We start from the raw sequence: 143,580 nt of genomic DNA, 5'->3' as shown, positions 1-143,580 counted from the left end.
CTCTTCTGAGATTTTCTGGAAATTGTGCAACTAAATACTTGAGCTCCAGTAAGTACATCTGTAGTCATGACTGATGATAGACTGCCAATCAGGTTCTTACATATTCCCAGCTGAACACTCTCTCTGCTATCTACAACAGATAATAGGGCACACATTTCTTCTTTCAATTAATACCATGGAAATTCTGCTCTTTGGCTTCCTCCTTAATTTTGAAAATAACTGACATCACTATTGCCCTAAGTACAGCTGAAAATGATGAAGGATAGAAGACTATGGGGTATGGTCAATCCTCATGATTTTCTAAATTACATCTCTATGTGAAGCAGGACCCTTATTTAAACTTGCCTTGAGAGAGTTCTAACATTGAGCTCACTTTGCAGGCAGGAATCTTGTATTTTTCACCTTCACACATAGGGCAAAGCACTTGGTTCATAACAACTGCTCAGTATATGTTTATCCATGTGAACTGAAGTCCCCATATACTTAATAGCTATATATGGACACTTTCACTACTTTAAAATCAATGTTAAGTTCTATGATGACTAAAATTATCTCCCTTCTGAGCAGCTGCTGGGCTTCCTCTTATTAAACAAAACCACAGATGAGCACAGCTTTGGGAACGTGAAAATTCAATACTAGATGTTGTGCTGTTGTCATTTTCTTCAGTCAAGGCATCTTGATTAAAATGTCCTCCTTCTTCTCCCTCTTTTATCCCTTTTGCCCTACATTGATCAATGTTGGTCAAATTCTGGGGGGTAATTACATGTACAACATTAATCTTAGACAGTTGGAACCAGGTGCTTTCACCGAGCTAACACTACAATATGTATTATTCAAAATATTGAGTATTTAATAAAACAAGCAAAAACACTTATTTCAAATGGTATTTAGTATTTTTTGAATGAAAATCAGAAGTAACTTATAGAAAGGAGACAAATATTAGCCATCTAACTTTTCAATTATTAATATCAAAGTTATACAAGTAATATATTATCAAAATTTCTCAGTTTAATTGATAGTGGTTGACAAACTGAAAAGAGAGTTCAGCTTATCTTTATAATGACAGATAATAATTCAACATATAAAATCTAAAACTAAACAATTGAGATTAATACTTTCCAATCTTTCAATACCTGCATTGTGTGCCATAAAAATTCATATAAATAATCTCAACAATTCTGCTGTCTACCTCCTTCAAAGAGTTTCCAAACCCCATTTTTTTAAAACTTTCAACCACATAAAAGTTTTTTTTATAAAGATGGGCACCTGAGCTAACATCTGTTGCCAATCTTCCCTCTCTTTTTTTCCCTTCGTCTCCCCAAAGCCCCCAAGTACCTAGTTGTATACTCTAGTTGTAGGTCCTTCTGGCTCTGCTATGTGGGACGCCACCTCAGCGTGGCCTGACAAGTGGTGCCATGTCTGCGCCCAGGATCTGAACCAGCGAAACCCTGGGCTGCCAAAGCGGAGCATGCGAACTTAACCACTCGGCCACCGGGCCGGCCCCCACATAGAAGTTTTATAGAAGCAGCTATTTTGCTTTTCACAGCTGAGTTGTTTCTGACCCCTGATGTCCTAGCATTCTCTGCAGCAAGCACATAGATATACATATAACAGAAGGAATACACACACACACACATATATATATATATTTAAGAGGATATTCATATATCCTTGGGATAACATATATACTAAGCCGATATATAGATATATAAAACATTCTATGTATGCAAAAGGATATTCATTCAACTATGTGTATATAGCAACTTAAAAACAATCCGAACATCCAATGTTAAAGGGACTGGTCAAATCAATTACAGTACATCCATACAGTGTAATAAAATGCAGCTATAAAAATAACATCAATGAAGTGAAAAGGCTGGTCACAATATTAAGTGAAAAAAGCAGGTGTGATCCCATTTAGTGTGGTGTGAACGTGCACACATATGTATACACACACACACATATATAGAGAACAGGTTCTCTAACTTGAGCATGCAGAACATTCACCTTCAGCAGATTCTAAGGCCCCACCCCAAAAGGTCTGCAGTGGGCCCCAGAATCTACACTTTTAACAAGCACCTCAGGTGATTCCAATGAGGTAAACTGAGGACTACACTTTGAGGCACTGATCTAGAAAGATGTACATCAAAAAGTTGAGAACGGTTCTCTCTCCATGGTAATATTTTCAATTGACTGAGGGAAGAGGGGAATTAAAGAGTGAGAAAGTGGAAAAAGATTACCTGTATTTTCTAATTTTACTATAAAGCACATGTATGACTTGTGTGGCTTTTTTCCCAAAGTGGAAAGTAAAACATTCAGAATCAGAGAGACAGAAGATCTTACCATAAAATCCATAGACCTGTGTTATCTGTCTACTTTCATGATTTCCTCGCAAAAGTGTAATACGATCGGGCCATTTAGCCTTTAGTGCAAGAAGATAAGTGAAGGTCTCCAAACTATAGTAACCTCTGTCTACAAAATCACCCTGTAAAGCAAAAGTTTACAGTTACAAACAATACAACAACAACAATGTATTTTTAAAATTATACCAAAGTGCCACAAACTCAGAGACACAGCCCAAAACAACAAAAATGAAGAGTTACACATTGAATTATTTGGAAATTGGGTTATAAGAAAAAATCCAAATGAAAGTAAATAAGCTGTTTGTACTAAATGTTTGTGCTAGTCTTAGGATTCAGGAGGCCTACAGGAACGCAGTGCAATGCTCTGGGGGTTTTCCCTGCAAAACCACCATTTTTTTTTCAATTCTCTATTACCTATATTAACAGATGTTTCTAAAAGGTCATGTGTGAATCAAAATTTTAAAAATGAATTTCAAAAATCATTTTAACTATATCAGAAAAGCTGCCAACTTGGAGAAAATAGATTTTTGTAATAACAACATGATAATTGTAACACTGTTCTAGGTTCAGCTTTCTGTTTAACAGCTGCATATGATAATATATTATTTATACTTCCCATTAATGTTTTACTTGAGCCAGTATTAGACCAATGGGTAAATAACTAAAAGAATAGGAAAGTGACCCAGAGACTTTCAGAAGGAAGGAACATGATAGAAGGATTCAGGAAAAGTTCAACAGTAACATTACCTTACAAAAGAAAAGCAAGCAAGTATCTACCTTAATAGCAAATGCGTACATGTGTATACTCATCAATCCACAGATTAATAACAGATGAAAATGAATGCTCAAAAAGTCTGATAAAATAACAATATATTGAATATTTATGCTTTAAACCTGTGGTTCTGGGCTATTCTTCTGCCCAACCATTACTGAGAGCTACACCCCAGTCCTATGTATACAGCACTTTACTCAAGCAATTATTCTCAACTAGAGGACGCAGCAAAATGTAGAAAAGTACAGAATCACCTTTTCATAAATTAAGTGATTCTCACATGGCAATGAAATTATTATGTAATTTACATGTAATGAGTCAGATCCTTTCCATTTTAAATAAGTATTTGATATCACTGGTGTTTACATACCATAAATATGTAGTTTGTGTCAGGAACCTGACCTCCAGTTCTGAATAGCTCACAAAGGTCATAAAACTATAAAAGAAAGACAATATATGTTGATTACAATTCCTGTGGAGTAAAATAATAAAACTGAGAGCAAAATGTGTAAAGAAGCAGTTAATTAAGAGGACTTCAAATATTTATATTTACAAAAGGAAATAAAGTGTAAGCAAAACTGCCAAGCACACAGCTCCCAAGCCTAAAAAAGGGCACTAACATAAAGCTCATAATACCATTAAAGTCAGAGGTCTCCCCTGCTCACATTTCTTTCCCATGTCTCCCTATCTATCACTTGAGAATCTGAAATCATTTAACTTATCAGTTACCTAACCTGTCAATAAGCTAACCTAACCACCCCATCCCATAGTCAGCATCTATTTTAATGGATAAAAGATAAGGAAACAAGTGGATAAGAATTTCTTTCAAAGAATGAATTTACATACTTTAGAGTGTCATAAAGAGCAGATCAACCTACTTCCCATACTCTACCGTTGGGGATGTGTACCCTTAGGCTCCACAGCTGTGGAGTGTCTTCTTGATAATCAGTAAAAAAGAACTGTGTATTTCACCATATTCTAGTTGACTGAAAATTGGTAACTGATAAATTGAGCATTTGGTAACTTCAGTCAACTAGATTATCTTAATCCTAACTCCTTTTCTGAAAAGGATGAAAGGAAGTGACTGTAATACTATATAGATATTTCTTTTTTATTGTTCATCCTGTGTGTGTATATATATATAAAATATATATATAAATAAATGACATATGATATACACACATTATATATACATCTGTGGGGTAGGAAGTGAGAAGTATACTTTCAAAGGGTGGAACTCTAGTAGAAATGGACAGCAAATATTTTAAACAAATAATAGTCTACCACTGAAGTGAGACTGAACATTTGTTTCATTCATTTACTTCCTAATTTTAAGAAGATAGAAAAATTTTATTTTAAACTTTCTAGAGTTTTTTTAATCTAAGCTAGTAACAACTCTTCAGACTTATGAAACATTGTTATAAAGGGTAGTGCTTTATTTCTTTCAGTAGTTAACACCTAAATTTCAGTTTTGTTCACTGTGACAAAACAGATTCCTATACTGTTTTAACTGTTAGAAATTTAAGTAGTAATTTTATTTTCAAGTGTAAAAGATAAACGTGCAAGAAATTAATAGTTGTAATTGGCACAGTATTAAAAGAATTATCTCTAAATAATTATCTCTAAAGATTATTAAAATATTCCTTCCTTTTGTAACACATATCTGTGTGAAGCTGGATTGTCTTCATATACTTTAATTAGTATATCCTGAAAGATTGAATGCAGAGGCAAGTTATGAGAATCTAGCCATGTTCTATTTAGCCAGATGTAAAAGAAATTTGCAAAAAATATAAAACAATGCCTCTCATTTTTTTTATCATTCTTTTTTTTTTTTTTAAGATTGGCACCTGAGCTAACATCTGTCGCCAATCTTCTGGGTTTTTTTTCTTCTTCTCCCCAAAGCCTCCCAGTAAATAGTTGTATATTCTAGTCATAGGCCCTTCTAGTTGTGGCATGTGGGACGCTACCTCACCATGGCCTGATGAGTAGTGCGAGGTCTGCGCCCACAATCTGAATCGGCAAAACCCTGGCCACCGAAGCGGAGTGCGCAAACTTAACCACTCGGCCACGGGGCCAACCCCTAAAAACCATGCCACCTTCTCAGTAAATTTTTGTTTTGTTGTGGAAAACAGTTTATTTTTCACTAAAAATATATGTTACTATTTAATGAACTATTAATTTTTAAAATGAATTTAAGCCTTAAAAAAATGAACAAAAAAATTTAAAAAAGAACAGTTTTAATTCTAATGTGGTAAATACCGACTGACACAACAAAAACTTTTTGGGGACTTCCAATTTTTAAGACTATGAATGGGTCCTGAAATCAAAAAGTTTATAAACTCCTGAGCTAGCCAACTGTATCCTTGCCTCCTCTAATGATGGAATAAAATCCACTCCTCAGGACTGATTTTCTTTTAAAATGAGAACATTTACAGAGTGTCTGTGATATGAAAAACATACAATAGGTGGTACAAATTATTTGTGAAATGATGAGGTAGGCTTCCAGTAATGTAGGACACAGTTAATTTTCTGCACATGTTCTCGGTAAATGTTTATTGTATAAAGATTTTGGAAAAATATATATTGGAAAAATCTTCCAATATAGAGTAGGAACTATGGGTCCCTGAAGTAGAATATCTGATCATCTATTAAACATATATAGGCTAAATGGAAACTTACAAAGCTTTTGTTCAAGAACATATTTTTATAAACAGCGGTAGAAAAGTTTAAGGATGCTTACTCTTTCACCATACTTTTATAAAAGCAACAGTCTCATAAAACTTTTTAATGTTCCCTTCCTAACTCTGTGTGTAGACATACTCAGTTTTACATAGTAAAACTGTGTAGTTACATTATAGGTATAGTTTTGTATTCCATTCTTTTCCCTAAACATTTTTTCATTTTGCTACATAGTTTCCGTTATAATCATTATTCATGACTGCCTTGAGTTGATAGATACACTTTATTAAAATGCTAGTCATGGAAAGTTGTTTCTTTTTTCTTTTTTAAAGACTGGCACCTGAGCTAACAACTGTTGTCAATCTTTTTTTTTTTTTTTCCCTGCTTTATTCCCCCAAACCCCCTGTACATAGTTGTATATCTTAGTTGCAGGTCCTTCTAGTTGTGGGATGAGGGACACTGCATCAACGTGGCCTGACGAGTGGTGCCATGTCCGTGCCCAGGATCCGAACCCTGGGCCGCCACAGCAGAGCGTGCAAACTTAACCACTCGGGCAGAGAGCCAGCCCCTGATAATTTTTTTTTTTCCGCCTTTAAGACATAGTCAAAGAAGTGAAATTACTAGTCAGAGTAACACATATTTACATATATACGTGTGTGTTTACATAGACTGAGAGTGTGTACACATACAGATACATATGTATACATATGTGTATACATATAGATACAGTCCTGTGCTGCTTAACAACGGAATATATTCTAAGAAATGTGCCATTAGGTGATTTTGTAGTTGTGCAAGTATCATAGAGTGTACTTACACAAACCTAGATGGGATAGCCTACTACACACCTAGTCTATTTGTTACTAATCTTATGGGACCACTATCATAGATGCAGCCTGTCGTTGATCAAAACATCATTATGCGGCATATGACTGTACATCAAAATTCAAAAAGGGGTCTTATCATACTCTGTTAGATAGACTGGTCTAACATGTTGAGTGGATAACACACTGGCCATTTAGAAAGTGGAAATGACATTTCATCATACATCATCAAAAAAACTGTATTTGTTAACATCACACTCATCTCATCAGAAGAGTCTCTAAGTTGTTAGCCTCATGGTGATGGACTCAATTTTTCTAAAAGCCCAATTTTTTATTTGAAAACTCAAATTTTGCCACTGGCAACAAACATTGTCAATTGTTTTCCTTGAAGTGACTAGCTCACTTCCTTTACTTTTGCAAAAATGGTCGCCAAATACCCACAGTTTGTCACTCATTTTCTCAAGTAAAAATAGTGTTCCATAAAAAAAGAGACTACTTCAGCTAGTGATGCAAAGAACTGCACAAGCACTTCTCCTTGAGCAAACCATCTCTCTTCGGTAGGCAGCAGGTGTGCTTTATGCATACTTCCTATGTCATCACATGCATTATCCAAGAGATGTATCTACAAGAGCTGAGAGTTCCAATTAATATTACTGCTTCATCAAGGACATTCTTAAGTGATCCTGGCATTTTATTTTACTCTGCATGCCTGCTGGTAAAGAATACAATGACAACCAGCACAGTCTGGTGCCACTCCCCTGATTCGTGCTGAGGCACCAGCAAATTTATCCTAATTGATTTTGTACCCTCAAGGGTCCATAGGCCATAGTTAAAGAACTTGTGAGCTAGCTGAAGTGGCTTCTTAAACAGCTAGTATGTAGCCAAGCCAGGACTTAAGTCAAGCTCTGTCTGACACTGAAGTCTACAATCTCCTCACTAGATTACACTATTTCAATGCTTCTCAGTGCTACATGCTTGCCAACATGTTTATTTATTCTCAACCCAATCCTGCAATTCCAGAACTGGCTCAAGGGGAAGACACTGTACAAGTCCCAAAGGATACATCTCACATTTGATTTACTCAGTCAGCAGACTTCAGAAGCTCCTCAACTTCCATGCTTTTGATTAGCAATTGTTTTAAGGGTCAAGTACAAGAGAAACAATGTTCAGTTGGTGGCATTCTTAAAATAACATGGGCTACCTGGCACCTAAACGAGTGTCAAAACTGAGCTCTGTTCCTTGGCAGCTGTGCGAGTTTGGGCTAATTCTTAATCTTTCACGCTCAGTTTCCTTCTCCATAAAATGACTCTCTCATAAGACTCTTGAAAAAATCTGACATGGAGTATGTGAAAAAGCACTTCGTTAACCTCAAAACACAAGATTAATGTTAGCAAGAACTGTACATTTGACTGAAGGTATATATAATATAAATTTCCAACTTTATGATTTTAATTACTTTTATTAGTTTGAAGCCGCCTCTAACTTCCTGACCTTTGATCATGGCTGTAATTCATCTAATGAAAAGTCTCTGATAACACAGGTACCCCTCAATTTTAATATTCTAACCAGGGAAAAACAATACTTGGTTTCTAAAAGCTGGAATAAACCAAGTAGCTCCAGCTTTTAGGAGTGTGTTAAGGCACTGCATATATTAATAACCTTTAGGTTAGCAAAATACAAATGTTTATTATCCTTTTTGAAAGAAGTTATATGGAAATTTTAAGAAATCCACTCCTAAAGTCTATTCTAGAGAATTAGAATTCCAACCCATCAAAGATGATATAATAAGGCCTCTATTTAGAAGCTGATAACATGCAGATGTCAGATCTATTATAACCTCAACCATCCAGAGAACAGATGGAAAAACCAAAAAGAAAAGAGACTACTAAGTAGTCAAAATAGGAGTTTACTCACGGAGCAACCACCAATCACAACCAATTTACACATATTTCTGCTCCTTTAGGCAGTCACGTTTAAGGCAGGGAAATTTCACGGAAGACAGTAGGTCCCACTGCCATTCATAAATACTGTATTATCCACAATGTAATATACGTCTTATAGCTGCAACTCCTCTGCATGCATACAGCAGGTTGAGTGTGCTGTTCAGCGTTCATTTCCCTGTAAAAAAAACCTCTACACATACACAGAAGGTTTCCAACTAGGGTAAACACTGACAGTAAGAGTCTAATGATGAGGTGGGCCCCTCCTGTCACTACTTTGAAACTCTCAAAAACAAACAAAAACGTAGCGGATGAAAAACTGAACTAAATCTCATCTCATTACAGCAGTGACTTGCTGTGAAATCATGCACCAACAATTTTATCTTTCTGAACTTCTGCTGTTCTCATTCACACTAAGAAAATGACAAATCTTCAACAAAATATGACATGAGTGAATAGAACAAATGAAAAGGAAATGAATAGAATGAATAAAAAATTAGTGTCTAAAACCAAAGCATCTCATATTAATCATAACTATGAGCAGTCTATGTTGTGTTTTATACCTCCCCCTTTCCACAGAGCAGTAATGGTACACTCTATTCACTTTGCAAGGATAATTTCAACAAACTTCATTAATAATCTGACCACTACTTTTTTTTTTTTTTTAAAGATTTGCACCTGAGCTAACATCTGTTGCCAATCTTTTTATCTTTTTCTTACTCCCCAAAGTCCCCCAGTACATAGCTGTATATTCCAGTTGCAGGTCCTTCTGGTTGTGCTATGTGGGACACAGCCTCAGCATGGCCTGATGAGCGGTGCTAGGTCTGCGCCCAGGATCTGAACCCGTGAAACCCCAGGCTGCCGAAGAGGAGTGTGCGAACTTAACCACTCGGCCAAAGGGCCAGCCTCTAACCACTACTTTTATTCACTGTAACAGTAACCAGGAATCATTACTGTCACACAGACTGAGGCAACCTAGCCACCCATCAGCTGTGGTTTTTTGCTTTTTGGGCTTTTTTAATATTTTGCAGCACAAGAGGAAACACACATGTACCATGGACAGCAAAAAAACTAAAAGTCTGCTCAGGAAATTTTACCTGTCCGTGTATGTCTCCACACACTGTTACTGGTGTCGATACTGGCTGGACATTTGACTCTTCCAAGAGGAGGTCACAAACATAGTCACATAGCCGCTGTAAAAAGAGAAAATAAAATGCAACTTTTTACTACAATATTAAAACTAAGGATCAAAGGCAAAAAAGACAAGAACTAATACATACATCGTTTGATAAGAAAGGAAACTATCCTTTGATGATTCTGGGATTAGATTCTGCCAGCTTTCACTTTCATCTCCTAATGTCTAAGAATGATACAATGACTATTTCAAAATGCAAACTCCCTGGCTACACAAACAATAGGTTCTAATAGACAGATGGCTTTACAAAGAACTAGAAAATGATGCTTTTCACTAAAAAATGTAAGAGTAAATAATCTGAACAGGAGAAGCTTTTATTTGCTGATTTTCAAAGTAAACTGCAAACCATGCACTTACTATACGATCCAGCAATTGCACTCTTGGCAATGAAAAGTTATGTTCACATAAAAATCTGTACAGACACAACCAGAGGCACTCACAACTAGAATATACAACTGTAACTGAGGGGCTTTGGGGAGAAGAAAAAAAAAGAAGATTGGCAACAGTTGTTAGCTCAGGAGCCAATCTTTAAAAAAAAAAATCTGTACAGAAATGTCCATAGAAGCTTAATTCACGATAGCCAAAAACTGGAAATAAATCAGATGTCCTTCAATAAGTGAATAGCTAAACAAATTGTGGTACATCCACACTAGAAAATATTATTCAGCCATAAATAAAAAGAAACAAACTATTGACACACAAAAACCTGGATGAATCTTACGGGATTTACGCTGAGTGATAAAAAACCTATCCCCTACATGCTGTATGATTCCATTTATATAGCATGCCTGAAATGACAAATCTATAGACATGGAGACCAGATTAGTGGTTGCCAGGGGTCCAGGAGTTAGAGGCAGCAGGAGGGAAGTAGGTGTGGTTATGAAAGGACAACATGAGGAATCCTTGTGGTGATGGAACTGTCTGTGTCTTGAATGCGGTTTTGGATCCATGAGACTACAGGTGTAATAAAATTGCACAGAACTAAATACATACACACTCTCACACACACAAATAAGTATAAGTAAAACTGGAGAAATCTGAAAAGGTACAATCTGTGGATTGTACTGATGTCAATATTCTGTTGTGGTATTTGTAACTTAGTTCTACAATTTGTTACTAATGGGAAAAACTGGGTGAAGAGCACATGGGATTTCTCAGTATTCTTTCTTTTTTTTTTTTTTGTGAGGAAGATTGTTGCTGAGCTAACACCTGTGCCAATCTTCCTCTATTTTGCATGTGGGATGCCGCCGGAGTGAGGCTTGATGAGTGGTGTGTAGGTCCATGCCTGGGATCTGAACCCACAAATTAGGCTGCCAAAGCGGAGTGCATGAACTCAACCACTATGCCACCAGGCTGGCCCCTCTTGGTATTATTTCTTACAACTGCATATAAATCCTCAATTATCTAAAAATAAAAAGGTTAACTAAAATAAATTAATTGATTACAAAATGCAAATCTAAAATTGAGGAGTACTAAGTTTTTTTTAATGACTTTAAATGTTTGCATTTTTGAAATATTTGTCCTCTGACAGCACTCAAATCAAAAGATTTCACCGAAGGAAAATGATCCTAACAAGAGCTGTCTAGAAAAGGAAGTGTATAGTCCCACTACGTATAGAGAACTGGATGGGAACCTTCCTCCCATCTGAGACCAGCTTATACTGTAACCAGAGGCCCCACTGGATTTTAGGATAGGTCTGCCAAGAAAGGAGAAATTAAACCACACAAGCATAATGAAATGATTTTAAATATCAATTAAGGAATCTAAATGTTACAATTTACTTAAATATATGAGAGAGAGAGACTTCAACAGTTGCAGCTACAACACTTTACACAGAGGCAAGCATAGGAGAGAACTCACAGTGGGGGCGGGGGGATCACAGGAGGCAAAAAGGCCCCCAAAAGAAAACGAGGGGAAATAGGGATGTTTAGAAAATTTCTAAATAAAATAGCCTGTTCTAATTCCTCAACTAAGTTCCTGACCTTCAAACAGCATCTCAAAGACAAGATCTTCCTTTTGGCCTAGAGTCCTTCTGGCCTTCAGTCCCTGAGTAGCTAGCTCCTCCTTGTGTTGAATTTCCCCAAACCCTCAGTTGCTTCGACAAACGATCCTTAGGCTTGCCATATAATTCATCCATTATTCATAAAAGGAACAGATACAGGTGAGTGAAACAACGTTTCCGAGCTCAGAGCCTTAACTTTATAATGAAAGATGCTCTCTAAGGTTCCTTCAGATGTAAAATTCTGGTTTGCATTAAAAACCACGTACGCCAAATCTCTTGCTTGACCCGGATGATAAGACTGAGATTCACAAGCATTCAGATTACAAAACTACTTAATCTTAGGGACAGATCTGGAAGCCAGGTTTCCTACCTCTTTCCACTACACTATCTTTAATATTTAGTTGTTCAATGAAACCAGTATTTATGAGAGCCTAATATGGAAGCGGGTATCGTTCCAGACACAAAGTAAACAAACAGTAATGACCAAACAGACTAACTGCTCTGCTCTCAGGGGCTTACTCTCTAATGGGGAGAGATACAGACAATAAACAAATAAATAATAGATATATACTAATTTTTCAGATAGTGATAAGAGGTATGGAGAAAAATGAAGTGCTGGAACAGGAATAAAAAGAGTGGTAAAGTTAGGAGGTAGGCATTGATATTTCAAATAGGGTGAGCATGGAAGCCTTACTGATAGTGACTTATGAGCAAAAATCTGAAAAAGGTAAGGTTATGGGGGAACAGCATTGCAGGCAGAGAGAACAGTAAGTACAAAATGCCAAGAGGTGGAAGCATGCTGGCTGTTTGACAAACACCATCAAGGGCTGGTGTGGTTGGAGTAGACTGAATGAGGAGAAAAATAGGAGAGCACCACAGAATTGGTCCTTGGGGGTGAACGTAAAGACCTAGGTTTTTAATGGGAAGTCATTAGAGGGTCCTGAGCAGAGGAGTGATACGATCTTATGTCTCTATGTTGAAAATGGACAATGGGGAAGTTAGGGTAGAGAAGAGGCAAAGGCAGAAGTAGGGAGACCACTGACGAGGCTTCCTCAACCATCTAGGTAAAAGTTAATACTGGCTTGGACCAGAGTCATAAAAGTAGTGGTCACAAGGGAACAGATTCCAGATGTTTACTGAATGTAGCATCCATCAGATTTGGGAACAAGTGGATACAGAATATTAAAAGAAAAGAATCAAGGATGACTTAAGGTTTTTGGCTTCAGTAACTGAAGGATAGAAACAGTCATTTCTCAGATAGTTAAGACTCCAAGGAAAGATTTTCTTCTATTGTAGTTTTTTTTTTCCTTTTAAATAGACTTCATTTTTCAGAGCAGTTTTAGGTTAACAGTAAAACTGAGCACAAGGTACAAAGAGTTCACATATATCCCCTGCTCACAAACACACACAGCCTCCTGTATATCAACATCCCACATTAGAATGGTATATTTGCTACAACTGATGAACCTACACTGACACATCATTATTACCTAGAGTCCACGGTTTACGCTGGGGGTCACTCTTGGTGTACATTCTATGGGTTTTGACAAACGTATAATGACATGCATCCAGAATTGTAGTATCATACAGAATAGTTTCTCTGCCCTAAAAATACTCCATGCTACATCTATTCATCTCTCTCTCTCCCCTCAATTCCTGGAAACCAATGATCTTTTTACTGTCACCACATCTGCCTTTTCCAGAATGTCATATAGTTGGAATCATACGTACGTGGTCTTTTCAGGTTAGCTTCTTTCTCGTAGTAAACTGCATTTAAGGTTCCTTCATGTTTTTTCATGGCTTGACTATTTCTTTTCACCACTGAATAATATTCCATTGTCCCAATGTACCAGTTTATTTATCCATTTGCCTACTGAAGGACATTTTGGTTGCTTCCAAATTTGGCAATTTTGAATAACACTGCCATAAACATCTGTGTATGGGTTTTGGGTGGCCCTAAGTTTTCAATTCATTTGGGTAAATAGCAAGGAGCATGACTGCTAGATTGTACGGCACGAGTATGCTTAGTTTGGCAGGAAACTGCCTTTAGTCTGGTAAGAAATGGTCTTCCAAAGTGGCTGTGCTATTTTGCAATTCTATCAGCAATGAATCAGAGTCCCTGTTGCCCTACAACTTTGTCAACATTTGGTGTTGTCAATGTTCTGGTTTCTGGCCATTCTAATAGGCGTAAGGTGGCATTACATTGTTCTTTTAATTTGCATTTCCCTAATGACATATGATATGGAGCACCTTTTCATATGCTTGTCAACTGTATATCTTCTTTGGCAAGGTGTCTGTTCAGGTCCTTGGCCCATTTTTTAATGGGGTTGTTGTTTTCTTGTTGTTGAGTTTTAAAAGTTCTTTGTGAGCCAGCCCTGATGGCCTAAGCATGCCCTGCTTCAGTGGCCCAGGTTTGGTTCCCAGGCACGGAACCACACCACTTGCCTGTCAGTAGCCATGCTGTGGCAGCAGCTCACATAGAAGAACCAGAAGAACTTACAACTATATGCAACTACTACATACTGGGGCTTTCAGGGGGGTGGGGGTGGGGGAAGATTGGTGACAGATTTTAGCTTAGGGTGAATCTTCCCCTGCAAAAAAGGAGTTCTTTGTGTATTTTGGATAAAAGTCCTTTATCATATATATCTTTTGCAAACATTTTCTCCCAGTCTGTGGCTTGTCCCCTCATTCTCTTGACACTGTCTTTTGCAAAGCAAAAGTTTTTAATTTTAATGAAGTCCAGCTTATCAATTATTTTTTTTCATGAGATTGTTTTGTTTGGGTTTGGTTTGAGGGATGGGGAAGTAGGAATTTGATTTTTTTTTTTTAACAACTCCATTGAGTTATAATTCACATACCATAAAATTCACCCCTTTAAAGTGTAAAATTTAATGGTTTTCAGTATATTCTGTGGACAACCACCACCATAATCAATTTGAGAACATTTTCATCACCCCAAAAAGAAATTCTGTACCATTTAGCAGTCACTCTCCATTTCCCACAACCCTACCCTACGGCCTTAGGCAACCACTAATCTACTTTCTGTCTCTACAGATTTCTCCATTTTGGACATCTGATATGTGGCCTTTTGTGACTGGATTCTTTCACTTAACATAATGTTTTTAAGGTTCATCCATACTGTAACACGTGTAACTACTTTGTTCTTTTTTATAATTGAATAATATTCCATTGTATGTATTTACCGCTTTTTGTTTACCCATTCATCAGTTGCTGGAATGTAGGTTGTTTCTACAAGTTAGCTGTGAGAGTTTGATTTTGACACATTGAGTCTTAGATGCCTATCAGACTTCCAAGTGCCTAAGATGTTCTGGAAACAGTTGACCAAATGAGTCTTGAATTTCAGGAAAAGGATCCAGGCCAGAAAGAGCAATTTGGAGACTGTCAGGATATACATATTTCGAGTCATGAGACTAGAAGCGATAAGTAAAGTGGTTGCTTACAAATAGAGAAAAGGAAAAGTTCAAGAAATGAGCCTCAAAAAACTAAAACTAGAACTACCATATGATCCAGCTATCCCACTACTGGGTATCTACCCAAACAATCTGAAACCAACAATCCAAAATAGCATCTGCACCCCTATGTTCATTGCAGCACTATTCACAATAGCTAAGACATGGAAACAATCCAAGTGCCCATCGACTGATGATTGGATAAAGAAGATGTTGGGGGGGGGGTTGTATATACACACACACACATACACACGCACATACATACACAATGGAATACTGTTCAGCCATAAAAAAAGACAAATTCATCCCATTTGCAGTAACATGGAAGGACCTGGAGGGAATTATGCTAAGTGAAATAAGCCAGACTGAGAAAGACAAACACCAGATGATTTTACTAATATGTGGAACATAAACAAATACATGGACAAAGAAAACAGTTCAGTGGTTACCAAGGGAAGGGGGTTTGGGGGTGGGCAGAAGGGGGTGAAGGGGAGCACTTATGTGGTGACAGTCAAGAAATAATGTACAACTGAAATTTCACATTGACGTAAACTATTATGAACTCAATAAAAAAAAAAAAAAGAAAGAAAGAAATGAGCCTTAAGACTCCCCTTAGAAGTTAGGGGGAAAAGGAGGAAGCAGCAAGAAACTGCTTAGTGAGGAACAAAGGAAACCATGGGAGTATGGGTATTCTGGAGGTCCAGTGAAGGAAATGTTTCAAAAGGAGTGATCAACTGTGTTCAATGCTACTGGAAGGTCAAATCTTAAGAAACAGAGTAGGACTGAAAGGGAATACATACTCCTTTATTCCTAAATAAACAAGTACCAATCCCAGAATATCTTATACTCTAGAGCAGAAAAGTGGTATATCAAGGAAATCCAAGGCATAGTTCAGAGCTTCAGAGCACAGCCTTTGAAGTTAAAGAGATGAGACAGCACATATCAGCTCCACCTCTTACTACCTATTACTTAGCTTATTGTCTCTTACTTAGCTGTGCAACCCTGAGCAAGTTAGTTGATCTCTCTGGGCCTCAGTTTCCTCATGCACAAAACAGAGCTACCAGCCTGAGGATATTCTGAGGATTAAACAAGATAGCGCATGCAAAGTGCTCTGCAGAGCTTTTACACACACACACAGAGTCATACACTCAATCTACCACATACAAGTGTATGCCGAATTATAAAATACGACCTATAAGACTATACATCAAACCCATAATAGCAGTTGCTGGAGATGTCAAACAAAAGGAATTCCACTTTCATCTTTGTTTCTTTCTTTTACTTTTTAAAAAAAAGTGTAAAAAATTTTATTCTTGGTGGAAGGAAATACTGAGGTATTGGTAGAGTGTTCTTCATATTTTGCTGTTACTGCATTTCTTTTTTAAAAAAAACTTAATAAATGTCATTTTGAAACTAGAAAACAGCCTTAATTGAAAAAATGCAAGATGCAGAATAACGTATACGCTACCTCTTGTATTAAAGGAGAACATGCACACACGTACATCTACACACTTGCTTATTTCTATCTGTATAGGCCTAAACTGCTGTTTCTGGAAGCATCCATAAGAAACATAACACTGGCTACCAATATGAGGAAGAGCACTGGGTGGCTGGGGGCAGGAGTGGAAGGAAGACTTAACATTTATAGCCTTCAAACTTTTTAAGTTTGGAACCATATAACTGTATAACCTATACAAAAAAACATTAAAAATGTATTACCAGAAAAAATAGTCTTTCCAAAAGATGGTGTTGGGACAACTAGATTTCCAAATGCAAAATAATTAACTTGGACCCCTCACAGTATATACAAGAATTAAAACGATTAACGACCTAAATATAAGAGCTAAAACTACAAAACTCTTAGAGGAAAACATAGGGGTAAATCTTCCTGACCCTGGATTTGGCAGTGGAGTCTTGGATATACCAAAAGCTTGAGCAATAAAAGAAAAAATAAATAAGCTTGACTTCATCAAAATTAAAAACTTGTGTTCATCAAAGGACATTATCAAGAAAGTGAAAAGACAATCTGCAGAATGGGAGAAAATACTTCGAAATCATATATCTGATAGGGGTTTAACGTCCAGAATATATAAAGAACTACTACAACTCAACAACAAAAAGACAAACGACCCAAGTAAAAAATGGGGAAAGGACTTGAATAGACATTGTCTCCAAGAAGATATACAAATGGCTAATAAGCACATGAAAAGATGCTCAATACGATTAGTCACTAGGGAAATAAATGGAAATCAAAACCACAATGGGATACCACTTCACATATACTAGGATGGCTATAATTTTTTAAAAACAGAAAATTAGAAGTGTTCATGAGGACGTAGAGAAATTGGAACCTTCATATATTGCTGGTAGGAATATAAAATGGTGCAGCCACTGTGGAAAACAGTTTGGTAGTTCCTTAAATGCTAAACACAGAATAACCATATAACCCAGCAACTCCACTTCTGGGTATATACCCAAAAGAATCAAAAGCAGGGACTCGAACAGATACAGTGCACCAATGTTCACAGTGGCATTACAAGCCAAAAGGTGGAAACAACCCAAGTGTCCATCAACAGATGAATGAATAAACAAAAATGTGCTACATCCATATAATGGAATATTATTCAGCCACAGAAAGGAATGAAGTGCTGATATATGTTAAAATATCGATGAACCTTAAAAACATTACGCTAAGTGAAATAAGCCAGTAACAAAAGGCCACATATGATCCAATTTATATGAAATAACAAAAATGGGCAAATCCATAGAGATAGAAAGTAGATTAGTTGTGGCTTAGGGTTGGGGTTTAGGGTGGGGGGAAATGGGGAGTTACTGCTAACGGGGATAGAGTTTCTCTTTGGGGTAGTGAAAATGTTCTAACATTGATTATGGTGACGGCTGCACAATTCCATGAATATATTAAAACTCACTGAATTGTATACTTTAAAAGTGAACTTTATGATATGTGAATTTTATCACAATAAAGCTGTTATTTTTTTAAAAAATAAATAATATATATCTTATTAAAAAAATAATAATTACCACCTTTACCACAACCACCCAAATCCACTCCTATGGATAGAGACAGTTGTTCTTCCAGTCAATTTCAAAAGATCAGTGTTGTACAGCATTTATTTTTATTATAATCCATTAGATCTGTGATATATAATTTATTTTTATAGTAATTAGTTCCAAAAGTTTATAATCTACTATTTTGCATCTTTTTTTTTTTTCACCCTAACTCATTTCCATCTAGCTTAAGGGTATTCCCAAAGAACAAATATGCCATGTTTGGCCTGTAATATTTTATAGTCTTTCATTACTACCTCCCTTCTCCTCATCTTGCCAGAATAAAAAGCACTACTCTTTTTAGGTTAGCTTCATAGAGCAGGAATTAATACTTTGAAAAGTTTTTTTTTCCTGATACTATACAATTTTCAAAATAAAACAGTATAGTGATGTTTTAAGGTACTTATCTCAGGACCTTACCCAACTTTCTTAGGTATAATGCCTTGCTCAATTAATATCTGCAGTATTGGTGCAGGTATACTCACCAAATCTCCTCAAAGAGAATTCCACCAAGGTACTTGCAGAAGTGCTTTGCTGTCATTTGTACAAGAGTGGGCAGAGTTTTCTGTTTGCCGCCATGAAGCCTGCGTGTTGTCAGACACTTGTCCTGTCCACACTCCTTTCAGATTTCACATCTTTTAAGAACAGGCCTAACTTCTACCAGTGAAGGTCAGAGCCCATACCATGAATACAACTTGGATGTTTCCCCTTAACACATCCTCTGACACAAGGCGCCCCAGAAGCTCATCTCCCAATCTTCTTTCCACAATACGTCTCTGGGAGAGAAAAGTTGTCTATTTCCCACAACGTTAATCTCTCTACTTGCCCACTCTCAGGAAACTGTTGGTTACTTGTAAACTTCAGTGCTCCACTGTGTAGACCTCTTTAAAGATCAATTATTACAATATTACCCAAAAAACCAACCTACTATAAACTCCACCCTAAATTAAACCAAACTGTCCTCTAGAGAGGCCTGTCCTCACCCTGCATTATACTGTCCTCCTTTCTCAATTGCTTTTTCCCAAATTGCACTTTAATGTCATGCCATCAACCTGTAGTAAGGGACATTATAGGAAAGAGTCCTCTAGAGAGCTTGTCACGGTGTAGACTATAAACAAGGAGTATAGGATGCTGTGGTTAAACAGCTGCCTTCAAGGAGGACCCAGGGGAAGAATGTCTCTCTGCTCCCTTTATCAGGGATAGACGTGACTTCCCTGAGAAGCTTGTTTTTATCACCTCGTAGACTCTAAATTTTTTAATTGATTAGTTTCCATCTTTCTGTAGGTTCCTAGAAAGCTTAAGACCTAATCTCAAAGAAGTAACCTGGTCCTCATCAGAGCTTTTATTTTGTATACTACTCTCACTGTTACTGGTGGCTCCATCTTGGTTTCCTATCTTTATTTTCTCTGTCTCATTTTTCTTACTTATTCTGAATGTAATTTATCTTGCTATATTGAAGGAATCTTTGCAAATCACTCTATATCCTTTTTGGAACAAAGTGAATTATCATTTAATTAATATTCTGAAACTAATCACAGCACAGATTCCAGAGGGACTCCATGATTCCCATATTTGAAGGTGCCAGAATTTGTACCCACATATCACTGGCTCTCCTAGCCCATAATGCCTGCTGAACTGCAAGTCACCCCTAGTAACTGGCCCACACCCCCAGTGCTCATCTGAAAGTAACAGGAGACAATACACTAAAGAACATCACTGTGAAACCCTGCCAGTCTCAAAGGCCAGTGAGTGTTCAGAGAACACATGCAAAAACTACTTAGGCAGCATCTTCAACCCCAGGCCAGGCATGCTAACTTGAGGAAAATAACAGCTGCCTCCTGTAACTGCCACTTCTGTAGTGCCAACGAAGGATTTAGGGCGCTGAGTCTCTAAGCCAAAGCCGTTGCCTCTCATCTATCCAGTTCAGCAGTAGCTTACAAATTCATATCGAGCACACACAAAAATAAGAAGTCTATGAAATCTCTACAAACTCTATATAAATAATCAGCCAGCTACAGCCAGTGGCCTCACAGAGCCCAGCCTTGCCACCGGAGAGCGAGGCTCCTCCAGAGCCCTTCACAGATTTGCTCTGCTGCTGGGTTTGGAGGAAGCATGGTTTCTCTTACTGCTCCAAAACAGTCACCGAGGCAAGAGTCTCAATCTTATCTCAAATGTAGGGCAAACTACACCCATCTCTCCCCACAATGCCCAATTAATTCCTAATGCTTGATGACCTCCATTCTCAGGACGTCCTACTTCTGTTCTCTACCTTTTCCTCAAAATACTTGTTCATGGTTCCATTCTATTCTCCGCTCCTGTCTCCCTGTTTCCTCTTGCCTCTCAAACACACTGGATTTTCAATTTTTATAATTCTTTGTTTAGCTGATCTTGCTATCTAAAACATACTATTTCCTTTTACATACTGGTATTTATAAAATACCCTTATCTTAAGAAACAAAAATCTATCTAAAGTTATATTTTACACAGCCTTTGCACAAAGTCTCTACTATAATACAAATCACTGAGAATGGGAAGTGGGAATCCAAGATGACAATGAGAGTCATACCCTTACAATCCAGAAGGAAAAATCTGCATCTTCCAAGCCAGTTTCTCAACCACAGCACTACTGATAATTCTTTGTTGTGGGGTGCTGCTGTCCTGTGCATTATAGGATGTTTAACAACATCTCCGGTCTCTACCCACTAGATACCCATAGCAACCCCAGAGCTGCAACAATCAAAAATGTCTCCAGACATTGCCAAATATCTTCTCGGGAGCAAAATCACCCCTAGTCAAGAACCACCGGTCTAGACCTTTCTCCTGAGTTACACTATTAGAATGGTGTCTGTAGCAAACTTGGCAATCAATAATTGTTTGCTAGCTAACCAACCTCTGCATCCAACAGTCTTCTAAATATCTCTACCTCAATGTCTTGATTTGACAGCATCTCAAACTCAGTACAGCCCAAACCAAACTCCCTTGCATTCCTTAGTCTAGTTACAGTATTTACTAAGTAATCCATCAGAAACTAAGAGATTACACTGAACTCTTCCCTCCCTCCCATAACCTAAACACAATCTGTCAACAGGCCCTATTCTAACTTCTTCATTTCCTCTTAAAAACCACAATCACTTGTCATGGCCTTACTTCAAGCTCTCATGTCACCTGGCCTATTGCTTCTATGACATGTTTGTCCCATTTCAATCCATGGTCCACAATACTGCCAGAATAATAGTTATAAAACCTATTGTCACTGTCCTCCTTAAAAATCTCTCAAGGGCACTCCTCTGTCTATGGCAGTGTTTCCCAAACTCCATTCAGATATCATCTCCATTATTTTGTCATATTCCTACCACACAGAACGATGTATCCCTGTACTCATTCTCTTTGAATCTACTTTTCTTTCTAGTCACATTTTAAGCAATATCACAAAGCAGAGTATGATTTGTTTCCCTCTAAAATACAAAAACATTTCAAAGTGTTTGTCCATGTACCACCTAAAAGATAAAAATCCAAGTTTATCAGCCTAGTCTTCCATGATTTGGCCTCTGCCTGTCTTCCCACCACCACCTCCAGGCATACCAAACTACTTCAAGTTCCCTGAACCAGCCACATTCTTTCAGATTAAGCTATACCATCACACATGGTATTTATTCTCTTTGCACATTCTTGCCTTCCCGCTTTGTCGACCTGAACAAACTGCTCATCCTCTCATTTTTCCTCCTTTGTGAAACCATCTCTGGCTCCAGAGTTAGATGCTGCTTCTTCTATGTTCCCCAATATCCCAAGAGCCCTCTATTTTAGCACCTACCACACCATGCAATTTGTTTACCTTTCTAGCTCCCTTACTATATGGAGAGATCCTCAAAGGCAGAGAGAAGTATCGGACTCTTCTCTATCACCCACAGTGAACAGCACTTGACACAAGGAAACATTTAAAAAAATGTTTGTTGGGGCCAGCCCTGTGGCGTAGTGGTTAAATTCAGCATGCTCAGCTTCGGCAGCCCAGGTTCACAGGTTCAGATCCTAGGCACAGACCTACACCACTCGTCCGCCAGACTGTAGTGGTGACCTACATACAAAATAGAGGAAGACTGGCACAGATGTTAGCTCAGGGCTAATCTTCCTCAGCCCCCCAAAAAAAAAAAAAACGAGGGGCCAGCCCCATGGCTGAGTGGTTAAGTTTGCGCACTCTGCTTCGGTGGCCCAGGGTTTCGCTGGTTCAAATCCTGGGCGCAGACGTGGCACTGCTCATCAGGCCATGCTGAGGCAGCATCCCACATGCCACAACTAGAAGGACCCACAACTAAAAATATGCAACTATGTGCCGGGGGCATTTGGGGAGAAAAAGGGAAAAAAAGAATAAAAATTAAAAAGAAAGAAAGAAAGAGGAAGATTGGCAACAGATGTTAACTCAGGGCAAATCTTCCTCAGAACAAAAAAAGAAATGTTTGTTGTAAAGCAGTATACCCTTTGATTCAACAAACTTTAACTGCCTATCACATACAAGCAGTGTTCTAAGACTTTGGAGAATACAAAAATAAACAAGAGGGACTGGCCCCATGGCCCAGTGGTTGGGTTTGTGTGCTCCGCTTCAGTGACCCAGGGTTTCGCCAGTTCGGATCCTGGGCATGGACATGGCACCGCTCAACAAGCCATCCTGAGGCAGCATCCCACATAGCATAACCAGAAGGATCTACAACTAGAATATACAACTATGTACTGGGGGACTTTGGGAAGAAGAATATATTTTTTTTAATTATTAAAAAAATAAATAAATAGGGGCTGGCCCCGTGGCCGAGTGGTTAAGTTGGCGCACTCCGCTGCAGGCGGCCCAGTGTTTCGTTAGTTCAAATCCTGGGCGCGGACATGGCACTGCTCATCAGACCACGCTGAGGCAGCGTCTCACATGCCACAACTAGAAGGACCCACAACGAAGAATACACAATTATGTACCGGGGGGCTTTGGGGAGAAAAAGGAAAAAATAAAATCTTTAAAATAAATAAATAAATAAATAGGGGCCAGCCCCGTGGCCGAGTGGTTAAGCTCGTGCACTCTGCTTTGGCGGCCCAGGGTTTCACCAGTTCGAATCCTGGGCAGGGACACGGCACCGCTCATCAAGCCATGCTGAGGTGGCATCCCACATGCCACAACTAGAAGGACCCACAACTAAAAATACACAACTATGTACCAGGGGGCTTTGGGAGAAAAAGGAAAAAATAAAAAATTTTTTATATAATAATAATAAAAAATAAATAAATCAACAAGAGATGATCCTGCCCTCAAGAAGCTTACAGTCTAATGGTGGAGACAGACATATTTGTTATCATACAAGACAGAACAGTATACGCTAAGTGGTAAAATCGAGCAGAAAGTGCCAAGGGGCAAAGATCAACATAGAAAAGAAAGAAAGGGAATTTTTTTTGTTTTTAAAGATTTTTTTATTCTTTTCCTTTTTCTCCCCAAAGCCCCCAGGCACACAGTTGTATATTCTTACTTGTGGGTCCTTCTAGTTGTGGTATGTGGGACGTCGCCTCAGCGTGGCTCAATGAGCAGTGCCATGTCTGCGCCCAGGATTCAAACCTACAAAACCCTGGGCCGCCTGAAGTGGAGTACACGAACTTAACCACTTGGCCACAGGGCCAGCCCCTGAAAGGGAATTTTTAAGAGCAAATAAATTCAAGTATGTACTCTGAGTCCTTGTGGCAAAAATCACTTAAACCTCATCAAGTCCTGGCTCTGATATCTGTTCTGCCATCACAAAGACTGTGTAAATGATAGCATGAACATGAAGGCGCTCTGGCAACTCTAAGTACCTAGGCAAATTCTAATCATTGCTAATAATTCTGATTGCGAAATCCCACAGCCCTGTGTGGAGAAAGTGGCATCCAAGCTAGAGCTCACAAGGGACACAGATAGAGGAAGCATAAATGATAGTTATGGACATGAACTCTGGAGCCAGACTACCTAGGTTTGAATACCAGCTCTTCCACTTACTTAGCTGTATGACTTTGGAAAGTTAGTCAGCTACCTATCTATAAAATGGGGCAAATATTAGTACCCAACTCATAGAGTATTAAATGATTTAATGTGTGTGCTATGTAAGTATTAAAGAAGTAGATGAAAGAAACAGTCTGAGCAGAAGCAAAGAAGCAGGGAAGTACATGGCATGTTGTCAGAAAAGATCCATCCAATGTACTTAGAATGGAAGGCAAAAAGAAAGGTGACAAAGTGGAAGATGTACCTAAAAAAGCATGCTCTTTGCCATCCTAAAAAGGCTACTATATCAGAAAGAACTCTGCATAGAGAGGCCTTCAAACCTAATTCACTGATCAGCTGGACATCCTCAGGCAGATCATAAACTCTACAAAACTCACTTTCCCTGTTGGCAAAATGAGAAGGGTACAGAACTAGAAGAATCCCGATTCTCTCTCAGCTCTGAAATTCTAGGAAAGCGGCTGGGGAGTCAGAGGCACGCACTGTCCCATGCAACACCTATGGCCACATGTAGCTGTTGAGCACCTGAAATGTGGCTGTTCCAAACTGGGATGTGCCATAAATGTAAAATATACACCATATTTCATAGACTTAGTACTCAAAAAGGCATAATATCCATTAGTAAGCCAGGCATTATCAGAAAGGGTCTTGAAAACACTCCTCTGGCCCTATACAAAGCCATGGTGTGTCCCTAACTGCTGGACTATGTTCGGTTTTCCCTGCAGTACCCGAAGAAAGATACAGTACAAAGCAAAACAACTCAGGTAAACAAGATGATTGATAAGACAGGCAATAAGATGAGTGACAAGACTAACAGGCTTCAAATCCGTAAGGATAAAGACTACCATATATGATGAGAATCTACAAAATCAGATAGAAGCTGAGGAGGTGCGAAAGGCTGTTCACCAAATCTCAGAAAAAAGCAAGGGAGAATTCTTTGAAGCTTTAGGGAGGCAGTTCCGATGAGGTACGAGTCTGCAGAGCAGGCAGCCCTACACGAAAAACTCAGAGATAGCTCAGACTAAACATAAGTGAGTTCCAAAAAGACTACATTAACCATTAATCCGTAAGTGGTTACGATGGAATGACATAATTCCTTGTGTTGTATCTCTGAGACAGACATTAGTATTCTCCAAGACCTACCACCATAACTGTCTTGAGTAAGAAAACTGAACACCAATTCAGTATGCAACTTCTTTACTTACATGTCACCTTTAATAACTGCCCAAGAGATCAGGCAATCTCCAAATTACAGAACCCCTCTCCTGTCAAAAGTTTCAGTATTCGGTAAGCCTGCCTTTTATCATTCATTCTTCCACTTGGCCAGATACGGAATCTGTATTGTATCTTCTATGATCTGCTCAGAAATCTTCATTGTGGCTGAGAATCACATGAGCTCTTCTTAAAGAAAGGTTACGCTTTGGTCTCCTTGCACACATTTTATTCTTATTCCTTCCAAACAGTTATGTAGATTCGATTCAGTACCAGTGATCTGACCACTTCCAATTTAAATATAGAGAAATCATAATTAGATCTAGAACACCCTGCACATTTATTATTTTATTTAGTCCCTCCAACTTCTAGTCAATTTAAAACACAGGTGAATTTCAGTCTCCTACCAGAACAAACCTGTTTCATAATGACCGTTAAATAGCCCCAATGATTTCTTCTCTTCCTCTGACAGAATCTTTTATTTTGGCTTTCAACCCTCAGAAAAGGTGCTCCTGGAATACTTTCTTGGCCTGCCTAATTTTAGTCTGCACTTCATGCCAAGAAGTAGCAACAAAATTAAATTTCTTTAAATAAACCAGACGTGAGCAGCACAAGCAAATTAATTTGATAAAAACATTTCCAAGACAAAGAAGAAAACCTCCACTTACAGAGGAAAACTCAGCATTCTTTTTTTCCCATTAGTTGCCCAGAAGATTTAAAAAGAAAAGTTTATTAAGAAATAGATACACGCATTGACCATTCTTTTTCACCATTCACAAAAATAAACTCAAAATGGATCAAAGACCTAAAGATTAGACCTGAAACAATAAGTCTTGTAGAAGAGAATATAGGCAGTACACTCTTTGACATCAGTTTCAAAAGAATCTTTTCGGACACCATAACTCCTTAGACAAGGGAAACAACAGAAAGAATAAACAAATGGGACTTCAGACTAAAGAGCTCCTTCAAGGCAAGGGAAAACAGGATTGAAACAAAAAAAGAACCCACTAGTTAGGAAAAAATATTTTCAAGTTATTTATGCAACAAACGGTTAATCTCCATAATATATAAAGAACTCACACAGCTCAACAACAAAAAATCAAACAACCCGATCAAAAAATGGACAGGGGACATGAACAGACATTTCTCCAAAAAAGATATACAGATGGCCAATAGACACATGAAAAGATGCTCAGCATCACTAATCATCAGGGAAATGCAAATCAAAACTATACTAAGATATCCCTTACACCTGTTACAATGGCAAAAATATCCAAAACAAAAAGTGACAAATGTTGGAGAGGTTGTGGAGAAAAAGGAACCCTCATACCCTGTTGGTGGGAATGCAAACTGGTACAGCCACTATGGAAAACAGAAAGCAACCTAAGTGCCCATCAACTGATGACTGGATAAAGAAGACGTGGTATATATATACAACGGAATACTACTCGGCCATAAAAAAGGATAAAAGCATCCCATTCACAACAACATGGATGGAGGGTATTATGTTAAGTGAAATAAGCCAGATAGAGAAAGACGAACTCTGTATGACTCCACTCACAGGTGGAAGTTAAACACAGAGACAAAGAGAACTGATTGGTGGTTACCAGGGCAAAGGCGGGGTGGGGGAAGGGCACAAAGGGTGAAGTGGTGTACCTACAACATGACTAACAATAATGTACAACTGAAATTTCACAAGGTTGTAAACTACCATAATCTTAATAAAAAGTTAAAAAAAAAAGAAATAGATAGATGCTAAGTACAGTTCAATTGTGTTGCAAAGGAAAATGAAATGGTTTAATGACTATATTTCCTTAAGGTAGGAAGGAAATCTAATGTTTATCAAATTCAGAAGTCTAAAGTCCAACTGATTATCTTCCAAATCATTTCAATATTCAAATTCAAGTTAATATCAAGATACATTTTCATAATCAACATTTTACTCATTATAAACACAAAGCTTAAAACCACTTTACATATGTTACATAAAAGAAAATTTCACATCAATTCACTGACATGCAAAAACGAACTTCATTTACCAGATTAACAACGCTGCCAAAAAATGTCTGGTTAGTTTTCCATGAATTGAGTCCCAATGTGGGTTGTATCCTTGTTTCCTAAAAAAATACATAGCAGAAAGGAGCCACAAAACTAATGTCTGAAGGACTGGGATGAGCATGAAAGCTACATGTCTAATACTGGCTTTGCCCTCATTTTCATTAAATTATCCTACTAAAAAGGGGAAAACGCACAAGAACGGCTCCCCTATCATGCAGCACACATTATTAACATCTAAGTACAAGTAAGTTACATTCACAACAGCTCCTGTGGCCTTAAACATTTTGCATACTTGTTGACTGATGTTAAATATCAACTTCCTGCACCAAAAAAAGACAGCCAAAGAAAAAAACAGTAATATCTGAGTTAAGCGAAAGAATTCACAAAGATAAATCGCTTTCAACCCACAGCCTAAAAAAGAAAAAACTATCAACAGTTTACCCACTGACCAAATAGTAAATCAAAGTCAACTGAACGAATACAACAGACACTAGCACTAACTGCTCAACGCCGCTAGACACTAAGCACTGATTTGAACAAACGCAGAAAACACTTGTCAAAAAAGCAGTGAGCCAAAGATTTACATTCCTTTACTCTTACATTCATCCTTTACCCACACATACATTTACTGCCGTTTGCACTCGGCAGCAACAAGAAACAACTCTCCTTCTTTAGAAAACCAAGAAAACGAAATCTTGAGTTAAGAAGGGATGATGGGAGAACGACTTGAAGGACAGAAAAGTATTTGTATTTCTGGAGGGCCTACTCCTTTACCCACTTAAATCAGCTCAACAATGTACTCGAAAACGGGACTCATACCTGATTTAGCAGACGCAAACCAACACCCCTAAAAAGCAGTCGGGGAGTAGGACGCAAAGAGGGACGACTGAACGTCCTCACATCACTACCGAACCGCTCCGGCCCACCCTGGTCCCATTCCCCCCAAACCTACACACACTGGGGCCGCGTCCCGGGAGCCAGCGGCATCTCCTGTCAGACGCCAGCCACCCCGGCTCCTGTCACCGCCTCTAGAGGGATGACCCCATGCCGAGGGCACTGCCCGCTGGGGCTCGGCTCGGAGTCCGGGACTCTGGCTGTGGGGTTAGGGGAGAGGAGCCTTCTAAGCAAAGCTGTTAGGGCTTGGAGCCCTGGGGCAGCAGGAGACCAGGGGGGGCAAGGCTGGGGCAGAGGCCGCAGCATCCCTGGGGCTCCCCGCTCAGGAAACGGGGACAGTATTCGGGGGACCCGGGCTCCCCCGCTTTCCGCGCGACGCCGAGTCGCACCGGGTCGCCTCGCCCCGCGTTAGGCCCTCCGCCGGGACGGGACGGGATGCCGGCGGGGGTCCCGCGGAGGGAGGAAGGGCGAGCCGGCGGGCACCCCGCTGCCGGAAGGGGCGAGCCCCGCAAGCAGCGCTCCCGCCCCAGCCGGGCTCACCTTCAGGTCGTTCTCCGGCAGGTACTTGCACAGCCGCGCGATCTCCACATACTTGTCCAAGTCTAGGGGCGCCATTTTAGAAATAACACGCCCCGACGGCGGCGGCGACGGCGGCTGTACCAGCGGCGGCAGCGGCGAAGGCCGAAGCCGGAACTCTTCCTACGTCACGTCCGGCCCGTGAGAGGCATCTGCGCAGCGGCGTAAAGCTTGACCGGATTCTCCCCGCTGCCTCGGCACGCCCCACACCTTCTCCCGCTGAACCCAGGCCGCAGGCTCCTGGAGGCCCTTTCGGTGCAAACCCTGTTACCTGCTGGGACCCGTAGTTGTCTGCCGCGGGGAGTGCTGGGATTTGTAGTTTTTAGTAGTGGCCAGGTACTCCTCTTTTCCTCTCCCTTCCTTCCTCCAGATTTTCACCTCTGGGGACCCAGCGAGGCTTTTCCGATGCAAAACGGCGAAGTAGTTGACCCTAGCCATTCCCTGGTTTCTCACTCTGACCCTATTAAGCATTGTCTCACCAGAACACCTTCAGTTAAAAATTGGGTAAACCTAACCTAGCCATAGTAACCTGTCTGCACCTTAGCAAGGCTCTGTGAAAACCTTGCCTAAACCTGTGGCAGAGATGTCAGACTACCAGTCTTCTAGTCTGGAAGGAAGGAAAACAAATATTAAAGCATTTCCTATGCTAAATGCTATACAACTGCTGTCTTTTCGTTTAATCCTCATAACGACTGATAGGAAAGCAAGCCTCAGAGAGGTGCAGTAACTTGCCCCAAATCTCACAGGGAATAGGCAGAGGAGCTGAGATTGGGATATCTGGTCTGACTAGTTTAAGTATACTTCAGTGTGAGTCCCAGGAGGGCAGGGAGTTTTTTGTTGTACTCGCAGCTCCTAGAACAGGACCTGGCACTTAGTATATCTTCGACATTCATTCATTCAACAGCTATTTATTGAACAGACTATGTGCCAGGTACAGTTGTAGGCGCTTGGGATATTCAGCAAACAAAATAGACAAAGATCCCTATCCTCAACTCGTAGCTACATTCTAGTAGAGGAGACAGAACATAAACAATAAATATAATAAATAACTGTATAGCATATTAGTGATAAGTTCGAAGGGAAAGAAACCAGCAGGGTAAGGGAGGTGGGGTGATGCATTTCTAAGAACCAACAGAAACGTGAGGGAATTAGCCGTGCAGATACTTGAGGGAAATTATTGGGAACTGATGCAGAGGCCCTAAGATGGAAACACGTCTAGAATCTTTTGGGAAATGGCAAGATTAGTCTGGTTGAACAAGGTGAGAGGAATAAGAGAGATAAAAAAACATTGATTTTTACTTTTAATGCAATGGGAGTTATTGCAGGCTTTTGAGCAGAGGAGTAACATGACATAACTAGTTTTAAAAGGATAACCCTGGCTGCTGTATGAGACTGTAGGAAGAACGGTCGCATCTGAAAGACCAGTTAGGAGACTGTTATATAATCCAATAGTAGCAGGTACTCAATAAATATTTTTTGGGGCCGGCCCAGTGGCGCAGCAGTTAAGTGTGCATGTTCTGCTTCGGCAGCCCAGGGTTTGCCCGTTTGGATCCCGGGTGAGGACATGGCACTGCTTGGCAAGCCATGCTGTGGTAGGCATCCCACGTATAAAGTAGAGGAAGATGGGCATGGATGTGAGCTCAGGGCCAGTCTTCCTTAGCAAAAAAAAGAGGAGGATTTGCAGCAGATGGGCTAATCTTCCTCAAAAATAAATAAATAAATAAATAAATAAATATTTTTTGTTCAAGTGACCCTAGACTGGATCCTCTTGCTCTAAAGTGTATTTTGGGGATATTTGGCTAAACTTTAATGAGGACTCTAGGTGAAGTTCTTTGTATCATTCTTGCAGTTGTCTTGTAAGTATGAAATTGTTTCAAAATAAAATGTAATTTGTAAATGTTTGCTGCAGAATGAATGGTGCCCACTAGCATACATTTCTTCATTTGGTCAACAAATAGTTATATAGTACCTATGTTATGAATGAGACAGACGTGATCCCTGGCCCCATTGGGCTTACAGTCTGAAAAGGAGACAAATAATGAACATATAAATGAGCAAACCACGAATTTCAAAGTGTAATTAGTACTATAAAGGGAAAAAAGGCATACTGTGAGTAAGAAAAATGCAGCGGAAGAGGCCTACTTTAGGTTGGCAATGTAGTGGAGGAAAAGTGTGCGGTCTAGCACCAGAAGGCCAGAGTTCAAGTCCAGGCTCTAATACTCACCGTGGGACTTTGGCAAAGTTATTTATCCTCTCTGTGTTCCAGTTTCTCAGCATCTATATGGAAATAATAAAAGTGCCTACCTCATATGGAGATGATAATAATACTTATCGGTTTGTACTGAGATTTAATGGAGTTAATATATGGAAAGGGTTTAAAACAATCTTATGTGCAGAGTGAGTGTCATGTAAGTGTTAGCTCTGAGTATTGCGTGGGCAGGAAAGGCCTTTCTGAAGAGGTAAAATTTAAGACTTTTGGGGAAAAAAAGTAAAGGGATAATATGCTCAGAGTTTCTTAGAGAAAAATATCCAAATCAGGAAAAGATGCCACTGTTGTTTGACTTTTTTTTTCTTTTCTGCTTTTTCTCCCGAAATCCCCCCAGTTCATAGTTTTATATTTTAGTTGCAGGTCTTTCTAGTTGTGGCATGTGGGACGCCACATCAGCTTGGCTTGACAAGGGGTGCCATGTCCTCACCCAGGATCTGAACCGGCAAAGCCCGGGGCCCCCAAAGTGGAACGCACAAACTTAACCACTCAGCCATGGGGCCAGCCCCTTTTCTTTTTCGACCTTTTTTTTTTAAACTGTCCTCTTTGGAAAGTTAGCAATTCACTTTTCGTCTCGGAACCTCAGTAATTGGAAATGACTCCTAGTCAAGATGCCTTCTCAGAATCGGGAAGAAAGAGAAATAGGAAGATGGATATGAGTATTCTTTATAAACTGTAAAGTGCTTAAAAGGAAGGTGTCACCAGCGTCATTGCTTCCCTTGCTGATAAGTCAGTGAACAGGTAGGTAATGAAAGTGGATGGTGTCCCCTTCCAGTGAATACATGGCACTCGTCACATTGCCAAACTGTCTGGCAGTAAGCTCCCTGCTCCTTCACTGAACCACAGTCTTGACATCCACAGCAGAGAGAAAGGAGGGAAGCATCCCTCAGCGTGTTGGGCAAGTTCTTGGGAGAGGTGATAGACACACTGGGTAGTTTGGGATGGAGACCGTGTACAGAGCTTGCTGACTGGAAATATTCTTAGTTTTCCTTGCACAAAGCAGGAGATCCGGGCTCCTGGTTCTGCCATTTATGTGGGTTAGTCACTTTAACTTCCCTGGACCTTGATTTCCATTTTAAAAAGACATCTCAAAACTTCCTTCCAGCACTTTCTGAAATGTAATTTTTAGTCCAACAGCATAGGTCCCACGATGAAAACTGGTTGCTACTTTTCCCACAAACCTCTTCCAAATTTTCTTGTTTATGTGCAACTCAAGCATGGCATCTTGAAATGGATCTAGCCAAGAGACACAAGGGCTGTCAGAGCATTCTGCAGCTCTGAGCAGAAATCTCCATCTAGATGTACACGGACATATGGCAGAGCCAATCCGGCCTTGGTGTTCTTTCCTGAAGGAGAGCAGAATGGCTGACTACTCTCTAAACTCCCCTTTGGCAGTTTTTGGGGATTTTTCTGTTACTATGGGAACTCACAAAGACTTCAGGGGTTTGAAATAAGATTTGAGCAGTGAGAAGAGCTGCAGACCTCGAATTCTATTTTGTCAATAAATTTTCACTATAGTTTCAAGCAGCTAAAAGATTCCCCAAATTGGCCTTTCACTTGTACTATCAAATGCTCTCAACAGCCCCGTGAGGTAGGTATTATTATTCCCATTCTAGAGATGAGGAAACTAGGGCTCAGAGAGGGTAATTAACATGCTAAATGTCAAGGTTAGTGCTGGAGCCTGGATTTGAACAAGAATATGTGTGACTGCTTCCCAGTCTGCTCTGGACTCCAGGAGCTCCCGTGATTTCCTTCCTTAGTGGTTTCTTATATCCTAGGACACAACGACTGGCCTCAGCCCTCCTAAGTGATTATGGGGTTCCCTGAAACATAGACATGGGTGAGACACCTCTGCATTTTCAGGACAGCCATGGGGAACCTATGGTTAGAAAAGAGACCAGAGAGAATGCATGTGAACGTGTCTAACTCAGGGCTGGTGTCTAGAGTTCATTTATAGCTAGGAATAGCATCACACTTTACGGAGGACCAGGTCTGCACCAGCTGCTGGGCACTGAGCACTTGATAGACACTAACTCACGTATTCTCCACCATCACCTTGTGACAAAAATCTCGTGAGCTCCATTTCACAGGCAGTGACACTGATGCCTAGAGAAAAGTGACTTCCTCCAGAATAGGTACTCATTGATGAACTTTTTATTTCTTGCACTTTTTACAAATGTTCCTAGTTATTTGTTTTCCTGGTTAATCTTTCTCTCGAGTTAGATGGTGAACTCCAGGAGGCCACGGGCCGTGTTCGTCTGGTTCAGCAAAGGGTCTGCCATAGTTACAAACGCTGATTAAGGAGTGAGTCAGCTATTTAAGGCGCCAAAGCTTGAACTGGCCTAAAGACTGCACAGAGAGATTTCACACCGAGGAAGGCACCCTTAACTCTTCCTTTCAGAAACTATTTCTAACAACCTCCAGAACTGAAAATATCCTAGCCCCTTTAGGACAGCCCACCTGCCGGAGTAATTCGGGTCCCACAAGAGGATGCCCAACCCCTGGCATTTCGCTTGCAAGTCGCTTCCAAGTAGCTCCGGCTTATTAACCCAGCCGAGGGGAGAGAGCCCGAGAGACGACCCGACCTGCCGGTTCCCGGGACATGCACAACCCAGCCGGCCCCCGGGCGCCCAGCGCGCCGCCCCTTCCAAGGCCGGCCCGGGGGACCCGAAGCAGGGGAGCGGTTGGCCGCCGCGCTCTTCCGGGGTCTCGGGGCGGGGCGAGGGCTCAAGCCCCGCCCCCATTAGGGGCGGAGCCAAGGCCCGGGACTGGCTCAAGCCACCGCAGGTAATGCGGCCTCCGGACCGAGGGTCTGACGCGATCCCGGTGGTGGGGGGCGGCCGTATCCTTTAGGGGGTGGGCCCGGGCGAGTGGAAAGCGCTGAGGGGGGCCTCCTCGGGCTCCGGCCGGGCTACTTGGACGGAAAGGAACCAGCCTGTTCTCACCCGACCCTGTCTCCTGGCTCTTATCGCTGCCACGCGGGGGTGGGACTGGGGGATGGGGCTGGTAGCGGCGGCTGCGGCAAGTCCCTGTCCATGGGAAGTTTACCCCACTGAGCTTTGGGCTTTGGGGACAGCCATCAGTGGCTGAAGCCTAAGGTTGAATTTATCATCTCTCAGAAATCCCATCCATTTTCTTACTTCCTTCTCTCATCTCTCACTTCTACTCTATCCCGGGCCCATTGGTAGGTTCTTTGAATGAGTCCGACAGGCCCAGCTCTCTTGGAATTTAGTCTAGTGGAATTTAGTCTGGAACCTAGTCTAGAGACTTTTAAATAGATAATTACATTTAAGATGATCCCTGAAATGATGGTGGCTGAAATAGATACCTTCAGAGGGAGAAGGACGTAACTTGAGGACGTGAGTGGAAAGCAGCAAATCAGGGAGTGTTTTACTGAGGAGGGGACATTTGAACTGGGTTTTCGAGGTTGATTAGGAGTTTTTTAGTTGACGAGAAGGGAAGGAACATTTCAGGTAGAGAAAGCAGCACAGGATGCAAGTTATGTAAGGGCCTGCCATGTTAAAGGAACAACGAGTATAGGAAGAACAGCTCAATATAGCAAGAAATTGTGGAGATGAGTTCCTGAAAAGAAAGTTGAGGCCAGAAGATCTTGAATGCCGTGCTGCGGCTAGGATTTATCCAAGAGTTCAGTATTTCTCAGCCTTTGAAAATATTTTATCTTTTGATAAACATAAACATCTTATGACCTCTGAAAATTTATTTTGGTATCATATGCCCCTTCCCACGAAAATCACATACACAAAACTTTAGCTAAAAAAACTTCTGTAATTGTGTTAAGAAAGTTGTGTTAGGGGCCGGCCCCATGGCCGAGTGGTTAAGTTTGCGCCCTCCGCTTTGGCGGCCCAGGGTTTCGCTGGTTCGAATGCTGGCTGCGGATATGTCACCGCTTGTCAGGCCATGCTGAGGCGACATCCCACATGCCACAACTGGAAGCACCCACAACTAAAGATGTGCAGCTGTGTACCGGGGGGCTTCGGGGAGAAAAGGAAAAATAAAATCTTTAGAGGAAAAAAAAAGTTGTGCTATGTTTGCCTCCCAAATATAAGTTTATGTCAAAAAGTTGATAAGGCCTATTCAAATTCATCAGTTCCTGGAAATTGATACATCAGCAGGAAAGGTTTTAAAGAAGGGAGTGACTTGATTTGTTCTGTGTTTCAGGTAGAAGATAATCGTGAATGTCTATAAACTGCCTTTCTTTCTCATGCATAGGACACCATGAAGCAGCTGCCAGTCTTGGAGCCTGGAGACAAGCCCAGGAAAGCAACATGGTCTGTAAGGAAGGATTCAGACAGAGAAAAACATGAGTTTTTGTTTCATTTATAAGTAGTTTACTAACATATTTGATCATCAATGAAAAAGAGTAGAGATGAGACTGTCTGCAGTTTCTGGTAATTAGACTCAAACTGTCTGAGAAGGTCTTCAGAGGAAAGATAGTGGGACAATAATGATCACAGAGCAGATGTTGATTTTATTAAAATCCATTTACCAAGAAGAGGGAGGCACTGACCATCTGGCGTCCTCAGCTCCAACAGTGTGTCTTCCCCCAAGCCCTGACTCATTTCTAAGATTTTCAGGGAATTGGATTTGAATTAATCTGGCTTCACTGTTTCTTGGCTGCTTGCTCAACCAACCCTTCATTCAGCAGCTAGCACCGACCCGACAGGGGCAGCTGCTGTGTAGGTGCTGAAGGTACAAAGGTGAATAGTCTCAGTGCTCAGTGTAATGGGGGCTGCACACTAAGCAGGTGATGGTGATGAAGTGTGATCGGTGCTGAAGCAGGGCTCACGAAAGACTTAGAGAAGACACTCTGCTTCTGCAGGACCTCGGAGGAGAGTCTCTGATCTGGCTTCCCTGCATCCACTCTTGCTGTCTACCTAACATAAATTGATCATCGCGTTCCCTGGTTTAAAACCTTTTGTGCCCCTCCATTGGTCTTAGGATAAAAACCAGAGTCCTTAAAACGACCCACTGAGCCTTGCATGATCTGTCCTTGATTGTCTTTCTAACCTCAAATCCCCTTATTCATCCTTTGTTCTCTTTCTCTTCCTTGCGTGCCTTGCACTGCCCCTCTCAGGAACTGTATGTGCTGGCCCATCTACCTGATCACTCTTGCCATCTTTTGTCCCTCTCTTTGCCCAGCTAACTTCTACTCATACTTCAGATCTCAGTTCAAATGGAAGCTTTCTCTGTCTATCCTTCCTCTCCCACCTCTCCTTACAGGGTTAGGTTCCCCTATGACATGTTCTCATATTATAAAGTTTGTATATATTCTGTACTCCTTTATCACGCAATTGAAATGAAATAGATATTTGTGAAATTATCAATTTCGTGTTTGTCTTCCCAACTAGTCTGTCAGGGCTGTGAAGGCAGGGCCTTTTTTTGTCTTATTCCCCATGTATCTGGATGGCTCTGTGCTCTTGGGGAAGTTATATAGCCTTTCTAAGCCTTGGGTCCTCAGTTATAAGACTCAAAAGATAATAGTACTGTCCTCAAAGGGGTTTTATGCAGATTAAGTGAAACCAGGGTTGTAATGAAGTTACCAGTGTGCATAGTACATTGTTAGTAATTATTCAGGGGTGATGGGATATGTGAGTCTGGACATCAGAAGAGGGATTTGGAAAAGGAATAGAGATTTGGAAATCACTAATGAGTATTTCGATGGGTGGTCATTGAAGCCATCAGTACAGGTAAAACTGATCAGGTAAGCAGCTGTAGACTGAGGAGAAGAGAAGAGAATCCAAGGATACTGAGGGTTAGGAGAAGGCTAGTGGGAAAGGAGTTAGGGAAGGAAATGGAAAGAGCAGCCAGAAGGTGGGCAGAGAACCAAAAGGGAGGAATGTGGGGAAGCCAGATGAAAAAGGTACAAGGAGGAGGGAGGAGTCAGGAACATGAAATGCCAGAGAGGTCAAATAAGACAGGGCCTGAAAAACAGCCACGGAGTTTTCTTTTCTAATCAGGAAGCTTGAAGTGTTTTCTCAGTCAGCATTCAGAATAACTTTAGAGAGTGGAATGAATGGATCTTGTATTCGATTTTTCAAAGTCCTAGCTTTGGCTTCTATCAGGTCGAGCTTGGTGAGTGATCTGGAAAAGCTCTTAAAATCAATCAATTCTAGAACATTACTTGTCAGAGGGAAGCATCAGTGGCTAGGGCAAGAGCGTTGGGGCTGTAGGTTCCTACGTGATTGCACATAAAGCTCTAGCCGCCATTCACTGAGTCCTTCCCTGCCCTGTTACGAGACTTCATCTCATTCGTTACAGGGAAGAGCTATTGCTGTCCCCATTTTACAACCGAGGAAGCTAAGGTTCAGGAAGGTTAAATGACTTCCAGGAGATCACACATCTAGAAAGCCCCTGAACTGGAACTTGAACCTGGTCTGTCTGAATTCACCAACCGTGCTCATAACTGCTATCCTGTGCCAGGATGCACCATCGAACATTTCTGGGTGTCCCCATCTACCAAATGGGGACAGTTACTAGCCCAGTGCATCCCCATGAGGTTAATGTGAGATGAAAGTAGTGACCAAGTTGAAAAATCAAAGGTTATGTGCAAACGGAAGGTACTGTTACTAATCAGGGAAATGGTGCTTTACTGGATACAATTTAAAGTGTCTGTGTATGTATAAGACCATTTTGGTGACTCTTTTATGAAGAATGGGAAGAACACGCCACTGCATTTATTCTCTGCTTAAGCCTCCTGAATACATCCTCTCTTTGGCAGGTACACCTTGACCCCCCGTGGAGACAGCCCCTGTGCTCGGGTTGGCCACAGCTGCTCATATTTACCTCCAGTTGGAGACGCCAAGAGAGGGAAGCTCTTCATTGTTGGAGGAGCAGATCCAAACAGAAGCTTCTCTGATGTGCACACCATGGATCTGGGTAAGGCCAGCAGCTGCAGAGCATGTGCCCTGCGGCCAGACCAGGGCTTTGTGTGGCTGGCCATGACCAGAGCATTCCTAAGAACACCAGCTCAGACAAGACAACAGGGTTTTCCTCTGAGAACATGAACCTCACTGAGAGGTCCCTAAGGTCTCAGCAGACCCCTGGAACACACCCACCCAACAAATACCCCTCAGTTTTAGGGGAACCAATACCTCTCAGTTTTGGGAGAAAGAGTTTATATGGAGCCGTGGATATCCAGCCATTCATTCATCAAATATTTCCTCCGGAGACATTGATGACTACTTCCTCTTCCATCCACATATCCAGTTATTCACCAAATCCTAATAGCTCTATTATCATCCACGTCTGTCCATTTCCACTACTTCTACTGTAATCCAAGCATTGTTGTCTCTCAACTAGATTTTACAACAGCCTCCTCTCTGGGGCCCTGCTTCCAAGTTTACCCCCCGTACAGTGCATTTTTCAGACCCAGGCAGAGAGTATTGTCTAAAATACAAACGTGACCATGCCACTTCTGCACTTCAAGCCTTTCCCAACTTCATTTCTTGGCTCTCCCAAGCCCAGGTTTGCCACACTGAGTATCCTTCAGTTCCTGAACACATCTTGAACTCTGGTCTCTAAGCTTTGGCACATATTGTTCCCTCTACTTGGAAGGCTCTTCCCTTTCCTTATCTTCTAGGTTTCAGGTTCCAGATTAAATGTCACTTCCATCAGGAAGCTCTCCCTGGTGATTCTGAACTGGTTCAGGCACTACCACTGTAAAGGAGAAGCTTCCGTTTTCCTTCTCTGCTCCTGTGTCTCGTCTCAACACTAGTCTCACTACTTCACTTCTGGCCACCGAACGTGTGAGGGTTTTTTCCCACACCAAGCAATTCTGCAGCACCAGCTGGGTGTCCTATGACTCAGTTCACTTCTGACAAGATCTCCCTGTCGTCGGGATCACATCCCGCAAGTTAAGGGCCCAGTCCCACAAACCCCCCATCCCACTTCAGACACCAGTCACAAGTCAAGGCTGTTACCTGTGCTTCTGACTGACCAACTATAAATTGGAGGTTCCCATGACCCCCTCCTCAAGTTCCATTAATTTGCTAGAGTGGCTCACAGAACTCAGGAAAACAGTTTACTTACTAGATCATCCATTTATTATAAAAAAATGTAACTCAGGAAAAGCCAGATAGAAGAGATGCATAGGGCGTCCAGGCCCTCTCCCAGGTGCACCATGCTCCCTGCACCTCCATGTGTACACCAGCCTGGAAGCTCTTCAAACCCCTGCTTTTGAGTTTTTATTTAGGTTTCTTTACGTACGCATAATTGATGAAATCATTAGCCATTGGTGATTGATTCAACCTCCAGCCCTCAAATATTGTGGTTGGTTCCCCTGGAAACTAGCCCTTATCCTTAGGGGCTTTCCAAAAGTCACTTCATTAACATAAACTCAGGTGTGGTTGACAGGGGCTTGTTACAAAAGACATCTTTAACGATCCTATTACTTAAGAAATTCCAAGGGTTTTATTAGGAGCTCTGTGCCTGGAACTGATGAAGATCAAATATATATTTCTTAATATCAATCAGAATGTCACATCCACGCTCTGTACTTCCATAGTGTCCTGCACTTTCGCATCCTTTTCCCCCTTCACAGCCTTTATCACATGTGATTATTTCTTGTCTGTCTTCCTCACAAGAGTATAAACTTCTTGGAAACAGGGAACATGGTTATATTGCTCATCATTGCATCCCCAGCCACTACCACAGTGCCTGGCACAGAATAGGTGCTTTATAAGTTTTTGGATGGATGAATGAATGAGTGGATGAGCCAACAGTGACTGCTATGTACTGTACACAATGGCAGAAGAAAACTGGTGACCCGCATATGTGTTTTCTTTGGTCCATGTAACTTTGCTGTTATTTTAAGCTAAGTTTCCCAACCAAATGTACAGGAGTCTACATGTAAAAATAGAAATGGTTCGGCTTCTTTTGATAATTTTGGAAAATCTGACATCAGTAGGCCTGTATGTCTCCATGGCAACAATTATTTGGAGCTGAGCTGCCCCCTGTTGGTGGGGTTCTCCTGCTCCAATTTGCCTCATTCCCTCCACTCCTATCTAGGCATTTGAATTTCTACACCCTGCAGTAGGAAATCAAAGGTAAGTTAAGTCTGTTCCAGCCCTCAAGAAGCTCACTGTCCAATTCAGTTACATCTTTGTTGTAACCTGTTACTACCTTTGTGACTCTGGCTAATGCATTTAAACCATCTGGACTTCCATGTCCTGTAAAATGGAGAGAACTTGCTTTCTTGGCAGATGTAATGATCTAACAAGATAATGCCTGTGAAGATCCTATGGAAGTGGCTTGCTAACTAAAATAAAGCATAGTTATGGGGCCAGCCCAGTGGTGCAGCGGTTAAGTTCACACGTTGCACTTCTCAGCGGCCTGGGGTTCACTGATTTGGATCCCGGGTGCGGACATGGCACTGCTTGGCAAGAGCCATGCTGTGGTAGGCGTCCCATGTATAAAGTAGAGGAAGATGGGCACAGATGTTAGCTCAGGGCCAGTCTTCCTCAGCAAAAAGAGGAGGATTGGCAGTAGTTAGCTCAGGGCTGATCTTCTTCTTCAAAAAAGAATAAGTTAGCTATTATTATTCTGTGAACTTGTTTTAGCCAGAAATCATTTAGTTACAGGTAACAGAAACTCTCTTAAACCAGCGAAAAAATGAGGACCCCCAGAGCAGGAAATACAGCCTAGCCTCAGGAGAGAGTGGAAGCAGGAATTGGAAGGCTGTCAAAAAACCATCTACTTCCTCTCTCACTTTCTCTGGGAAGATCTGCTTCTTTATGTCGATGTTTCGTTCTTCTCGTCTCCATACTTTGGCTTTCTCTGCTTCTCCACACGTGGTAGAAGACGGTGGCTCAAATCCAGAAATCTGTTTGAATTCCAGGTTTTTGGGAGGGAGGATCTGATGGGCCCATTTTGGGTCAAGCAGCTACCTTTGACCCCATCAGCCAAGGCCTGAAAGTGAAGGTGTTGTAGTACAAACAAGTCTTCTGGGATCTGCCCCTGGGGTTGGGAGAGTGGGGACAGCTTCCGTAGAAGAGTGTTTATGGATTAGGCGGAGGCCCCCAGGGTGCCTTGTCTAGAACTCTTCGGAGGTTGACCACATCCCCTTTGAGTGTTCTGACGGCTTTTGACCCTCTTCTCCTCACTACCCTGCCCCACGTTTGTCGATCAGTATAAGCAGTTGGCAGTAACCTTGGAACTGGGTGAAATGTTTTCTAGCAACACACCAGTGGGATTTAGCCACCTCGGAGGGCCTGTTGCCCCGCTACGAGCATGCCAGCTTCGTCCCCTCCTGCACACCTCACAGCATCTGGGTGTTTGGAGGCGCCGACCAGTCAGGAAATCGAAATTGCCTGCAAGTTCTGAATCCTGGTAAGTAGCCAAAGGTTATTTTATTTACTGAAATAAAAAAAATCCACTTCCAATTCCTGTACCCAAACCCATTTGGATTCTACTGAATAATCTAACTTTGCTGATGTTGTAGAAAATAGGACGTTTAACTTCTAGCAGAATCTGAAAATAACAGAATTGCATTTTATTTTCCTGGTAACATGTACAATTGTCAACTTCTTAAAAGCCAAAGCTGGAAGAGACTTCAGAGAACAGCTATGCCAAGTGGGCAGCCCAGGTCCACTGAGGGGAAGTGACTTTCCTAAAGTCACCAGGGAGTCAGTGACTGAGTCAGGCTAGAACCCAAGTCACCTAGATCAGGAGGTCTCAAATGAGGGCGATTGATGTCCCATAGGGGACATTTGGCCGTGTCTGAAAACATCTTTGGGTATCATAACTCAGAGCCAGCAGGTTGCTACTGACACCTAGTGGGTAGAGGCGGGAGACACTGCTGCACGTCCTGTAATGCACAGGACAGCCCCCCACGAGAAGAATTATCTGGTCTTAAAATGTCACTGGTGCCAAAGTTAAGAAACTCTGACCTAGATCCTCCTGGTATGTTTCTTTTAGCCAAAAAGTAGAAAGTTCCTGACTTTCTCACTGGCAGTTTTATCACAGAGAAGGCAGTTTGGAAACGTCACTACTGCGAGGATGTTGCTGAACCGCCTGTGGGAAGTGGACTTGTGTTTTTGTCAGTTAAAAAAGTTGTTTTGTTTTTCTCTTTTTAAGTATAATTTATATTTATTGTAAAATGTTTGAAAAGTGTAAATATGTGGACAAAAGCCATCCACAATCCTATGACAGTGAGGCTCTTAGAACATCTTGGTGCACTTCCTTTCTGTCTTTTCTCTGCGTTTTTATAAGCCTGAGATCATACATTTCACCATTCCACTATTCTACCTTTTTCCTTTTAATTTCGTAATTACTGCAGAAATGATTTCCTATTAACAATGCTTTGTTAACATCATTTTTAATGGCTGTGCCATTCTCCATTTTTTGATGATAACCATAATTTAGGTTGTTTTCAGATTTTTTGGATTATAAATGACAAAGTAGTGACCATCTTTGTTCAGAAGTCATTGACTATATTTCAAATTATTTTCTTAGAATTCATGCCCAGAAATAAAAAGACTAAGTAAAACAATGTGAATTTAAGGCTTTTGATACCTGCTACCCCATTGCTCTCCAGAAAGATTTTTCCAACTTAGCCTCTTTCCAGCTGTGCTTAATAATGCTTGTTTCACTCCTACTGGCATTGACTTTATCATTTTTAAACACTGCTGATTTGACAGGCAAAAAAACTTGTATCTAGTTGTTTAAATATGCATTTTGTTAAATACTAGTAACCTAAACTTTTTTCACATGACAGTCAACTCCTGCCCAGTTCCCTCTACCAACAATATATTTATTTGTGTAACAGTTGGTCTTCTCTGTCCCTTTGGGATAATAATACTTCCTACCTTGCTTGCTAAGTTTGGCAAGGATTTAAATTAACTCAATATCTGGCACATAATTAATGCTCAGTAATTGTTGTGGTTGATGTAGCTATGGTTTGGCAGATGGAACACTGGCGTCTATAAAATTCGTGCTTCATTCTAAAAAAACAGCTTCTACACACTTACTCAGGTGGTGAAATTTTATTCTCAAGTCATAAGAATGGAAAATACTTAGATCTTAGTGTTATTGAAACAGAATTTGAATCTCAACTAGCCACTTACTAGCCATGTCACCTTACCTGAATGACTTCATCCATCTCTGCTTCAGTCCCCTTACCTGTAAAACAGGGAAACTGATATTTATTTAGTACTTACTGTTTAGTAGGGACTATTATTAATGCCGCTGAAACTGTCTACATTCTTGTAATGGCCACACATCCTGGGAAATTTGGCACATCCAGTCTCTGGCATCTCGTAAGAGTTTAGCAGATGTTAGGCTTCTCTGAATGCGCACGGGGCAGAGCAGTCTGCAAAGTGCAAGAGGGTTCAGAGAGGTATTAGAAGGCCTCCAGAAACAAATTGGCCTCATTCTTAATTGCACTTGTGGTTTTTCAATCTTGGAGATTTGAATCTACCTAGGCGAATTCTAAATATCGCCCTCCCTACCCCTCCTTGACTTTGGTGGCATGAAATCCCTGGCTAGACCTATACGCTCCCCGGGAGATTGAGGTTTGAAAGGTGACCCTGCCCAGGCTCAGAGTCAAGGTCAGAGGCCCCTCAGTCTGTCTTAGGTGCCTGCTTTTTCTTTGGACCAGAAACCAGGACCTGGACCATGCCAGAGATGACCAGCCCCCCACCATCCCCAAGGACGTTCCACACATCAGCAGCAGCCATTGGAAACCAGCTGTATGTGTTTGGCGGCGGAGAGAGAGGCGCCCAGCCTGTGCAGGATGTGGAGCTGCACGTGTTTGACGCAAGTATGTAATGGCGGGCACCTCGGGGCTGCCGCTTACCTGGTCAGGGCCACCCTGGCCTGCGGCTTACCTGATGTAGGAAGCAGAGGTTTGAAAATGACACGCTGGCTGAGTGTCTTGCTTCTAGATGTCTTCAGTATATCCCTTGGCTGATATCTTCTTCCCACAGCAAAATTGCATTCAAAAAGGTATAAATGATAATTAAAAATTTTAAACAGTATAGTTTATAAAGTAAAAAAGTAAGTTTCCTGATTAGCCTTTCCTCCCCACTCCCCAGACAGAGGTAAACACTGTTAGCAGTTCCTGATGTCTCCTTCCAGACTTTCCTGTGCATTTATAATCCTATGTACATGTGTATATGAACATATATGAATTTATATGAATTTTGAAATTATATCAAAACTTAAAAACACACACATAGAATCAAATTATAAATACGGTTCTGCAGCTTACTTTTACAGGGGTAAGGGTACATCTTAGTAGTTAATAGCATGAACTTTGAGGCCACACAAACTGGACTCAGGACCAGATCTGACATATACTTTCTGTATTACTTTAGACTAGTTACTTAATCTCTCTAGGCCTTAGTTTGTTGATCTGTAAGATAGAGATAGTAATAGTGCCTACCACAGAGTTGGAAAGATTAAATGAGATAACGTGATATAGTGCATAGCACGGTACCTGGCACATAGGAAGCACCTAATGAATATTAACTATATTATTATCATTTATTCAAAATCAGACTTCTGATAGTGAACACGATGCAGTCTATACAGAAGCTGAAATGTAATGATGTACACCTGAAATTTACACAAGGTTGTAAACCAATGTGACCTCAATAAAAATAAACAAATACAGAATCTCAGGTCTCACCACAGATCAACTGAATAGAAACTGAATTTTAACAAGATCCCCAAGTGATTTGTATACACATGAAAGCTTGAGAAGCACAATCAAGTATGAAATTGAGAAAACTAATAATCTGAATAAATACATACAACACCCGGAGGTTTTTAAAAAATTATTTTATTGAGGTCTCTTTGGTTTATAGCATTGTGTAAATTTCAGGTGTACATTATTATACTTCAGCTTCTATATAGACTGCATTGTGTTCACCACCAATAGTCTAATTTCCGTCCATCACCACGCACATGTGCCCCTTTACCTTTTTTGCCACCCACATCCCCCCTGGTAACCACCGATCTGTTCTCCTTATCTATGTGTTTATCTTCCAACACTGTGGAGTTAAAAAAAAATCGATTTAATCACACATCGTGGATGTCTTTCTAAGTCAGTACCAATTTCCTTGCAAAGCACATCCTGTGAGTATCCCTTATTCAGTCAGTCATTTTCCTGCTGGTTGACTTTTTGCTAGCAGTGTTACAGTGAACATATACATTAATTTTTGTACGTGTTACAAACATTTATATGGAATAGATGCTGAGGAGTGGAATTACTGGGCCAAAATGGCATGGATATTTAAAATTTGAGACCTCTTGCCAAATTGTTGTCTAAGGAGCATTTATTTACATTTCTTCCTCTTACTAGTGGGCATTTATGAATAACCCTTCACAAGCATAATGTGACAAAAATAATTTTCCTGCGTGTTTTTCAGGAAAGATGCAGCCTTTTTTGAGAAAAATTATTAAAAAAATTTCAAACTTACAAAGTAAAATTGGAAGAATTAAGACACATCACAGTATGACTTTTCTCTTTCCAGAAAGAATGGGCTTTGTGATTCTTTTAAAGCAGTTTTTAAAATTTTAAATAATATTGGTTTTGAATATATAAAGCTCTAAGGAAGAAGAAAAAATATATATGTAGTGTATGTGTATATATTATATATATATATAAAAAACACTCTCATCCCAAAATTACTAACATCTGAGTGTACTTCCAGTCTTTTTTTTACATAGCAGAGATAATTCTATATGTAATATTTGTATCCTGTATTTTTCTTAAGCATTTCCCCTGTAATCCCAAAGTCTTTGACATTTAATGATGCATAGTAGTCTATAATGATTAGCAGTAACTCAACCATTTACCTGTTGCTGGACTTACCCTATTGCTAATTCTTCTATATTACAAACAAGGCTATGATGAACCTATTTGTGCATAAAACTTTTCAGATTATTTCAAACTGTATTTCTTGGAACACTGGGGGCTCCTTGAACAACTGCAGGTGTGCCACAAATGGTAATTCAAAAATAAATTGTTGGGCAGGCCTTTGTCTCAGATCATCTCTGCAGCACTCCTTTAAGACTTTTCTGCTGTGTTGAAATGATTAATTAATTTTCCAGAATTCTATACGTGTATAACTGTGACGATATGAAGGTGAAACACATCTCCTCTGTTAGGATCACAACCATATTGAGAACTGTCATATAATGAGTACTTTCTCTGCCTGTGCTTTATGTATATCATCTCATTTAATCCATATTTCAACCCTGAGAGGTAGATATTGTCCAGAATTGTCTTCCTCCCTATTTTATAGCTGTAGAAATGGAAGCTTAGAGGATTAACTGGGCAAGGCCACACAGTCATTTAGTGCAATGACCTGGTTTTAAAGCCAAATCCCATGTTCTAACCATTAGCCTATACTGCCACTTCAGGGAGCCTGGCTTTTCAAATAGCCTATTCTGCCCCTCCCCCAACACTTCCAGCAAATCACCTAAGAATGTTGTCTTGAAAAAAGAAGACTTTGCAGGCTTGTCACAGAAGAAGCAGACACATTGTTTTTAACTCCAGGGAAGTTCTAGATGGAAGCTTAAGGAAGGTCTGTTTTAATTCAAAGCAAGGAATGGTTTCCTAATACCCAGCAGAAGGGGCAGGCGTGTTAGGCGGTGAATTCTCCAGCCCTGGAAGTGTCCAAGGAGAGGCTGTACAGGCTATAGAGGGAGGGAGGCCTCTACTGGTTGGCAAGTTGGTGTCACCTTCTGCTTGGAGCAGCTCTGCTTGCTGGGAAGTGAGGCTCAAGCGTATTTCTCATGTTTGTCCCTCATAGCTTTGTCATATGATGTCACTGCATTTACTTTTCTAGACACTCTGACCTGGTCACAGCCAGAGACACTTGGAATACCTCCATCCCCCAGGCATGGTCATGTGATGGTGGCAGCAGGGACAAAGCTCTTCATTCATGGAGGCTTGGCAGGGGACAAATTCTATGATGATCTCCATTGCATTGATATAAGTAAGTAGGGTAGGGGGCATGGGGGCTTGTCTGCTTAAAATCAAATAAAATGTGCTTTGATAGAATATCGCCTTGCTCTTAGATGTGGGTAACTTGACCAGACAGCAGAAACTTCACTAAATTCTCTCAAATGTGGCCTGAATAATAATAATAATAAATAACGATAATAGCAATCATTTCCTGAGCATTTGCTGTGTACCCAGCCGTTATCTCTTATCCTTCCAACGACCCTGCTCTTTCATTAAAATTCATTATGGTTTGTGTTCCCTAACTGGATTTCTTTCAGGCATTAGCCATTAACCCCATGCCCATGAGGGGCACGGATAACTTCTGGGGTGTGTCTGGAGGTGGGCAGCCAGAACTGTCACGTTAAAAACACTGGTTAGAGGAAAGTTAGGGAGAACATAAGAATTGTCTTTAAGTGTCTGAAGGGCTGACATTTCTTGGGGAGCATGGACTCATTCTGGGTCATTCTTTCAACCTGTGAGCTCCTTTAGGGTGAGGACTTTGTCTCTTTTGTTCCCCAGTGTAATTTCCAGCACTTAGCACAGTGTGTGGCAGATGGCGGGTGATGAGTGCATATCTGTTCGTGAGTGGACGAGTGAACAAATGAACATGTTCCGAGTTGCTCCAGACTATAAGAGCTGGAACAGTGGGCAGAAGGCATAAGAACTGCAGTGCCGTGTCTCGGGCTACCCTGCCAAACAATGGGTTCTCTGGCTTGGTGACATCTGAGGCCAGGTGACACTGGCTGGGATTCCTGCATTGGCTAGGACATTTGGCTGGACTGAGCGAGTCTCCCTTCCAACTCTGAGATGCTGGACCCTGCCTTGAATTGACAGATGGAAAATATCTTCACAGAAGCATTCCGTGCAGGCAGTCAAATAGAGTTTTAATGCTTATTTTTAAAAAGAAAGTCCTTTTCTCTTGCGCTGAGGAACTACTTCCTGGCGACTTTTCTTCCTCCTTTCCTGCCCAGGTAGGTCTCTAACCCTAAAATCCGGTGATATCCTCATCTGGAAGAAGAAAGAAGGTAGGCGGAAGTAATAGCAATTTCATAGGGCTGTTATGAGAATTAGGTAAGCAAGATATTTAGTGTCTAGCCAGCACTCAGTGGCTTTCTAAGGAACTGTTGATATTTAAAACATGCACTCATGTGTACGTGTGCACCCATGCATGCGCGCGCACACACACACAGAAAATCACCTACTTCTGGGCTCCAAAATAATTAATGGTGGTGGTCACCAAAGATAATATCACATTCCTCAGTGTGCTCTGAAGCCCCCCTACATCAGAATCACCTGGGACGCGTGTTAAAACTCTAGATTACTGAACCCCCCCCTCCCTACCTGGACTACCCAAACAGAATGTCAAGCTCCTCCAAGTAATTTTTATGCATGCTAGACCTTGCTCTGTTTCCGAGCTGTTAGTGAATGATGTTCAGTGATTGGTTTGCGAACTCCAGGAGTCTGACAGATAAATTTGAAACCACATTCTAGACCATGTTGTACCCAAACTCTTTCTCTTGGCAGGTGACATGAAGTGGCAGAAGCTAAGTCCCACTGGGGCAGCTCCTACAGGCTGTGCTGCCCACTCAGGTGTGGCTGTGGGCAAGCACTTGTATATCTTCGGAGGGATGACTCCCACAGGAGCACTGGACACCATGTACCAATATGACATAGGTGAGCAGGTGTTCACTGTGGGTCTTTAAACAAATGCGACCGTTCTTTGAAAAGTATTGCAATGCTTTGGTTTTCCAATTTGGTCCCTCCACGTCTAAATCCAAAGGAGTGAAAATCAGACTTTTAGGGAATGACATCATCAAAGCAGTAACACTGCCATTAGGGTTTTTTTCTCTTTTATTTCCTGTTTCTGTTAGGGCTCAGGTGATGTAACAAATCACTGAGCATTTCTGGAAATTTCCTAACACAGAACCTTTTTTTTCCCCCTAACAGAAAAGCAGCACTGGACCTTGCTTAAATTTGATACTTTTCTACCCCCCGGACGATTGGACCATTCCATGTGTATTATTCCATGGCCAGTGATGTGTACTTCTGAGAAAGAAGATTCAAATTCTGTCCCTCTAAACTGTGATGCTGAGAAAGGGGAGTCCACTGACAAGAGAGTGACCCAAGGTGGTGACTCACACGAGGAAAGTCAGACCGACACACTGCTCTGCTTCGTGTTTGGTGGGATGAATACAGAAGGGGAAATCTATAATGACTGCATCGTGACCGTAGTTGACTAATAAAACCAACATCTTCCTGATTTTTAAATGTCAAATTACTTTCAGAAGAGTTTAATGAAACCTTAGCTGTTTTGTACCTCCAAAATATCTTCTGCACTGTATATCCCTCTTGCTCTTATTTACTTTGGTAGGTGAAGAAATGAACTGGATAGCCCAGTGCAAAGTCCTCTGTTATATAAAGCGTTTTACCAGCAATACAACCTAGGTAAGTGTGAGTGGTTGTTAAGAAAACTGATCACAAAAATGTTGTGGAATCATAATTGCTAGATAAGCTGTAGAAATCAGGGAGTGGACACTTACAGGCTGAAGTCTCTTTAATACTCAGCTGCTCCTCAGAAAGAGGTGCAGACTGTTGGCATTTGGTAGGGAGAGCCATTGGGGACAGGGATGAAGACTGGCCCTTGTCTTTTCCAACTACCCTTTAACCCCCACTGCACACAGCACCGCAGGTCATTTTTAACGTTTGTATTGAACTTGGCCTGAAGACCCTCTGTATTACACTCCAGGCCTGTCCAAATGCTTCTGGGGCAATGCAGCAGAGGTCCAGGCCTCAGAGTACATGCTGTCAGGTCCCAGTTCTGCCACGGTTAGCAAATTAACTTTTCAGCTGGCTTCCTATCTACAAAATAGCTATTCTTGGGCAGTACTGACTTTCGTGTTAGTGTGATCGATAAAAGGCAGGCTCTCTGGTGCTGGTGCTAATTACGCACCTAGACCATCCCTTTCCTCAGGAGGCCAATCCAATTAATCTTGAACCCTTCTTGACACAACTGACTGCCTTTGATTCCCAATTATTAGTAGGGCTTAATATAGTTTCAGGGTCACCATCCTAGATCCCACTCTAGTACCACTAATAAGGAATCTCGGAGGGGGCCAGCCCCATGGCCGAGTGGTTAAGTTCACGTGCTCCGCTTTGGCGGCCCAGGGTTTTGCTGGTTCGGATCCTGGGCGCGGACATGGCACTGCTCATCAAGCCATGCTGAGGCAGCGTCCCACATAGCACAACTAGAAAGACCCACAACTAAAAAATATACAACTATGTATGGGGGTGCTTTGGGGAGAAAAAGGAAAAATAAAATCTTTAAAAAGAAAAAAAGAAATCTCGGAGATGGAGATTTGACACAGCTAAGTTCAAAATATAATTTTACAGTCTGAAATTATGAATTGGATCCAAGCACATAAAGTCAACATCAATGATCTGTCACTTTATCAAGTCTTGAGAATCCAAACAGCTATAAAGCATCATTGAGTTAAAAAGCCATCAGAAAGACAGTTTTAGAAAGATAAGGGGATATAGGAAATTTCAAATATGTCTGAGAAAACTCCCCCCTTGGGCACTGTGAGACAGCCCTCCTAGGTAAGGGTATGGATGAGCCTCCCGCCCCTCTTCTTAAATTAGATTGAGGTTCGGCAAGTTCCCTGAAAGTATTAATAAAAATGTTTCCTTACCTCAAACCCCAAACACAGCCCCCCCAAGTGAGAATCTTGACTTTAAAAATAAATGATTGACCTAATTAGAAGTTTACCACGAAAATTAGACCAGTGTAAATAACAAACATTTATTGGTGTCACTTACGGTAGAAAAAAGTTCCTACACCAGATGCACATGACCCAATTGTTAAATAGAACATCTTCAAGGTGAACACACGCCCTAACCACATTTTTACCCACTTTTTAAGATAGCCAATTCCTCTTCTCCCCCCAACCCCGAGACATGTGAGCAACTGCTAATGAAAAGCAGTAAACAGCCACTTGGGCTATAGCATTTTCAACTCCACTCCAAGGTGAAGATTCCAATTACATTCGAGCCTTAAGTTCTCTCAATTTTCTCCTAACGAAAGTTCCTGAGTCCAGTATTTACAATATTACAGCACTAGCAGAACAGTGCCTACAACTCATCTTTGTCTGCTGCTTCCTCATCACCAGTTGGAGGAGGGCCTGCACTTCCATAGAGTTTGCTGATAATTGGCTGAACAATTTCTTCTAGTTCCTTCTTTTTAGCTTTGAAATCTTCAATGTCAGCATCCTGGTGACTTTCCAGCCATTCAATCTTTTCCTCTACGGCTTTTTCCATGGTCTCCTTATCTTCAGAGGAAAGTTTCCCTCCTAGCTTTTCTTTATCTCCAATCTGATTCTTTAGAGAGTAGGCATAGCTTTCTAGTTCGTTTCTAGTGTCAATGCGCTCTTTGAGCTTCTTGTCCTCCTCGGCAAACTTCTCAGCATCATTAACCATCCTTTCAATTTCTTCAGGTGTCAGGCGATTTTGGTCATTGGTAATTGTGATCTTATTTTTGTTGCCTGTACCTTTGTCTTCAGCTGTCACTCGAAGAATGCCATTCACATCTATCTCAAAGGTGACTTCAATCTGTGGGACCCCACGGGGAGCAGGAGGAATTCCAGTCAGATCAAAAGTTCCCAAAAGGTGATTGTCTTTCGTCAAGGGTCGTTCACCTAAAGTTACACAAAGAAAACCTTGTTAGTTGTTACTGACAAACATTAGTACATCTGAATCCCCACACTCTGTTAGAGCTGATAGTGGCAAAGGCACTTTTATCAGGCTAGAAGTGGGTCAGTAAATTGGTCTATAAGGAGCAACAAATTGGACTAACAGTGAGTTAAGTTACTAGCAACTCTTAATTGAATTTCATCTCCTTCCCAGCATTAAGAACCCTTTTCTTGTTCTTCTATTCTAGGAGCCAGCACGGAAGTTATTTTTAATGGGAACAGAGAGCTAGATAGCTAGATAAGAGGTGGATTTTAGTGCTGACTCTACCAAACCCAACACTTGTCAAATTAGGCACCCCCATATGAAAACAGCAGCTATTTCTTTCCCTAGTCATTTCAATAGAGCATATTAAGCAAGAAGTCATGCTCTTCAAAAACACACCGTGGTATTAACAAAAGTAAGCAATTACCTTCATAGACCTTGATTGTAACAGTTGGTTGATTATCAGAAGCTGTAGAAAAGATCTGAGACTTCTTGGTGGGCACCACAGTGTTCCTTGGAATCAGTTTGGTCATGACACCTCCCACGGTTTCAATACCAAGTGTCAGGGGACATACATCAAGTAGAACCAGATCACCTGCAAAGGCAAGTTAATCAAGGTAAGCTCTAATTCAAGACTGATAGGAGCACTACCAAGCAGTCTCCCCAAGAACAGTATAACTTGATCTTCTCCATCGTGCCACTTGGCAGGTTCTATGTAAAAGCATTTTAGAAGCATTTTAGAAGTATTTAGAAGGCCAACTAAATCTAGTTGGCCAAGGCTCTTGAGACTGCACCAGGTCTTGTCCTCACGATACCCTTTACTAGCTGTGTGACCTTACTGCTCATACTCTATTGCCTTTTAAAGCAACAGCTAATTACATTCTTCCCATCAAACTACTGAAGTTCTGTGGAAGATGACATTGACCTACCTGTGTCTTGATCACCAGAGAGGACACCAGCCTGGACAGCAGCACCATACGCTACAGCCTCATCTGGGTTTATGCCACGGGATGGCTCCTTGCCATTGAAGAACTCTTTCACTAGTTGCTGAATCTTTGGGATTCGGGTGGAGCCACCAACAAGAACAATTTCATCAATATCAGACTTCTTCAAGTCAGAATCTTCCAGCACCTTCTGGACAGGTTTCATGGTAGAACGGAACAGGTCCTAGAATAAGAGACATAATGACGCTGATGATGCCTGATATACCAGATATTGCCTGGTATCTAAATGCATTTTCCCAAACTCAAGAGTTTAACTAGATGTCATTAGCAAAGCAAAAAACAACATACCATGTTTAGCTCTTCAAATTTGGCCCGAGTCAGGGTCTCAGAGAAGTCTTCTCCTTCATAGAAAGATTCAATTTCAATTCTTGCTTGATGTTGAGAAGACAGGGCCCGTTTGGCCTTTTCTACCTCACGCCGGAGTTTCTGCACAGCTCTGTTGTCTTTCCGAACATCTTTGCCAGTCTTCTTTTTGTAGAGCTTGATGAAGTGTTCCATGACACGCTGGTCGAAGTCTTCTCCCCCCAGATGAGTATCTCCATTAGTGGCCACAACTTCGAAGACACCATTATCAATGGTGAGAAGAGACACATCGAAGGTTCCACCACCCAGGTCAAACACCAGGATGTTCTTCTCCCCTTCCCTCTTATCCAGGCCATAAGCAATAGCAGCTGCTGTACTGTTAGGAGAATGAGAAAGAAGAAGAAAAAAAGTTTAGTTAAGTTTACATTCCCATTTGGCTAACATGCCATAATTTTGAATGTAACACTTACGGCTCATTGATGATCCTCATAACATTCAATCCAGCAATAGTTCCAGCATCTTTGGTTGCCTGGCGTTGGGCATCATTGAAATAGGCTGGTACAGTAACAACTGCATGGGTAACCTAAAAGAACAACAAAAGGTAATTAAATGTATTTTATCACATGGTTTAACCCTTAAGTTACAGTCAAACCATCACTTTAGTTTCTAAACCAGTTTATTTGTAAGATGGGTAGGATATATATAATTTTATACCCATGGATTTGTAAGCATTCAGTGATGACAGATGAAAAGTCCCTAATATTTTGTTTGGCCTACAGTAAAGCAGGCAAGTAATTAAAACTGATATACATGGATGTCATTCAGATTTAAGTTAGCAAAATGATGAAGGCATCTATACAACACAATCATGAGAGTAGTAATAAAATGACTTAAAATTGTTCTAGAAATGCTTACCTTCTTTCCCAAATAAGCCTCAGCAGTTTCCTTCATTTTAGTGAGAACCATGGCAGAAATTTCTTCAGGAGCAAATGTCTTTGTTTGCCCACCTCCAATATCAACTTGAATGTATGGTTTTGTTTTCTTTTCAACCACCTATTTTAAAGAATGATTATTATTTTCAGACACAGAAGCAATGACATTTCAAACTTTAAGGAGGATTGTCTGAGACCCATTTCCTCCCCCATACTTGGTGTACTTTGGTCCCTTGGAGCTGCATATTGATCATAAATACTAAGGAATATGGATACCTTATAAAGACAAGTCTCTTCCGTTTTAATCAGTCTTTTAATCCTAAACTAATGTGGACAGAGTAATTACATGTGAAGTCTCTTTGCCAACTTCACTGGTTTAAGTTTGTAACATACTAAAATTATTAACTAAAAATTATTACATATCCCACGTCTGTATCCTTTTTTGTTGCTCAACAATGTTTTCCAGTAACTTCTGAAAGCTAAATACTTCCACCATCACCCCCCCCCGCCCCCCACTTTCTACCCGGGTGGAGAAAAACCCAGTCAAACCTTGAAAGGCAAGAACTTGATGTCCTGCTGCACAGACGGGTCGTTCCATGTGCGGCCGATGAGCCGCTTGGCGTCAAAGACCGTGTTCTCAGGGTTGGAGGTGAGCTGGTTCTTGGCTGCATCGCCGATCAGACGCTCCCCTTCAGGAGTGAAGGCCACATAAGACGGCGTGATGCGGTTGCCCTGATCGTTGGCAATGATCTCCACGCGGCCGTTCTTGAACACGCCGACGCTGGCGGAAAAACGAAACGGAAGGCATCAGCACCGCGATGCTCGCCGCAGCCCAGGAGGCCACGCCCCACTCTCCCCCTTCCACAAACACCGCTTACCAGGAGTAGGTGGTCCCCAGGTCGATGCCGACCACCGTGCCCACGTCCTCCTTCTTGTCCTCCTCCTCGGCCCGCGCCGCGCCGAGCAGCAGCAGCACCGCAGCCACCAGGGAGAGCTTCATCTTGCCGGCGCCGTCGGCCAGTCGGTCAGCAGGCAGGCAGCACGTCGCAGGCAATCCAGTCACAGGCCGCAGCACCGGAGCGCACCGAGGGTACCGACCTGAGGGCGACAGGGCCCGGGGTCACGAGGAGTAGCGGACACGGCGAAGGGCAGGTCAGGAAAGACAGGCCGCGACGCTTACCTCTCACACTCACGAAACGCCCAAATCGCTAGAACTGTGATGTCTCGGCCAGCGTCGACCGCGCCGTCGCCGACGCCGCTTATATACCCTCCCCCAGCCCCGTCGTGGAGGCCGCCGATTGGCGAAGACGATACTCGTTGGAGGTCGCTGATTGGCCCAGACCACCAAGCTGGCCGCCGCCGATTCGAAGCGGCCTCCTCCGCAACTGACGTCACCTCTACTCCTCCCGGGCGGACTCATTGGCTGCTGGTCGCGCCCAACAGCCACCAATGGGAGGCAACATCCGCCCCGTGCGCTGGCCCCATTGGTTCAGCAGCTGCCTGTCACTGGTGCGACCTCTCACCCCGAAGCCGTTTCCGCCGGGAACTGCTGAGGTCCCGCCTCCACGCTAGGCCCGGGGGAACTGGAGCCGGTCCGGCGCGCGTGATTCCCTTGAGGCGGTGGGATTTGGGTCCTTTGCTTCTCCTCTGCCTTCTTGCCCCACTTCTGTCCCTCATCTCGAAGCGGGAAGCGGCTCTTTCTCCTGCGGGCCTCCATCCTGTCCTAGGGAGGCGGGTCTCAGCGTAGATGCTGTGGTCACCTCACAACAAATTTCTCTGCCCCTCGTAGCCACTACCGGTACCGGTGTCCGAGCCTCAGGGTCTTTTGTGTCTCCGGACCGCAGCCCTCGAGCTGGGACCTGGTCTGGGCACTGCCTGGCCGCGAATCATGGCTTCTCTTACCCATTCCTGTCACCCCTGTACCCCCTCCCCAGCTATCTTTGTCTATACCAGGCCTCTCCACATTACCCTGTCCTACAATAAGTCACAGGATAGGTCTGGCCAAAGTAACTGCCTCCTGGCCCCAGGTCCCCTCCCCACTGTGTCAACCCTCTCCTGAAGACCTTAACTAATGCCCTTGCTCCCACCCTGGGATCTGTCATTTTTCTGGTTTGCCACCCCTTGCCTTCCCCTCCCCTGCCCGTCGTTTACCCTCGTGGCTCAAATTATCGTTTACAAGGCCTTCCTCGTCCTTTGTTCTTGATAGCTTTCTACCTTCACTCTGCTGGGAAAGGTCTGATTGTGCTTAAACGCTTTTGATAGACAAAGACTTCTTGATAATGCCTTAGTCTAGTATAAAAGCCTGTAGGAAAAAATAATAGGGGCTACGATTCACTCTAGTAGCACTTACTATGTGCCAGACGTTGTTCTATATGTCCTGTGTCATTCAGTCCTTACAGTTCTCTACTTGGAGTTTCCTATTTTCCAGATAAGAAAATTGAAACCGAAATAGATTAGGTAACTAGTTTAAAGTCACAGAACTGGTGAGTGGTGGAGTTAGGGTTGATGTCCAAGTCAGCTTGACTCCATAGCCAACGCTATCAACAGTTTTTAAAAATTAAATTCATTCATTCAACAAATCTTTTTGGAGGACCTAGTATGGACAGGCCAAATGCCTGATGCAAAATATTTTGAGATGCTTACAGAAAGCGTGTGGGGCATTATCATAGGAGCTAATGACTCCGGTATCTTTCCCACTGAGTATATTCTTGAGATTCATGGGTGTGTGCAATACTGTGTCCAGATAGCACTGAAACATCTTACACACCATTCACTGAGTGTGACTTAGCCTGGGAGTCAGTACTCAGGAATTTTTCTTTCTCCTTTAGTGCTTCTCAAAGGTTATAGTGGTGACTCAGAGTTGACTCCATTCTTACTATAGAAGTTGCATCATCCATCTCTTTCACCAGGGCTTGTAATACAGCTGAAACACTGACCCTTCTTTATGTTGCATCAGTCCATTTATCAGGATAAAAATCACTATTTGGCCGCATTACAGCTTCATATTATTTCAAGCAAATTTTCTGTATGTATTACAGTCCATTTCCATTAAAAACAAAGCTCTCAGTTTCAACCTCACCCTTGATTGATGGGGTAACCTATTACAATTCTCCTTTTTCTAAGATGTAGAAAAGTGACATCTGGCTAACTTCCAAAGGGAATTGAGTATATTGGTGGTTGTAGTATCTTTTTAAAACCAAGTATATTAGGTATATATTATATTCCAAAGTACAGTCATTTATGGGTTGAATAGGAAAGTGCATAGATAAATCTAGTTTGCTGTGTTAAATGCCAATAATAGTATCAACGCCAAGTTATCAATATTTAACTAAATGCTAGACGCTATGCTAAATGCTTTATGTGCATTATCTTTGTTAATCCTTATGAAAGCAGTTTTTTTTGCCCCTATTTTAGATCTAAAGAATCCGAAGTCCCAAGAGGTAAAGAAACTTGCCCAGGAGATTACACAGCTGAGAAGATACAGAGCCAGGATTTGAGCCTTGGCAGTTTGACTTTTAATTTCTGTAGTCTAGGTTGTCATCCTGAGCTTCCAAGTTTGTAAGACTTATATTTTATTTTAGGATACAGAGTAGTTACATAGTTTGCAAATATTTTGATCATAGGTGATAGAGAAATGTAGATTTTTTCCGTTAATTTAAACCAGCTTGTTTCGCTTGTGTTCTTACGAGTAAGAAAATAGGCTTCTAGTTCCCACCTGATCTCAGAAAGCTCAACAGAGTTAGGACTGATTAGGATGGAATTATCTTTTAGCTACTAAATCTTCCTTTCTGGAAGGGAATTAAAGGCATAGAGCAGGAAAGAAAAGGAAAAGGCCTATGTAATTGACAAGTTGAATGTTTATACCCTGATAATTGGCAAATTTCCACATGCTTTGTTGGAGAGAATGTTCAACTAGGAGATAGGGTGCATGACTTTGGAAAAAAGACAGCTTCAGTTTCTTCATCTATTGAATGTCAGGGATTTCTGTTCTGTCTTAGTGGCTTGTTCCAAGGATCAAATGAGCTACTGTATGTGAAGTGTTTGGAAAGTTGTAGAATAGTGGTAATGCTATTATTAATCATGTAAATATACTACGAGAAGAAATTTTAGAAGCTCTTCAAGAAAACCACCTCTTCAGAGTCCGTTTTCAAGGTTCTTTTAATGGGAAATAATAAGTTTGACGGTTGCATTGAATTTGACAAAGAGTTTTGGAAATGCTTTTAAAAGTGCTGCATCTAATGACGCTCATGTTGGCCACATAAATGTCTTTTTTTATTAAGTTACTGGAGATAGTTCCTCAACCTTCATTAAACAACACAGGAATAAAACAAATGTATCTCCCTGACACCTGAGCTGGGAGCAATAGTAGGTAGAAATCATATAGTGGGTTTTTTGTGCTTGCAAAAATACAATGTGCTATGCAATGTTTCCTTCTTTGTCTTCATTTTTTAAAAATGAGTTTTGCAATTAATAGAGAACTCCTTTTTTCTTTCAAGAAGGAGGAAATGAACAACTGTGTGAAACTAACATACTGAGATAGATGAGAACTAAGAGATGACCCAGATTTAGCAACATAGGAGCCACTGTTCATTTTGTCCAGAACAGTTTGAAGAGTGGTGAGGATGAAAGCCTGTATGGAGTGTATATACCAGAAGGAGAGAGGCCCAAATAGTACCTTCCTTCCCCTGGGGTCCCATAATACATAATACTCTTAGAACATTTTTCACAATTATAGTTATTGGCTTATTTTTCTGTCTCCTCGCTGATCTGTGAGCAGTTGAAATGCTGAACCACATTCATCATCCTCTGTACAACACAATAGTAGGAACAAGTTAGGTCCCCATTAAATGTCTATTAAATGAGGATGACATTGTAAGTAAGAAAAAGTTTGCGTATAAATGATTTGAGTGCCATTTGGACTGGAAAAAGTAATACTAATAAGCAGAATTTAAATAGGGGAGAGGATGGGTACTGTACATTATTGTACAGTGTTGTGACACTATAGATATTTGGGTTTATACACTGAACATTTTGCTCGTTTTGTATTTAAATTAGATGTAAATTATTCTCCATAGAATGTGGTGAGAGAGCTCAGTAGAACTAGTTCAATTTTGCTAAAAAAGATAGTGAAGCTCTGAAGGAATTAGGAAATTTGTCCTCATCCTGTCAACTGTGTGTCCTTGGTATAAGATTCCATAAAAACTGTCTTCTTTTTTTCCTTTTAACTTTTATTCAATTTATTTAAACCAAAAAGCAAAAACAAAACAGTTCACCCATTTCTCCCACACCCCACCCCACCCCCTCTGGCAACCACCAATCTGTTCTCAGTATCCATGAGCTTGGTTTTTATTTCTTTATTTTTACATTCCACGTATAAGTGAGATCATGCAGTGTTGGTCTTTCTCTGTATGACTTATTTCACTTGGCACGATGCCTTTGAACAGCATCCATGTTGAACCTTCCCCCCACACACACAAATGAAAAGTAACAAATAATGCATTTTCTGTTGTTCACATATATTTGAATGGTGGAAGGCATTTAGGAGGGCATGCTATGTTAGTCTGATAGAGAGGAAAGACCATAGGGTTTGGAAGCATAAAAACTATGAGTTCCAGTTCTGTCATTTAACTGGCTGTGATTTAGGGCAAGTCACTTAATCTCTCTGAGGCTAGTCTGTAAAATGGGTATAAGTCTGCTCCTCACAAGGCTCTTGTTATGATTAAAGTATTTGATTCATTGTAAAGCATTTTTTTTTTCAAATGATATCTTGAATATTTTAAAGATTTTATTTATTTTTTCCTTTTTTCTCCCCAAAGCCCCCCAGTACATAGTTGTATATTCTTCGTTGTGGGTCCATCTAGTTGTGGCATGTGGGATGCTGCCTCAGCATGGTTTGATGAGCAGTGCCATGTCCGCGCCCAGGATCCAAACCAACGAAACACTGGGCCGACTGCAGGGGAGCACACGAAGTTAACCACTCGGCCACGGGGCCAGCCCCTGTAAAGCATTTTAATTTTACACGTAAAAAGTTAGTTTAGGGGCTGGCCCAGTGGTGCAGTGGTTAAGTTCACACATTCCGCTTCTCAGCGGCCCGGGGTTCACCGGTTCGGATCCTGGGTGCGGACATGGCACTGTTTGGCACACCATGCTGTGGCAGGCGTCCCACGTATAAAGTAGAAAAAGATGGGCGCGGATGTTAGCTCAGGGCCAGTCTTCCTCAGCAAAAAGAGGAGGATTGGCAGTAGTTAGCTCAGGGCTAATCTTCCTCAAAAAAAAAAAATAAAATAAAAATAAAAAGTTAGTTTAAATTTTTCTTCTGTCTTAAATTTCCTTTGAAGTAAAATAAGATACTAAGTATAAAGAGCTACGTCTGTGGAATTTAAGTGACCTCATTTGATATATATCTTAAATTTCTAAATTTTTACAGTAGGAAATATATGTACACGGTATAAGATTCAAAGAGTACAACATAAAATATACAATGAAAATAAGTCTGCCTGCCACCCAGTCCCTAGCCCTGTTCCCCTGCATTGGTAAAAGTAACCACTGTCACTACTTTCTTGTGTAGCCTTCCAGAGTTGTTTTATTCACATACAGTGTTTGTGTTTGTGTGTATGTGTGTGTATCCCTGTTTTCAAACCAGTGATGGAGCATGCTACACACATGGTTCTGCTCCTTTATCTAGTTAGCTATATTTCTTGGAGATTGTCACGAATAAGCTGCCTTTTTTTTTAAGTCAATAGTAGCTACCCTTAATTGAGTATCTACTATGTGCTGGATGTTCTATATATTTTAAACTTTTTTATTATAAATTACAATGTCAATACAGAAGAGTGCATAAAATGTAGACAAATGTACAGTTTAATGAGTAACCATTAAGTGAATGCCCAGGTATTTAATATTCAGGTCAAGAAATAGAATGTTGTCAGCGCTCAGAAGTCCTTGTTTTTTCCCCCAGCTGATCACAATCCCCTCCTCCATAAAAATGTTACTTTTCTTTATCATTACAATCTTTAGAATTTTACCACTTAAATATACTTCCTCAAACATTGTGATTTAGTTTCACCTGTTTTTTTACTTGATGTAGATGGAATCAGAGAGTGTATATTCTTTTGTGTCTGGCTTCTTTCACTCAACATTTTAAGTTTTGTCCTTATTGTGAAACATGTAACTCTAATTCATTCATTTTCACTTCTATATAGTATTCCAACACATCACAATTTATGTTGTGTTTATATTTCGGCTGTTTTGAATAATGGTGTTATGAACATTCTTCTACATGTTTCTTAGTACCCGCAGGCATGAATTTCTCTAGGGCGTATGACTAGGATTAGAATTTAGGGATCAAAAGGTTTAAATATCTTCCACTTTAGTAGGTCAGGGCAAACTGCTTTCCAAAGTGGTTGTACAAATGTACGCTCTCGGCAGAAGTGTGTGAGTTCCAGATGCTCACATCATTGTCAACACTTGATGTAAACTTTTTATTTGACAGTCTGGGGCATATGTACTGGCATCTCATTATGGTTTTAATTTTAATTTCTCTGATCACAAATGAAGTTGTGTACTTTTTCATATTTTTATCGGTCATTTCGATTTCTTCTTTTCTGAAGTTGCCCATTTTTCTATTGAGTTTCTTATTTTGTAATCAATTAATTATATTCTAGATATTAGTCATTTTTTCAGTTCTATGTGTTGCAAGTATCTTTTCCTACTCTGTAGCACGTGTTTTTATTTCCATACTGAGGTTTTTTAAAACTTTTTAATTTTGAAAGCAGTACAGACTCGCAGAAGGTTGCAAAAATAGTGGAATCCCATGTACTCTTCACTCAGCTTCCTCCAATGGAGACATCTTATATAGCTGGAAAACTAGGAAATTCTCATTGGTACATTACTTTTAACTAGACTACACACCTCATTCAGTTTTCACAATTTTTTTTAGCCTGCATTTGTGTGTGTATGTGTTTGCATATAGTTCTATACGGTTTTATCTTATATATATAGGTTCATGTAACCATCACTAAAATCAAATTATAGAACTTATGCTCTTTTTCGATGAACAGATTTGTGTTTGTGTGTGTGTGTCTGTATGAGGAAGATTGGCCCTGAGCTAACATCTGTACCAATCTTCCTCTATTTTATGTGGGATCAGTGTGGCCCAACGAGCAGTGCTAGGTCTGCGCCCGCAATCCAAACCCACAAACCCTGGGCCACTGAAGCAGAGCGCATGAACCCAACCACTACACCACCAGGCTGGCCCCAGATGACCAGATATTTTGAGAAACAAAAACATCAATTTTTTCTCTTATGGTTGGGCTTTTTATGTCTTGTTTAAGAAATCTTTTCTTATCCTGAGATCAAGAAGATATTCTTAATTATCTGCTAAAAACATTTTCTTACCTGTCTGTTTTAGATCTCTGTAATTCACCTGGAACTGGTTTTGTATATATGTGAGTTGTATATAGTGTGCATCAAATTAATTTTTCTCTACATGGATACTCAATTGTCCCAGCACCATTTTTCAGCTTAGTAGCCTTTGTCTTAATTACTATAGCTATATAATAAGTCTTGGTATCCAGTAGAACAAGTCCTTCCACATTGCTCTTCTTCAGGAGTGTCTTTGGCTATTCTTGGCACTTTGTATTTCCATATAAATTTTAGAATTAGCTTGTTAAGTTAGCAAAAGAAACCTGTTATATATTATTAAGTGACAATATAAAAAAAAGCTTACTCAACAGTATGATGGTACTATACCATTTATTGTTTACATAAGCTTCACAGTCTTAAATTTCTACTTAATTTCTTTATTTTATTATTATTTTTTCTTTTTTGAGGAAGATTATTCCTGAGCTAACATCTGCCACCAATCCTCCTCTTTTTTGCTGAGGAAGATTGGCCCTGAGCTAACATCCATGCCCATCTTCCTCTACTTTATATGTGGGACGCCTACCACAGCATGGCTTGACAAGTGGTACGTAGGTCTGCACCTGGCATCCAAACCGGCGAACCCTGGGCTGCTGAAGCAGAATGTGCAAACTTAACTGTTGCGCCACCAGCCAACTCCTTTCATTATTACTTTTTCTTTGGTGAGGAAGATTGGCCCTGAGCTAACATCTGTTGCCAATCTTCCTCTTTTTTTTTTTTCTTTTTCTCCCCAAAGCCTCCAGTACATAGTTGTATATCCTAGTTGTACGTCCTTCTAGTTCTTCTATGTGGGACATAGGTGAGTGGTGCTAGGTCCCCACCCAGGATCTGAACCGGCAAAACCCTGAGCCGCCAAAGCAGAGCGTGTGCGCTTAACCGCTTGGCCCTGGGGCTGGCCACTAGTTTATTTCTGAATTCTAGAATTTTTTAAAAATTTGCATGAATTTAGCATTTAAAAAATTATCAGAAATAAGCAATTCCATTTTGAAATTATAAATTATGATACATCAACATCATGAAATAGTATGTAGCCATTAAAATTGTTGATCTATGTTTTTCAAAGAGTAAATTGTAAGTATGTTACCTTTTTTTGTCTACATTTTCTTGTTATTTAAAAAATAATAATCTCTGTTTTTCAGGAACTTACCAAGCTTGAAAAACTTTAAGAACTTAAAACTAAAAGTAATACAAGAAACAAAAAAGGTTGTCAGAGAAAAGAATAATGTACAACTGAAATTTCACAATGTTATAAACTATTATGACCACAATGAAAAAAAGGTGAAAAGGTTGTCAGTGAAGGACATGTAAGATATAATTATGTTACAGATATTTCATACGTTATAATTAGTCATGGGTTAAATTCAAATACAGGAAGTGCATCAAAGTTTTATGTTGCATTAATGTTACAGCTCCTATCAGTCTGGACATCCTGGTACTGGTAGAAAAAGAAGGTTTACAGTAGATTTCATTGGCTGAAGTGGGAGTTGCCTGATTTATGACCTTGTTCTACAGGAGTCACTTTCTTCATTTTCAGTATTCTCAAGTTTTAGGCTTCTATCTATTGTCCTCAACTTAGCCAATAATTTAAAATTCTTTGGCAAATATTACAAAACCATATGACCATATGAATACATTGCTTGTGCCTTGGAAGTGTCCCCAGACAAGTGAGAGGCCCTAAATCATAAGCTCCATCAGCTTCATAGCAAATTGACCTCTGAGTACTACTATTTCTGAGCCTGCCAGTGGGAGCCAGTACAGGACAACGAAGAGCCCAGAGCATAGAATAAGGCTTTAACTGGAGTCTTATCCTTTATTTTCAAATGGGATGTTCCAAAATGCAAAAAGAATTTTATGAGGAAATATTTTCTGCAACCTGTGTATAGAGCAGCTTCTATGAATGTCTTTCTGAATCTTTTCTTTCACAGATTCCCAGAGCTTTAGGAAATTTTTCCCATTAAAAAATAATGTATAGTTAGAGGCTGGCCTGGTGGCGTAGTGGTTAAGTTTGTGCACTCTGCTTCAGTGGCCCAGGGTTCACAGGTTCGGATCCCCGGCACAGCCCTACACACCCCTCATCAAGCCATGCTGTGGCAGCGTCCCACATACAAAATAGAGGCAGATTGGCACCAATGTTAGCTCAGGGTGAATCTTCCTCAAGCAAAAAGAGGAAGATTAGCAATGGATGTTAGCTCAGGGCCAATCTTCCTCACACACACACAAAAACATATAGTTAATTCACATGTATTTTTTTGTTACTCAAAATGTAATGAGTCAATGTAAATGTCCACCAGTAGGGGATGCTAAATAAACACAATAGATTACACTGTGGAAATATTGTGTAAAATTTCAAGACAGTGAGGTAGATTTTTATGCATTGACACGGAAAGATGTGCAGGATTTATTGTTAAATGAAAAAAGCAAGTTCCAGAACATAGAACATTACATACAATGTGATCCTATTTGTGTTAAACACACACACGCACACCCCAAATCTGGACAGATACCTTTCAAATTGACAAGAGCGGCTCCCTCTGGGTGGAATTGGATGGAAAGCAAGAAATTTTGACTTATTTGTATTGAATACAGTTTTTAAGAACAAGAGTGAATTCCTGTATTACTTGTTTGATTGAAAATAAATTTTAGAAAAGAAATGTAGTGAACTAAAAATGGCTGTTGGCCTTTAGCATTGAATATCTTAAATGTTTGCCTGCTGTTTCAGTTTAACCTATGTCATAGTATAACGGCTTACATTTGTGTTCTGCTTTATGGTAAATAAAGCTTTGACCTGCCTTCTTTGTTTTTTTTTCCTTATAACAACTGGATGGGATAGATAGGATTGGTGACATCTCTGTTTTACTGTTGAAAATACAGTCTCAGAGTTCGTTCATAGTAAAATTATGAATACTCTGCTCTATTGGTTTCTATTCATGCTATTGCTGTATTTACTTAGCACCTACTTTATAATTTAATTGACTCTTTCAGATGAGACACTAAAATTAATCTTTCCACAGACTGTTGCTTTCCACAGCCAAGTGTGTACTACCACTTCAAAGCAATTTGTTTCTCAAACTGCTTGCCAAATAGATAAAATTCCATCATCGGTGAAGTCCTTGCTTCTTCCCTTTCAACTTGCTCTCCATCTTCCTGATCGTTATTTCTTTCTAGATATGGCCCTGTTTTTCTTTCTGGCATCGTTTGCTCTCACTTGTCTTATTTCTTTCCTGAGTATAGATGCATAATAACTTAAAATGTTGCTTTCCCAAGGGGCATGTGCTTTTAAATTAGGATCTCTTGAAGAGCAGCAGCCTCCAAATTCAAACAAATGAGGGTGTCGGACTCGATGATCTGACACTCAGCTCTAACGCCCTTGATTCAATGTATCTATCACTAATGACATTTCCAGGGCCTTTCACAGACCTGAGAATAAAATTATTTCTGTCCAGAAATACTTTCCAAGGGCCCCCTCAAATGACCTGGCATAGCACCTGCTTTTTTGGCTTATCTCTAAGACCAGCTGTGCACAAATAGAAGGAAAAAGAACATTTTTTAGACATTCTGAGTTTATCACTGCTCTCTGATTCTGTGGCAGAGTAGTCTAATGAACTAAGGAGTTGGGAGTCTGAAGAACTGAGCTCTAATCAAGATCCAGTATGAATTTTGTGATTGTGGACAAGTAACTGCATACCCCGGATGTCACGGAAGGCTGAGTGTTGTAGTGGAAAGAAAAGGGCTTTGGCCAGGTTCACTGTTTATTCATACCATTCATTTTTAATAACAACAACAAAAACAAATAGGAATTCCATCCCAGGCACTATGCCAGGGTCCAGAGAGACAGTGGTGAATACGACGGGGTTCTCTGGGGCAGGCCCAGTGGCACAGCAGTTAAGTTCGCATGTTTGGCTTCTCACGGCCAGGGGTTTGAGGGCCCGAATCCCCGGGTGCGGACATGGCACCAGTTGGCACACCTTGCTGTCGCAGGTGTCCCACATATAAAGTAGAGGAAGATGGACACGGACGTGAGCTCATGGCCAGGCTTCCTCAGCAAAAAAGAGGAGGACTGGCAGCAGTTAGCTCAGGGCTAATCTTCCTCAAAAAAAAAAAAAAAAACAACAAAAAACGATGGGCTTCTCTGCCCTCATGGAGTACTATTTGCTGATTTCGAGCATCGTTTCACCTCTTGTGTTCACTTTCCCAGGTGTGAAAGTGTTGAGAATAATACCTTCACCGTATTCCGCAAGAATTACTGTTCTCATGATCCACTGTTCTAATGTGCAGAGTTGGATTCCTTGGATGTGCTGAGTGGAAAAAAAGATTGAAAACTGCTTATTTAATTCAAGTTCTTCATTTGTAGGTGACAGAGTAGGATTCAGAATGGTTAATTGACCACCCCAGTGTTATTTTTACTTATCCCACACAGTGCAGTTTCTTCACAACCCTCAGGAACTTTTCCCAACCTCTGGGGTCCTTCCTTTACCCTGCTCCCTGGCCTGTGTGCTCCAGGCCATCTCGAGTACTCAGTGTGAAGTGAGAGCAAACTGAACTGATTCATTACACATTCATTTTGCTTAGGCTGGGTTCTTCCTTGGCAGTCCTTGTGTGCCATTTCCCGTCTTGAAATCTCACCATCCAGTAACTCCCAAGTGTCACCTCCTTCTTAAGGTCATGGCCCCGAAACTTGATGAAGCCTGTCCCTGGGAATCTCATAGCACTTTGTACCTTAGCTTATTATCATGGTCCTTAATCTGTTCGAGGTATCCTTTCACCCTAGATTTTAAACCATATCCTGTTGCCTTTTTCATTCCCTTGGTGTTTTGGGCAATGCTTTATAACAGAGCTCATAAATAATCTTTGATAGAATTGAATTCTTAAATCAGCTGACTGGCAATATGATAGCAATAATACCTGACTAGTTTACCATAGAATGTTGTGGTAATAAAATGAGGCAATAAACGTGAGGGCAAATTTTGATGATTTTCGAGGAGGATGACTAAGTGCAAAACAGTCTGGGAGCTGATTCCATACGTTTGAAATAGCTGGAAAACTATTACCACTTTTTTTCTTTTTCTTTTTTTGTTTTGCCTGGGGACTCCCAATGTTGGAGGATATAACCATTGTTTCCAGCTTTCTGAAAGGCTGTCAAGTGGAAAACATTCTATACAGCTCAGGTGGCATAACTAACTACCAGCAATGGAACGAAGTAAAAGGGAAGGAGACCTCAGTTCAGCAGCAGGCAGAACCTTCTAACATTTGGAACTGTCCAACAGTGGAGCAGGCGGCCTTACTTAAGGTAGTGAGCTTCCTGAAATTTGAACTGTTGAAATAGAAGTTGGATGACCATCTGGCTGGAATGTGCAAGAGGGAATTCCAGCCCGGGCGGGAGTTGGATTAATGACCTTTAAGGTGTCTTCCAATTCTAAGATTTCTATGACTGTTCAGCTCGGTTAACTTAACATTTGAATATATCTGAACTGTTTTTGTAAAACAGTTTTTTATTACGGAAATTGTCAATCGACTTAAAACTGTATGGTCAAGTTGACAATAAGCAAAATTTGATAAACTGAGGAGTGAGAGATCAGGTTTAAAACCGAAAACCCAGGTACCACTAAAGGCAATTAGCGACACTAACAGAGCGGGAGAGGAGGGGCGTGTGTGTGATTCGAACGACTTGTTCTTTGCAAGTGACAGTTGTTATCGAAAACGTAAATGCTCTGAATTGTTTTCCTTTACACACACTTGCTCAGGCGTGTTTCTCACATCCATCAGTACTGTACACGGGAGCAAGGGCCCGTGTTGGGTGAAGAGCAGTTTTCCAGAAAGAGCTTCCCGGTTCCGAAGACACACACCGCCGCTCAAGACCGCCGCCGACCGGGTGCCTGAAGCGGAAGAGGAGCCACCAGCCGCCCCGGCCGAACTACCGGTCCCAGGGGGCCCCGCGGCCCCGCGCACGCGCGATGGCGTGGCGGCAGCGCCGCCGCAGGACGCAGGGAAGCCAGCTAGTGAGTGGCGGCGGCGGCGGCGGCGGCGGCGGCGGCGGCGGCAGTTCTTGGCGAGGGCGACGGCTCCGAGGCCGAGTGGCAGTCCGGCGGGGACCTCGGTGCCCTCCACCGCCTGATCCTCTTGGTGAGTGCGCGGCTCTGGTTCACCCGCGGGGAGTGCGCGGCTCCCTGCCTGGCGGCGGGGCTGCTCCGGCCTAAGGCCGCAGCCTGCGCCTGACGGCCGGGCCGCCCGGTCCAGCTGACCCCTGGGCCCTGGCCCTTCCCTCCAGTGTCGGGAGGAGTGAGGGTGGGGGGAGGGGACACGCTTAGGCCCAGGGGAGAGAAGTGACGGCGCGCACGGGCCGGGGCGGCCTGGGGCGGACGAGAGGGAGGGACGCGTGGGGGATGGGGTGGGAAGGGACTGGAGTACCGCGGGGCGGCTTCGGGTGGGAGCCAGAGCCCAGCGACCCGGCAGGTGGGGAACTGAGGATAGGAGGCGGACTGTCTTCTGAGTGCCGCTGGTGAAGGTGGCGTGCTTCGGGGGCTCTTGACAAGCTGGACTCACGGGTCTGGGGGGGCAGCCCACTTACCATAAACACACACTATACTTGGCATCTTTCCACTTGTTGTTGGAGGTCTGGAAGCGAGGGACTGTTGGTTGCTTCCGTCTCCCTTCCTTCAACTTCACCTCTTATTGACTGGCAAAATCAAATGGGTGCTGGCTAGGCAAACCATGGAAATAAACAGGGTTCTGAGTGCAAATCTGCATAAAAACGAGAGGCATGATGATATATTCGGATGAGAGGTAGGTCAAAGGAGGAACTAGTGTTTTATTTTAAAATTTGTGACAAAAATCAGTTTGATCAAGGCTTTGAACTAGAAAGAGTTTTTAACCTGGGATTTACTAGTTGCTGGCTACAATTCAGGGGGTTCTTGAGCTAGAAAGAGTTTTTAACCTGGGATTTACTAGTTGCTGGCTACAATTCAGGGGGTTCTTGAACTAGAATGGGGATAAAATTACATCTTTATTTTTATTATCTATCTATAATTTATCATTTTCTTCCATTATGAATGCAAACCACAGTAGAATTAGCAATGTCTGTGACTTTGTCACCATTAAAAATTACAGATATTTTTGTATCATGTGTACAGTTGTTGCAGGTATCTCAAAATAGCACTTGCGCTTATCATTTCTTTGAATTTATGGTGTATTTAGACCCACTGTTAGATCATATTTAATGTGATGATAAAGCTGCACATATATTACCATATTAGGTTTTAAAAATTGTTTTGCTAATGGTTTAGTATAATTGGTTTCCTTTGTAATCTCTTGTATGAAATTATGCATTTAAAAGCAATCTGCGAAGGGGTCTATAGGCTTCACGGCCTACCAGAGAGGTCCATGGCACAAGGATTCAGAACTCCTGAAGGAGAAATAAGTTTTTTTGGATCTGTAAGTCTGCCTGGCAGAATAGTTGGATCATTAGATAAGGAAGAAGGCAAGGGAGACAGGATGATAGTGTAGATGAAAGAGGGAATTTTGTAATTAGGGAAGAAAAAGAAAAGGTTTGGTTGGGATCAGTGTAATAGATTTGAAAGCTAAACTAGACCACAGATATTTTGTTCAGGGTGCTAGGGAATTAGCAAAATAATCTGAGGGGGAAAGGAAAGTGAATGCTTTGGCCCTTAGATTTCTGTATTAAGGCACCGCCTGGTTCCAAGTGATTGAAGCTCTCCAAGCCCTTTTGTAAGCCTGTGAAAGGAAATTTTAGTGTGTGCTGCTTTTCTGTAAATCATGTAGGTAGTATGGCTTTTAAAGAGGGAGGTGTTCTAATTTTTTAATCTTTAAATGCAAAACAGCAGGATCTCTCTTCAAATACATTTTCCTATTGCTATTATAATTCTTTTCATATATGATAGAATGTAAATGGGCAGGTTGTAGAGTTGGTAAGTCATTTTCTTGAAATTCAATTTTGTTTGTTTTTATTTTTTTGTTTGGGGTTTTTTTTTTTTTTGAGGAAGATTAGCCCTGAGCTAACATCAATCACCAATCTTCCTCTTTTTGCTGAGGAGGATTGGCCCTGAGTGATCAGCTGTGCCCATCCTCCTCTATGTTATATGTGGGACGCCTGCTGCAGCATGGCTTGATAAGTCGTGCGTAGGTCCCCGCCCAGGATCCGAACTGGCAAACCCTGGGCTGCTGAAGTGGAGCGTGCGAACTTAACTGCTGCGCCACCGGGCCAGCCTCGAAATTCCATTTTAAATTCTTGCAGTTCAGCATCATTTTGACATCAGACTTCTCACTGACAAATCACTGTTGACATTTTTTCAGAATAGGTGTGACTTGGAATTTGCACCTGTTTGTGAAGCACCTTGTCAGCGTCTCGTGTCAGGTTTTTTTCTCTAAAATAATAGCAATAATGGAAAACCACTGCAGCAAACTTTTTCTGGAAAAAATAAAGAGGGGTAGGGTATGGAAAGGTGAAGAAGAGTATTTTATGAAACAAGTGTTGGTGCTGAACTAGTTTGTGTTGAATTGAACACACCATATTACAAATCACTGCCTTGAAGAGGTCTTGCCTGGTACTTTTTGTGTCCTTACACTGCCCTCTTTATCATTTTATGTCCCCTGTCCCTTTGTTTTCTTTATAGCATGTATCTATATGATATCATATTAGTTGTATATTTATATAGTTATTTTAATCTTTGTCTCCCCACTAGAATGTCAGCTCTGTGAGAATAGGGACTTTGTCTTCACTGTGCTGGAGAAGTGGCAGGCTCAAAATAGGTACTCAGTAAATATTTGCTGAACAAGTAAATGAATGAGTTAATTTGTAAGAGTGAGGGTTTTTATTTCTAGGAATAAAACTCATCCATTTAAAAAAATCTTGCAAATGGCATTATATATGCTGAGTTGAATTTGAACCTTTTCATCTTATTTTTTTAAAAGTCAGGAAATTGTTTCCCGAACACTCTGTGGTGCTTTTGTGGGCATTTGGTTCATATGAGGACTGGCCATTCTTAGTACACGCTGCCAGGTAGTTTTGATTGTCCTTAACTTTTTATAATGATTTAATAAAAGGAAGGGTCCTAGGTGAAGTTCTTATTTTGCTAAGGCCCTTTTACTGTGTCATCTTAGGTTGGTATAAATGACATCAAGTTTTTCACATCCAATTGATAAAAAATTGTCTGACAGTATCTAATATTAGCGAAGGTGTGGTTGGAAATGATAATTTAGAAACTGCTGGTGGAGTTTAACTTGGTACAGCTGCCTTGAGAGAGAATATTTGCCATACTTAAAGCTGAAAATGGGCATACCCTACCCCATAATTTCACAACTTCTAGAAGAATGGGAGGTGGTGGCAAAGGGAATGCTATCTGTAATCTTTTTTTAAAGACTGGAAGCAACTATGATAGTCTTAGGTAATTTTGGGAGGCAGAATACAAATGCTCAGTCATTCTTTGCACCTCTCCCCATTTTCTGTTGATTTTGTTTTTTCGAATCCATAACTTTTATGTATTTCCTAACTCTGAAAAATTGTATGAACCTACAGAAGAGTTGGCAGGAGTAGTACAATAAATGCCCATCTCCTCTTACCTAGATTTGATGGTTGTTAACATTTTCTGTGTTTGCTTTATGTACAAGTAGACATTTTTTGCTGAACTATTTGCTAGTTAAGTAGAGATACCATCAGGACGCTTTACCTCCAAATACTTCAGCATTTATTTCCCAAGAACAAAGACTTTCTTCTGTGTATCTGCAGTTGAGTTGTCCCCCTCAAGGCATTTAATGTGAATGTGTTATTATTATTTAATGTACATATCCAAATTTCCCCAGTTGTCCCAATACTGTTTTTTTTTTAAGATTTTATTTTTCCTTTTTCTCCGCAAAGCCCCCCAGTACATAGTTGTGCATTTTCAGTTGTGGGTCCTTCCAGTTGTGGCACGTGGGACACCGCCTCAGCATGGCCTGATGAGCGGTGCCATGTCCACGCCCAGGATTCGAACCCGTGAAACCCTGGGCCGCTGAAGCAGACCACGTGAACTTAACCAGTCGGCCACGGGGCCGGCCCCCCAATACTGATCTTAGTTTTTTGGTTTTGACCCAAGATTCAGTTAAGGATCTTGCATCGCATTTAGTTGCTTGCTTGAATCTAGAATGGTTTTCCAGCCTTTGTTTGGTCTCTCACGATGCTAAGCAACCAGACCAGTTTTTTTGTAGTATGCCCCTCAGTTTGGGTTTGTCTGAATGTTTCTTCATGATCAGATTAAACGTTTTTGGATGGAATGGTAAGTAGGTGATTTTAGGTCTCTCTCAATGTATCATATCAGAGACACGAGATGTCATTTTCATTATTGATGTAAGTTTGATCATTTGAATGAGGTAATGTCTACTAGATTTATACTGTAAAGGCACCCTTTTTCCTTTATAATTCATAAATAATCTGTGGAGTGATAATTTTTTAAAACTTCCTCAAGGTCATAAGTTGTTAATACAGGTACCAGTATAAAGGGTCAAGAAAATTTAGATTGGAGATACTGCTGCTAAATGGGAGAGTGGGAGATCAAGGAATGCTGTATGGAGGAGATGGCATTTGAACTGGACCTCAAATCATAGATGTAATTGGCTTTAGGGATATTGGAGAAGGACTCCAGGTGAAGGGAACAACTTGAACAAAGATAAGGGCAGAGCTGGGGCTGGCCCAGTGGCACAGCAGTTCGGATCCCAGGTGCGGACATGGCACCGCTTGTCAAGCCACGCTATGGTAGGCGTCCCACATGTAAAGTAGAGGAAGATGGGCCCAGATGTTAGCTCAGGGCTAATCTTCCTCAAAAAAATAAAAAATAAAAGTAGAGGAATTTGTAAATTGAATAGGAGGACATCCAGGTCTTTCTTTTTTGCCTTTTTTTTTGGCTAGTGTGTTAGGTCTGTGAAAGGGAAAAATGGGAGAAAAGATTATGGGATGAAAATGGAATGAAGAAAGGCTGAAAAAAATCTAGGCTACCCGGGTGATAGTACGTGATCATTTGCCTCTAGGTGGATCACTCCTTTCCCAGAGCCCCCGATGAAGTTGCTCACCGGGGAACCCAAAGTCAGTATACTAAAGAAGAACCAGAGAGGCAGCATGGGGAAATGAAGAGAGTATGGGCTGTGGAGTCAGACAAATCTAGTTTTGAAATCCTTCTCTGCTGCATAATAGCTGAATGATTAGGCAGTAAGTTATTTGACTTTTCTAAACCTGTTTCCTCATCTGTAAAATGGAGGTGATAAATACCTATCACACAGGATTAAATGTAATAATAATAATAATAAATGGAAAGCATCAGGAACATGGCTTCCACTCAGTAATTGCTAGTTACCTTTTGGTGCTCCAGCTGTCAGTCTGCCTTCACTCTTGTCCACCTTGGTGCCGCATCCCTGACTGAGGTCTGTGGTTCGGTCCTGATAGTGGCATTTTGGAAATTGCAACAGTATGCACTAATCTTTTGTTGGCGTGCCCAACAATACAAAATGTGTCACTTTAAAAGTGATGTGCTTCAGTTCAGATTTGATTATTTGGAAAATTACCCCTAATATTTGTAGAAAATTGACGAGGGAGAGTGGATATATTCCTAATGGTAAGATTTATTTTTTATTTGTATTTTTTTAGGAGTGAGTGTATTGGGAAGAGTTGGTTACACACTGCTCTAGGATTCTCAAGGTAAAGTGTGATTTATTTATTTGTTTAATTTTCTGTAAAAGCCTGTTATAAGCGGAATCCCTCTTACTTGCTTTGGAAAGACCACTACTTAAAATTTCTCAAATGGTTAATTGCATTTTTTTCACCTTCAACTTTCTGTTTTTTCACTCACATATTTCCTTCTCTGGAGTTATTTTTTTCTTAGGCAAGAAGGATTTCAGTTATGTAGTTTTTTCACATTTGAACTGCCTAAACTTGTGTTTGTATAGAATTATTTGCAGCTTTAACTCCTTAAGTAATCTCCATCAAGGTATTTCCATTTGTAGAGGAACTAGGACCAATAATTTCCGTATCATGTACACATTTTAGAAGAAGCTTTAGGTACTGAGCTGTTTGATTTCTGCTTTTTAAAATGATAGTTAATTAAAATTTCCCTCCTTATGCTTACCTGCATTTTCTGATTTTTTGGAATGTGTTTCAATATGTATTATGATTTGGTAAAAACATTTTCTGAAGGACAGTTCTTCATCGTTCCTAAGCTGAAACCTGGTTTTGAACTCTGCGATGCAATGGTCAGAAGTGGTGAATATCTGTTGATACTTCAATTTCTCATATTTAATATATACAAATGAATGGTTGAGCAAATGTTTTTAAAAAAAAAAAACTTTCTTAGGGGGTCTCTATAACGTCTTTTTTTCCCTTAAGTTTGAAGACCAACCAGATACCTGATAGGTATTTATATCTGAAAGGAAAGTATAACTTGACGCTGACTGTGTAATTATATATATACCAAACCAAAATTATCTTTGTATACACCTTTTTTGTAAGCTACTTTTTTAATATAAGGTTCAAGCAGCATACTGTTGGAACTGTAAAAGCAGGCAAGATGTCTGCTCATTAATCTAAGATCTGTCCAAGAAGGTGCCTGCTTGGTCTTGCTCCCGTGTCATGCCAGCACACCCACGCTTGAGACTAGTGGAAAGCACGTCATCAGACATGTTCAGTTCTTCTGCCTTTTTTTTCCTCTTACTAATTTTTTTTTCTTTTTGAGGAAGATTAGCCCTGAGCTAACTGCTGCCAGTCCTCCTCGTTTTGCTGAGGAAGCCTGGCCCTGAGCTAACATCCGTGCTCATCTTCTTCTACTTTCTATGTGGGATGCCTCCCACAGCATGGCGTGCCCAGCCGTGCCATGTCCGCACCTGGGATCCAAACTCGTGAACCCTGGGCCGCGGAAGCAGAACATGTGCACTTAACCGCTGCGCCACCAGGCCGGCCCCTAATTTTTTTTTCAAGGTTTTTTTATTTTTCCTTTTTCTCCCAAAGCCCCCCAGTACATAGTTGTGTATTTTTAGCTGTGGGTCCCTTTAGTTGTGGTGTGTGGGACACCGCCTCAGCATGGCCTGATAAGCGGTGCCATGTCTGTGGCCAGGATCTGAACCGGTGAAACCCTGGGCTGCAGAAGCAGAGCGCTCGAACTTGGCCACGGGGCCGGCCCCTCTCTTGCTAATTTATATTTTCAATTTATTTTCTGTGAATTCTTTGAAAGTATTAAAATTGAAAATTTAAAATAAAAATTAGTCAAGGAATATCAGCCCATTTACTTTTTTCAGAATCAAAGTCAAGTTATCTTCCCAATCTTTTTTTTCCCTTAAAAATTGGCACCTGAGCTAACAACTGTTGCCAGTCGTCTTCATTTTTTTTGTCTCCCCAAATCCCCCAGTACATAGTTGTATATTTTAGTTGTGGGTCCTTCTGGTTGTGGTATGTGGGATGCCGCCTCAGCATGGCTTGATGAGCGGTGCCATGTCCGTGCCCAGGATTTGAACCGGTGAAACCTTAGGCCGCCCAAGTGGAGCACGTGAACTTAACCAGTCGGCCACGGGGCCGGCCCCTAAGCAATCTTAATTTTGTCCAGATACATGTTAGAAACAAATTTTTAGGTCTTAGGCTAAGCTCATTTATTTTCAACCCTGAACCGTCTCCTCTCACTTTCTAACGCAAAGCTCTGACCCATTCTTGTTTTTACTTCCATTATTTATAAATCCTGACTACCTAACAAAAATACATGAGGTCTAAAACTCATAGCACGTAAGGCAGAATTGTAAAAATATTTACAAATACAGATTTCTCTAAGAAAAGCTTAGGAAAAAATAGATGAATTCTTTTCACAGAATATGTTTTCATCTTTACTACCTCCTTCAGAACCCAAGGACTCTAACTTTGACTCCCCTAAATCAAAAGCACCGTTTAAAATATCTATTCAAAGTTGTGAGGAGCCAACTTGGATTTTGATGGAAAGTGACACCTCTCTATGAGTAAGTTTCTGTTCCATCATTTCAAAACATTATCATAATAATAGTAATGATAGTAATAGCTCACGTTTATTGAGTTCTCTTTTTCTAGGCATTATGTAAACTAAAGTGACAAATTCCTTAATTCTTTGGAGGCATCTTAATGTACTTAAAACAGCTTTTCAAAAAGAAATCAACTTAATGGTTGATTTCTTTTTGAAAAGCTGTTTTAAGTAACTAGATAATTTTTTTTTGTGGTCCACAAGGTTCCTTGTAGGTAGAACAGGGTCACTGATAGTAATAGTTTGAAGTTTGATAATAAATATTTATGATTTTATGAAATACTATTCTGGTAAATATGATGAAATAGACATGACAGCCTGCTGTTTACATGCTTTCCTTAGTTTTGAGGGTAGACGCTTGGATCTTGAAACAGGCTTTACCAGTATTACAGCTCAGCAGAAATGCAGCTGAAGCTCAAAGTTCTCTTTTTGCTCCTCTGTTTGGTGGTTTTGTACACCCCCTGTATTTACGGAAGAAGCTAAGTTTATGCAGGAGACCAAAGCTTCCTCAAACCGTGTGGGTGGTGAAATCTTCCTCTCAAAAGTGCACAGAGGGCTTCTTAGGATTTTAGATTTTTCTTTAGTTATTTGGTTTATCTTGATCTCCAGATTTATATGTCTTACGGTTAAAACAGTATGCTGCATAAACCTTATATTAAAAAAGTAGCTTACAAAAAAGGTATATGGAAAGATAATTTTGGCTTGGTATATATATATAATTACAGAGTCAGCGTCAAGTTACACTTTCCTTTCAGATATAAATACCTCTCAGGTATCTGGTTCATCTTCAAGCTCAAGAGAAAAATAAAAGACATTACAGAGACCCCCTAGAAAATTTGCAGTTGTCATTAGAGATTGTTGAATTGGAAGAAATTAGAGTTGGTGGCATTTAATTTCAGACTAATAAAATTAATGGAGGTTTATCTAATTGTGAAAGTTCCTTATACTTGCCCATTTCTAGATTGGGTGGATATTTTTGTATCATTTATTACCTCTGGGAAGTAAAAGGGTATAATTTTAATGCCATTGCAGTTCTGCTTATTGGTGTGTGGCTTGTTCTTGTTGAACTGTGTCTAGAAACTAAATCTGTGTTCTTTTTGTTGTGTTTGAAATTTTTTGTGTTTTTATTATATTATTGTTTACAGAATTTGTCTGGTCTTGAGCATTTAAGTAATTGCACTAGCAGATCTTTTGGTGTGGTAGATCTTAGTGGCAAGTTTTATTGTTTTCCTAGTAATAAATGTTCTTTGTTAAAAAAAAAGACACCTAAAAACAATGCAAAAAAGTGAAAGGTTTTCTTCCCCACATGTACATGTGTTTACTATATGATTTCAGTTTTTTTCCCCCAAAATTATAGTTAACACTTGTGCTTGCTAAGTGCTTTCCATATATTAACCCATTAAACCTTCACAACCCTGTGAACACACCTTATGAAGTAGGTTGTATTTTATATCCATTTGCAGCTGAAGAAACTGAGGTGAGGAGAAGTAACTAGCCAGAGAGTGCACTGAGAGTTGAGCCCGGTAGTCTTGCTCCAGGGTTTGTGTTTTAACCCCTGTATGCCTCTGGGAGCTTACCGTGCATATTATTCTGCAGTTTGCTTTCTTTCTTTTTTTTTTTTTTAAAGGTTTTATTTTTCTCTTTTCTCCCAAAGCCCCCCTGTGCATAGTTGTGTATTTTTTTAGTTGTGGGTCCTTCTAGCTGTGGCGTGTGGGACGCCGCCTCAGCATGGCCCGATGAGTGGTGCCATGTCTGAGCCCAGGATTCAAACTGGGCTCGAAACCCTGGGCCACCAGAGCAGAGCGCGAGAACTTAACCACTTGGCCATGGGGCCGGCCCCATGCAGTTTGCTTTCTTAATGATGCATGATGGACAGCTCTCTGTGCCCCTATACCTCCTTCTTAATAACTGTGTAGTCCAGGATAGGTTATGCTATAACTTAAATGTCTTTCAGACTTAATCTTTTTTAATATTGTGAATCTCAGTAATGATTTCAAGTAATATTTGAAAAAGTCAAAGTTTTTGAAGTGGAATAGTGAGGATACATTAGTATTTTTAAGTAAGGCATATTAGCTGTCCAGGTGTTTTGATATTCTCTCAGTTAAACCCTGAGCTTAACCCACAAGCCATTTGTTATGCATGAATTTCATTATTTTTGTGGTTAGTGTGTCTTCTGTAGCTCTGGAAAATTAGTAGTGTGTTGGGGGTAAAATTGACATCTGTTTCGATTTTATTGACTTTTGGTAGGATCTGGAATTTTGATGTCATGACAGAAAGTCTATTGTAGTGTTAACTTGAATTGTGAATACTCTGGCCTTTTATTACTTGTATCTTCATAGTGTGCGTTTTGGTACCCTGTACTTGTGCCAGGAATAGGTGATACTAAGTCAATTCTTTTTTCTAGTGTTTTACTTTTGTTTCAGATACACCAACTAAAGATAAAAAGTATCACTTTTTTTCCTTACTGATATGCATTTTTTCCCTGCTTTTTCTCCCCAAATCCCCCCAGTACATAGTTGTATATATATATATTTTTTTTTGAGGAAGATTAGCCCTGAGCTAACTGCTGCCAATCCTCCTCTTTTTGCTGAGGAAGACTGGCCCTGAGCTAACATCCGTGCCCATCTTCCTCTACTTTCTATGTGGGACGCCTACCACAGCATGGCTTGCCAAGCGGTGCCATGTCCGCACCTGGGATCTGAACTGGCGAACCCCGGGCCGCCGAAGTAGTGGAACGTGTGAACTTAACCACTGCACCGCCAGGCCGGCCCCCATAGTTGTATACTTTAGTTGTGGGTCTTTCTAGTTGTGACATGTGGGATGCCACCTCAGTGTGGCCTGACAAGCAGTTCCATGTCTGTGCCCAGGATCCAAACCAGTGAAACCCTGGGCCACTGCAGTGGAGCATGCTAACTTAACCACTTGGCCACGGGTCCAGCCCCTGATATGCATTTCTTAATTGTGAGGAAATATCTTTTTTAGTACATTAATAATTATTTCAAATATGTTCATTGGAAAGTTAGTAGATATTTTCAACTTAAATTTAGTTACCATTCTTTATTCATTTTGGAACTGAGTTAGCAGCAGCTTGGCTGATTCCTAATTTGGCTGAAGAGCACTGCTCTTCGTCATTCAGTCATTTATTTATTAATTTTTTATAAATGAAAACTTATTCAGCACCTGTGAAATGCCATTCCCTCTGCTAAGTAATGGGGATACTAAGATGACCATGTCCCTACTTCAGGGAACATGGAATTTTGTTGAGAAAACAGCGTTTTGTTGGAAATAGTGTAAAATGCTATGATAGAGATGAGCCCAAAGGAGAAAGTATCTGAGTCAGGAGAATGGACAGTAAAGTCTCCTCTGTTTGAGCTGAGTCCTGCTGCCTAAGTGGGGTTTAACTGGCCGTTGAAAGGAGTGAGCAAACGATTCTAAATAGAGAGTATATAGAAGTCTGCTTTGTGAAAACCACTCAAAATTGTCATTAGAATGTCATGTATCCCTATGAGAATGTACACCCCTTGTTCATGAGTGCCTAGCATATCGTAGGTGTTTAATAAATACCTGGTGAAGAGAGGAGGGAAGGAAGTGTGTTAAAGCTTACTGTGCTTGTCTATCCATTTTTTGGAAGGAGATGAGCTCATTATTTTTAATACCTGACAATTTTTAGATCATGTAATTTAACAAAACATTATAAAATCAGTAAGAAAACTATTCCTACATTGAAGGAGATTTCCTTGCGCTTGTAAGGAGAAGCACAGGTAGACAAATGATTGTAATTCAACATGATTATTTGTATTTATAAAAAATATTTTGGGGCTGGCCCGGTGGCGCGGCGGTTAAGTGCGCACGTTCTGCTTCGGCGGCCCAGGGTTCGCCAGTTCGGATCCTGGGTGCAGACATGGCACCGCTTGGCAAGCCATGCTGTGGCAGGCGTCCCACATATAAAGTAGAGGAAGATAGGCATGGATGTTAGCTCAGGACCAGTCTTCCTGAGCAGAAAGAGGAGGATTGGCAGCAGTTAGCTCAGGGCTAATCTTTCTCAAAAAAAATAAATAAAATAAATTTGCCAAGGACACCCCTCTCTTGTATGGATTGGTTTGATCCCTGGAAAGTAGTGGGTAATTTAAAATAAATTCTCCAGGCCGGCCCCGTGGCTGAGTGGTTAAGTTCACATGCTCCGCTTTGGCAGCCCAGGGTTTTGCTGGTTCAGGTCCTGGGCTCGGACATGACACCGCTCATCAAACCATGCTGAGGTGGCACCCCACATGCCACAACTAGAAGGACCCACAACTAAAAATACACAACTATGTACCAGGGGGCTTTGGGGAGAAAAAGGAAAAATAAAATCTTTAAAAAAATAAAGAATAAAATAAAGTAAATTCTCAAATTAGAATTAGTTGAATGATAAAATACAGGAGCTAAAATTGTAGCAGGTCATTAGAAAAAGGCAGTCATGTCTGTTTTTTGCCCTATCACGTTAATATATTACATATATGCTATGAAGAAAAGTGCGTATATAATAAAAAAAGTGACTGACAGTTCTGTCAAGGTGTAGGCATCAGTATATAAAAATGTTTCCCATACTTAATCCTCAAGTAACATGATTTTTCCAAAATATGTATGCCACTGGTACTATTATTTATTTAATGTCTTTTTTTATGGACACAGTTCAAAAAATATTTTTAAAGAAGCTTTATGTTACTACTGTAACGAAAGGCTAACGTCTCTTACCCTAAATAGAAGACAACTTAAATATAATGAAAACAAAATAGTGTTGTAAAACCCAGCTAGCTGCTGTTTGCAGAAGGTGCTGAATTTGAGGCCTGCTATCCCTTAATTAAAAAGAGAGATTATCAAGTGTTAGAGAAGGGTTGAAGACAAATTGGCACCCTGCTTAGATTTTTTTCGTGATGATGTAAGTAGACGGACTGAAAGAGACTTGAAATTGGAGTAACTTTCCCACTGAGTGATTTGGTGTTATGTAGTGTCATGAGGGAGGAAGGGATGCTCTCTGTTGAGAGGGAGCAGTTCCTCCAGAGTTTCACAGAGAGGAGAGATTTGGGGGCTGGGCCTTAAAAGGGAAATGTGAGTTCACTTGAAAATAAGGAGGATATGGGCCTCCTAGGCGTCTATAATAGCATTTGCAAATTGGAGACTTTAGGATATAGTATGGTGGCAACATCTGATTTGGAGGAAGTGGAGAAATGGTGGGAGATGAAGTAGGAGATGTAAAAAGAAGGCTTTGTGGTTGTGAGCTTGATGTCATGTAGCAGATTGTGGAAGTTGTCCTGAAGGCAGTGGGGAGTAGCATGACAGGATTCGTGCTTTAGGAAGATTGCTTCAGCAGCAGCAAGGAGAGACCAGGAAGGACACTATGGAGATGTAGTGTGAAGGAGTGGCTGGGAGGAACGTGATAATCTTGAATATTCTGTAACCTTTTCTAATAGTGAGCTATTTTTATCCTGTGCTCCCAGCCTAGAAGAAGGCAGATGTTATGCCAAGAGCACAGATTACTCTGACATGTTGGTTGCTATCCTGGCTCACCTGCTCACAGAAAATCGCGGTTGCATAGAGAAAGAGCAAGGTGACCAAGATGTTCTCGAACCAGCTGGGGGAACTTGGATCTTTTGGAAGACTCATAGAGTGTTAATTATGGGAAGGGATAGCACCCATATCGTCTAATCCCTTTTTCTCCGTTGAAAAACTGAATTCTAGAAAGATTATATAAATTACCAGAAATTATATAGCTAGTTTTGAGCTCATTGCATGATAGTATTATGAAGATTAAGTGTGTAAAGTTCTTAGAACCGTACCAGGCACAATTTCAGTTTATAAAATGTTTTCTCATATGATGCTGAATTGTGAATAACGCCACACGCACCCTTGTCACCAGAGTTGGAAACTTCTGCCTCACCTTCTTATATGTAGGTGTCAACAAATCTTATGTTTTCTACCTCCTAACCTCTCTCAAATTTCTGTTCTTTCTGTTGCCACTGCAACATTCTTGCCTGTCGAAGTCTTTCTTCATCTAGTTTCATCCCCACCTGCTCATCCTTTTCCTTACTGCCAGAGTTTATGTTCTCAGATAGAGATTTAATTATGTTCATCTCCTGTTTAAAACTCATCCCATCGCCTACAGTGCAGAATCCATGTTTTTTAACTCTGGCCTCTGTCTCTGTAGACTTGTGTCTCCTTATACTCTCCTGCCCTACCCCCAGCCTTACTCTTAACACACACAAACACACATGTCCCCAAACTGGAGCAAACCATGTGTAGTTCTCTAAATATACTCTATGTTACACGCTTCTGTGCCTTTGCTTGGTTGGCTCCCCCTATCTGCTCCCACCCACCATCCTCTTTATATCTGGCAAATACTTGTCTCCCTGCTCCCTCCTGCCCCCCAAATACTTGTCTTTTAGGACTAGGTGCAGGTGTCTAACTCCTCAATTATTCTGTCTCTTTTGTCCCTGCTCTACACTCTACAGTCTTGTAGCATAATACCCAGAACATTTTGGGGCAGCCATTTGCTTGCATGTCTGCCTCATTCTAGTAGATTAGAAAGTCTTTGAGGACACACACTAGGTTTTATCCTTTCTTATATCCCTAGTACCTAATATGTTGCTTGTACCCTGCACAAAATAAATGTCGATATTGTGTCCACGTTTTATGGATGAAAAAAACAGGTTCAGGGAATATGCATTTTGTGCCCAAAGTAACAGAACTAATTAATGAAGCATACAGATCTTTGAGTTCATTTCAGTACTGTTTTTGTTAACTATGGTACTTCTCATTGTGACAACCATTTGTTCAATGCTTTTGTTCTTAGACTAAGGGGATGTTAGAGTTCCCACATGGAAGTCTACAAAGTTGTATACTGTATGCATTTTCTGTAGACCGAGTTAATAAAATTATATATATATATGTATGTCACCAATTTTTTTTTGAGTGTACACAGATACTTTTGTGACTGCCTTAATAACAAATCATCTTGGTGAAGTAGGCATACTTAGATCTTTTGAGAGGAAACAATATGAGGGTCTTAACGATACAGGAGATTTGGAATAACAGCTTTGCATAATTTGCTAGGGAATTGATAAGGTACAAGAAAGTGTTTTTTGAAATCAATTAAATTCAGGTTAGATGGTAATATCTCAAATTTTCCTAGTCATCAGTAGTCCATTAAAATAAAAGAAAGTTTAAAAATTTCTGAAATCAAACAAAAGTTGTTAAATGTATTTCTTTTAAATAAGGTGGTTTTAAATATATTTCCAGCCGCTGCCATAAAAATATGTAATTCTTTTTTTTTTTTTTTTGCCTTAGCACCAGAAGTACTTATTTCATGTAAATGAATGTTTCATTGGATCTCTAAACATACTGAGAGTTCTGTGGTCTAGGTTGTCATCTTTTTTAGAATCTGAATTCACACAAATTGTATTTTATCAATTCCAAATAGATCCATTAAAGTTACTTATGAATCTGATTGCTTGGGACAATGTTTTCCCCCCAGTTTTATTGAGATATAATTGACATAGAAGATTTGTAAGTTTAAGGCATATAATGTGATGATTTGATATATGTATATATTGCAAAATGTTTATCACAGTAAGATTACTTAGCACATCCTTCACCTCGTGTAATTACCATTTTCTTGTTGTTATGGTGAGAACATTAAAGCTCTACTCTCATAGCGACTTCAAGTGTACAATCATGATGTTTAATTCTTAGAAGTATTTTTCTAATTTAATGACTGTCTGCTGTCTGGACACAGTGTTGTATTCTGTTATCTGGGCCGCAGGCACTTCTCTTGTTGATATGAAACATGTGGTCTGGCAGGCATTCTGGGTTCAAGGGTACAGCTTAAATAATAATGCTTTAAATTATGTGCTATTTGTGTCAGTTTGTTTAGCTACTGGATTAATGAGGATTGTGTGATTTCATTCATTCATTTGACAAATATTTATTTAACTCCTGCTGTGAACCAGGCCCTCTCCTCAGCTCTGAAATTAACGCTGAGTGAAGAGAACAGACAAGCCTTGGCCCTGGTGGCCCTTATCTTTTAGTGGAGGAGTCATACTTTAAGCATGATGAACATGCAAGTAGCTGTTATCTGTAATAGAATGTGAGATAGGGACAAGTGCTTTGAAAAAAGGCCAAGAGGGTATAGGAAGTGATAGTTTCTATTTTAGAAAGAGTTGTCTGAGGAGGCCTTTCTGAATAGATGTTTGAGCAGAGAGACCTGAATGAAGTTAAAGGAAGTTTATTGTAAAGTAATGAAGTAAAATGAAGTTTACTAGCCTTGTAAAGATATCTGGAGGAATAGCCTTCCAGACAGGGATCAGCAAATGTAGAGGCTTTGAGGAAGGGACATGCTTGGCCTGTTCAAGCAAGAAGGCCAGTGTGTCCGGAGCTGTGTGAGCAAGAGCAGAATGGCAGGAGATGAGGTTGGAGAAGTAGCCAGGGCTAGATCATGGTGGACCTTCAGATTTCATTCTAGGTGTAAAATAAGCCTTTGGATGATTTCTAGGAGGGGAATAAGTGATCTGACTTAAGTTTAAAGGATACTCTATGCTGTAGAGGACAGACTCTAGTAGTACAAGAAAGGAAGCAGGGAGATGAGCTAGGAATTGGTGCTTATAGACCTTCAGGCGCGAGAGAAGGGAGGTGATGAGAAGTACTCAGATTTGAGATGTATTTTGAAGGTAGAGTCAACAGGATATGTTGATTGTTTGCAATGTGAAGAGAGCAGTCGCGGAAACTCCAGTGTTGAATAGAGCTGGACTGGAAGGACATACACAAGGATTTTACAGTGGCTGTCTCTGAGCAGTCGCCTTGTTAGGAGCTTTTCTTTTTATCTTTTTGCTTTTCACTATTTACCAGTTTTTCTCGACTGAACCTGTAATGCTTCTGTAATAAAAAAAATAGAGATTATTTAAATTAGAGTTAACCACTGTACTAAATGTAGCCTAATTCTTAAAGCGTTCTCTCCCTTTTGATTTTGGAAAACAATTTAAGTGACATAAAATTTTCCAATTTGTCTTTTTACTCTTAGCCTTTGTACTTTTCCCACATTTGAAGATGGTGAAGCTGGATATTCATACTCTGGCCCATCACCTTAAGCAGGAACGCTTATATGTAAACTCTGAGAAACAGCTCATTCAGAGGCTCAATGCAGATGTGCTTAAGACAGCTGAGAAGTTGTATCGTACAGCATGGATTGCTAAGCAACAGAGAATTAATTTGGATCGGCTTATCATAACCAGGTAAAGAAAAAGTTTTGAGGTCTTAAATTTTGTGAACATTATAATTCTGTACTGACTGCCAACTGTAAATAAATGAATATATATCCAACAAAGTGTGTGGTTTAAGTTAGTTTAAATCAGTATCAAGATGAGTCTGTGCTTATTTTATTAACTTAAGCATTAATATTTTATTCCACACCAGTTGATTTGTATCTTTGTATATATAATTTTATATATATATATATATATTTTTTTTTTTTTTAAAGATTGGCACCTGGGTTAACAACTGTTGCCAATCTTTTTTTTTTGTTTGTTATTTTCTGCTTTATATCCCCAACCCCGCCCTACACAGTTGTATATCTTAGTTGCAGGTCCTTCTAGTGGGATATGGGATGCTGCCTCAACGTGGCCTGATGAGCGGTGCCATGTCCGCGCCCAGGATCCGAACCCTGGGCCGCTGCAGCGGAACGCGGGAACTTAACCACTCGGCCACGGAGCTGGCCCCTAATTTTATATTGTTATAGAGAATAAATTGTTTTGTGTTCTACTTTTCTCCCAATATTTAATATATACATTTCTAAGTTTTACTGTTGTGTATCTACTTTTCAGTTTTAGAAACCTCAGTTTTCACTGCGTTAATACCTCATTGTTCCAAGAAGTAGTTTTTAACTCTAGGAATAGTGGTGTGATGTATGATGTTGAGAAAAGAAGCCAGACACAGAAGAGTTCATATGTGATTCCGTTTATATGAAGTTCAAAAAGAGGCAGGACTAATCTTTGATGATAGAATCAGAATAATGGTTACTTCTTGATACTTTTCATCGAACCTGATTTAATATGAGGAATTTGTCCTCCTGTGTACTTTTTGGGTTTGTCTTTCTTTACCCATTCAGATGCTGGTGGTCTAAAAGATTCAGAGTGATCTCATTGCTTGGGACCATAATCAACTCATATTTCCATGTTTTAGTATATTTGTTATATTATGTTAATTTTATTATTTTGCTTGTTTGCTTATTTTTTTAGTGCTGAAGCTTCTCCTGCTGAATGTTGCCAACATGCCAAGATTTTGGAAGATACACAGTTTGTTGATGGATATAAGCAATTGGGGTTTCAGGAGACTGCTTATGGAGAATTCTTGAGTCGATTAAGGGAAAATCCTCGTCTTATTGCCTCCTCTTTGGTTGCTGGAGAGAAACTTAATCAGGAGAACACACAAAGTGTTATTTACACAGTTTTTACCTCCCTCTATGGCAACTGCATTATGCAAGAAGATGAAAGCTACCTCCTTCAGGTTTTGAGATACTTGATTGAATTTGAACTTAAAGAAAGTGACAACCCCAGGCGACTTTTGAGGAGAGGAACTTGTGCCTTCAGCATCTTATTCAAACTTTTTTCTGAAGGACTGTTTTCTGCCAAACTTTTCCTCACAGCTACTTTACATGAGCCAATCATGCAACTGCTTGTTGAAGATGAAGATCACCTGGAAACAGATCCAAACAAGCTAATTGAGAGGTTCTCCCCATCTCAGCAGGAAAAACTCTTCGGGGAGAAAGGCTCAGATAGATTCAGGCAAAAGGTCCAAGAGATGGTGGATTCCAACGAGGCCAAACTGGTGGCCTTGGTGAACAAATTCATTGGTTATCTCAAACAGAACACGTACTGCTTCCCACACAGTTTGAGGTGGATTGTGTCACAGATGTACAAAACCCTCTCCTGTGTAGACAGACTGGAAGTTGGGGAGGTCAGGGCAATGTGTACTGATCTCCTGTTGGCTTGCTTCATTTGTCCCGCAGTTGTCAATCCAGAACAGTATGGAATAATTTCTGATGCTCCTATTAATGAGGTGGCAAGATTTAATCTGATGCAGGTATGCTTTGGTATTATTATTAATGTGGCATTCAATTTAAAAGCAGTTGATTGGGCAGTGGGGCTGGGAACAGAAAATAGGACAGCCGTTTCTTTTCCTCAAACTGTCCTAAATATTTGCTTCTTAAGAAATGAAAGCAGTCATATTGGGATTTAAAAACCTTGTAGTCATATTTTGTGTTGGTTTTTAAATGGATTCCTCACAAACTTGAATGTTGATTCGATTTTCTAGAGCAAGTCTGCCCTTCCTTTTCCATAATTTCAAAATCCAGAATGATTGAAAACTGAGAGTGTCTTTAATACTTCATTTGGTAGCAAAACCTAACCTGAACTATAATGAGGCTATTGATAATTGTCAGTCCCCATTTAGTGCTAATGAATACTCATGTTTTGCTGCAGAAATATTAATGTGTTTGATTACAGGGTGCCACCCTACATACTGGACATGTACATATATTCGCTAACCAAATTTTCTAAAATCTCCATATTTTGAAATCTGAAACTCTTCTGGACCTAAGAGTTTCAAAAAGAGGACTTCTGGATCTATAGTAACGCTCCCCCCCCCCCCACCTCCCAATCATCTGCACTGCTGAAATCATGTTCTTGTTTCTTAAGGAAATCTTTAATTGTATTTTATCCCCCACATATACTGTAAAAAAGAGACTGGCTTTATTTGGAATAGAATATATCTTTGGATGATTTTTTTTTAATGATAAGCTTTTTTTCATGGTGAATTCTATCACATTGGGATGTTTAGCAATTAACTATATAGAAATCCTTGAAATAAAGTTAAAAATTTTTTATCATCTGTGAGGCACTAAATTTATTCTTATGATAATGTAGTTATAGTTTTTATTCTTTTCATTCCAATAGAGATTGAATCACTTATATTCAAAATGAGTAAAATGGGGGATTGTCCCAGATATTTAGAAGATGATGCCATAGGATGTTAACTTTCAGCAAAGTGTCTTTAAGGAGGGTGAATTAACATTTCACTTTTGGCAGTAAGGAATTTGCTCCATATATTAATATTTACTTTTTAAATAGCTTATATTCCATATGAATTGTTTGCTTTTAAATGTAGGGAAAAAAACATTCTACCTTGAGTACTTTGTGAACTATGTCGGGATACGTACTTAATATTAACTTGAAATAGTTTGAGGCAATTTTTACACGTTAATTTTGAAATTTCTAAACGCATGAAAAGTATAATATCAGAAACAAAGGTATTGTACTTTTATTCCTAATGTTGATATAATATGTATTAAAGAGAAATTAAAGGAGAATTTTCTACTTATTCTCTGTAACTCTTTTTTTTTTTTTCATTTGAGGAAGATTAACCCTGAGCTAACTACTGCCAGTCCTCCTCTTTTTTGCTGAGGAAGCCTGGCCCTGAGCTAACATCCAGGCCCATCTTCCTCTGCTTTGTGTGTGGGACGCCTACCACAGCATGGTGTGCCAAGCGGTGCCATGTCCGTACCCGGGATTCGAACCGGCAAATCCCAGGCTGCTGAGAAGCAGAACGTGCGAACTTAACCGCTGTGCCACCCGGCCGGCCCCTATTCTCTGTAACTCTTGACCTAAATATAGTAAAAGCTGACATAGACAAGATCCACATTTTATTTGGGACCTTATTTTGTGTGCCTGGTCAGGTGGTGTGAATGTTGTTATGAAGTAGGAGTTTAGCGCAGAATGGAAGAGCTTCCATAGAGAGGAATTGTTGAGTACCTATAGCCTGTGTCTCCCTACCGCTGCTTTGGTTGCAGGTCGGCCGCCTCTTACAGCAGTTAGCAATGACTGGGTCTGAAGAGGGAGATCCCCGGACAAAGAGCAGCCTTGGAAAATTTGACAAAGTAAGAATGAATACTATGTCGTGTGAAATACGGTTTATAAAAAATTCTGCCAAAGTATTAGCGAAACTATTCTCTTTATTCAATCTTGACCTTTGGTGATGTACAAATTAAATATTCTTTTTAATTACCCTTGGTATAGCTGTAGAGGATACAGTGTTGGATCAGCAGCATTAAGGAAGCTGTCACTAAAGATTACTAATTCTCACTTAAAGAAGTGTTGAGGAGATGCCATTGTAACGAGAACCAAAGAGCTATTAAGATTATTTTATTTTAAAAAGTTTAATTAAAAAAAATTGTTGCTAAGTCAAATCAGCAATACTCATATAATTTTAAGTATACTTCATAAGTTAATATCTATGGCATTCTGTTAGTTTAATTAAATAAAACTTTAGTCATGTTTGAGTAGGCTGTACATTCAATCTAGGTTAAAATTCAGAGGTTATACAGTGAAATTTCCCCTCGCCTTCTGATCTCTAGCCTTCGTTTCCTCCCCCAAAGGTTTTTGATGTTATCAATCTTTTGTGCATCCTTCAAGAGGTCTGTGTGTGTACAGGCGAATCCCTGCTTATGTCTTCCCAGCCACCCATCCCTCCCTCTTCACAAATGGTCGGATAGTGTGTGCACTGTTCTGCATCGTTTGTTTCACTTACCAGAATACCTTGGAGATTATTCTTTATCAATTCATAGAGTTTAATTTTCGTAAATATTTGGTTTAATATAATTTTCAAGAAGAAAAACTTTTTGCATGCTTGTCCACCTTAATCAGAAATTTTGTTCCCTTATTGTGAAGGGGAGGTATTTCAGTGATCTTTTCTTGTTTTAACAGAGCTGTGTTGCCGCTTTCCTTGATGTTGTGATTGGGGGCCGTGCAGTGGAGACGCCGCCAATGTCCTCCGTTAATCTTCTGGAAGGGTTGAGCAGAACTGTGGTTTATATCACCTACAGTCAGCTTATTACTCTGGTAATGGCTTTATTCTTTAATAGGATTTTCTCAAAAGTCATTTATCTAAGCACAGGCAGAGTCATAGATGAGTACGTTGTGTGTATATTATGTTTGAAAAATTGATTTCAGTAGGGAATGTCCTTTTACTTTTGCCAGGTGAATTTTATGAAGAGTGTGATGTCTGGAGATCAACTGAGAGAAGATAGAATGGCTCTTGACAATTTATTGGCAAACCTCCCGCAGGCAAAGCCAGGCAAAAGCAGCAGTTTGGAGATGACTCCCTACAATACTCCTCAGCTGTCTCCAGCAACCACTCCAGCAAATAAAAAGAACCGATTGCCGATAGGTAAAGAGGCTTTCTCGTGTTAGAGCTTTCCGTTAAACTTAATAGTCCTTTTGTAGCCTTTGTTATTGCTCCATGTTGGGAATATAGTTTTAAATAATTTGGAAAAACTTTCCTTCGTGTTTACTGATAGTAATTCAGTTTTTTAAAAATTGCACCAGATTAATTAAGGTTTATCAGTAGGCCTTAGCTTTACCTAGACATACTTTTCCTAAGTAATTGAAGTCATGCCACCTACAATATTCTTTGTTTATATTTTAGTATCTTTTCTTGGAAAATTTTAGAAGAGTTGTTATAAGTAGTCATTCTTCGAATTATATAGCCCTGTCCTTTCTACAAAGTTCTAAATAATGTAATAAAATAATATCGTTTTAAGAGCCAGTCTGGTGGTGTAGTGGTTAAATTTGCATGCTCCACTTTGGTGGCCTGGGGTTTGCAGGTTTGGATCCTGGGCACAGACCTATGCACTGCTTATCAAGTCATGCTGTGGCAGGCATCCCACATATAAAATAGAGGAAGATGGGCACAGCTGGTAGCTCAAGACCAATCTTCCTCAGCAAAAAAAGAGGAGGATTGGTGGCAGATGTTAGCTCAGGGCTAATCTTCCTCAACAAAAAAGAAAAAAATTATTTTAGAAGTTTATCAGTAAAGTTGCAAAACATATTTACTATTTTTACATTATTATTAATAATTGGCCTTTTATCAACTGAGCTATCTTTGTTATTTTACAAAATAAAGCAAAAGTTTCATTTTATTTTGTTTATTCATTTATTTATGAATTAGGTTTAATTAAGCTGTGTTCACTTAGAAAACACCCATTATCTCTCTCTCTATATGTATATATGTGCAAAAAAAATTAATTGAGCATATACCATGTACCAAACGCTAGGTAAGCACTTCATAAATGTTGTTTCATTTAATCCATGCAAAAAGAGTAAGTGTAATCACTCTCCTGCAGGTGGGGCACTGTGTTAGCCACTAGAGATACAGAGACCATTAGGACATGCCCTCACTCTCAAGTTAGTTGCTGATAGTCTAGTTGGGGAGAGCAAGAAGAGACCATTAAACCTTCAGCACACTAAGTGTCTGCTGAAGATAAGCACAGAAGGTTGTGGGAAGCCTAACTTAGCCCCGGGGAGTGATGGTATCAGAAGATCCTGGAGCAGGTGAAGCCTGTACTTTCTTTTGAAGGATGAATGGGAGTTAGAAAAAGTAAACAAGATAGGGAAAGAATGTTTAGGCCAAGGGAACAAAGTGTTTTAGTGCCAATTTTTTAATGATAATAAGGAGCTCTGCAATAGTTAGTGAACATGAATGGTTATTGTATTTTATACATTTTGAAGAATGGGATTTCATTTTTAAACTTCCATGAGCTAATTTGCTTAGAACTGTCAGTTTCTTAAAATTAATCTACTTTATTTTATTTTTATTTTTACTTTTGGTGAGGAAGATTGGCCTTGAGCTAACATCTGTTGCCAGTCCTCTTTTTGCTTGAGGAAGATTGTTGCTGAGCTAACATCTGTGCCAGTCTTCCTCTATTTTGTATGTGGGTTGCCTGCCACAGCATGGCTTGATGAATGGAGTGCAGGTCTGCCCCCGGGATCTGAACCTAGGAGCCCTGGGCTGTCAAAGCGGAGCGTGCTGAACTTAACCACTATGCCACTGGGCTGGCCCCAGATTTATCTACTTTCCCTTTAGCAGAATATGGAGTAATATCAATGACAGGAGCATGGCATCATATTCTTTAAGTGTTTGGCTTTCATCATACCCAAATGCCAATTTTCAGAATTAAAAATAGAAAAAAAACGAAGTTTGACACTCAGTGATTTCTAACATTTTAGGTTATTTGCACTTTGTTAACTTGAAGAAAGCAGTGGGTTTTTGGTAAATCAGAGATTTTTTTCCTGCATTATTCGCTCCTGTACATTACTTCTTTCATTTCTTGTCATCCAGAAGTGTCATTAAATATGGGTGTGATGGAAAGTAAATTTCAAATGTTTGTATAGTCATATGACCTGGTCATTGAATTTGTTTCATATTTTTAAAAATGTGTCCATTATTCAGAGGGTTGATTTTCTTTCTGTTTAATGCTTTCGCAACCCAGGACAACAGTTAGCAGCCATCACTGCCTGGGGTTCCTCAGCCACGAATCTTACCACTCATGTTACTCTAGTAACCCCATTTGGTGGGTACTAGGCTGTTCTTCCTCTTCCTGTATAACTTTTATTTAAGAAATAGTTTATAAAAGTGTGCTCCATGTGCATGTTGCTTTTGCTTTATGTAAATTGCTACATGAATTTTGATTACTTGCGTTTTTATAAATTGTAAAGTTAGTTACTTAAGGTTCATGAAGTTGAGTTTAAGTTCACAATTCAGTACAAGATAGTGAGAGTGAGCAAATAAAGGTGTGAGGGACCCTGTTCTGACTTCTGGAAGCTGATGTGCACTCTGAAGTTTGAGAGAAAGAGTGATTAATGACAGATCCGCAGCACTGTGGGGAGGATGAGTGTGTGTTTTTCTGTCTTCAGGTGGGTCAGTGTTCACTCAAAGTGAAGCTGAAAGACTCCTGTTACTGTAGAGGGTTTTGCTTTATGTTTGTCCTTTTGGTTGTTTTGCACTGAAAGAAAATTTCTATATGGTATTCTGATTGTATTGAATTTCATTGCCCTCTGAAAGAAAATTGAAACTCATCACAGATTAAAACTCATAAATTGTCACAAACTATCTAAATCTTTCAGTGTCCAAAAGTTCTTATAAGGTCTACAGGATGAGTTATTTTAGAAAAAAGTATCACTTGTTTACTTATAGGTAGGGGGAAAAAACACCCCAAAATAATTACATCTTTTATTAGTTTAGAATATTTCCATAAAGCAGAAAGGAAACTTATTCAAATATAGTCAAATCTTCTCTCTTGTGTTTTTGGAAAGAGTTTAATACATTTCAGGAAAGGGGCTGGCCCCATGGCCGAGCGGTTAAGTTCATGTGCTCCGCTTCAGTGACCCAGGGTTTCACCAGTTCGAATCCTGGCGTGAACATGGCACCTCTTATCACGCCATGCTGAGGTGGCGTCCCACATGCCACAACTAGAAGGACCCACAACTAAAAATACACACTATGTACCGGGGGCTCTGGGAGAAAAAGGAAAAATAAAATCTTAAAAAAAAAAGTACATTTCAGGAAAAACAATGTGTTTTCAAAAACTGATTCTGGTTTTGTCATCAGTTGCCTAGTTAAGGTATATTACTTTATATGGCTATTAGATTTCTATATGAAGTTTTCTAATGCCTATAAGTTATTAGTATGGGAGATCTGTGGCAATTAAATCATTTCATAGGAGAAATAGTTGAAGCCATCTTGGAAAGATAAGAAATAAGGTAATCTTTTCTTGTCACCCCTAGTCTTGAGTTGATTGGTATGCGTCTGCTGTTCTGCAGGTGTGATCATCCGTGTGTCACTCCCTGTCAGGTGAACATGGATCGTTGTTTCTGATTATCACTTTTGAAAGAGAATCTGCATTAGTCATCAGTAGATTAACTGGGAAGATGTAGGGTTTTTTTCCTTACTCATATTCTCCCTAGTCTTTTTTTGTGCATGTGCAAATGTTCTACATTAATAGAAAATATATTTTTGTATTTAGTGTGCTATTTTCTTCATTTTTTCTTTTTCTCTAAATGATCTTATTTGAAAATTTTTTTTTTAGCAACTCGGAGCAGAAATCGCACCAATGTGCTAATGGACTTACATATGGACCATGAAGGATCGTCTCAAGAAACCATCCAGGAGGTACAGCCAGAAGAGGTGTTGGTCATTTCCTTAGGGACGGGTCCCCAGCTAACTCCAGGGATGATGTCAGAAAATGAGGTATGAATGTGCTGTTACATTTAACTTATGGTCATCAATGTTAAGAAATTTAGATTTTTTTCTTCCAATTAATGGTTGCTTCTATAAATCAATGTACATTTAATGAATGTTGTTCATTACCTTCAGTGGGTCTACCATAGCACTCCATCAAATGCTCAACTCCCTGCGAACAGTTCTGGAGACCCTTCTCATTAATATATCTATGGCTATGGCACCATAGTTGGTGACCAAGTCCAGACCAAAAGGAATTTCCTCATAGTCGTAGGTGACACAGGTAGCCAGGAAATTGCAGTATGGAAATTAAAAAGATTTTTCTAGTGACCCGTAGGAAATGTCTTATGTTTCTTTTCTTTCTAATAATATACTAGTGGTATTCCTTCTTTAAAGGGCCAAACATTCTTTAGAAATATTTTCTGTTCTTTAGTCAGTTCGGAAGAAATCAAAGTGAAAACTGAAAAGAAAATTATGAAAGTAAAATATTTTGAAGAAATGGGGTTGAGGGTATGGGAATCAACTTTAAGATATTTGTAAGCAGAAGGGCTTGAGAGAGAGGCAAAAGGAAAGAAATCTTGATTCTAAAGGTAGGAGCTTCTTCTCATAGATTGTGACCTCCTGAAGAAAAAAGCAGCATCTTATGTTCAACAATTATGCAGGAAAACCTGCTCCTGGACGGGAAGAGGGGACCAGTTAGAGGGGGTGCTAAAGTGATGATGATGTTGGTAAAGGTAGGTTTGGGACTGCGGTGTGACTTGTAGGAAGGAGGATTGTCAACCTCCAAAAACCTGTCCCTCCACACACATACAAAAATGGATAAACTGGCAAAAATTGTCAGAATCAACTTTTTAGGTACTTTGGAAGGTAGTCAAAAATTTATAACAACCATGGAAATGCTTAATGAGTAAAAAAAGTGCTGAATTTTAGTCAGAGAGCTGTGTCACATTTTGCCTTACCCTGTTACCTTCCACCAACCCCGAGCTCAGTGGCAGCCTGGAAGATGGCAGCCTGCATCTCTGTGCAGGGAAACATCTTCATTGTGACAGGGTCCTCTTGTTTTCTGTTAATTCATCCTGCTCTCTAGGCCTTTAGATGGATTTTTCCTGAAGTTTCATTGCACATCACTCACTATGATGAATTTAAAGGTCCAAGTTATCTTAAAAATACAAAATGTAAAATTTTTATGTTTGCATTTAATTTCAAGCAAATAGGAAAAAAATTCTATTTTTAAATGACCTTTTAAAAGCATCACATGAGTAAATATGTAGAGTCATTAAAAAGCCTTTAATTTACTCAGATGCAGGGTCAAAACAGCACCTAGAGGAGTTTGTTTTTTTTCTTTTTCCATTCTAAGTGAGGATACTATTCTTCCTTTACGTTCCAGCCACGGCTTAGGAACTCAACAGCTGTGAGTTGATGTTCCTTATGTGTGCTTAAAACATGCTGTGTGATTTCCAGCAAAGCACTCGATTCTTCCTGAAATTGGAGATAAACATACAAAGCTAGGTTATGAGGCTTGTGGGGAGTGAGAAGTAAATATGTTGTTTTGAAATCACCTAACAAATAGAAAACATAAAAAGGCCATCAGCTCTAAGCTAGATATGGCTGTGAAGTCACACTTCTGCTCCTGGTATGGACTCCTGTGGCTGTGTGGATGGTGATCAATGGAGGTTCAAACTAGACTGGTTAACTTCTGGTACCTACAAGATAATTTGTTTACATGTCTTCTTCCTGTTGAATTAGTTTATTAACTTCTGAAAAAATGTACTGCAAATTTACTGTGTCATTTTACCATGCCAAATGCATCTTTTTGCTTAATCCTCACCCAACTCTGTGGCATACATACTGTTACGTCACCATTTTATAGATGAAGAGACTGAGGCTTAGGGAGCGTAAATAACTTATCCAAGGTTACAGCATTGCTGATGGCCGAACCAGAAGGAGCAGCCTGCTGACTCCAGAGCCTTCTGACTCCTGCAGTCCTAACTGCACTGCTCGTCTCAGGTCTGGTTGTCTGCTCAGGCTCTGACCCTGGTAGGGTGATGGAAAGGCGTAGGCTGAGTTCTTTTAACTGATAGACTTTCATTCCGGGGGTACTTAAAACTTGATCAGAACCTTGTAAATGGGCTTTTAGTTAAAAATGATAATTTAAGATTAAGAAGAACTTAAATATGCATTTGCTGTGGTTTGTTTTCTTAGCAATAATCTTTCAGTTGTGGTAAACCCATGGCATTTTATTTTTCAGGTCCTAAACATGCAACTTTCGGATGGAGGACAAGGAGATGTCCCTGTCGATGAAAACAAACTCCACGGTAAACCTGATAAAACCTTGCGCTTTTCCCTCTGCAGTGATAATCTGGAAGGAATATCTGAAGGTGAAGGGTTACTTCATTCAAGGAGTTGTGTGATTCAAGTAATGTTTTGTTTTGTGTTCTTTAAAGGAGCCTTCTAAATTATAATTATACCATCTGTGCCACTCACTGAGGAGAGTAATGAAGTTTTCCTGTAATGATCTAGAAGATTTGGCTGTAAAGATTGTTTCTTGAATAAAATTAAGATTGCAAGAGACCTTTGGTCATATAAAATGGGGAAGATATGTCTTTCTTGAGACTTGAATAAGAAGTTTCGCTTCTCTGCTATCGATATATACCAAAGCTTGTAGAGCTCCTTTAGAGGGATATAATGCATGTCTAAATGGAAAAAAATGGATTCACTAGTATTTCAGGATGTTGTGTATACTTTTAGTGTTCTGTATTTCTTTATTCACACACTTACACCTTTATGAAGTAGAAAGATACAGTGAAAATAGGAGTAAAAAAGAAAATTAAAAGCCAAGATTGTAAAGAGAGAATTTGTCATTCCATGTACTAGGATAACTTGTTAATGAAAAAAGTTCAAGTTTACTAACATTTTAAAATAAACATCAAATGTAATAACTTTTCCTTTTTTCTAACTTCAAAACATAAGTAATATATGTTCATTCTAGAAAATGCAGCAAAGAAGTTGAATCATCTATAATTTCACCATTTTGTAATAACATTTTGGTTTATTTGTAGCAAAATTAGGTTTATTCTGTTCTGTAACCTTTTTTGTTGACAGTGTAATGGTAACATTTCCCTTTGTAGTTTAGCATTCTTAAATAACATGGATTTTAATGGCTGTTTTCTTTAACTTCAAATGGGCATATCATTTATTTAAACATTCTTTTATGATGAAGCGTGTAGATTGCGTCTACTTTTCAGACATTATAAGAAGCCCTGCAGCAAGCAACCTAGATGAATTTTTGATTAGTTCCTTAGGATAAATTCCTAGAAGCAGAATTGCTGGCTTAAAGGGCATGTATATTTTTAAGGTATAAATGCAGTATAAAAGCACTTTAATCAGCCTTTAGTCTCTAATAAGGCATGAAAAATTGCATGGTGGCTCATGACTGTTTTAAAAAGCTCACTCACAGTGTAAACATTTGTCTAGGTCCTTCAAATCGCTCTAATTCAGTATCCTCTCTAGACCTGGAAGGAGAGTCTGTATCAGAACTTGGAGCAGGACCTTCTGGGAGTAATGGAGTTGAAGCTCTACAACTCTTAGAGCATGAGCAAGGTAAAGTGAGGTGGGACACAACTGCTCAAGTAGCATAGAGTTTACCTGTTGCAGGATGAGCAGTGTGTTCCCATGTAAGTTGGCTGTGTTCAGTAAGAGAAGTTGTTTTAGTTGATTATATAATGACCATTAAGTTTGCGTTTATTCAGAGTTCCTTTAGCTCTTAAAAATATGTTTAGTTGGTAAGTGAATTGTTTAGGCTTAAATTACATAGAATAATTAAAATGAATTTCTTGAATTCTGTAATATTTGGTATTTTAATTCAGTAATATTAAAATTTTAAGGGATACAAAGATAAATAGTCAGGGCTCAAGTCACTTAGAATAGGAAGGGAATGGTACACAAATGATTAAAAATATCATAAAAGTGCTTTGGCAGTTCTGAGTGAGACATAGGTGTGGTTGAAAGTGTAGAGAAGAGCTTATTGGCAGAAAATACTAGCCTTAAAGCCTGGCTGGGGTTGCATTGGCAGAAACTGGAGACAGGCCACTTTAGGGGAAGGAATAGTGTAAGCAAGTCAGAGAGGTGGGAACCTAGTACTTACTCAGAAACTAGCAGGTAGGGGAATAGTGTGAGGTAAGGATCGAATAGTAGCTGGATCCCTGTTGTGCTTTAGGAAGCTTAGTTTGAAAAAGTTCTTTGGATTGTTCTTTTAAAGATCACTGGTGGGTCTCAAGGGAGTGTTGAGGGCAGATACTCTCGACTGGGTTTGAGGCAGTGATTCTTAGACTTTAGTGCGCATAAAAATTATCTGGTGAGTTTTTTTTTTTTAAAAAGCCATTTTCCCTATCTCATTTCTAGAAATCTGGTTCAGTCCATTTTTAGAAAGGAAGCGAGTTATGCCAGTTGGGGTATGTGTGGCTTGAATAAAAGTAATGCTGTATTTTACTGGATCAGTTTGTCGTTGTATTAATTAGGATTAAATTTTCTCCAAATAACAGAAACCTAAAGTAATATTAACTTAAGACAGAAGTTGAAAGAATATCACTTCCTTAATGAACCCTCTAGGTGATTCTCATGTAGGTGGTTGGCAGTCCAGGTTTTGTGAACACTTGGTTAGGAAGTGAGTTCAGGTAAATTGCAGACTGCTTCTCATTGGTCAAGGGAAGAGAATACTCTAGAATTGGGAGGATGTATCCAAGTCAAGCGAAAAAAACAATTTTTTTTAGTATTGGTTTGTCAGTTAATTATTGCCACAATAATGCTGCATAACAAATCACCCCAGAACTCAGTGACTTAAAACATCGAACATTTATCTTTGCTCTCAAGTCTCTGGGTCAGCTCGGTGGTTCTGGTTTGGACTGGGCTCACTCATGTATCTAAGGTCACCAGTGGTGGAGTACGGAGCTCTGCTAATCGTAGCTGGGGGTCAGTTGGTCAGAGGGAATTGGCTGGTCTGGGATGACCTTTGCTTTGTTCCGTGTGGTCCCTCATCCTCTATCAGGCTAACTTAAGCTTGTTCTCGTGAGAGGAGCAAGGGTTAGAGAGAGCAGAAGTTAATGAGGTCTCTTGAGGCCTAGCCTTGCAGCTGGCACGCTTCTTCCTTATCCTTTTGGCCAAAGCAAGTGACAAGGCCTGTGAAAATTCAAAGAGAGGGGAATATGATCCCAATTCTTGATCAGACTTACACTGTGGAGGATGTCAACACAGGGTGACAAATGATTGTATCCATGGCCCTAGTTAATCTGCTAGAAGGGGGAGTACTGAGCTCAGTTCAGAGAGCGAAAGAGTACATCGTAAGAGAATAGTTCAGTGTTTTGGTACTATGTGCTCAGTGTTAATGGTAAAATATGTAATTTAAAGTTCAAAGACATAATGTTCTTTAAGGTTGATTAAAAAGTCAAAGCTGTGCTACCAGTTTTTAAGTGCTTAATTTTGTTTTTGATAGCTACAACACAAGATAATCTCGACGATAAGCTAAGGAAGTTTGAAATTCGTGACATGATGGGACTGACAGATGATAGGGACATATCAGAAACAGTGAGTGAGACCTGGAGTACAGATGTCTTGGGAAGTGACTTTGACCCCAACATTGATGAAGATCGCTTGCAGGAAATTGCAGGTAACTGCTATTTGATGTCTCTGGAATATTGCTGTTTAGTTCTTCATATCCACCCGCCCTTCATGGGAGGAAACCTCAGTGCTCTGACGAGCATGGTGTATATGTTAGCGTCAACTAGGAAACTGAGATAACTTTATGTAACAAGGCATTTGTGTATTTTTTTTCTTTACTTAAATATAGGTAGCAGTTTCCCTGTTTACATTTAACTCCCCCTTCCCCCTCCCAGAGAAAGAAAAACCAATCTTTTGAATTACCTTCTTGCCAGTCTTGTTTGCAGGGTAGAGTGTATGTTGTTAGTCTGTGATTAGGATATTCTTTTGAGACTAAACAGCTTATCTTAAGATGAAAATTCTTACAGATTATAGCCATAAAATCTTTCTGAATAATATCAATACTGAGATTCTCTAAAACTTGAGTTTACTTCTAAAAGGATTAATTCAGTTCCAAAGGTAACCACTTTTTTTGTTTTTTTGTTTTTGAGGAAGATTAGCCCTGAGCTAACTGCTGCCAATCCTCCTCTTTTTGCTGAGGAAGACTGGCTCTGAGCTAACGTCCATGCCCATCTTCCTCTACTTTTTTATATGTGGGATGCCTACCACAGCATGGTGTGCTAAGTGGTGCCGTGTCCACACCCAGGATCCGAACTGGCGAACCCCAGGCTCCGGAGTGGAACATACACACTTAACTGTTGTGCCACCAGGCTGGCCCCCAGTTTTTTGGTTTTTTTTTATGTCAAGCTTACTGAGGTACAATTTATATATATTAAAATTCACCCTTTTTGGGATACTGTTCTGTGAGTTCTCAGAGTTCAACTACCATCTTCGTTTTCTTTTTAAATCATGAAATATTTCAAACAAATACAAGAGAGAATAGTATAATGACCTCCGTTTGCCCGTCCTTCAGCTTCAACAATTATATGTACACACAGGGCAAGTTTGGTTTCATCTCTGCTCCCACCCTCACCGTTTTATCCCCTGTCCCCATTCTGTTGTGGCAAGTTTGAGACATCATTTTATTTGTTATTTCATGACATATCTTTAAAAGGTAACTTTTACCAGGAACTTTTTTCCAAAAAATTTTTCACGTACTGAAGTAGAATTGTTCTTGTATTAGGTTTGATCAGAAGTAGTGGAGCATTCTAAACTTGAGTATTTTTAACACAGGTGTACAATAATGTTTAATCCTCTCTATTTGTATTTTTAAGTAGTGTAAATAGATTTCTTAATTGGTTTTGCATTAGTTGTTCCAGATGCCAAAGTAGTATTTTTCATGGCAGTAAGCTGTATTTGAGCAATAAGCTGTATTTGCAGTTGAATGAGTGCTAAAGAGGTGTGTATTTTCCTGCAAATATATTTTATTGCTCTGAATATGCGGCTAATGTGCCAGAAGAAAACATATCTGACCAGTATAACTTTCTGTGGTTAAATGTCTCTGTTTGAGTGTTTTTAATCCCTGTAGGAGTACAGATTTTAGCAAGATGCTAGGGACACACGTAAAATTTGTTAAAAAACCAAGGTGAAAGTTAATTAAAATGACTTGACCTAATGATGTGTGTTTTGTCTATGGCGAGTCCAAGGTGAACAGGAGGAAACTGATGAAAAGGAGCTTGTGCTGTTATGATCAAAGTGGGAAATTGTGTTTTTAGTGGTGTTATTGATTGGAATTACTTTTACCTTGGCTGCTTTCTTGTGGGTAGACTGGAGAGATTTTGTTAGCCTAGTGTCTGGCCTTTCTCCATTATCACTGCTCCTTTCCATCAGGACCTTTGTTAACCTTTTGCTCCCCGCTGGTTATACAGGTGCAGCAGCAGAGAACATGTTAGGCAGTTTACTGTGCCTGCCAGGTTCAGGGTCAGTACTGCTTGACCCCTGCACTGGTTCTACCATATCAGAGACGACAAGCGAAGCTTGGAGTGTAGAGGTATTGCCAAGTGACTCAGGTTAGTATGGTGTCATTGTTTGCTTTTTGATTTGCACAGAAGTTTTAAATGTAAGGTATCCAAATTTCTCTCTTGTGTACATTTTGTCAAATACACATTTGACAAGCACAAAGCAATCACATTGCTAGGAATTTCAAATGGAAAATTAGGGGATTTTCTGTCCATCAAGAAAAAAATGCACTGTTGGATGGTGTAGGCTAAGATGGCAGGTGCTTTCTGACTCTGTTCAGTTATTTTGGAAGCAATTGTTAGTAACTCATCAGGCTTCAGTGTGGGATATTCAGCATCTTCTAAGATCAGTATCTCTCACTAACTCATCGTAAAATAGCAATAGCAACACAACTCGAACCCTGAGTAGTTGGATGCTTGGTCAAGCGTGTTTAGAGTTAGCCCGGCGGAGAACCTGACTCTTTAAAAGATATCTCATGTGTGTTTGAAATGCATTGAGATTGAGACTCTGGAGTCCCGAGAATTATTTTTTGCAGATTATAAATGTACGTAAAGTGTTTTGTACTTTGTCTTGTGTATTGCCGTTCTTTTTTTTTCTGATCATAAAGATAAATCTTTGCCTTCAACTAAATCTCAACTACCAGAGTGCAAATATAAGTAACTATATGTCTGAAATGCATTTTATCTGATCTACTTGACTCAAGAATAGTTAAGTGATCCTGATACATGTTTTATATTGTTAACGTGTTCAGACACGCTAACCTTGATGTAAGGAGAGAGTAGGATTAGCTCACTGTTGATTGTGCATCCGTAGGAGTTATTTTTTAGAAAGTGATTGATTTCATGCTAAGCTATTCTGTATTCTCTTGTTCAGTGTGCTTGTTAACCAACAGCGTACCCTGTGAGATTAGTGATTTGGAAGCAGAGTTTTCATCTTTACAACAAACTGACCTCTATTGGGATGAAAATCATGCCCTTGAGTTAACACTTGATCTAACTAACTTTGCTAACTGGCCCAGACTTAGAAATCCATTTACACAGATTTCATTCATGCCCTGGTAGCTTTCTTCCTCTGGGTCACAAAAGCTGAAACTGTGGCATTCTAACAGAATCACTAATGTGACACCTCACCTCTTCTGTCTAGAGGCCCCAGATCTAAAGCAGGAGGAGCGCCTGCAGGAACTGGAGAGCTGTTCTGGACTGGGTAGCACATCTGATGATACGGATGTCAGGGAGGTCAGTTCCCGCCCCAGCACTCCAGGCCTCAGTGTTGTGTCGGGTATGTCTGTCTTGTTTTAAGGAATAAGGATTTCAAGGTGTGTTTCCACCTCCCTATTTATAAAGTTGATGGCAAAGAGATACATTTTTATTTAATAGCTGAGTAATTTCCAGGAAACAAAATTATTTCTGTGGGACCTTAAATCTATAAGAACTTAATGTGTAGCTTTATAGAGCCTGTTGAAGTAGATGGCAAACAGTCTGTGTGTGCTCCTTCTTTAACTCTTATCTGTTCTTGGTAGCCTCTGCTACTATGTTTATATATCACATGATAATTCTGATTATGTTGTGCAAACCAAGGTAAATGTATTGAAGCTATAGTACAATAAAGCATATAATACCAAACAACTCACATGTATAGACCAAAAAGATTTGAGAATATTTACACTTCTCCATATACTTCATATACTTTCTGTGTGGTTACTTTGTTCTTCTTGCTGTTTATTTTTTTCCTTTTTTTTTTTTTTTTAAGGCATAAGTGCAACCTCTGAGGATATTCCTAATAAGATTGAAGACCTGAGATCTGAGTGCAGCTCTGATTTTGGAGGTAAAGATTCTGTCACTAGTCCAGACATGGATGAAATAACTCATGGTAAGAAGGGGAAATGAGAATGACTTTTAAAAATGATTACATTCATAGGTGAAACTGGCAGTCTTACACATTGCTGGTGATAATAGCAATTGTTAGAGCACTTTGGGGCATAATTTAGCAGTACTTAGAGAAGGCCTTAAAAGTTCACATACTAAATTTGGGCAAGTTAGTCCACTTTAGGAATCAGTCATAAGGAAACAGTTCCATGTATGGAGAAAGTCTTATGCACAGAGATGTTCTTCATAACATTTATGTTGGCAGAAAATTAGAAACAACTTAAGAATGAAAAATAGAATGGCGAAGTGACTTTTGATGTAACCGCTTATGCGAATTTATGCAGCTATTCTTTTTTTTTTTTTTTTTTTTTGGAAGATTTTATTTTTTCCTTTTTCTCCCAAAGCCCCCCGGTACATAGTTGTGTATTTTTAGTTGTGAGTCCTTCTAGCTGTGGCATGTGGGATGCCGCCTCAGCATGGCTTGATGAGCGGTGCCATGTCTGCGCCCAGGATTCAAACTGGCAAAACCCTGGGCTGCTGAAGCAGAGCGTGTGATCTTAACCACTCTGGCCACAGGGCCACTATGCAGCTGTTCTTAAATGCTTTAAAGAATATGACCTAACTTGGAGAAATACCTAGAACATAATATCACTTAGTTTATTTTAAAGAATTTTATATGTAAGATAATAAAACATTAGAAAGCGTATCATAGAGAAAGCACTGGAAAGAAATACCAAAGTGCTAGCAGTGGTTTTATATATTGGGTACTGAGTTTTGAGGTACCTTTTTTCCTTTACATTTCTGTTTGTTTTAAGCCAAGATTTCTCCTCTTCAACATTATTGACATTTTGGGCCAGGTATTCTTTGTTGTGGGGGCCTGCCCTGTGGGTGGTATGATGTTTAGCAGCATCTCTGGCCGCTACCAGGAGCATACCACCCAGCTCCTTCCCCTGCAGTTGTGACAACCAAAAATGTCTCCAGACATTGATCCTTTGAGGGCTGAAATAGTTGAGAACCAGTGTTGTAAAACAGCCCTTTTCAAAGTGTGGTCTCCATGGACCACTGAGGGCCTTTAAGACACTTTTGAGGGAATCCAGACTATGAGGTCAAAACTATTTTCATAATGATAAAAAGTTATCATCCTTTTCACTGTATTGACGTTTGCACTGACAATGCACAGGCAAAGGTGGGTAAATTTGCTGAGGTCCTTAGCACGAGGCAAGGCACTGGCAGCAGAACTTGCTAGCTAGTAGCCTTTGTATTCTCTCACAGTTAAAAAAAAAAAAAGGTTTACTTATGAATGTCTTGGATAAGCAGTAAAAATTAATTCCATTTCAACTCTTGAGTACACATCTTTTTTTTTTTGAGGAAGATTATCCCTGAGCTAACATCTGCTGCCAATCTTCCTCTTTTTTTCTGAGGAAGACTGGCCCTGAGCTAACATCCATGCCCATCTTCCTCTACTTCCTCTACACCTACGACAGCATGGCTTGCCAGGCGGTGCCGTGTCTGCACCCAGGATCCGAACTGGCGAATCCTGGGCAGCGAAGCAGAATGTGTGCACTTAACCGCTGCGCCACCAGGCCGGCCCCGAGTATGCATCTTTTTAATATTCTGTGTGAAGAAATAGAAATAAAGCGTTTCTGCTGTATTCTGAAATATGATGAAGTATCTCAAGGAAAAGCACTTATATGATTATTTGAGCTGTGAGCTTAACTAGCTGTTTTTTTCCTGTTTATTTTTCACAAAACACCAGTTTTACTTGAAAGAATGACAGACAAACTATAGTTATTATACGTGGGTATTTGGCAGACATTTCTTAAAAATTAACAACGCAAGCCTCACTTCAAGGAAAACAACGGACAGAGGAGAATTTGTTGCCAATGATAAAGTTCAAGCTTTTAGATAAAAATTAGAATTTTGGAAAACTTGTACCCACCTCCATGAGCTTGACAGCTTCCCACTATTGAAAGACTTTTCTGGTGAGATTGGTGGTGATATTAAGAATGTGATTTTTCAATATCACATGTTGAAATGTGTCAACATTTGAAAGATCTGCATATCTAACTGAACCAGTATTTTCCAGATGATCAGGGCATGGTGTTACAAAATCATGCATGAGTAAAAGATCCATTCAAAGTGCAAGACCAATTAATTTTAGTGTAACAGAGTACAAAATATTCATTGATTTGGTTTCAGATTCCACATTATAGCTAACCTTGAAAAAACTACTACTTGTCAAGATTTGGTGTAATATCAAAGAAGGCTATCCACAGTTATCTGAAAAGACTATTAAAATATTGTTGCTTTTCCAACTACTTATGTGCAAGGCCAGCTTTTCTTTATGTACCTCAAGCAAAACAACGTGTTGCACCAGATCGAGAATAGAATCAGATGTGAGAATCCAGCTGTGTTCTATTAAGCCATACGTTAAAGGAATTTGCAAAATTGTAAATAGCGTCACTCTTCTTGCTATTTTTTATTTTGGAAAATATAGTTATTTTTCATTAAAAGGGGTTATTTGTGTTGTCATTTAGTGGACATATTTAAATGGATTACTATATTTATGCGCTTCTTTTCAGTTTTAACTTGTAATATGTTAAATATCAATAGATGTAACTAACATAATGAAAAGCTCTTCGGGTCAGTAATTTTTAAGAGCATAAAGGTACCACTAGACCGCTTAAATGTAGTGAAAATCCATGTGTGTAGGTAAAACATCAGATGAATTTGAAGTAACCAGAGTTTGATATTGATTAGATTTTTTTTTCTGATATGCCCCTCAAATTTTAATTGCTTAAAAAAGGAAAACTGGAAGAATGCTAGAACCTTTTTCACTGTGTTGAAACTCTCCACGAGTCCTGAGTTCTGACGTCGTCTCACAGTTTGCCGGTCTGTTTTAGGTGCCCACCAGCTGACCTCTCCTCCTTCGCAGTCTGAGTCTCTGCTTGCCATGTTTGATCCACTGTCTTCACATGAAGGTAAACTAGTCACATGAACTTTGTAACTCTTGTCTTATCAGGGACAGAAGAACAAAACCAAAGCCCTTTGTTAATGCCTTTGTTGGATCAGTTGTGTCTCAGTGGCAAACCTTTCCTGTGTTCCAGGGGCCTCTGCTGTGGTAAGGCCAAAGGTTCACTATGCCAGGCCATCGCATCCACCACCAGATCCCCCAATCCTGGAAGGAGCTGTGGGAGGACATGAGGCCAGGTTGCCAAACTTTGGTTCCCATGTTTTAACTCCGGCTGAAATGGAGGCCTTCAGGCAAAGGCATTCTTACCCTGAGAGATTAGTTCGCAGCAGGAGCTCTGATATAGTGTCTTCTGTCCGGCGACCCATGAGTGACCCCAGCTGGAACCGACGTCCAGGGAATGAAGAGCGAGAACTCCCTCCAGCCGCAGCCATTGGTGCTACTTCTTTGATGGCTGCACCTCATTCATCATCTTCATCCCCGAGTAAGGACTCCTCAAGAGGAGAGGTATGGAGCACAAGCCGTATAGAAGAATTGGCTAATTGTGGTCAGCTGTAGCATTCTATCTGCCTGGTTCTCCTGCTCTCTGAAATTAACATGGAATACATACATCTAAGATTAAGGATGGACAGTAGAGATGATTAAAGATGATTTATCTGTCTAGTATATCCATGACCATACCCCATGGGAAACCTCTACTATTTTCTACTACTGACTACTTTTTTGTAGTAATGTTTTAACTTTTCTCTAAGCAATTTTGTATCTAATTTCACTTAAAACCTCACAGTTTCCTTCTGAGATGGTTAGATGAGGTATTGTTTTTTTCCCCAAGGAGGTATTATTTTTTATTTTGCAGCAATCACAGAGTTACAAAAAAGTTGGAAGTAGTTACAAAGAACTCCCCCCCAACCATGTCAGAGTAAGTTGATCCACCACCTATGAATACTTAAGTGTAAGTTTCCTACAAACAAGCATCTTCTTCTACACATCAGAGTATGACCATCACCCTCAGGAAATTAAAATTGATACATTACTACCAGCTAATTCTCACACCCTACTAATGCGTCCCCAGTTGTCCCAGTAACATTCTTTAGATCAAAAGGATCCCATTCAGAATCACATCTTGTATTTAGTTGTCATGTCTCTTTTAGGCTAGAACATTTCCTCAGTTTTTCCTTGATTTTCATGACCTTCATCCTCTTGAAAATTGCAGGCCAGTTATTTTCTAGAATGTCCCTCAATTTAGGTTTGTTGGATGTTTCCTCATGATTAGATTGAGGTTATTCATCTTTGGCAGGAGTATCACTGAAGTGACTCTGTGTTCTTTTCATTACATCCTGTCAGGTAGCACGCAATTTTATTTATTCCATCACTGTGCTGTTCATTTGGATCATTTGATAAAGGTGTTGTCTGCCGGGCTTCACCACTGTAAAGTTGTTTTTTTCCCCTTTTGTAATTAATAAGTAACTTTAGGGGGAGGGGAGACTTGAAAATATGCAAATATCCTTTTCCTCATCAAATTTTAAATTTATCAACTTATTAGCTCATGATTTTCTATTTTAGTCAGCGAGTTTGTTACCATCATTTATTTTGAAGCCCAGTTGTCCCTGATTTGGCCAGTGGGAACCCCTTCAAGCTGATTCCTAGCTTCTTTTGACATGCTGCTATCATTCTTTGACTGTTTCTTTGCTTTCTGGCACAAAATGCTACGAGCTTATGTTGTACTCTGTCTGCCCTAGTCCTGAAATCAGCAATTTCTCCAGGGAGTCCTTGCTGTTTTTGGTGTGGAAAATGGTGTTTAGAAGTCAAAATCTGGATACTAGCTGTGCTCATTGCTGTAGGGACGTTGCTGCCCCCAGGACCTCTCAGTAGACAGAGCTAGGAAGTGTGTGTGTGTGTGTGTGCAGGGTGGTACACACACATTTACAAGTGTGTGTATTTCTGTATCTCTCTTTCTCTGTAAATGTTGAGAACCATGAGCTCACGTTGATACATTCCATCCCAGTCTGAAATCAACACATCTCATTTCATCTTTCTCCCTTTCCATATTTGTAACTCCCTTCTCCACCAGTGAGAAACCTGCTTTCATTATTCTTTATGTATGTACTTATTCGATCAGTCCTCCTATATGTAATCAGTATCCTATCCCCACTGCTAAACCCTCCCTGGCACAGATGCCCTCATCTCTCTGCTTGGGTTCTGATATCCCTTTCCCATGGAGGCCTTCAGAGAAGGTGTTTCTAGTTCCAGTTTTGTAGATGAAAATAACAAGTGAAATGATTCGTCTAAGGTCACATGATAGGCTAGTAAAGAAATTACCATCCCTGCCCTTTGACATGTAGTCTTGATGATAACTCATGATAATTGGTGATCAAAATATGAACTTTGACCTTGGTCACATCTAGGTTTGAGTCCCAGCTGTGCCACACACAGGCTCTATAACTTTGGGGAAGATGAGGAGATGACCTTTTTTAGCCTGATAATTCTCATCTATAAAAAGGGCTTAGTAGTAGTATTTATCTCCTAAGACTACTGTGAAGTTTAAATGAGATGATATAAATCCTTACACCCACTGTTTGACACACAGTGCATGTGCGGTTTTTTAATTAATCCTGCTGCTACCATCTCTGCTACCCCTCTAGATTTTGTTTGCATTGCATTTACTCATTCCATTGAGTACCTACCCTATGCTAGGCTCTGTTTTAAGCTTTTGGTTTACTAAGAGTAATGGGATAGTGCCACCCTCAAGCAGATCATAGTTTGGTGCTTAAAAGGTATACTTACGTGTTCCATAAGTTGCCTATATAGCGGTAAGAACAGTTTTGCTTTTAAGTCAAACAAGAGTGGTTTTTGTATTTCACACACTAACTGAAATCCTTTTCATAGTAATTCATCCTGCTGTCCAACTCCAAATAAAACATCAAACTTTTTCTACAGACTGAAGAACGCAAAGATAGCGATGATGAGAAATCAGACAGGAACAGACCTTGGTGGAGAAAACGTTTTGTTTCTGCCATGCCGAAAGGTAATTTTATAAAACATTAGAATGCTATATTAGCAAGCAGAAGCAAAGCCCTCAGATCTCTCGGAGAGCCCATCTCTCAGCTCCTCTGTGAGGCTTGCTGGGCCTGAGCTTCTAGCTGTTTGGAGGGTCTCGGAACTGGCCTCACTCAGGTGAATGCTAAGGCAGAGCTCTAGAAAGGACCGCTCCTGTTCTTTGCAGGAAGTGGTAGTGTGTTCAGAAATGGAAGCCATGCAGGTCACAGTTGTTTAAATGTCATATACCATTGAAGTTAAATGTACAGGGCTTTTGACACGTGTTGCTAAGAATTATTGCAGGGAAAAGGGATGCTATTGGTAATTAAACATGGAAAATTCATCCTTTACATTCCTGGAATAAACTTAAGCTTTTTATGTTTTTGTTCATTGAGAATGTTTATACTGTGAATATTAGTGAGTGTTTATTTTGGAAGGCAGTTGTATAAAATTGTTTGCTTTATTTGTGAATAGCCTGGCATCATACCAATAGGTACTGAGATTTGAGTTGGCAAAAGCATCTCTTCCTGAAAGGAGAGATGGTCTGGGATTAAAGCTGCTTCTTCCGCCGGGCTCTTCTGTGCACCGTTTCGCTCAGGAGCTGAGGAGCACTGCTTTCACGCCATGCTCAAGCCCACTCGATGGGAGGAGAGAATGAGGCTCAGAGCTTGGAATGTGTTGTTTTTGAGCAGAAGTTAAGAGGCAGTGTCTTTGATTCAGACCCAGTAGAGTCCGTTAAATCATTCTTCCTGTGGCAGATGACCCCAAAGCAGATCCTGAAAGCTTCTTTAAGAACCTTCAACGCTATTTTAAGAACAATTATCAGTTGACACCCGGGATTTCTTAGCTTTTAAACTTTTCACCTCCTTTCACTTAGAAATGTTGGCACACCAGTTAACTCCAAAATGACTGCTGTCTTCCAAGTAGTGCAGTATGTTATATGTCACACTACTGACTTTATTTAATTTCCAGCTCCTATACCATTTAGAAAGAAAGAAAAACAAGAAAAAGACAAAGATGATCTGGGGCCTGACAGATTCTCAACACTCACAGGTTTGTAGACCCATGGACTTCCTGGCTCCTTCATTCCCAGAGCACATATTTCATAACACTTTTTCTTGGGTGCCATAAGCGTTGCCTTTTTAGAAGAGTGTGTCTGTGTGTGTACATGGGGAGTATGTTCTTCGTAGCTCTGTGGTGTCCAGTTGGCGGCCACAGTGAATCTCAGTGTGCTCTTCCTGCAGACTGCCACCACCATCATCATCCTCATGACCATAACTTCCGTTTATGATGAGGCCCCTGATCCTGAGCCTCTAGGCATATCCTCCAACTCTGCATTTTAGTGGGATGATGACACACAGTGCCTTTTAGGAAAGTGTGGTGATGGTTTTAGTGCTATGCATGCCATATCGGGATCATTGAATAGTTTTCTCTAATGTTGATTGTAGAATTCTAAATTTATTTCCAGCTGTAGTTCTTGATTGTTTAGGATCACAGTGAAATTCTGTTTTACCTAATCATTTCTTTTTTTCATGATAAAGTGTTTGGTCAAACATACCATAAATTTATAAACTTTACCAATTTTTTACAGCTTGAATCATTTTAGCATTGCTATCTGACCCAAGGGAAATAGAACTAGGGGTTGCGTTCTTGCCTTATTCAGCATTAGTATATTTGCAGCTTCTTTTTGGTACATTATGAATGAGCACCCTAAAAGGAAAGAATCTGAGAAATAGTGTTAATGACCCAACCTTGAGTTTGAAAGCTGTGTACTGTTTCCAATGACTATAGAGCTTCTAGAGGGAAATTTAATTTCTCACCTCTTTTTTTAATCTTGAATTTTAAATTATGTTATCCTACCAAGTTAAAATGAAGATTTTTTCATTAAAAAATGGGATACGTTTCAAAAGAACATCCTCCTCAAAGAGCTCAGCATAGCACAGATAGAATCCCATTTTAATCCATCTTATTCTGATGTCTCGTTCTGTACAGTAGACGTCCCCATGCCCTGCCGTATAGCCCTGCTGTGGTCAGCGCAGTGACGTTCCTGGAGTAAAGGGTTTTGACCTCCAGGAGCTGTGCTTGCAGGCCACGGTTCCCTGCCCAGAGCAGTCAAGCCTGTCTTACTCCATCAGCAAATGCTTGTTGAACATCTGACTCGTGCCAGGCACTGTGCTGAGTGTTGTAGGTATTAAATCAAATCACACCTGACTCCTGTTCTTCAGGAACTACAGTCTGATTGAGAAGAATTGGAAAGGCATCCTTTTGGCAAGATACCTGTTTCCTTACCGTGTTGCTAGTGTTGGAACACTACCACCATTTATAAAGGGAGATACTCTTAATGAACTCTCACGTTTTTAAAATGTTGAATTAATAGCTTGGGAGAAGTTGTAAATTGCTTTTTACTCGTGTCTTTGGACCATGTGTTTTTCTTGGTTCTTGGTGCCCAAACCAGAAGCTGAAAAGAGTAAGTTTTTTCATAAAATATTTCATTTTCTTTGTGTTTGATTCAAGCAATTTAGTTTCCCTACTGGTGTGGGAATTTCTACACATTTCTAATTAATGACTCATTGAAAATTATCGTTAAATCAACTTAAAATATTATGAAAGGAAATTTCTTAAGATCTGTCCATAATCCCGCCACTGTAACTATTTTTTTCATGTTCTCTCCCAGTCTTTCCATATTTGTACATGGCCTTTTCACGATTGAATCAGAGTATGTGTGTAACTTTGTATTCTTCTTTTACCATGTTATTTCATAAATCCTCTCCCAATTTCTACTAGACATAGTTGGCTTTTCAGTAATTTTTATTGGCTCTAAGATAATCTATCATATGATTTTACTGCAGTGTGAATGTTCTCTTGCTTTTGGATATTTGAATTGTATCCAATGTCTTACTGTGTGTGTGTATATATATATATATATATATACACACATCTTTGTATATATAGCATTTTCGTTATTTTCCTGGGATAAAATTCTTAAGAATGGCATTATAGAAATAAAGGTTATGAGCAACATTGTGGCTTTCACTATGTTTAGCCAAGTTTTTTTTAAGAAGAAGAAGATTGGCCCTGAGCTAACATCTGTGCCAATCTTCCTCTGTTTTGTATGTGGGATGCCACCACAGCATGGCTTGATGAGCAGTATATAGGTCAGCACCTGGGATCTGAATGGGCGAACCCTGGGCCACCAAAGTGGAGCATGCTGACGTAACCACTATGCTACTGGGCTGCCCCCTAGCCAAATTTTATTGTCCCTTTTTCAGCACTCAAAATCAATAGCAAAAGGGTATTCCCCCTCCAAAAAAGATTTTGTAATGATAAAGGTTTTACATTTTGAAGAAGATCAGATTTTATTAGGACTCTCTTAACATGCATTCAAATACCATTATAGTGGAAAGATTGTTACTTTGGAAATCCTTTCTCTCTACACTTGACTACAATTTTATGGAGACATGAATACTAAATATTTTTTTCATGGAAACAAAAGAAGAGCCTATGATGTACTGCTTAACCTCTCTCTACCTTGATTTTCTCTTCTATAAAAGGGGATGATGATAGTACCTCCTTGTAGAGTAGTTGTGGTCATTAATTGAGATCATTCATATAAGGTGCTTAGCACAGTTCCTGGCACGTGGCATGTGCTCAATAAATGTTAGCTGCTACTAATATTAGCTGCTATTAACATAGACACACATATAAAATCTAGTGATTTTTATGTAATTTTAGACTTTTTAAAAAATGGGATTCTACCAGAATATAGACATTTACGGTTACCTGCTTGGCCTAGATCTATCTTAGGAGTTTGCGTTTCACTATGGAACTTAATTTTGTCCCAGAGATCTCTAGCAATTCTGTGCTGTGACAACTGTTAATTAGTGACTCTGCCATCGTAGACTCCGGGAAAACATTTTGCTATGCTGACATTGCTGACAGGATAACCGTCCTGTCCGTAAGCAGTGCTGCGTCTGTGATTGTGATAAGCTTTTCCTCCGTGCACTGCAGGCACAATTCCAGCACTCCCCAACAATGTCTGGGTTCTCTAGGAGCGCCTCTGACACCATTGCACGCACAGAGGTGCTCTAGTCCAGCGGCTGCACTGTCAGGGTGAGAGAGAATATGAGTATCTGAAGTTTTCACATGTGATGTAGAGGGAGAAATTCATGAAGGAAGAATGGAGGAAGGCATTTATTATTATTATTTACAAGAGTTTAATTCTAAGTTTGAGTACTTCTTTTTTCCTCCTTCAGCATGGAGATGTCTGAATAAATGAAGTCTGCATGTAAAAATGCCTCGTTGGAAGTTCTGTTAAAATGAATTGCTAAGAGTGATTTGATTGTAAGCACTTTAGAAACCCATCATCCATTCAGTCTGCACTGAACTTTTTGACACTGTCATGCAGAATTCTGGCGATGATGAAAAAGTGGAGCTAACCCTCCCAGTTTCGTGCTTTGGCAAGGTTCACTGAACTAGAAGCAGGATGAGTAGGCAGCTGCATGGTGCCTCTTAACATTGAGATATGTGCTCTTTTTAAGTCTTACCTCCTAATCCGCCTTTGGGATTATGCTCCTGGTGTCGTACTAACATCAGAGTTGGTACAAACCAAGGGGAGCTAATGCTCTCCCTCTCCTTTCCCTGCAGATGATCCCAGCCCTAGACTCAGTGCGCAAGCTCAGGTCGCTGAGGATATTCTGGACAAATACAGAAATGCCATTAAACGAACCAGCCCCAGTGACGGAGCGATGGCAAACTATGAAAGTGCAGGTGATAATCATGATAAAGATTGAATAGTAACGTGTCTATCACACTGATGAAGGTGTTCTGAATTAAAAGTAGCCTTTGTATAGCTACTTTTGAATACCTGTCAGAAAAATATGGTACAATCTCCAAGATAAGTTAGGAGGAAACAAAAGTATATAAAAGCAGAAATCATATGCTGCATGTATTTATGCTTGTATGTGCACAGAGTGTCTCTGGAAGAATCTCTAACAAACTGGTAACATGAGTTGGCTCCAGGGGGCGTCATAGGGTACCTGAGAGGGAGCCGGTGGGGGGGAATCTTCTCATACTTTTTATTTTGAAAAGTTTTAAAATAACAGAAAAGTTGAAAGACTAGTACAGTAAAGGTCCATCTTCCTTCTATCTAAGAATTATCAGTTATTAACATTTTGCCACTTTTTCTCTCTATATGGTTTTTCCTTTTTTTCCTGAGCACTTGAAATTCTCTCTTAAGAGTAAGGATATTTTTTGTACATAAACACAGCATCTTTATTACACCAGGGAACTTTTTATTCCTTTTGATTTTATATGTGCATGTGTTATCTAAATTGATAACATAAAAACTGTGGGAACCACAGGTCTGGCCCGGCTGCATTTGTGAGTTCATCCCCGGCTCATTCTTGGGCAGTGGGAGAAGCCCTGGTAAGGAGAATGGGAGACTTGAGCGCGTGGTCCACCTCAGCCACTGGCCAAAGGGTTTATTTATAGGAAACCATTTTCTGATTGGGCAGGATACCATGGCTATAAAATGAGGGTGTTATGTCAAATGATTTTTTTTTTAATTTTTTATTGAGTTAATGATAGGTTACAATCTTGTGAAATTTCAGTTGTACATTATTGTCTGTCAGACGTGTTGTAGGTGCACCTCTTCACCCTTTGTGCCCACCCCCCACCTCACCTTTCCCCTGGTAGCCCCTAGTCTGTCTCTTTGTCTACATTTTTAAATTCCTCATATGAGTGGAGTCATACAGAGATTGTCCTTCTCTGTCTGGCTTATTTCACTGAACATAATTCCCTCAAGGTCCATCCATGTTGTTGCAAATGGGACGATTTTGTTCTTTTTTTTACGGCTGAGTAGTATTCCATTGTATATATATATACCACATATTCTTTATTCAGTCATCTGTTGATGGGCACTTAGGTTGCTTCCACACCTTGGCTATTGTAAATAATGCTGCAGTGAACATTGGGGTGCATGGGACTTTTGGGATTTCTGACTTCAAGCTCTTTGGATAGATACCCAGTAGTGGGATGGGTGGATCGTATGGTAGTTCTATTTTTAATTTTTTGAGGAATCGCCATACTGTTTTCCATAGTGGCTGCATTAGTTTGCATTCCCACCAGCAGTGTATGAGGGTTCCTTTTTCTCCACAACTGCTCCAGCATTTGTTAGTATTTGTTTTAGTTATTTTTGTCATTGTAATGGGTGTAAGGTGATATCTTAGTGTAGTTTTGATTTGCATTTCCCTGATGATCAGCGATGATCATCTTTTCATGTGCCTGTTGGCCATCCGTATATCTTCTTTGGAGAAATGTCTGTTCATGTCTCCTGCCCATTTTTTGATCGGGTTATTTGATTTTTTGTTGTTGAGTTGTGAGAGTTCTTTATATATTATGGGTATTAAGTCTTTGTCAGATGTATGACTTGCAAATATTTTTTCCCAGTTAGTGGGTTGTTTTTTTGTTTCAATCCTGTTTTCCTTTGCCTTGAAGAAGCTCTTTAGTCTGATGAAGTCCCATTTGTTTATTCTTTCTATTGTTTCCCTTGTCTGAGAAGTTATGTCAGATGATTTTTGAGGCCCCTTGTAGTTCTGTAGTTCAGTGACTTTGATTACAGAGTATTATCTTTATTAAGCTAATAAAGACTTTCATTATTTTGTCTTAGGATTGGTTTATAAGAAGTAAAACCATTCTCTCTTCAACAACTGCTCTCTTGATAGATTATCATTGCTATCAATAACTTAACTGTTCAAATTTTTTTCTTTCTTTTCCAAAGAGCTCCTATTGTAAAGCACGATGCTAATTTATTATTGAGTTGCTCTCAATACCTAGTAGTGCCAGAATATTCCGAATTAACCTGCTTATCCTTTTTTGGGGGGTGGATTTGTGTAGAGGTTCTGGGTGATGGTGAAAGTGCACATGATTCTCCTCGTGACGAAACGCTGCAGAACATCTCGGCTGACGACCTCCCAGACTCCGCGAGCCAAGCGGCCCACCCTCAGGACTCCGCTTTCTCTTACAGGTATTTCTTTTATAGGATTCAGGACTTTGGGATTTGGACTTTTCGTTACCGAGGCAGTCACTTCAAGTCAGGCGATTCATTGAGTCACTTAACACACAAATAGAAAGCAGAAATAAGAATGAAATGCTGTTTGCCAAGATAACCTGCTCTCACTTGTAGATGTCGTATGTCAAAGGCTTTAATTCAGGGATTAAAAAGAATACCCCATATGCTCACAGGGGCCACGTGAGTATTTAAGTGAAACCAGTGGCAGTGCATCTGCCCATGCGAAGCCCCCAGGCCGTGTGAGGACACTGGGGGAGGGCTGAGGCAGGAGGTGGGTTCAGCTGCAGAGCTGTTGAATGACCCACTGTCTCCAGTGCACCTGCCGGAGCCCTCTCAGCTTCTCATCTTCCTCGTTGCCTGGGCAAGACTCTCTAGTTCTAATGGGGCTTGAGAAAGAAAATGACTTTAATAGCCTGAAGAATTTGCCTTTGTTTCATAGGGAACCTCTGCTTCGCCAGACAGGGATTGTCAGTTTTAACGCCCTGGTCATCCATCCATCTGTCTCTGTTTCTGTCTGTCTTAACTTTTTATAGAAAATTTCAAACTTATACAAAAATGAGCGCGTACAATGATATGCTTACTACCCAGATTCATCAGTTACTGATACATGGCCAATATTGTTTCATATTTACCTCTCCTCCTCTAATTAGTCTAAAGCAAACTCTGAACAGTACCTCATTTTATTTATAAATATTATGAAGCTTTATAATTGTTTCCCAGCACTAAAATTGGGGGGAGCAGCAAAGAGAATTTTTATTTTCCTGCCATGACTTTACCACTGTATATTTTACGAGTTTTTGCAAAATGGGCAAACATTACATTTGATTAGCTTGCTTCATAAATCACATGTTTATGGGAAGCAAACCAATAGGGAAAGGTGGTGAGCTTGTCTTGTGGCAGGATCAACATTTCTCAGGAGGTGTGGTAGAAGGCCTTCTTAGTTTGCGTGGTGAGATGGTTCTAATGACTTCTGTGGCCCCTCCCAACCCTGGCATAATGCACCTTTCAAACTCCTCAGAGAGCTTGGCATATGCTATGCTAGAAGGTCAAAAAGGATTTGTTGTCTGACTGATGCTGGTGAGTGTACAGAGCACTCCTTGCCCAGAGCCCTTTCACAGCCTTGTTCCTCGGGTGTCTAGGCAGCCTGTTCCTGTAAGGGAGGTGTCAGTAAGTTAAAAATGATCTTTTATTTATGGCCACTTGAAATACTTGAGTCCTGAGGTAACATATTAATTTACATAGCAAATGTTCGCAAACTGACCATATCTGGATAAAGAAATTAATGTCCTTTTCACTTGTTCTTCAGAGACGCGAAAAAGAAACTGAGGCTTGCCCTTTGCTCTGCGGATTCTGTCGCTTTCCCAGTGCTAACCCATTCAACCAGGAACGGTTTACCTGATCATACCGATCCAGAAGGTAAGTTGCCGCACTATAGTTTATTTTTTCCTGTATTTAAAGGTTGAACCGTACCGGAATTGCTAGTATTCCACTGTATTTAAGCTCTGCAGCAAGTTCGTATGATTCAACTTAACATGTTCGTGTTAGTGTCAGCTAAGGGCACTTTGGTTGCTAATGGTTCGTTGAAGTGTTCTCTGAGAGTGGCGCTGCAGCTGAGTTCTGCTGATCCATGGGAAGGCAGGGGGGATGTCCCAGAGGCTGGGGGATGGCTTACAGCTTATGTAAGGCCAAGGAGATTCTCAACCATGACGGAATTCTTGTTTTTTTGTTTAGATAATGAAATTGTATGCTTCTTAAAAGTTCAAATAGCTGAAGCAATTAATTTACAAGACAAGAATTTAATGGCTCAACTTCAAGAGACAATGCGTTGTGTGTGCCGCTTTGATAATAGGACTTGTAGGAAACTGCTGGCTTCAATTGCCGAGGACTACAGGTACTGTTCCCATCTGGTTTCGCTGTTATATCTATTTTCAGTGGTATTTTTTTCTCGCTTCTTATTTCAAAAATGAATCGAGGCTTACTACAAGTACTTGCTAGGTTTACCTGGATGTACATTTCCATGGAACACATTTAGCTGTTTAGTTAGTCTGGAAATGTAGTTATAAATGAGCAGCTCATACTAACAGAGGAATGCAGTTTATTCAGCTTTGCCCAGAAGCAGCCGTGGCAGAGGTGAGGCCAGGAAAACTCGGATGTCATTTTCCTTTTTTCAGGGGTGATGAGGAAGAGTACTTCCCTGCACCGGGGAAACGGGAGTAGGCCTGGGAAGTGCTCCGCTTTGTCTGTTGCCACCCCTTGCTAACAGTAAGGAGAAAAATGTTTTTGAGACGCTTATGAAGTGAGGAGGCTTCGATGCTTGGGCAGTAGCTGCTCTAGTGATTGTTACATTTAGACTAAGCAAATAATTGGTGGTGTGTTTAATGATCTAGTGGTATATTCACCCGTATTTTGTTATTTTAGTCTTCCGAGGCAATCACTTTCCTTTTAAGAATGAACTCCTGCCAGCATGGAGACTGTGCTCCAGTATAAAATAGACCAACGATTTGAAGGGACTTGGTAACGTTTAGTGAGTTAGGTAGCTAAGTATTCAGCCCAGTAGGTGCTGTTCGTCACAAACGTGCAGAAGGGTTCTGTTTCTTAAGCTGGCAAGCATAATTAGCCCTCAGGACAGTTGTCTTCAGCCTGACATGCTAATTTGTAAAACCAAAGTCCATGAGGTAATTTTTTTTTAAAGAAAAATTAGACTCTTAGTTTCCAGAGGAAGTGTGCACCAAATATATCTGATGTCCTGCAAAGCATATTTCCTTTTAGGAAAAGGGCCCCCTATATTGCTTATCTCACTCGCTGTCGACAAGGACTACAGACCACACAGGCTCACCTGGAAAGGCTACTGCAAAGGGTTTTGCGGGACAAAGAGGTGGCCAATCGGTACTTTACCACTGTCTGTGTGAGGCTGCTGCTGGAGAGCAAAGAGAAGAAGATCAGGGAGTTCATTCAAGGTAACTAAGGCCTTTTGGAGAAGCGTCTCGTCAGCCGTGTATCATGGGGAAGATTTGGCAATGTTTGCTTTGCTCGTTTGAGCACCTACATGTCTAAGAGCAGTTCCTTAAATTCCCAGTTATTTTATGGATTCTTAATAATTAAACCTTGATGTCACACCGATAAATTTCATTTTTATCCTGCACTGAATATCTATAGTTTATAAATTATAAGTTGGAAAACTTGGTCAAGTCTTGCATCCATATAGTTTCTCTTGTTTTTTAAAAACAAATCATATAGGGGCCAGCCCCATGGCCGAGTGGTTAGGTTCGCATGCTCCGCTTTGGTGGCCAAGGGTTTCGCCAGTTCGAATCCTGGGCGTGGACATGGCACCGCTCATCAGGCCATGCTGAGGCGGCATCCCATATGCCACAACTAGAAGGATCCACAACTGAAAATACACCACTATGTACCGGGGGGCTTTGGGAGAAAAAGGAAAAATAAAATCGTTTAAAAAAAAAAAAAGACAAAAATAAAAAAAAGGCATATCATTTTTATAACAAACCCCTTGCTGTTAAACTTTTACACATTTCTTACCTTTCTCCTGATTTTAATGATTTGGCTGCATGTTCTCCTACAATAAGCCACACCTAGGTACTTTCAGCTTTAAGCGTGGAGTATCTGCATAGCTAATGATTAAAATGATTTCTGTAATTTCCTTTTTAAAATTATTCAGATGTGTATTTTAAAAATTGTTCTTTTTCATTGGAGACTTTCAGAAACTCACAGCAGCTGATGATAAAACTGCTCAGGTAGAAGATTTTCTGCAGTTCCTTTATGGTGCGATGGCCCAGGATGTCATATGGCAAAATGCAAGTGAGGAGCAGCTTCAGGATGCTCAGCTGGCCATTGAACGAAGTGTGATGAATCGGATTTTCAAGCTTGCCTTCTACCCTAACCAGGATGGGGACATACTTCGTGACCAGTGAGTGCTTCTGTTGGACTACCTAGGGAAATCCCCTGCCGGGGCTCTCTCGGGCTCGTGGGCTTTCCTGAGCAGGTGAACTGCCCTGCTGGGCCTCTCAGGCCCGTGTGCCTTTCTGACCGGGTGAACTCCCCTGTTGCTGGCTCTCTCAGGCCCATGTACCGTTCTTTAGCACTTGCCACAGTTGGCAGTTTTACATTTGATAGAATGATAATTTCTTAACCTGGCACTACTGCAATTTTGCCCCAGATAATTCTTTAATGTGGGAGACTACTGTGTGCACTGTAGGATGTTCAGCAGCATCCCTGGCCTCTACACACTAGATACTGGTAGTACCCTACCAGTTGTGAGAACCAAAATTGTCTCCAGACACTGCCAAATGTTTCTTGAGGGGCAGAATTGCCCCTTGTTCTTGATCACTGGTTTGTGTGATCATTCGATGGCTGCTTCTCTCCCCTCTGGATTGTTCCCTCCGTGAGAGCTGGAACATAAGGCTCTATCAGAGCGTGAAGCACCGGGCGTGACTTCAAATATATACTTATTATCTATGTATTAGGAGTGAAAAGTTACATATTTGAATATCAAAAATACCTGGGATTATATGGTGTGTGAATTCTATCTCAGTAAAGCTGTTGCTAGACAAGTAATCCTAAAAAAAATCAATCCTGAAAACAAATCTGGAATGGAACAGTGGTCATTTTTGGGTAGTGAGACTATGGATGATTTAGCATTTTTATTTTTCCTCTTCTGCATTTTTTGGAGCACTGCTTGACAACCCTCTTTCTGCCCCCAGACATTGAGGTGGCCGCTGTGCTCCCCAGCAGTAACAGTGGCTTACTGGGCCAGTGACTCTCAAGGGGTCCCTGTAATAGGACCTCAGGGTCAATCATTAGTGGTTTATATAAGGGTTTTTCATGGAAATTTTAAGATACCACATGTATATTTGAGACAGTTCACTTTCCTGTGAATGGGTTAGGACCATCCCAACCTGCCCCTCTCTCTTGTTTGGAGTCTTAGAGGCTGTTAGCTCACCCCCAGGCTTCTGTACTTAGTTCGCCAAAGGGGACTTGTTTTCTCTCCAGAACACCAGTGTCTGGTTTTCAGAATCCAGTGAGAAGTGGGAACATTCAAACTGTATTTGCTACCAAGAGCAACTCTGAAGCAGAGTATTCCTACCCTCTCCTCCCTGGCATTTCTGCAGGTTTTATTGAGTGGGGAGTGAACACAGTGTTCTGGAAAGAACCCTCCAGCCAGGAAAGCTGGGTTTAGCCCCTGCTCCTAACCCCTGTGTGACCTTAGGCAAATCCTTCACCTTTTTAAGCCTAATTATTTTCCTCTCTGAAATGAGGTTTCGTGCTCTCAGAGCTCCTTCTCCATCTGAGCATCTGTGCTCTTTGGTTTCTGGCTCTGATCCCTCTGCTTCCTCTCAGCCTGTTTACTTAGTGTGCCCAAGTCGCTTCCGGGCTGATGGTTCCTCTCCTGTCTCCCTTGGAAGGCTGTCCTGGTCTGGGAAAGAGGGACTCCCCTACTCTCCCTGCACCCCCTCAGCTCCCTCAGCATTTCTAGGCAGGTCCTAAATGTAAGACTTTTTTGACAAGACAGCATACTTATAGCTAGGAGATAGGCTCAACTATAATTGTAATCTGTATCAAGAAATAACTCTTAAGATGTTTTGAAAAAATCAATTTTGACTATTTGTGTACCTTATTTTCTGAAATATCTATTTACATCTGTGTTTTTGGCGTTTTTCAGGGTTCTTCATGAACATATTCAGAGACTGTCGAAAGTAGTGACTGCCAATCACAGAGCTCTTCAGATTCCAGAGGTAATAGACTCACACAGCGTGGGTGGTGTGATTAACCAAGAGCTGCTCAGTGGACCATCTGCATGTTACCAGTTTTTCGAGGAAACAGAAGATAACAAATTATAAAATGCCATTTGCACTAGATGTAATCCAGTCTAACTGTAAAGTTCTCAAAGGTCCTTCCAAGGATGAAAATTCTGTGGCGTGGAGAGGGATGTGAGTAGTGGGGAGGAGGGAGAGCCAGCCTCGAGGAGCCCCTGCGCTGGCCCTCAGTGCACAGGCAGGGCCCGGCCTGCTCTTGGAGTCAGGTTTCTGCAGAGACGTCCCCTTTGAAGAGGGGATCTGGTGGGACGCCAAAGAGTGTGAAAGCTGTTGTTCCAGGAGAGGGAGTTGAATCTGAGCGTGACCTCAAAACCACCTTGTAGTTATTGGTATTAGCATTTTTACCTGCATACAACTCTTCCAAAATCAGAAAATAGGAAATTTCCAAGTATTTGAGCTTTCTGGTTGTTTTATTAGAATCCCCACTAATGGAATGTCATTTGCATAAAGTTTTTAATTGTCTTTGACTTTTTGAATCTGTTATTTCTAGAACTACTGCAACAAAGGTACATGTTAGTTTTTTAATTATTCTCTTTTAAAAGTAGCTTGTTTGTGCTTTTGGAATCAGCTACTCCATGTAGAGAAATTCAAAACATTCTAGCTTTGTAAGAAAGATAATTGAAATTTTATAAATTCTAGGTTCTGTGTTATTGTATGCCCTTTCCTCTATTAATGCATACCTGGGTTGCTTTATTTTAAAATGCACAGCAAATTATTTAAAAGTTCAGTTTCAATGTTAAGTGCAAGGGGGAAGGAACGGCAATCTGGTTTTACTGAAGAAGGCAAAGGCACCAACCGTACCCCTCTGCCTCCTGACGTGGAGGTTGCTGAGGTCGTAACTGAAGTTGCCGTCAGATTCAGGATCTGTCTATCTGTGGTCTCCCTTAGGTTTATCTTCGGGAGGCGCCGTGGCCATCTGCACAGTCAGAAATCAGGACAATAAGTGCTTATAAGACACCCCGGGACAAAGTGCAGTGCATCCTGAGAATGTGCTCCACGATCATGAACCTCCTGAGCCTGGCCAACGAGGACTCCGTCCCTGGCGCAGATGACTTTGTTCCAGTTTTGGTGTTTGTGTTGATCAAGGTGGGTCCCTCACTACTATTAATGAGTTTATTTGGCATTCTGAGCAGGGTGGTGCAGGGCTTCACATGATATTAGAGACCTCAGCTCCTTAATGAGTCTCAAGCTCTTTGTTATCCAGAAAGAAAGTGTTTAATGTCAGGTTTTGTTCTGTTCAGAAGTTAGTGGCGGGCGGCCCAGTGGCGCAGCAGTTAAGTTCTCATGTTCTATTCAGCGGCCCGGAGTTCACGGGTTCGGATCCCGGGTGCGGACCTACGTACCACTTGGCAAGCCATGCTGTGGCAGGCATCCCACATAGAAAGTAGAGGAAGATGGGCATGGATGTGAGCTCAGGGCCAGTTTTCCTTAGCAGAAAGAGGAGGATTGGCAGCAGATGTTAGCTCAGGGCTAATCTTCCTCAAAATAAATAAATAAGTTTTTAAAAATCAAAAAAAAAAAGAAGTTAGGGTTTTCAGAAGAAAGGATGAGGGGGCTGGATTCCTAGATGAACATGTTCAGCTTTTCAAGCAGTGCCTAAAGTTCTTGATTGGGACTCAGTATATAATTATTGAATGAATGGATGCGTGAATGAGAGCAAATTCTTTTTATTGTGCTTTTACCATTTCCTTTCACTTTGAATTCCTCATAGTACTCGTCATATAAACTACCAAATTTACCAAACGTCTCTCTCCTCTTTTAGCCTCTTATTTTGTAATTGTACCTTTTTTTTTTTTTGTAGAACATTCTCCCTGAGCCAACATGTTCCCAGTCTTCCTCCTTTTTCTCCCTTTTTTCACTCCCAAAGCCCTGGTACATAGTTGTGTATAGTTGTAAGTTCTTCTGGATCTTCTGTGTGAGCTGCTGCCACAGCATGGCTACTGACGGACGAGTGGTGTGGTTTTGCACCCAGGAACCAAACCAGGGCCGCTGAAGTGGAGTACACAGAACTTTAACTGCTGGTCCATCAGGGCTGTACCGTATTATTTTTTAAAAGAACTGACATCTCATGTCCTTTCTTGACTTTAAAATTAAAGTTTCATCATTTAAATGGTTTATTTTGAACATTTTTTCTTTTAAAGATTCACGCTTGAGCTAACAACTGTTGCCAATCTTTTTTTTTTCCTTCTTTTTTCTCCCCAAAGCCCCCGAGTACATAGTTTTGTATTCTAGTTGTGAGCACCTCTGGTTGTGCTGTGTGGGATGCCACCTCAACATGGCCTGATGAGCGGTGCCATGTCGTTGCCCAGGATCTGAACCAGCAAAACCCTGGACCACTGAAGCCGAGCTCGCGAACTTAACCACTCGGCCACGGGGCCGGCCCCCTATTTTGAACATCTTGAGGGGACCATGCAGTTTAGGTGCACACAGCCAGCAAGTAATTGTGTCTGTCCTGTGTTCCAGTCAGCTCGGCCCATTTCTGGATGTCCAAAGTATATTTGACATAAATATTAGTAATTGGCAATATTTCTGCAACCTGAACTCTTAGCTCAGTCAGAACCCATAGGATCAGGGCCTATGGTCATAAGTCCTCCTGTTGGCCATTGTTCTCTCTTCCACGCATGATGTACCCAGTCCTTACACAGTCAGTTTAACAGTTCCAACAGACCGTAGCTTGTCCTCCTCCCCACTTAACACACCTGTGTCCTTTCTCACCACAGGAAGGTGGAAAAGCAGGAGGTGTTCTGTGTTATCACTTACAACAGAGGGCATATTATCTTTTTTAGTTTTTTCTTTCTCAGCTGATTCTACCTGGACTTACTAACCAGATATAGCTCAATTTACCTACAGCATTTATTTTCTTATCTAATGTTTTGGAATCCTGGGATGTTGAGTAAATCCACTGGGATTAGTTCAGCCTGCTTAAGGACCAGTGAGGTTAAGTGACTTGCAAGGATAGAAAGCTCCAGATAGTTCAGCTAGGGTTAGAGTCCAGGGTGCCTTTCCAATATACTCTTGCTACTCACAGCAGCTAGGGTTTACAAACTACTTCCAAAAAAGAATTTGGGGATTATTTTCAAAAGGACTGGTATCTCTTTCACAGAAAAACATTTGAAGCTGTTAAATGGTTTTTGCAGAGCTATACATCTGAGTAACTGACTCTTTTTTTATTTTTCACTTCTCTAGGCTAATCCACCCTGCTTGCTGTCCACTGTTCAGTACATCAGTAGCTTTTACGCCAGCTGTCTGTCTGGAGAGGAGTCCTATTGGTGGATGCAGTTCACAGCAGCAGTGGAGTTCATCAAAACTATCGACGACCGCAAGTGACCATGACCAGGGTCCAGCAAGGCAGCAGACTGTGAGGCGGCCAGCAGAGCTCTTAAACAATGTGCCAGCTGCTTTGAAGGCTGAAGATGGTTTTTGTATAATATTGTACAGCAGTCAGACATTTTAAAACAGATCTTTACTAAACAGATTAATGAGCTAACAAGCAGGTTCTCTTTTCTTTGGGCTCTTTTCCTTTCTGAGTTGCATATTTGTTATTTTCTTGTCCCCAAGTAGAGAATAGTACTGCACAAAGGGACCACATTTTTAAGGTATTTTGAAATATTAAAAAACAAAAGAAAATCTAGAAAATTCCTAGATCTCCATTCTTGGATACCCATCCTTTCCTTTTATTTTAAAAGAAGAACAGTACACCTCTTTTAAGATGCTGTCTAATCTTATATGCATCTAATGGAAGGAAAATAGCAGTTGCACTGAGGATTATAATAGTGGTGACGTTAGTGGCATTATCTATAAATACACTCACCTAAATTGAAAAGCTAAGAAGGAAATGTAAATATAATATATATTTATATTTGATGTAATATGGACATCTTCAGATTCTAATAAACAAGGAATATTGCTGATAGTAGGTTGTGACGTACCCTCTTGTAAAATGGTTTCCTTGACAAAATTTAAGCTGAGCTTAAAAGCAAAAAACAAATACACAGAAATATTTATTAAAGTGTCATACAGTTTATCGAACTGTGTAGGTGCGGAGTTTGGTGCACAGGGCTGCCTTTGATGAGGGGTCTGAAGACGCGCAGTCACTGAGGCATCTCACCGTGGATGGCTCCGGACCTGCCGCGGGAGACAGACCTGATCGCCATCCAGTAGATCTCTGATACGTTCTTATGGTACCTCCCATTTGAAATACTAAATATAGTGTAGAAACCCCAAACAGAACTCCTTACAAACCTTTAATTGTAATATATTTTTGATGATTATTCACATTGAATGCACAGACCAGGAATTCAGTGAATGTCATTTTTTTTAAAACTAATTTGTATTGTCTGCTCTAGTGATACGAGTTTTACTAGTGATAAACTATTTTAATCAACCATTCTCTTATGGAAAAAAATCTATTTTGGCAGGTTTCTGTGCCTTTATTTCCCTCTTCTGAACAAAAATCTGTCCTTCAGTATTTTGGTTTGATTGTATATTGATAATTAATCAGGACTGGGTTTTGGTGTGTGAGAAATTGGCCAAGGAGGCACACCAAAGCGTCAAGCACAAGTCTTGTACATAGGTCGTCACTGACTGGTTTCACTTTGTATGTTTCTTAAAAATGTTTAACTTCTTTTATAACAAACTTGGTCCCATACTTTGAGTCCCTTCTTGCTGACAGCACTTCCAGGCATTTTTAAGGGAACTGTGACAAACAGCCTTGAGCAGATGAGTACAGAGGCAGTCTTCTCCCTCTCTCCAAGATCTCTGTGTTTCCTTGTGCCTAAAGAAGCTCGATTTTCTTTATGCCTCCACCTCTTCTCATTCATTGATTTTAAAATACCGAAATAAGTTGCATAGGAGTGTGGGATGTGGTTTCTGCCTTTTAAGGAGAGATTTAAATTAAACTAGTGCTACAAAATGTCCTTTTGAACATCAGATCAAGAAATCTGTGTACAGAGCCATGTGCTTCATGGGCTGTAACTGTCAAACTCGCCTAGGTGTTAGAAGTCAAATCCCGTTATGAATACTTTACGAGACAAACTGTCTAACACGGTTCTAAGACCTAGAGGGAGTCCATTTACTTCAGCATCTGATTCAATAAATGTTAGGTCAGTAGAAGACTTGGAAGGGTTGAGATCCCTTAAGGGATTTAACTTACAAGTCAGTGAGACTTTTTTTCTCCACAGTGGTTGCTAAATCTTCCATGTTATCACTATGGAAATAAATACGAAGATGCAGGCGCTGCACAGGGCTCTTTTCTGTGGAGGGGAAGGTGGTGAGTTTGGGGTGTAGGGCTGCGCTGGAGGCAGGAGAGAGCGTTCTTCAGTGCTTGAGCCAGTGGTGAGGGTGGAAGCCCAGGGATTGGCATCAGAGTGAAACCTCTGAGACGGAGGCGAGTGCTCGCGTCTTGACTCGGGTGCTGCCAGGGAAGCACAGCCCACCTATTGCCCTCTGGAAACCCTGTCAGGAGCAAGGACTTCTGCAGTAGCCATCGCTGGCTTGACTCCATAACAGGATTTATTATAGTGCTGAGTTCTGAGTTTAGGAATTGGTAACCGTCTGCCTGGAAGCTCTGGGGTGGGAGATAGGGAGTAATTTGATTTTGCTCTTTCAGGAAAGAGGAACAGTTGTTCTTTGGATATTTCTTACTACGCTTCCTTCCACTACTTATTTTACGTGAAGGATCAGCATTAAAGTACAAAATCACCCGTAGGAAGCATTCGGCAGCCACCGATTATTACATGGACTTTACAAAGATAATGTTAAGTGGGGAGATAGTGGCTTAGTTCACTGAAATCTTGTAGTATTAACTTCTGTAATGAAAAATCCGTTTGTATTTGGTATGAATAGTCTGATTCGGAGACAGTTAAGTAATAGAAATACAGACTGAAGATCATCTTGTAAAATTATTAAAAGGCTGGTAAATGTTTAGTTTTTTTCCTCCACTTTAGGTCAAATCTCAGCCACAGTTACTGCTTTCTTCTACTTTTTCTTTTTAAAAACCTGCTTATGAAAGCCTTTTTTCTACAGATATGTGTTAAATCGCTACAGTAAGAGAATTAGGCTTCGTGAGGGATGGAGATGGATGTGATGCACGTTTTTTCTTTGCCCGTCGTGTCCTGGAAGCCTGTTTAATGTAGGCTGTCACTGTGTGTCTTCCTGAGGTGCATAAGCAAGAGAGCCGGCCCACGCAGGAAGGGGCTGTGTTCCTGCCATGAGACTGCAGCTGACCGTGCCAATCCGGCGCCGCTTCCTGTTGCCTGCCATGGGAATTCATTCCAGTTTGGGCCAAGTAAATGTCAACTAGATGTTTTAAATGGACGAGGTTTTAAGAATTCCTTTCTCTGATGCGATTGGGTATAAAAAAGGAAAATAGGAGCACACTTGCTCAAAATTATTAGTGGATTGCATAAAATGATAGACAAGCAGTGGAGCTGGCGTCCTCCCTTGTGTGCCCTACGCCTTCTCTCCCTGCCTCCCCGTTTCTGCTTTATTTCTTTAGGGAAAAGTCTATATTGGCCCTCTTTTTTTTTTTTTTTTTTTAAGTCTAATGAGTTTATTCTATATGTAATTGCCGTAATCTGGGGGGCAAAAATCAGAAACAGTCTTCTTCAAGCTCAAAGAATTTTTAGTAAGTAGATTAACAGTGATGAGATATTTGAGATATTTTGAATGCCAAAATGCTTGAGAACTTTGCCAGATTAATAATTACTTAATGTATTTTAGAATGTAGGTTACCCAAGAAGTAGGAGGACCAGGAATAGCTTTATTAGTCTTGAGAACACTTGGAGAAAGGAAGATTCAGTTTGTTTCAGTGTCCAAGTTGGTGTGTCGAGCCATGGAGTCACCATGGAGCGCTGTGTCCCACATGCCTGTGCTCAGCAAAGGTTAAATTCACGAGAGAGCAAGTCCTCTCCGCTTGATGAGTGGCAGACAGTGTGGGCAGGGGCCACACGCCTTAAGAATTCACCTCTGCTGAGTTGATATTGTCTTGTCAACCGTATTCTTCTTGTGCTTCACCTGTATTAAAAAGCTTTGTACTGCCTCTCCTCTTGAAACTGGTAAAACCTTATATAAGCCTCAGTTAACGAGCTTGCACAATCTTGTATATGTACAGGAAACCCATCCTGTCTCCTAATGTGATTACTAATGTATGATGCCATTCTGTAAACCTGATTAAAAAGGGAGAGCAGTTGAATTCACTGGGTTTTATGTTTCCATCATCTATTTTGTCTGCAGAAGCATTTCTGAAGTTCCTTTGACTTCTCGAATATTACTAATGTTCTCCATTGAATTCACACTTGTCTTTTTCACCTGAACATCTAAGGATATTTGTTAAGCGTGGAACAGGAAGGAATTGGAATCATCTCACAGTTACTAACGAGGCGGCGAACATTGTCTGTTGTACCCGGTTCCTGTCTGACCCCTGTATTTGGCGGCTGTTCACCAGCCTTAGCGCTGAGAGCAGAGGTCCTAATCACGGTCTTCACTGAAGCCCTGCTGGATCTTCTCAGCTGAGCAGAGCCCTTGTTGAAGAGGCAGCCTCTCTCAGGCTTCCCTCATGCTTTCCCTATATCGATTGCCCTTCGTTTAGGAGAAAACTTTTAAAAATTCAATTAAAGCTGAGTTTTTATTCAATCTGTTCAGTATTAAAATTAATGCTGTGACGCCTAGAACTGAAAATGGAATTCAACTTTTCCTGCCAACTTGGATTACTTATGCCTCCTGGACTCCTGTTGTATTTGTACCCACTCAGCCCTCTCTCTGAGTCAGCGGCTGTGTAGCTTTTCTCAGAGGATGTGGAGTTAGTGCCAGTGTTTAGCTAGTGCAGTGCCATGATCCTGAAAAGTGAAATGAGGTCAGGAGCTCCTGTTGGCTGTAGCTGTGTCCTCCACCTAGAGATTTAAGTATTCATTGAAGAGCTTTTCACTTCAGTCATTTCATTCCAGAAGAATCCTTTTCCATCTTCTTAGGGTGCCAAAAGGCAGTACATAGACTTAAAAAATTAACCAAAGAGGCTGGAAAATCTCTGGTTGTGGGGATCCAGAAAACACCATCCATATTTTGTGCTAAAACAGAAATATCTCTCAGTTTCAAGTCATTGAACCCATTCTAGACAATGAACATGAAAACCATGGTAATCTTATTTCTATTAACTAAAAATTCAGCTATTGCTGGTCCGAAACATTAAATTTTATGCTCCCATGAAAAGAGTTTCCAATGTATTTTTTAAAAAGGATATTTCCACTTTAGCATTCCTTAGCCCTCCTAAATCAAAGTTTTGACAAAACTTTTGTAACCAGGGCTCTTGATTCATATACATAACTGCTGATGTTTCATATCAATAATTCCTGGTGAATTCAGTCAAGGGATCTGATCTGAGTCACTTTGACCAAATGAATTATAATCTCTGGGAGTGGTGCCCAAAACTGGTCCTTTTTTAAGCACCCTGGGGACTTCTATAAACCATCGTTTCCCAAACGTCCCTGTTGAGAATCACCAGGTACTTGTGTTGCTAAATCAGAATCCACAGGGGATGGAACCGGGAACCTTTAAACGATTCCTCCAGGTGACTTATCCTCAGGATTTCGAGGGGCACCATGACGGCCAGCATTCACAAAGTATGAAGCAGTGGCCCACCTGCACCGTCCACCTGGGGATGTTCATAACCCGCAGGCTCGTGATCCCCTCCTGTACCTGTTGAATCAGAATTTCTGGGGAGGAGCTGGAGTCTGCATTCCCAGCAAGCTCCCCGTCTGACTCCGATACTCACTACAATTCATGGAAGGTGTTCAGTCTCTAAAGGCCCCGCATCCTGAAGTGTAACAGGTGTGAGTGAGCGAGGCCCTTTGAAGGCTAAGAACTCTTACCGGCAGCCAGTCCAATTTATCCTTTAATGATAGCTTTTTTTATTTGCTTAAATCCAAGTTTGTCTTTACTCTTAATCTGGTTCGCCATACATCTCCAGGTGATGATGGTGTCCAAATCTCTGTATGAAAAAATTTTATCTAATCTTCCTTGTTTTAACTTTTAAAATGGCTCTTCCATTTCTGTTGTGTTTTGTTTCCATTGGTCACCAGTGTCCCATGTAAACCAGCATTGGTTCCAGCAGCCCCTGGTCTCCAACTTGACTTCTCCCACAGAGCAGCCTGGCCTGCCCCTGCGGAAGGTGACAACCTCCAGCAGTACGCTTCCCCTCTCCTATTTCTGGTCCCCTCGGTCGATAGGTGGATTCCAACTCCTAGATTTATGTACCTCCCTCTCACCTACCTCACTTCTTGATCACCAGCAACCTTGTTTTCCTTCTCTGGTGGCTGTGATGGTGACAGGTGAGGCCATGTCTGCTGCAGCTTAGGTGTAGCAAGCTGGGAGCGAGCCAGCCCTGGTGGAGAGGAAGGCGAAAGGAGGCGAGTGCCTAAAAAAGTAGCATGATAGGAAGGGAAGGTGCTGAGGGCCGTCCTACTGGCGCAGTGTCATCAGTGATGCCCACCATCACCTCCTCCCCAGCACAGCTGGACCACATCAGTGAGCCTAAGAAGTTTTCCTTTTCTGGATCTCTCTTGAAACTTATGAAAAGCCCCGAGTTTCAAGTGGTGTATGGTTGTGATGCCAGGTCCAGGAGCCTGCAGACGGTTCTAATCCTAGCTCTGCCACTAACCAGACCTTTGAAGTGACAACTCCTTTGAAGGGCTTTTCCTGAGTTGGGCTGTATTACCTCAAAGATCCTGGACATCCAGTCTCTGGTTTTGATATATATATAAATATATATATACACATATATACAATCTTGAAATATTTTCCCCATGCCAGCATTTACCTGGGGGATAGGGCTACAGTGCTGTGACACTGGAGGTTGCCAGAAGTACCGTGGGTGTTCAGAACCCCTGATAGAAGACGCTGCCCACCGAGCTGACTCGGGAGGATTTGAGAGCACGTGAACACAAATGTAGGCACTAAGCTCCTTTCTGACCTGGTTTAATGAACTTGAAGCAGGACTTATACTGTGAGTGACAAGGCAGGCCAGGTAATCCTGGAGGGGCGCTCCTCTCCCACATCAGCCACAGCGCGGTCACCGGAAGAGGGGGAGCGCTGGCTATGCCTCTAGACCTTCCAGGGACACGTGGACACCTGTGAGCGTAGCAATCACTCAACCCGTTTTAGCTGAAAGGCTCTCTTGTGAGCTTTAGTTCTAGTCGGCCGTGCTCATGAATACTAACTACAGTGAAACAATTGCTGAAACTTCCTCCACGCCTTTCCGGATTTGGGTGCTTCCACGCCCTGCGCCATTCTTCGAGCCTGTCGTATTCTTCTCCACTGCCCTCAGTCCCCGGATCACGCAAACCTCCTGAAGAAAACAGCTCTTGCATGTGCCTCCACCACCATGGCTTTTTCCCTCCTCTGTTATCACAGAGGCTCCTGACTGGTTCCCATGCCTCCCTCTCACCTCTTCTCCTAGATGCCCTTACAGTTATCAAGTATCATCAGGTTCCTCTTCGGCCTAAAAATCTCTCTTCTATTTCGGTTCCAACCTGCTTTTCAGCCTTATGTTCTGTCCCTTCTCCTTCCCCTCCAGCTCCACTCTGCCCTCAAAACTCTCCCCTTTACCCCCACAGTGTGTGCTTTGCCTACCTCTAAGCCTTTGCCCTTGCTGACTCCTCTCCCTCACGGCTCCTCCAGCCTCAAATGGCCCTTCCAGGAGGAAGACTCCCCAGATACCCTCAGCCTCCCCAACGCGGCCTCATCCCCGGACGCTTCCTGCAAAGTAGTGAGCTCCCTGCAACCTGCGCTTTCCTTGGGCACCTTCCGACGCCAAATAGCAGATGTCCCCAAATGTCCGTACGTGGGGGCAGATGAGAGCGCAGACAGTAGCCCCCATTGCGGGGATTCCACTATCTTTTTCTCCCAAATGCGGCCCCTGCCTGGACAGGGGTCTCCCTTCTCCACCTTCTCGTGGTGCGGGGCCGGGGAAGACACCGCCCCAAGCCCGTGGTCTCCCTGGGGTAGACGTAGGTGGGTGGAGGCTCCTCGCAGCCCCAGCCCCGCCGCTCGCCGTGTGTGCCCGGGGCGGGAGAGGCCGGGTCACCGGGGTCGCCGCTCCCAAGGCCGGAGTTGGTGGAGGGACGGATGAGGAGCCCGGCACCCGGCACCCAGCGCAGTGCCGGCGCAGCCGCGCCAAGTCCCGGTGCGCGAGGAGCTTGGCCGCGCGCTCGGGCCTCCGGGGCTCCGGCCTGGGTCTGCGGGTCCCGGAGGGTCAGGCTGGGGGCCCAGCACGCCCGGGTTCCCCGGCTCCAGCCGGTCCTCGTCTGGAGACATCAGGGCACTAGGCCCGGCCTCGACCGCTCCGCTGCGCCAGGGGCCGGGCGCGGGGTCATCAGCCTCCGGACTGCGGGCCGCCCGGCGCCGCTCCAGCTGTGCGCGCCTCGCGCGTGTCCGCTCGGGGTGCCCGGGGGCGCCGGGGCCGGGCCATGCCCTTCCTCCGCCTCTTCGCCTGGTCCAGATCCAGGCATCTGGCGACAGCCACGCAAAGAATTGGTATAGGCCCTGCTGGGCCATCTGGGGGCCGCCCCGGTGGCAGAGGGCATGCCAGTGTCGCCTCTCGGGTGTCTCCTCCTCACCTCTTGTCAGGCAGGCAGAGATGGAGGGGGCGGGGGGTGGTCTCAGCCGCCCTCTTGCGCTCCTGCCTCTTTGGCAGCCCGGAATCACGCCCGATTGTGGTTGGCTGTTCGCCCCGCCTCCCCACCCCCGTGCTTCCTCAGGCACCGTGTAATCCCACTCTGTGAAGCAGGGACGATTATCCCCATTTATTTATTAATTTAGGCGGGGTCTACAACCCGGGGTCCTCTCGGGGCAGCGGTGCCGTGTTCTGCAGGAAACCCCGGGATCTGAACCCTCCGTCGCATGCTCCGTCGGTGCAGACTTCCCCCGAGGCTTCCCAGAGGTCACGGGGCCCGAGAAGGGTAGTGGCTGCAATCTGCTGTTCTCTGGGTTAACTTCTGGGCTCGCCAGTTTCCACCCAGGCGCCTGCTATGCTGCTCCTTGGGTGACATCTTGTGGCCAAGGACAGGTACAGAACGTTGGCTGAAAGGCAGTGAGGGAAGACCCCTCTGGGCCTCTCTGGAGGAGGGGCAGGATGCCCAGGGATGCTCTAGGACATAGAAGCACCAACCAGTCCCCCCGTAATCGGGCTTTTCAATGAACTGTTTACTAAGACAGCTTTGGACAAACCCCAAAACCCATCCATGTCCTCCGTGCTAGACACACAAAGACACCAGGTTCCCCTTGGCCCATCCTGTGTTGTGGCAAATAATAACCATTATTCCCAATAGATATAGCTTTTCTATGGCAAGCCAATGACAGGTTATGATCCCCATATTGCCGATGAGGCAGCAGCCCCGAGTCACGTAGTCAATGAGTAATTGAGTCACGACGTGAGCCCAGCTCAGACAGGCTCCGATGCTGGCCCAACACAGCACTGAGACCTGGGGGAGCCCCTGTGCCCCATTCTCCAGGGAGGTGCTACTGAGGGGGAAAGTGTTGTTAGTCACCATAATGCCTTGAGTTCTGGGGCTGTTTTCATGTGCTGGGCACAGAGCTGAGTGCTTTACACACATTACCTCGCAGAATCCTCACCTGTGAGCTGGGTACCGTTATGAGCCCCATTTTACAGATGAGGAATCTGAGGTTCAGAGAGGTGAAGTGGCTTATCCAAAGCCACACAGAAAATAAATGGCAGAGCCAAGATCTAAAGGATTCCTGAGCCCTTCTTTTTAGCTACTATGGGATCCTGTTTGCTCCTCTGCAAAATATCACTGCCACAGGATGGCAGGGCATCATGTGAGGTAAGAGTGGAAGGAGCTTTGTAAACTGTAGAAGATGGTGCCCATGATGGTTCATTATTATCCCGATCCTGGTGTGCACTTCCTTTTGTGCACGGGAGCCCCTCCAGGGCAGGGCTGGACAGCGGTGGCATCCCCAGTTCCCAGCACAGAGCCTGGCACCCAGTGGGCATCAGCAGATCGCACCGGATTTGAGCCTCCGGAGCAGGGAAGGCGCACTTCCCCCTCCCCCCACCCGGCCCGGGTCCACTTCCTAGTGTCAATGTCATGGCAAGGATAGATGGACAGTTTCTACTGCCTGATTGGCCTTGTTCAGAAGAAGGGGTGACCTTCGCTTCCTCCTTTGCTGTAACAGGCTGGCACCTGGACTCCCATGCGGGGCCCAGGAGGAGAGGGTCTGCTTGCTGAAGGTTCCTAGCAGACCCCAGAGAGAGCAGCAGGGCAGGCGGAATATAAATGCGACCGTGAACACAGAGGAACAGATGAGAGCGGGCCTCCAGGTGACTGGGTGGAGAGGACCCACCGGGGCAGCCGCCTGCTCTCTGTGCACAGATTGAGCCCATGATGAAGATGAATGGAAACCCCTTTGCTGGAAAAATGTGGAGGCAATCAAGACGGCTACCCGTGCCAAGGGGCCCTCCCACCAGCTCCGAGCAGGGAAATGTGAGGATTCGGGATTTCAGCCGCAGCCACATGGTTAGCACGGAAACCAGGCAAAACTCGTGATAAGCAGCCCCAATTACAGGATAAATGATACAGGACGCCCGCTCACTTGGCAGGAATTAGTGGACTCAAACGGTGGCTGCAGGCGGGTACCAGGCAGCCCCTGCAAAGAGAGGACAGCTCGCACAAAAGAAAGGCAGCCCAGATTGGTGAGGACCCCTGGCCCCAGCCGCGGACCCCTCAGGGAGGTGGCAGTAATGATCAGAAGCCTTTCGTCCAGGAGACTGTGGGAGTTTTAAAGCCTGGTTGAGGGGGACGACAGGAAATTGTTTTGTGGGTTTTCTAGCATTTGCTGATGAAAACGAACCGAACTGGTAGCTTCCAAATGCCACCCTGGGAGGCAAGACTGATGAGGACACTGTGTCTTCATCTTTCCTGGCTGAAAAATCCCAATTTTTCTCACTATGTCCACTGCAGAGCAGTATGTGATCATTCGGTCGCAGGCACCGTGGACCAGGAAGAAAGGTTTGCTGAGCGAATTAATATTGTTGACAAGATTGTGGGGGGCGTGTTTAACTCACTTCAGGTGCCCTAGACGCATTTGCACAATGCATAAGCTAATTACAAATCATGCCTATTTATTCATTAAACAGGGCCTGGGGGAAATTCAAAGAGGCAAGACTGTCTTAACTTCATTCAATTTGCAGTCTGTGATTAAACGGAACACAGCTGCAAGACTCCAGCAATGTTGCCTAATATCTGGCTTTTCCCTGCTTCAGACTGACCTCTTCTCTGGAGACCACTTCCACCCTCAAGTGGGGTCTTGGCATCCTTCTTCAGCTTTTCAGATGCTCATTGACTGCTTGTGACTTTGAGGAAGTCCCTTTGCCAGCCCACATCTCAGTTTCCTCATCTGTAAAGTGGGTTCGGGATTCCTGAGAGGACGAAGGGAGGTGATGGATGTTCAGTGGCTCTTCCAGAACCCGGCCAGTCGCTGGGTGGTGGAGGTTTCTTCCCTGCTCTTCTCTCCCTTTGTACATTCACGGGCTATCACTAAGATGGAGGCCCCAGGGTCCCCCACACAGCCCTTGACAAGGAAAAGCTGTGCCCGCTTTTCCATGTATGGCATATTGGTACTGCCCAGCACATAGTAGTTGCTCTCTGATTAGAGTTTTTATTGTCAGTTTGTATCTGTGCGTGTCCTTCATCTTTCTGAGTTGCGGTGGTCAGCGACGCAGCAGGTGCCCAACAAATGTTGGTTGAATGAAGGAGTGGAAGTAAGTGCAGGCAGTTCCCTCCCGCTGGTGTTTCCCAAACGACCTTGAACTCTGATAGGCTGCTTCCCCCTCCGCCAACCAAGGGGCTCTTCCTCTGCCCCCCTTCCCTCGGAGGCCTCTCCGTAAAACACCCGTATCCCATGGCTCTTCGTCGGGGGCCTGATGGGTTTCGAGACATGCTTCCATGCCCCCCATGGTTTCTAAAACATACAAATCATTCTGGCTGCACTTCTGTGTTTCATTACTAGGAATGCACATTTGAAAACAACAGAGGGTGAGGTTTAAAAGCAACATGCAATTTTTATTACATATATCTCCAAATCTGCCATTAGGGCTGTCCCCGTGGTGTTATTGACCTTGATTCTTTCTCATTTGCATCCTGCATTTTTCATCCTTTGGAATATGGTGTTTTGGGACTTCTCCATCATTAAGTGGATTTACAGCAATTTCCCTGTGTGTTTTCTCCAAGGGATTCTGTTATGAGATGCACATTAAATCTCCATTAATACCTCATTATCCGAGTGATAAGATTACCATGATAATGAGGCAGAAATTCTAATTGTTTCACTTCTTATTGTGCCTTCCATTTAATCCTTTACCTGGAAGTTGGTCACGAGCTGGTGAGCACCAGGCTGACAGAGACTCCAAACGGAGGCCGGGCGGCTGGGACCATTGTGATCAATTGTGACCGGGGGCAAGAAGGGAGGGGGAAGAGGGTTTACATGCATTTCCTGGGCAAAAAGTTTGGGGTGCAGAGCCATCTGGGGTGGGCCTAGTTGGACTTGCAGAACTCTTCTGCTCCAGTCCAATACATACTCACACACATGCACATGAGCACACACGTGTGCACACACATGCCCACGGACGCAGTCTCACACACATAATCACTCATGCATGTGCACACAAGGCATGCACACACACAGGCCTTGCACTCTAAGTCCAAGACAACCCAGCCTCTGGACCTCATGCTCTATTTTCCTGCCAGCCTGGACCCCCCCTTCCAGACTGTTCCTAGATCTGGAACTCTCCATGAACCCGCCTTCCAGATTGATGAACTCATCTGACAAAGCATTAGAGGCCCAGAGCCAGCAGACACTGGGGCAGGGGAGGGAGGGACAGAGACAGTGGGACAAGAGGCCTCTTCAAGGGAGAGCCTACGCAGGACCCTCTGCAAGGGGTGCTCCCACCAAGGTGTCTCCAGACCCCCCAAATGTGCTGGTCTGCTTCAGGTCAGCTCCCTCCCTCTGTTGGGGATGGAGGTCCCCCCTGAGAATGTGCTTGTAGCAGCCACCCCAAGCTGTCATGCTCAGAGGGCATTGCACTCTGCGTGTCGCCAGGAAATTCCCCGGAGTGGGGTTGCTTGGACAGTAGGAGAGAGAGGAGCCCTCTGGGCCTTAATCCTGCCCTTCTGCTTGGAGAGCGGGCAGAAAGAGCATTTCTAAAGCCTCTGTGGGGATTTGGCAGCAGCCAGAAGGATGGTGGCTGCCAGTGGCCGAGGGTCTGGGGCTGGAGAAAGCCTGTCAGTGGGCCCAGATCCTGAGCGTGCCGAGGCTGGGCCTGGAGCGGCCCAGGAGGCAAGAAGCGGACCCACTTCCCCAGATGGGGAAGGCGGCCTGACTGCTGGACCAGGGGAGCGCAGTGGTGCCCAGATGTCATGAACAGCCTTAGGTCAGGGCAATCTTTCTGCAGTGATCTTTGGTTTCATGGCAAACCAGTGCTGGGTTTCCACTTGCCTTCTGTGTTGGTTGCCTAGGGTTGCCGTAACAAAGCATCACGAATTAGGGGGCTCAAAACAACAGAAATTGCTCCTCTCGCAGTTCTGGAGGCAGGAAGTCCGAAACCAAGGTGTCAGCAGGTCAGGCTCCCTCTGAGACCCTGTGGAGAATCTTTCCTTGTCTCTTCCCTACTGGAGGTGGCCGCCAATCCTTGGCCGTCCTCGGCTCCCAGCTGATCAGTCAGTCTCTGCCTCTGTTGTCACACGGCCACTTCTCTGTGTGTCTCTCTCCTCTTCTAAGGACACCGTCATGTTGGATTAGGCCCAACCTAATAACCTCATCTTAACTTGGTTACATCTGCAAAGACCCTATTTCTTTTTCTTTTTTTTTTTAAAGATTGGTACCTGAGCTAACATCTGTTGCCAATCTTCTTCTTTTTTTTTCCTTCTTCTCCCCAAAGCCCCCAATACATAGCTGTATATTCTAGTTGTAGGTCCTTCTGGCTCTGCTATGTGGGATGCTGCCTCAGTGTGGCTTGATGAGCGGTGCTAGGTCCATGCCCAGGATCTGAACCGGTGAAACCCTGGGCCACGGCCCCGGTCCCAGACCCTGTTTCTAAATAAGGCCACATTCGCAGGTACTGGGGGTTAGGATGTCAACATATCTTTTTAGGGGACACAATTCAACCTGTAACACCTTCTGAAATATATCCATGTAATTAAAATATGAATGATAATATTAGACAAATACTAATACAGTTGGCAGGATTTGTGGGTGGTTTTACAAGGTTGAAGTGTGGGCCACACTGTAATGAGGCGTGTAGGGCTGGCCCGGATCAGACAGCCCTCACTGTCCCTTTCCCATGGCTGTTGCAGAACCACAGATTGACGGAACTAGAAAGCCTTCCGGAGACCAACCAGTTCAACCTCATCATCTTCCTTACTGTGTTTTAATTATTTCAATTTTTTCCCCCCAAATAACATAAGGACATAGTTTTACAGAGTCAAACAGTACTAAAGCACCTAACAAAAGCCAACTGTCCCTTGACCCATCCGTACCTCCCTCCTGCGTCCCTTTCCGCCAAAGGCAATTACTTGAAACAATTTACAGGCACTTCACATTTGTTAATAATATGTTTTTACCACGATTTATCAATGCATCAACTTTAGATATTGTCCACTGAGTTCCTGTAATGGAACATGAAAATTTAGTTCTCTTACCAGCCCACCCTCAACTTTCTCTTTTCCATGCTCACGATGTAGGTAGAGGACAAGATTTGTTAAATCGGTATTTAGCATCCATATAAGTATTGTTCACATCTGAGCCATGCAGGCAACTTTGATCACATTTCCTTTCTTGTACAACTTTTGGATGCTCACATTTTCATCTGATTAGCTTTCTATGTCCCGATTGTTAATGCTCCCCCAGCTCTCCTACAGAACCATGGAATCCCTCTGACGTCTGTCCTCCACGCCGTCTAATAACACCTTGTAGATCCCCCCCACCCCAGAGAGACTTTCTCCTAAAACCCTCTGTTCTGCCCCAGTCTGGGCTGATTGCTTTTGAGACCCTCCGCACAGCTGTCACCCCAGGCTCCCCTGGCTTCTCTCCCATCTTGGACCTCCTGCTCTTTAGGTCCTATGTCTTCCTCTTTCTTGATATTCTGTCCCATTTTGGCAGATCACATCCTCAGGAGGCTTCTGAGAAGCTTGTGTGAGAGCGATCTTGCAAGTCTGAAAATGGCTTCATTCTATGTCCATGCATGAGTGACAGTTTGGCTGGGTATGATATTCTAGGCGGGAATCATATTCCCAGATAATTTTGAGGGTTCGGCTCCTTTGTCTTCTATTCTCCACTACTGCTGTTGAGCTGGGAAACAATATTCATACCTGGAAATGGGTACACTTCTTCCTTTGCTAGGCCCTTCCTCTGGGGAGTTGAGTCAATGGGGTCAGGAGTTGAGCTGAGTTTGGGTCTGTTGTTATGGTTACTCTCAGTGTTTCACGCTCCTCTAGCATGATCTTGCTCGACTAACAGTATTGAGCATCATTTCATGTGTTATTTGCCATATATATCTCCTTTGATGAAGTGCCTATTCAAATCATCTGCCCTTTTTCTTTTTTTTTTTTTAATTTTTTCCTTTTTCTCCCAAAGCCCCCCGGTACATCGCTGCATATTTTTAGTTGTGGGTCCTTCTAGTTGTGGCATGTGGGACGCCGCCTCAGCATGGCTTGATGAGCAGTGCCATGTCCACACCCAGGATCTGAACCAGCAAAACCCTGGGCTGCCGAAGCAGAGGGCACGAACTTAACCACTCAACCGTGGGGCTGGCCCCCTGCCCATTTTTTAAATTGGGTTGCTTTCTATTCCTCCAGCATTTTCGTGTGTTTAGGGCTGGGCCTGACTTGCCAGAGGATTTTTCTCGATGTCTGCCCCATCCTCAGCTTTAGGTCTCCCGTTTGTATTTGCTCCTCAGAGAGAGCCCCTCTCCTCGCTCTTCCCCGCCCCCAGCAGCAGACCACAGTTACTGTCACTCAGTGCTGGTCAGCCTGGCTGGGGAGGGGCGTTGTCTTTTGTTCTGGCTCAGCTTCGGTTTTAGGCAGGAGCTGGGTCTCAGTGATCTAAAGGTCTGGGCCTAGGATGTGTTTCTATCCCTCCCCCAGAATTAGAGGGTTTTCCTCTTTGATTCCCTCAGTGGCAGGTTGTCTTCACCTGAATCCCGAGGACTTTTCCTGCCCTGCTCTCGACCATGCCCTGCCATGCTCGAGGTTCTTGATCCATACAGGAGAGATGGAAAAAGAGATAGTGGGTGGGGCGTCCTGCTTTTCCCACACTGCCTGCAGGAGGCCTTCTCGGGGGGCCTCTTGCCCTGCCCCCAATCTTTCTGATGAGCACGGGATGAGGTCAGTGGAGAAGAGCCTGCGAGGGCGTGGGAATTCCCTTGCGTCTGCAGCTCCCGGGGACTCTGTACCTCACACTAGCTCACCCTTCGCCTTTAGCAAGTTGCCAACAATTTTAGCTGAATTCTTCTCCGCTGTATGGTGTGCCATGTCTCTGCCGTGTCAAGCTACAAAAACAGAAACCAGTGTTAAGGGGCAAGGCGTTTATTTGGGATCAAAGAATTGCAATTCAGGTTACAGAGATTCACGTAGAAACCCAAATAGTGTCCCAATCACAGGAGGGGGCTCAGGGCTTTTATGGGAAAGAGGGAGGATGAGGTGAGTTGTAGAAAGAAGAGTCCGTTGGTGCCAGAGGAGGTGAGGCTGGGTTTGTACGTCATTGGTTGGCTTGAGATTCGGTCATCAGGCGAAAGGCTAGACGCGCTTCACTGATTCCTTAGTCATCCGGCCCTCAGCAAAGCTCAGTCCTATTAGCTCTTACACACAGGATATTCTTGTCCTTACTGACTTCTTGGGATTTTGGTGATTTGGTTCAGTTCGGAAGATAAAGAAAACAAGATGTGAAACCAACTCCCCTAGAATGCCAGCTCTGGCTCTGTTCTAATATGGCTCCGCTCATGTCATCTTCCACAGCCATCCGGTCCCATCTCTCCTTGGAGGTTAGTTAGTTGCCCTCTGACCTCAACTCAGAAAATTTCTATTTTGCTAATCATCCAACTTTATAGAAGCCTCAAGTCTGGTATTGTGTTTTTACCCAGTGCCTTCAGCGTGCCAGGCTCTGCTGGGCCCAGAAGGGGACAACACAGCCCAGGCCGTGCCCTCAGGGGACACTTGGCTGTCCTGGGGGACCTCGTTGGAGCCTCCTAGCCCCGTGAACCCCTGGGGATTGCTGTCTCTACTGTACAGTAGCGAAACTGAGGCCTGGCGGGGGTGGCCCATCGGAGCCGGCGAGGCGGTTCCCGCCCTGGCCCCCCTCCTCCCGGGTGCAGCTGGCAGCTGGGCCCTGCCTGGGGCTGGCATCGGGGCTGCAGCCGCTGGACCTGGGCCTCCTCCCCCCTTGCCGTCTTACCCACCAATGCATCCCTCAG

At 41.4% G+C, this 143,580-nt stretch overlaps 4 protein-coding genes across 34 annotated transcripts in view; 2 read left to right on the top strand and 2 right to left on the bottom strand.

Moving 5' to 3' along the window:
• The window catches only part of PPP6C (protein phosphatase 6 catalytic subunit), a 34,803-nt gene extending 5,455 nt beyond the window's left edge, over positions 1-29,348 (bottom strand). Inside the window, exons 1-4 of the mRNA XM_014840657.3 lie at positions 29,017-29,348; positions 9,676-9,771; positions 3,506-3,571; positions 2,344-2,485 (exon numbers count right to left, since the gene is read on the bottom strand). Of these exons, the coding sequence (XP_014696143.1) occupies positions 2,344-2,485; positions 3,506-3,571; positions 9,676-9,771; positions 29,017-29,091 (379 nt within the window). The 5' untranslated portion in view covers positions 29,092-29,348. The remainder of the gene's footprint in view (positions 1-2,343; positions 2,486-3,505; positions 3,572-9,675; positions 9,772-29,016) is intronic.
• Positions 29,349-34,008: 4,660 nt separating this feature from the next.
• On the top strand, positions 34,009-49,551 carry RABEPK (Rab9 effector protein with kelch motifs). 4 transcript variants are annotated; one of them, XM_070518765.1, is made up of 9 exons: positions 34,009-34,105; positions 35,549-35,607; positions 38,058-38,215; positions 41,513-41,665; positions 43,935-44,096; positions 47,134-47,283; positions 48,263-48,316; positions 48,816-48,965; positions 49,239-49,551. In XM_070518765.1, the coding sequence occupies exons 2-9, from the start codon at positions 35,555-35,557 to the stop codon at positions 49,529-49,531; spliced, it is 1,173 nt and encodes a 390-aa protein (XP_070374866.1). In that variant the 5' UTR covers positions 34,009-34,105; positions 35,549-35,554; the 3' UTR covers positions 49,532-49,551. The 4 variants fall into 4 exon arrangements, with proteins under 4 accessions (XP_070374866.1, XP_014696144.1, XP_070374868.1 ...); XM_070518766.1 differs by having other exon boundaries at positions 34,065-34,105; positions 35,549-35,727; XM_014840658.3 differs by lacking the exon at positions 48,263-48,316.
• A 1,525-nt stretch (positions 49,552-51,076) lies between these two features.
• HSPA5 (heat shock protein family A (Hsp70) member 5) lies at positions 51,077-55,648 on the bottom strand. 2 transcript variants are annotated; one of them, XM_014840659.3, is made up of 9 exons: positions 55,439-55,648; positions 55,137-55,356; positions 54,808-55,039; positions 54,242-54,379; positions 53,797-53,909; positions 53,312-53,702; positions 52,949-53,186; positions 52,447-52,614; positions 51,077-51,982 (listed from the first exon to the last, which is right to left on the bottom strand). In XM_014840659.3, the coding sequence occupies exons 2-9, from the start codon at positions 55,256-55,258 to the stop codon at positions 51,420-51,422; spliced, it is 1,965 nt and encodes a 654-aa protein (XP_014696145.1). In that variant the 5' UTR covers positions 55,259-55,356; positions 55,439-55,648; the 3' UTR covers positions 51,077-51,419. The 2 variants fall into 2 exon arrangements, with proteins under 2 accessions (XP_014696145.1, XP_044634712.1); XM_044778777.2 differs by lacking the exon at positions 55,439-55,648 and having other exon boundaries at positions 55,137-55,391.
• A 12,971-nt stretch (positions 55,649-68,619) lies between these two features.
• GAPVD1 (GTPase activating protein and VPS9 domains 1) lies at positions 68,620-130,739 on the top strand. Of its 27 annotated transcripts, none has more exons than XM_044778770.2 (27): positions 68,620-68,799; positions 74,306-74,356; positions 85,741-85,951; positions 86,954-87,797; positions 89,563-89,649; positions 90,476-90,610; positions 90,749-90,938; positions 94,636-94,796; positions 97,036-97,102; positions 98,262-98,387; positions 100,276-100,449; positions 102,248-102,388; positions 103,482-103,616; positions 104,088-104,207; positions 107,107-107,184; positions 107,311-107,681; positions 110,112-110,199; positions 111,183-111,263; positions 114,855-114,977; positions 117,105-117,234; positions 118,586-118,695; positions 119,011-119,170; positions 120,049-120,236; positions 120,988-121,201; positions 122,954-123,026; positions 123,996-124,193; positions 126,294-130,739. In XM_044778770.2, exons 3-27 carry the CDS (start codon positions 85,767-85,769, stop codon positions 126,432-126,434), a joined length of 4,320 nt encoding a protein of 1,439 aa, XP_044634705.1. In that variant the 5' UTR covers positions 68,620-68,799; positions 74,306-74,356; positions 85,741-85,766; the 3' UTR covers positions 126,435-130,739. The 27 variants fall into 27 exon arrangements, 23 of the variants coding, with proteins under 23 accessions (XP_044634705.1, XP_044634710.1, XP_070374862.1 ...); XM_044778772.2 differs by having other exon boundaries at positions 68,626-68,799; positions 98,298-98,387; XM_070518758.1 differs by having other exon boundaries at positions 68,626-68,799; positions 104,088-104,162.
• Positions 130,740-143,580: the final 12,841 nt, after the last annotated feature.

The sequence above is a fragment of the Equus asinus genome, chromosome 10, assembly GCF_041296235.1.
Source record: "Equus asinus isolate D_3611 breed Donkey chromosome 10, EquAss-T2T_v2, whole genome shotgun sequence".
NCBI lineage: Eukaryota > Metazoa > Chordata > Mammalia > Perissodactyla > Equidae > Equus > Equus asinus.
This window is presented reverse-complemented; position numbering and strand designations above follow the sequence as displayed.

Excerpts from the sequence above, each read along its gene's own strand:
- RABEPK (XM_070518765.1), top strand. The coding sequence starts at position 35,555 with ATGAAGCAGCTGCCAGTCTTGGAGCCTGGAGACAAGCCCAGGAAAGCA. Across the intron at positions 48,317-48,815 it reads CATCTGGAAGAAGAAAGAAG|GTGACATGAAGTGGCAGAAG; the intron begins GTAGGCGGAAGT and ends TTCTCTTGGCAG. Across the intron at positions 48,966-49,238 it reads CATGTACCAATATGACATAG|AAAAGCAGCACTGGACCTTG; the intron begins GTGAGCAGGTGT and ends TCCCCCTAACAG.
- GAPVD1 (XM_070518750.1), top strand. Across the intron at positions 107,682-110,111 it reads AGGACTCCTCAAGAGGAGAG|ACTGAAGAACGCAAAGATAG; the intron begins GTATGGAGCACA and ends CTTTTTCTACAG. Across the intron at positions 119,171-120,048 it reads TCAATTGCCGAGGACTACAG|GAAAAGGGCCCCCTATATTG; the intron begins GTACTGTTCCCA and ends ATTTCCTTTTAG.
- HSPA5 (XM_014840659.3), bottom strand. The coding sequence starts at position 55,258 with ATGAAGCTCTCCCTGGTGGCTGCGGTGCTGCTGCTGCTCGGCGCGGCG. Across the intron at positions 53,703-53,796 it reads ATGAGGATCATCAATGAGCC|TACAGCAGCTGCTATTGCTT; the intron begins GTAAGTGTTACA and ends TTCTCCTAACAG. Across the intron at positions 52,615-52,948 it reads CTCTGGTGATCAAGACACAG|GTGATCTGGTTCTACTTGAT; the intron begins GTAGGTCAATGT and ends TTGCCTTTGCAG.